Source organism: Amphiprion ocellaris, chromosome 13 (assembly GCF_022539595.1).
Source record: "Amphiprion ocellaris isolate individual 3 ecotype Okinawa chromosome 13, ASM2253959v1, whole genome shotgun sequence".
NCBI lineage: Eukaryota > Metazoa > Chordata > Actinopteri > Pomacentridae > Amphiprion > Amphiprion ocellaris.
Genome location: NC_072778.1, coordinates 5,434,634 through 5,543,558, shown reverse-complemented (window position 1 = coordinate 5,543,558; position 108,925 = coordinate 5,434,634). Strand labels below are relative to the sequence as shown.

Genomic DNA, 108,925 nt, shown 5'->3' with positions numbered 1-108,925 from the left:
AAAAAAAAAGTGTAAAAGTATTCACAAATGACTAAGGTTGGCTCAGGACATGATTTTGTGGAACAGAACTTTAGGACTCTGGGAATTGTTGGAGATTGTAGTGGAAAAATATTCTGCTCTTGCAGCTTTGAGAGATTGCTGATAGTTTGCCAGACAGCCTTTCAGTGTCTCAAAAGAAACCTGTAGTGTTTTTTTCCCATTGGCATTCTGTATAATTGCCTACGAGCATTGGTGTCATTATTCATCCATGGCTGAGTTTGGCTCTGGGTTTTAAAACTCTCAGAGGTGCAACAGAGTCCAAGATGTCTCCACAGATAGAATTAAACTACGTGATCAATTAGCCTGTACTTAATTTAAGGGGCGGTGGCTCAATACTGCTGAAAACTCTGTAGGCATCTGAGAAATTAGTTGCAGTGGAAGTGTTTGTAGAGTGGTGTTAATGAGATGGTAATTGTGGAGTTGGATCGATGTGAAACGGAAGAGAGAGCGATACACTGATACCCCATCCTTCACATCTATACCGGCTATTGTCAGGCCTTAATACTAAATCTAAAGTATGGCCAGAGTTGTGAACTGGGTTGACCATATACCTCATGAAGTTCAAGGTGTTGTAGAAAAATTTAATTTGTACTTGGATGAATTGTATTTGTAATGTGACGATCACAAATAAATCTGGGCATGGCTGTTAATTAGAGCACAAAATAGACCTGACTGTGAATATGTTTTCTACTATTTTGTTGTGGTACGTGATTGTTTCGTGACCAGCGTCAAGCACCAAGGTCTAATAACACGGAGACCGTGAGACGCCTCGGTTGAGGAGCTTCTTTTATCTTCATAAGAAACAGAAAGCTGTCCTATGTGAAGGACACATGCTATTATAAGTTTGCATTTGTTGTTTGTATCTTGGTCAGACCTCTGAACACGAGCCTGGTGTTGGAGCTTTGCCATTCAGCTGAAATATTCACTCTGCATTTCTCGTCTTTATTATTCACTTATTAGCTATTGTTCATTGTTAAAAAGACAAATATTGTTGCACCTTGACTGTTTTTGCTACAGCTCATCCAGATTTTCATAAGGAATTCATAGTTCCAAGAAATTCAGCTGCACCAGCACTGGATTGAATTGTTAAAGTGCCTGAGCTGGTAAACTTTGCCGAAGCTGGGAAAACGTGAAAACAACAGTATGGTAAAACTTTATTTTCCTCTTTACACATATTTTTCCAATATCGATATGTTAGAGTAGCATGTGTTTAGTTTGCTTGTACTAAGTGACCCTAAAGTCCATGATGACATTTACATTATGGCTTTTCAAATGGCATCCAGCTTGCTTGGTTTCTTGGGTTTAACACGTGATTTTTCTCTAACTGGACCTACAGGTGTGTCTGGAAAGACTGAAATATTCAAAATAGTTGGGTAGCGGTCCAGTGCACATGTTGTGATTGCCAGTAAAAAGCCTATTAGTGTACCTTACTGTACAAAACTTGTCAAGCGCAGCTGTAAATTAGGGTAAAAATAAGTCAGACCTTCAACACTGAAAACCCTGACCCCCTCACACATCCAGTTCCTGTCATCCCCCGGAGCTGTTCTTCTGCCTTCAGGCCTTGTGATGACGGTCGACAGGCACCGTGACCACCGATGTGCTGTAGCTGCTGCCTCACTCCACTTTCTAAGTGCCATGTGAAGGAGAGCAGGGCTTGACTAGCCTTCCAGAAAAACTTAGGCCCTCTGAAAGCCCACGAGTCCATGCTGTACTTTGGGAAAGTTTGTGGCAGGCTGATCAATCAGGCGCCAGCACTCTAAACTGGAACCCATGAGAGTTAATTCTGATTTATGTGTTTTCACACCTCATTACTTTCTTATGCTTCTGTGCCTGGAGGGAGAGGTGGTTATCTTTTTTCTTTCCTTTCTGCAGTATTTTGGTGGAAAGACAAGTAAAAACAAAAACAAAGAGCTGCAAAAAAAAGTCCAGTTTTTCCTGGAGGTCATGTCAATTAGAGACTCAAGAAACTGTCATGGCTAAAAGCAGAGTTTCTACGATGTCGTTGAGGGTGAGGACCACCTACCTCAGCAGTTTTCCGACTGAGAAGTCTCCTGGAGGCTGGTGCTCACATTATCCATTAAGCTTAGACTTCAAGTTGATAGTAACACATATCTTGCCAGGCACAATTACACAGGTAGTGGTGAATTTAAACTGAAATTTGAAAGTCTAATATTAGAATTGTTCCATAAAGTTGTGGCTGTCAGGCTGTCAAGAAGCAGTTATTGGATTTTTTGGACAAACACAACTCTAAAAAGATGACAAATTGGCTTAAAGTGCTTGACAGCCCGCAGTGTTTTTACATATGTGTGTCAAAGAGAAAATATTTGAGGTATTATGAGTGATAGTGGCTTCAGTTTGACTCAAAATATGGATCCAATCTCCCAACACCCAAGGACTACCAATGCATCTGTCACTAATCTTGCATATGAAACCTTCTGAAGCGTCGAACTGAATGCAAAAGTGGTACTTCCTAAATAATACCCTTTGCCATGAAAGATTAATGGAAACAAGATGATTTTTATGCTAAGCTGTGTTTTACTGTGAATATATTAACTGCAAATAAGGGATTTGTACACTTACCAAGGACCTCACCAATGCACCAATACAGATTTGTGCTGATGCTCAACAGCTCCACATACTTAACTGTTATTTTTTCATTTATCATTGAACGTTTCTTGAACTGGTTGATCAGCCACAAGACAGAAAAAAGCCTGAAAAGCATTCCTGTTTTAGTGCTTGTTCCTAGGGCATCATAATTATCAGTCTGACATGGTTTGCAAACCACAGACTCTGGCATGAAACATAAACTTACATACGCTGGCACATTAACTAAAAATACATTACTTCCACTTTTCAACTGTCTTCCTGCACAGCTGGCCACAAACTGTGAAATTCTGCTAATAGCTTACTAGTTTACACAGGACAAGAGCATGGTAGGTTCTTAACTTAACTTTTAAGGGATAAACATGCTCATAGTGTAACTTATTTCTGCTTTAACAGTCTCAGCTTTGTGCTAAATGTGAGCAAAACTAGGTAAATTTGACATACACTACAGTTCAAAAGTTTGGGGTCACCCAGACAATTTCATGTTTTCCATGAAAACTCACACTTTTATCCATGTGCTAACATAACTGTACAAGGGTTTTCTAATCATCAATGAGCCTTTCAACACCATTAGCTAACACAATGTAGCATTAGAACACAGGAGTGATGGTTGCTGGAAATGTTCCTCTGTACCTCTATGGAGATATTCCATTAAAAATCAGCCGTTTTCCAGCTAGAATAGTCATTTACCACATTAACAATGTCTAGACTGTATTTCTGATTCATTTAATGTTATCTTCACTAAAAAAAAAAAAAAACAGCTGCTTTTCTTTCAAAAATAAGAACATTTCTAAGTGACCCCAAACTTTTGAACGGTAGTATAGCTGCTGGTACAACCTCCTTTACTGCTGTGTTGTGGGGTTGTCTCCTCAGTTTACTGTGCGACCTTGTTCTATAACAGCATTGTTATTTATGTTGTGAAAGATATGCATTATCTATGATGAAGCAATCTGTGCGGGACCATTACCCTTAGACTTACAGTTCATTGTCATTGTCGTTTTTTGCTTTAGACACCGAAGCTACTTGGCTAGGTTTAAGAAAATAAATCATGTTTCACCTTTTCATTTTCTAGTCTTCATCACTGAGGATCCAAGTGGAGAAGACAAACAAACAGGAGGACAGAGGAGTTAAGGCGACAGGGTTTTTAACAAAATGAGACATCCTCTCCTCAAAGCTGTTGTTATGAAGCAGCGTTGATTAACTTTGATGTGTGGCACAGCTGCATCATCTGCCTGTTGTTGTCTTTCAGTGTATTTTGTGATCTCTGTCAGATGAGGAAAGCAGTATTCGTGACAGCTTACTGTATATATTTGCTCAAAACTCAATTCACAGCAGGGCATAATGTGACAGGAATGTACAACCCTCATAAAATGCTTTTAACACACCCACGCATGTGCAATCAAGCATAAGAGACGTGACATACAAAAGAATGGTGTGCTATACAAACAATAAGTGGCATATATGAGGAGAGAGTGATATTTATTCACTCACACAGACATATTTGTCAGTCCTGATCCTGATATGGTTTGTATATTTGAGCAGTGTGTCGACTTCTTTATACTTCAAAGGGGCCACAAAGACTTCAACAATAGATGTAGTGATGATACACTTCTGCACTCATAGCTCTTCTAGAAACCTCCTTGATCCTTTAGATGCAGGTTGCCATTATATACCCCATCTAATGTGTGAGTGGCTGGATGAAAAGAAGCAACAACAAAGCAATAAAATTCATGGAAGTGTATTGGTGATATGTCCCAAACAAATGTGCTTCCCTCATAACGCTTCATGGTGAGCTAGGATTTTATACCAGAAGGAATATTAAAAACAATTTGAATACATTTTGTTTTCTCTACGACTATGTCAAAGTCTGATATTGTCACCATCACAAATGCAGCAAAATGTGTAAATCATGAGAGTAAAGTAGATTGTTGGACTGCTGTTCTTCAGATGCACTCAGGAAAGCAGTAATTGAACGGATGTTGAATATTTTTCACAGAAAAAAATATAGGTAAGGGGAGAAAAAACTATCAAAAGAGAAGAAAAAGTACAAATCACAAGTGCACAACATATTGAAATACAGATGTCAGTCATTGGAGGTTGTCTATATTCCTAATGTTATTTATTCATATTACTTTGACCTTCCTGCATCACTTGTCCAGCAGGTGAATGTCTTCATTGATGGATAGATCTGCACAGATTCTGAAGTGCTTCAGGTTATTCTGTCACTGAACTATGGGGATCTGTCAAAAGTCCTGCTTTTGAAATACAATGTCTTCTCTGTCAGTGCATGTTCTTCTCTGACTACCTCATCCAAAAATGCAATTAACTGGGGTCACCAACCATGGCCAGCTGTGTCAGTCGATGGAGCAGATCCGCCACAAATAAATTAGTCCTGGAGAAACCTCTGTGCCCTCCACATCAAACGTCGCACAACTAATTGGGCACTTGAAAGACAATGTAAGTTGAATGTTTTCTCTGAGAAAGTGCATAATTAGAATGCAACACACAAACCTCAGGAGATCCATCTCCACCTGAATACCTTCCTGGTATATTTATTAACCTTTATCACATTAACAGATGATGAACATGAACTTCTTGGATGACCTTTCAGCGTTATCTGTTAACAATGCAGGAGGAAGTTGGGGGGCAATGGAGTTCACCAACAGCTTCGAGAAAGCAGGTCTGAAGGTCACCGGTTGAATGTCAGGAAGTTTGAGGTTTTGGACGTCAGGCGTGGATAATGGCACGTAAACAGCCTCCTGAAAATCTCAGCTTTCTTGGTAGCCGACTAAAATTGATGAGCCTCTGTGCAAATAAAAGGAGGATAAGATTGATGCGGCGCTGTCCTTCATGTATCACTGCCCCACTTGGCTGAATGATAATCCAGCCCATCAAAAGCAGAGCTGGACAACAGAGCAGCTGCACCTGGTTTTTAAATAAGCACGTTTCATTTCTTGCCGAGTCTTTGATGCCTCCATCAGTCTGATGCAACGAGTCAGACATAGTTCAGTGCATTCAGGTTCGGCTGTTGTACTAATACCTGGGTGTGACTGATTTTAGGGCACACATGTTTTTCAAAATGCTGCTCAGTTCGTGTTACAAGCGCAAAATACATACTCTTTATGTTTTCTACAGTGAAGCAGCACAGAGACATGACATCACAGAAGCACGTTTGTGCAGGATGTGGATGAAATTAAATGATGATTTTCACTCAACAACTGCTAGCGGCCCATAAACAAAACCTTTAGTTATTAATTAAAAGCTATTAATGGTGACGTAAAAGATTGATCACAAATTATTACAAATATCTAACTGCTGATGCAAAGGATCAACCAGTTATTAGGTTACGGGGGGCAGATACTTTTTCACAGCTTTTGTGGGTTATCTCTAATAATCTAATAATCAGTAGATATACATTAGTAGAAATCTTGTATTTGTGCATATTTGCCACACTTAAATGTTCTAGATCATCACTTTCTCCCTGCACTGTATATGGTAGGTTTAGTAGAGATGAAGCGTGTGAACTGTGAAGAACAAAGAAAAGTACTGTACTGCTGGTTTGAATTGGCGTAATATAGTATAATGCTGTTGTGTTAGTGTTCTCATAAATATTCACAGGTCGTTTCAAGGCAGATCTGTCTTTATTTATGTCCCTTTCAGTTAGTTTTCTTGAAAATGAATTGATACACATGTCCTGCTTCTTCTGTCCTTGTTCCCGAGACAGGCTGGTTTTGTAAAGAGTAAAAATTAACGTTGGGTTGTTTTAAGAATTTAAGGAAACATCTACTGTTCCTCTGGTAAGGCTGACTTCCAAGCAGAAACTATTCTCTCACAAAGAACAACATCTTATTTTTTGATGTGTTTACTTTCAGATAAAAAAAGCCCTCTAGTGGTAGTACAAAGTCACTGCTGGGGTGGATGGATGGTTCAACAAACGCAAACGCAAGAGATTACAGTTTGTTTCTTGTTTCCAACATACTTTCTTTCCTTGTTTGTTTTCTTTGCATTAGCATGATCATTCCTTAACATTAACAACATATTTATTATTGTTAAAATTATGATCAAGGCCCGCAACCTTATGACGTAATGATTTTAACCTCGACTATGATCTTTATACATCTAGAGGGAGCCAAAGCTTAACCATAGATAATGATTTCTTATGATCTTTAATGATTTGGGAGGTTGTCCTTCCACTAGAAGCACTAGAAAATATTTGTAGGTGTCATTCCAGAGGTAATGGACAAATATCGTCAGATCAGATCAGTGCTACAGTAAAATTCTTTGTTAATTTATTCCATTTAATGTCTAGAAATTCTCTTTGTAGCTGTGAGATAACCACAACAGAAAAAGACACTACAATTACAAACATTTAACAACAAAGGGCACCACAACATCATCACTAATCATAAACACAAAAAAATGCAACTGGCACACAGCTCATATCACATCTGTTTATCAGAGATACACTGGAGTGTAAGAAGGATCTAACATCTCCTGGCAACAAAGCAGAAAGTCAAAATAATCTCCATGAATGATTGATACAAAAGAACCAGTCTATTCGCTGTAAACTGTATCATTGCTGTAATTCTCTCCTGTAAATGGCAGCTGTGTTTAAATCCCATGGTAGTTTTTCATCAGTCACTGTCCGTCAATATTTCTGTTCCACATCGGTGCAGTCACTGTGAAGAGCCACTTGTTGATGGACCTTCCTGCTCGCTCTGAAATCAAACATCATTTCCTCAGTTTTTTTTTTTGGTAGTTAAGCTCAGGAAAACCAGCGTGAGACCAATTAAGAAATTAATTGATGCATCTATGATGGTTTGTTTCATCTCCTGTGATGAAAACGACAGTCAGCAGCAAAAGTAACATTAAAAACATCAGGTAGACCTGCCTTCATTTGCATGAAAAGTAAATAAGATTGGAGAGGATGCTCCCTTGTGGGGCCCCAGTGTTGGGAATGAAAATGGAGGGCGCTGTTGTTGTGTTTTTAAAATGTATTTATTAGAACACCCAAAAGAATTAATTATTTTTTAGCACAAACAAGGATCTAAATAGACATCTACCTGTCTTGTCTTTCACAGTTATACTTTGAGGCATTTTGAACAAAACAATGATTTCTTCTTATTTCTGCCATTTAGGTGGCAGAGGGTCACTTTTCATAAAAGAAGACACCCTCAGGGACCGTTCCACAATGAGACGGCGTGTATTTTAAGAACCTTCCTACATTCATTTCGAATTTTCCTCTCAATCATATCTCCCTGCCTGTGTTTGGAGTGAGCGTGCTCCATAGGGAATCAATTAAATTATGCATGGGAACAAATTGATACTCTGAGCTAAAGGTGGTCCTTATCATTAATTTCCCTTCTCTTCATTATCCTGTTATGATTCAAATGAATAATTGAAAATTCAGCATCGTCACTGTAACCCAAAAAGTGTCTGAGCTCCGTGTCAGCCCTTCATTTTTAGGCATTAAGTGGTGTCTTGGGTGAAGCAGGCCGAGAAGAATCAGGGCTTAGAGAGCTGATCTGCACTTCTTCTATTATCTGTCTCATTATTAATTCTTTCAAATCTTATTTTTCTAATTGCCAGTGCCGTCGCCTGTGCAGATGCTGGTCAAATGATAGAATCTTGATGAAAAGAATCCCACTGCAGTTTTCAAGGCTCTCTTTTTAAAGTGAAGGTTTTCTGCCAGCATCAAAAAACTTTACATTCATCCACAGACTTGATGTCGCTGCTGTAATTAGAGCGTAAAAACATTTCATATTTTTCCACTTGTTGCAACTATGGAAACTGTGTTGGCAAATGCAACAGCGCATTTGTTTGCCAAAACTTGTTTTTCCCTTCTGCATAATGTGTGACATTCATTTACTTCCTAATTAAAAATTTTCAGTCTGACCTTGTCAGATTGGTGGAAAAATTAAATGTCAGATTTCTTCTTCTGAAACACGAGCAACCATACAAAACAACGAGCGCTACCATCATTCTCTGAAAGCATCACAAGCAGGTTCGCCAAGCATTGTTTATAGAATTCGCCTTTATGAGTGTGCATCAGTGCATGAATTCATCAGTTTAGAGACATAAGTCACTCAGGTGTCCACATGACATGCACTTGTATGGAACTTCATGAGGAAAATCAGCTCTATTTAAAATTTGGATCTGATTATTTTTCCTGATGAAATGTCATGACACAGATAAGCAGTTTGAGGACCACCATAACATTGAAAATCTAATGATCCTTTCCATAGCAGGATTTGGGGTTGAAAGGGTTAACATGCTCATTTTGTAGCAGTAAAGATGCACATGAAGATGTGGATGAATCTGATTTAAAGCATCGTCACTATTGTACAGGAACAAAGCTCTTCCCTGGATGGATTTATAATAAAATGCATCAAAGTCAAGACAACAAAGCACAAATTTCCAGACTTAAAACTAAACTTAAAGAGTAAATTCATCACTTTCCCGATGGCTCAGTAGTCCTGTTCAGTGGAAGTCAACTGAATCAAAGGTTATCCAGGTATTAGAATCTAATTAAATTGTTGAATTGGCTTTTGAATCTTTGAAATCAAACACAGTTTTGGTCATTGAATCACCAAAAGAAACTGTTCTGATGTTTCTTTAAGGCAATTTTTAGGGGTCTTTAAAGAATCTCTTGCTTAAAGGTTCCTTGTAGTCAAAAAGTAAAACTAGTTCCTTTATGGCATCACTGTGAAGAATTGGTTTTGGTTCCAGATAGCACCTAATTTTGCAGCCTTCTCTTTCTTTTTGTTTCATTTTATAATTGTAGAGAGACTAAGATTAATGCATTGGTTGTGGATCTACGATATCAATGTATGTATTGATCCCTCTGATAAAATGTTGTTGTGTACAAACAGTATACAATTTACACAGACTTATAGAATATTCTAAATAATAGAATTACACATTTTTATTTTGCAAACACAAATGAGTAGTTACCATAGATCATAAAGGCATTTCAAGCTCACAACAAGTAACCGCATTATCATTTCATGTTTCCATGTAAACTCACACTTTTATTCATGTGTTAACATAACTGCACAAGAGTTTTCTAATCATCAATTAGCCTTTCAACATCATTAGCTAACACAATGTAGCATTAGAACACAGGAGTGATGGTTGCTGGAAATGTTCCTCTGTACCTCTATGGAGATATTCCATTAAAAATCAGCTGTTTCCAGCTAGAATAGTCATTTACCACATTAACAATGTCTACACTGGATTTATGATTCATTTAATGTTATCTTCACTGAAAAATCTGCTTGTCTTTCAAAAATAAGAACATTTCTAAGTGACCCCAAACTGTTAAACGCTAGTATAACTATGAACTACACCTAATAGCAAACAAAACAGGTAACTGTTATGACATTCATTAAAGGAGAACCAAAATACAGAACAGCGGGGGAAGGATTCAAAACAAAAGTGAGCTTTTCTTTGAATTGGTTCAAATGCAAAATTCCAAGAAGAGCACAAGCAAGATAGGCAAATAATAATACACTTCTGCTAACATTGTTTACTGTTATTTGCTTTTTATATAAACAGAATTGTAACAGGTCTGAACTATTAAAAAGAAAGCGCCTTCTTCCCACTTTAACACAAAAAATACTGTCACACACTCGACCAAACCAACATGCGAGGATGTGCAGCAGATCTTGTGCTAAAAGGTTCCAGAGTGTAAACAAAGGCTGCAGAGGGGGACTGATGGATGAGACGGGAGCAGTGGGCGTTGGTCGGTGAGGCAGTCATGAGCTGCACTGCACCAATCCATCATTTGCAGTTTCCAAATCCCTCCCACACCCACTGCATATTGACATGCTGGATGATACATGGTTGCAGGGTACTCGGGATGTTTGATTTCAAAGCAAAATGAATGGATTTTTTTTCTCCACAGACAGCAACACACATGTCCTTTCAACCACTCCAGCGGTCTGCTAAATAATTTATTTACCTCCTCTCCTGCGGGAGCTCGAGTATATGTAGGCCAACATGTCTGACGGAGTGACGGAAGTCGTCCTTCTGCTCACCAGTAGTAATTCTGTGCATTAAGCTTCACAGCATTAGATATTAAACAGCTCTCTTTCTGCCATACAGTCACGACTTTGATGCCAGGTCCGCTCAGTGTTTTGATCTGAGACCACAGATGCCTGCAAGTAGCTGGTTTGGCTGTAGTCTTCAGTTCAGATGGTGGATCAGGGAGGGAAAAAAAACAATCCCTGATGTGAAGACCCAGAAAAACCAACACTGATCACCAGCTGTTCTACTGGGAAACCTCAGTCTGTCTGATTGTCTCATGTAATTAGAATTTCCTTGCTCTTGCAGCTTCATAAAAATGGATTATTCAAAATTGGTGATTCTAAATTGTCCATAGGTGTGAATGAGCCACGAAAGACTGGTTACCTGTCCAGGTTGTCCCCTCCAGCCTCGCATTAACCCTAATGAGGATTAAGTGGTGTGTAGATGATGGATGGACACATTTTTACTTTTAATTATCATTTAAGTGTTTTTTGGCCATAGTGATCTCCTAAAACTGTTCTTTTCCCCCCAAAACCTGCATTGAAAATCAGCTTTTCCTTCATTCTTGAAACATAATATAGCCTGCCTTTTTAGCAATATGTGGGTTTTATTCAATAGAAGTAATATGGGGATTATCCTAATGCTGTTAAAAGTGTTCAGCACCCACTAATGCCATTATGACAGCTCTGCCCTTATCGTATCTTTCAAGAAATATCTAGCTTGGTGTGTAACAAAGTTGCAGATTCACTAATCAACGTAATAATCTTTGCACTGTAGGCTTTAAAAGATTCAGGATTTTTCTACTATGCTATTAGTTTTTTAAAATTATGTTTTTGATTGGTTTCTGTGGAAATGTGCTGCATTTATGACCTGCAACAGAGTCGACAGGATGTTTTGAGATGCACGGTGGGAAAACTCGACTCGAGACCAGGAGTCCCATCTGTGGCAAGACAAAGAGTTTGATTGAATATAAATGAATGTGTTGTGTCTCAAGTCACTGTCGGCCTTCTCTGTATTAAAGCAGTTACAGCCCTTGCTGGCCCTGTGCCTTTCCTCCGTCCTTGTGGTGAACTAATTCTGACAGTAGGCTCATTCCAGATGAATTGCATCTCGTCCAAAAAATGGATAACAACAGTCAGCAGAAGGAGGAGGCGTTGTAAGAAGTCTGTAGTCGAGACAAACACTTTCTAGCAGCCCTCAGTTTGTACAAGAAGCTACAGAAATCGATCCATTATGGAAAGAAATGTACATTCTTAACAGTTTAATTGCTGTACTTTACTGATATTTTACCAATGACAGGCGTTTCCCATCATTCCTTGAGGTTATCCAGATGCTGGAGATGCTGGAGCCACCTTTACTGTTTAGTCTTTACTGTTGCCTGTGTGATCATAATTGAAATCTTAATCTTCATGCATTGTGCAGGGATCACTGGTTATCAGTTCTACACAGGTGTGGCTCATGTAATGTAATAGAAATTTTCCACTGTGCTAGTATTTATACACTGTACTCAATGTCTGACCTAAACTTGACGTTTGATCTAAGCTTGACTAAACTAGCCCTTGTGTGGAGGTAAAGACAAGTAAGTCTTGTAAACATGAGCAACGCACTGACCGCAATGTTTCGTGTGCTCTAGAAACTGTAACCATCTGACCTCAGACAGCCGTGTTGGTACTTCCCCTGCTCCCACCTTCTACCCTCAGCCTTAAACTCAGCACACCGTATGTTTAGTTCATCCTCTGCAGACTGTTCTGCATTCTGTATGATAATTAGCCTTCTCTGTGCAAAGAATTAAACACCAAAAAGAAAAAGAATCTCTTTTTTTCAGTATCACAGCACTCACTTGTTAAATTCTCAAAGAAAACAGTAGTTTTTCCATCACTGTGTGTAAACTGGATTCTTCAAGTTCCTCACCTTGCCTAATTGGTCTGGAGTTCTGGTTTCTCTTCCCGCCAGTTCTTGCCACTGATTAGACCGCTGTGCAGTCCAGTGCTCCAATCAAACAACAGAACCACTGCACCTGGTCAGTCATGTTGGCTGTGATTTAACGTGAGCATCTGGCTGCTGAGCCTCTCATTGTTTATTCTGTGTAAGTTTATAACACGTAGCTAGCAGCCTGGTGTTCTCCTCTATCTGCTAGCTGCTGGTTACTTGTTGTCTTTTAGTTCTGTAGCTACACACCAGTGGATGTTAGTAACTCAGAGCTTTGATTTGTGTAATGAGGTGCTTGTTTGACCTCCTGGAGGCTCAGCTGGGCTTAACTTCCCATCCACATGAGTTCTGTTAAGTGTGCAAGGATCAGGGGTGCTGCCGCCTTTACATTTAACAATAGGTAGGAGGTTTAGTTGTTTCACACTTTTACTGTTTATTCAGCAAGTTCAAACACCATTAGCTCTCTTTCTGATTTAATTGTTCACTGATATGTGATTGGACTCTATGGACTGTTTTTGCAATTTTGCCTCTTTTGTGTGTAAATTATGTTACTAAGCCATAAATAACTTTGCTAAACCAAAAGCAACTGGTCTTATTTTGCTTCCCTTAACTATAATGCAACCACAAAAAATTGGATATTCTACTGCAAGACAGAAAACTGTTTTTCTGGGGATTTTTTTTTTGTCAGAAAACATTTTACTGATATGTTAAGTTTTACTGTATTGATTTCTGGCCAGATAATTAGGGTTCAAACATCGAGTGGTGCGAGAACCCTCTCGAAATGCAAGGAATTATTAACAATTGTTTCCTGATTGCAAATCTAATCTGCTTGCAATTAAATTTCCTTCAAAACATAGTTTCTATGGCATAATAACTTCTACATGAGTGTTATTTCTCGTGCTGGTTACTGGAGAGATTGTCTTCATTGCACAGAATTTTCATAGGAAGTAAACTGGTGGAAAGTTTGATGACATTTCTGGAAATGTGTGTCACAGCACAGATAAAAAAATAAAAATAAAAAAAAAAACACAAGTGCCAGAATCAAGACAAATGAAAGTGGACTTTATGAACAGAAACTAATCTGGAATCTAATTTGCAGTGCAAATGAAAATTATTAGGAAGCAATTACTGGCAAAATTGTTTTGACAATAGGGCTTTTTGGCTGTGCATTTGATTTCACAGTTTCTCAGGGAAGCTGTTTTGAAAAAGCAGTCGAATCAGACATTTTATTTTATTCTCTTGGTGGAAAAAGCTTGAGATCTTAATATTCATCCCATTGAAACAAACTCAGTGAAATTCATACACATTCATTTTGTCTTTGAAAACAAGTCTATGACAGAAGTGCAAGCAAAGCTTTGGTCACCAAAAATGACCAAAGATAATGTTTTTTTATATTTGTATGTTTATAGAATATATCAGTACTACAGCAGGTCAAATCAAAATGAATCCTTGGCTGACATGTTGCTAAGTAAATTTGGAACCAAACAGTAGAGTCACTCGGATCACTGTGTTAATTTCTTCCCTCTTGCAAAGCTTTAATTCTTCAATCTGTGAGTGACAAGATTAAAAAAACATATACTTGGCAGCTGTCACGCACCATCAGGGAAGGGGAACGAGACATCTTAAGGGTCCATGATAGAAAATTAATGAGATCCTCCCTGTATGCCGTCACAGTTCTGTCACAGCTGGACTCGGAGTGGTTCAGTGCCCTCGCTGGGGATCCTTCACAATAAATCTTGTTATCTGTGCATTTATGGATAACTATGGCACCCCACGTGACTGCAGTTTCCCATATGCTTTGGTTGGTTGAGGGGGATTCAAGCAAAAATGCAGCACAATATTGTTCCGCCAAATGAGCTACTGCTCTAATTTTACCCCAGAAAAGCCACCTACTAATCCTATTATAACAGCATAGAGAGTAAACACAGAGCTATGATTTATTTAACATGACGACGTCTCACTATGGGACATTCTGCTGTACAAATGTTTGCTGGAGGTGACTGAGAATCTGTGCTGTGGCAGCTGGGGGATGAGTACATCAATGTTTCAGGATCTGTTCACTCCACTGGTCCCCAATGAGACCAGGACACTGCTCTTTGTGCTTCAGGTCATCAGCAAACACACAGATCTGAAGCTGGAGTCAAGCAGAGACCAGAGTTTCTTCTGCACTGACAGAGAAAACAGACTACAAGAACTCACAAGGTAATAACGAACCAAATAATCGGATATATCCATTCAAAAACATTTCTTTTGCGTTGAGAGTCAAAGCTAAAGTCTCATTTTTACACCAAATAAGAAACAACAGCTTGAATTATTTTACTACTTTGCAAAAACCAGAGGTTACACAAATAATGCAAACTGAATATAAGTAATTTTAGAAAATTAAAAATTAACAAGAAAAGCACTCAGAGAGGGCAATACTCCACTAAGGCTGCTCAGTTGCTGTATCATTTCCAATGGCTGAAATCTTGTGTATTAAAATATGTAGCGGGTAGCACCCAGAAACACCCCCACAGTTTAATCAGTTGTTCCTTGTATCATTTCCGATGGATAAGTCCCGGTAAGTCCGGACTGGTCCATTTGTAGTAGGATCACAATCGTGATCGTCAGCAGGCAGCTGACGTAGTGTTCACTTGTTGTCATAGTTACAGTGACACTGTGCTGCATCACTGCCAAAATCTAATCAGGTGGTCCTTGTGTCATTTCTGATCTTCCCTGAAAATTTCATCCAAATCCATTTGTCCGTTTTTGAGCAATGTTGCTAACAGACAGACAGACGAACAAACAGACAGACATACAAACGTACACCGATCGTCACATAACTCTGCCGTTCCTTGAAGTAAAAATACAGCTAAGAGAGAACCTACCATTCCAACATCAAGAGTGAAATCTCACCTCAACATTTTCTCCAACGTGGATGAGCAGTCATTAAAATTGTCTTTAAAATGGAAATTGTCGTACTGCTGAGGCACATCCTGTGATCTAACTGATGCCCTGAAGCAGCTACGGCATAAAGTTGGCTATTGAAATATATATTTCATATTTTTTCCATGTCTGACTTGATTGACTTTCTCTTCTCTAATATTTAAGAAATCTGATACTGTAAGTACAATATTAAAGAGGGCGGATTCCATGACCCCTGCAGCATTTAATTACACATGATTGTTAAACGCTTGGTTATAATCAAGATAATTATGAAAGAACTGAATATTTATAAGGCCTAAGAATAGGTCATGGAAAGATGCTGGTGTTAACTAAATGAAATTTAAATGAGCAGACTAATTAAATATCTAAGAGGACTTCCTTCATGAGGGCACAGAGTGCTTTAAACACTACCACATTCGTCTTATTTTTTATCTAATTAAAGTGAATATGTATGCATCTTGTGCTGCAAGGTCTACTGCACAAATCTTAAGCAAAACCAAACAAAATGATCTCCGATAATTCCTTACAAAGACTGTCTGCATAGTGTAATTCAAAAATTTGGAACAAAGTGTTCCTACATTTGAGTCTCTGTCATGAAAAGAGTTAGGATATATTTTGTAAATCTGTTCCGAACACAACTACAGCTCCTGTCATGCGCTTTACAAAGCTGTTTTTGGATCATGAAGTTGTAATTCTGCATGAATTTTAGAGAAAATCTCCTGTGCACAAGGAAATGCATGTGCCTCCAGATCATACGGCCGATCCCCTGCGACCCTGCAACACCTCTCGTTTGCGAAACAAGAATCAATCGAGAACAAGTCCGCACATGATGAATAGCAGCTCTGAGAAACACAAAGCGATTTAATCAGCCTCACAGACAGGCAGGTTGAGACTCGGTGTCAGGCCACAACCAGAGGCAGAGGCCCCTTGAGGTTAATCTGAACTTTCAAAGAAATCCAATTAAAACGGCGGCACTAAAGAGACAAACATTCGTGGGGGCATCTTTTGTGTAACGCTGCTGCTGTACCAGAACAAAATAAGGTATTTTCTCACCGTGACACCTGGGGAAATAAGGACCAGTTGCTGCAGCTATTATAAAAGTCAGCAATTCCTTTTGTGTAGCGGAGATGTGAAGTCTGCACTGACACGAGGCCTCTTTGTTTATCTCTCCAGTTTGTTTTCCTGCCAGCACATTGCCATCTTTCTAAAACGACAGAAGGGAAAAGGTAAGACTACAGCAGCATCCGCAATTAAAGTATAACACAACAGGAAAAGCTTTGAACGTTTTCATTTTCACAGTCTCGTGTTGTGAAAAGAGGATGTTGCAGACCTCCAAAATGCTCTTTTTATGACCTAAAATGCTTTTCATGCAGGCATTTTGTGCTAATTGAGTGGTTAAAGTAAAACACTTTGTTCCAAAATGGTTCATGATTATATGAGAACAATTTCACAGATAGATAGAAAAAACAAAGAGGATCATCTGATGGCGGCTCTTGAATGTATATCGCTGTAAATGTAGCTGTTGTTATCCATTTGCTAGTTAATTTAGCAATGCTGCATTTACACTGTGTTAAACATCTGTAGCAATTCATTACCAAGTGAACAAGATGCCGATAGCTCCTATAAACTGAGCCAAATAGATTAAATTAGGGAATTTTCCTGGTGAGCCAGTCTTGTCAGGGCAGTTTTTCCCTCTAAACTATACAATATAGACATATAAGTTTTATGATATTAGGCAGAAGCTTCCATCATGACAGAAAGTGAAAATTACAAATATTCGCATTTTGAGCTGGTGGATCATGATCAGGTTGTAAGCAGAGCTTCAAAATGCAAAAACAAGGAACAGGAGCAAGAGACAAAGAACAGAAGGTAGGTAATTTATTGAAAACTACACTGAAACTCTAACAGGCTGCTTGTCAGCTGATCATAAGTTTAAGACCATAACCTAAAAAAAAACAAAACTAAAAATGTCAAAAAATAACTCAGTATTGAGGAGCCCCACTGCTTTTGTTGATCGCATCAAAAATGGTAAAGATGCCATGCATTTGCAGCATTAATAACCTCAAAGGCTCTGCACACCCACATTGAAGGACCAAATTGGGATTTTTCTTCTGATTCATATTTTTTTACACCATATTTTTTGATATCTTGCAGTAAAGTTGGATTACCTGAGTCCATAGGAGGTTGCTCGAGTCTTTTTCAAAGTTATGCACTGAAAATTTCAGAAAACAGTCTGGAGATTCTCTATGAGGGAGGAGATTATGTAAAGCTTTACATTATGCATTTATCCATTCGTACTTTTAAAAGGCAGAGCTGCAGCAGTTTATAGCTGCTGGCTATGAGCACAGCTGCAGCTGCTCGGCCTGGCTGTGCTGGTTGGTGGATTTATGGTTAATGCTCAGGATGCAGCTGCACTTGTGGATGAAGCGCTGGATGTGACTATGGTAGCTGTACTGTGAATACTCTACTGCTTCTATTTTATTAGCTGTTATCCAAAATATTGCCCAGCCACATGAAATCTGAATCCTTGCTGCTTCTAGTAGATGCACAGATGTGTTACCATGAGCACATGAACTCAGGAATACAGTGGCTTCAATGCACTACAGACACAAACCTTACTAATACTACACCTACTATTACTCTACCGAGGAACGCGGTGGAGTTATGTGACGGTCAATGTATGTTTGTTCGTCTGTCTGTCTGTCTGTCTGTTGGCAGCATTATTCAAAAACAGACACGGATTTGGATTGAATTTTCAGGGAAGGTCAGAAATGATACAAGGACCAAGTAATTAGATTCTGGCAGTGATGCAGCTTATAGACTGGATCCACGGATTTGTTAAAGATTTCTCTAACATTGTGAGATAGCGGCACGGTGTCACTGTAACTATGACAACAAGTGAACGCTACATTAGCTGCCTGCTGACGATCACATGATTGTGATCCTACTACAAATCAACTGCTGCAGACTTATTGGGACTTATCCATCAGAAATGATACAGGGAACAATTGATTGAATTGTGGGGGTGTTTCTGAGTCCCATCAATTCCCACCGCCCACTACTACGTATTTAGGTCACGCGATTTGGTATCCGTACATAACGTACACATGCATAACACGCGCTTGTGTCATTTTGTTTGTAGCTACATCTATATTAAATGGCCACATTCGATGTTGCCGTGATTTCTGCCACAATTTTTTTCAAGATTTCAGCCTTTGGAAATGATATGACTCTGCAGCCTTGGCAGAGTACTGCGCTCTTTTTCATTTTCTGAGGTTACTTACAGAGATATTCAGGTTGCATTTTTTGTGTAACCTTTGTTTTTTGAAAACTGACAAAATATTTCAAGCTGTCGTTTCTTATTTGATTTAAAAATGAGAATCGCAATAAATCACTCACTTTAGCTTTGACTCTCAAGGCAAAAGAAATGTTTTTGAATGGATATATCTGATTATTTGGTTCATTATTACCGTGTGAGTTCTGAGAGTCTGTTTTCTCTGTCAGTGCAGAAGAAAATCTGGTCTCTGCTTGACTCCAGCTTCAGATTTGTGTGTTTGCTGATGACCTAAAGCACAAACAGCAGTGTCCTGTACATCTATATTAAATGGCCGTATTCTATGTTCCCGTGATTTGTCATCATTAATAACTCAGAAAAAAACACTGCATTTCTGACAATGCCATATGGGGGAATGAACAGCCTTGGTGGAGTACTGTGCTCTCTGAGTGCTTTTCTTGCTAACTACTGTACCGTGTCCATAATAATAACAACCAAAGTAGAACCACAGTGACAGTGACAGTTATGCCATCACTTAGCCACAGCCATAATCACAGCTCCCTCCTGTCTCACTCAGCCTCAGTAGCTGTGGATAAGTGAGCTCAGTGAATTAGCTCCTCTAGTTGTCTATGTGGTGGACACAGAATATCATGTCATGATGCAGCTCAGCCTTTTTCCTATGAACCAGAAGGTACTGATGCAAAGAAATGCAAGCTATTGTAAAAAAAAAAAACTTATAGTGAGGTAACCCAAAAGTAAAGTGAGGGGATGCAAAAGTAGTTAAAACTCCCACTGTTTGTAAATTTGACAGTATTTTGCAGGGATTTGGAATAATTTTAAGCCGGTGACACTGAGGGGCCTGTTTGAAGCTGTCTTAGCCATTTCCTGGAATCCGAGTGTGACACGAGTCATGACTTCTGCTCGCTCTTTGAAACTCCCAAAGGTCTTCTGGGGACTGTAAGTGTGAACTTGCATTGCGCTCCCACTTCTTTTTCCCAATTATAACCCCTCACACCACTCCTTCCTAGGACTTTGTTGACAGTTTCGCAAATGAAGCATATCCGCTCTTACCAAGCGCTTCCTCATGATGCTCGGCTCACATGTTGCTCGGCAGTTCACTTAATAATTTGGTGCAGTGCTCTCACGGTCTACCTCAGCCTCTCTGTTTCTATTTTTAGGTCTAATTTAAACTGTGAGAATCTCCCATTGTTGCTCCATCTGCTGAGAAAATTGCATGTGTTTTAGGTGCATTCGAGCAATCTCACGCTGTGTGTGACTCGCTTGCTTAATGAGCAGCCTTATCTGCACCTTGTAATAATACTGCATATATATTTGAAAGCGTTTCATGAAAAGACATGTCCCCACAATGCCACCAGTCTGAATTTGGTTTTAATTAATAGAAATGTGTACTTTTTCCAGCTTGGGCTCTGATAAGGTATAAACATGTTTTAAAATGTACATTTTGCCACTGCTAGCTGTTCTAGACTTGTATTAACACCCACCATAGTATCCCCGTTTCACCCACTCTAATAGAAAATCCGCCCTTTGTCTCAGAAAATACTTCTGAATAGCACAGTCCTCTTTTCCACCTTTGTCAGTTGATATTTGCCATAGCTAATTATGCATTTGGTGTCACAGACAGAGAAAAAAAACCTCCTACTGTCCTAATTTCATCTCCAACTGGAAAAAGTTGAGTGTTCGCTAATTGTAAGTCGACTGTCCTAGTTTATAATGAGATATCTGTTTTTACATACTTCAAAAAGTAGCACAGGTAACTTTAGTTTTAGGTTATAACAAAACCTATGTGTGCTTGAACTTTCTTTTTTTCCAGTGGACTGCTGCAGCAGAGCATGGAAATGAAATACTGTGTTTGAATGTTAAAATGCGTTGGGGTTCCCTATTTAAGGCAGAGCTGCAGCACGTTATGCTACTTCAAATAATGGGCAATGTGCACTTAAAGCACATGGGTCTCTTAGAATACTGCACATTGACAAGGATCTTGAATTAAAAGACCTTCTCTTTAAACCACTGACTTCAGACTGAGAATCATGAGTTGCCCGGTGGTTCTGCTCATACAAAAGCCAGCATTTCAATTTTAAAGCTGCCCATTTGCTTGAAGTAGCACAGGGCTCCTCTGCATAAATCTTGGCCCATCTCTTGACGGTGGAACAAATGAATGCCTTAAATTAAATTTGAGACAATTAGGCCGCCTGCTATATGTAATTGGTTCTCTGGATGGATCAAAGAGCCACAGCTCAGGCCTGGATGAGAGCAAATGTGGGCGGACTCAGAGATGCGACTGAGGAACTTGGGCTGGAGACTCCCAGATGCTTCATCAAACAGGTTAGTAATAAGATATCACAGAGTCTCCACTGGGAGCCCATGCAATCTTTATCTCACACTCGCATTTAGTCCTTTTCTCTTTTCCCCTCTTCACTACATGGCCGACCCCTTGATAGCCACATAGAGGGTGATTTACTTTGCACCACTCTGTGCCTCAGCTGCTTCAGTCATAATTCAGATGTCAGGCGCAGAGCATTACCCTCCGTTATCAAATTTCCATAGACGACTGGCAGTACAATTTCGCAGCTCAGCAGAGCTTAATCCAAAAGAGAACTTTCTTGGAAGTAGGGTTTCAGATTGAGCAAGTAAAATGTGCTGTAATATTTCATGCATCGCGTTTGAACATAAAAAAGACTAAACTGTGGAAGCCAAACTAGCATGTGATTCCACGGGAGTGTGCTATTAGCAGCCCTGTTTGTGAAAATATCGTGCAGTAACCTTGAGCTAAGAGAGAGATCAGTAATGGAGATCTGAGGATTACGTAGGAGGTGAACAGTCTCTGTTTCTTGTGGAGGGCTGCACCATAGTCACTGAGGAAACTGTGCACGTAACTGAAAAATTTCTGACCTTGTCGCTGCCTTGTGATGGTCTATAAAAAACACAAAGTTCCTGTACAACTAAAATGCATTCTCAGTCATGTTTTGAGGAAAATATTTTTTCATTGACTATGTTTGTGTATGAGGTATTACAAATATTTTTCTAACCCAACATATCTTTGCCACTTATTTTATCACCTTACTGTTGCACCCTTTCAGCCAACCAATCATATACAGTATTAGATTAGGCAGGACTTGTTCCCTTATGACCCAGATAATAGACTAACAGAACCCTAACAATAACTCTAACCCATCAAACAAGTTGTGGTTTGATAGTATTTCACCAAACCTAACCAGGTTTCTAACAAGTAGTTGTTGCTGGGAAAGTGTCAATGTGTTTCACTGAACCTAAACAAACTGTGATTTAACCTGGTCTCCTGGTGAGGGTTCCTTTGTTAACCTAAGTCTCCTCTTCCACCTACTGATGTGGACTATATACAGAGACAGGGTAGAAAGCACAAACTGTAAAGCAGCTAAAGTTAACCATGATTATATAAATACAATGAATGGCAATGATGCATGTTGCCAAATGTTGGCAACTGTCTCGACTGGTATTTAGCTATGTATTTAACATACTTTCAACTTTCATCCAAAGCAGTGATGGTGAGTCTACTGGAACTCCAAATATACCCAGTTTGAGTTGTGTCTACTTCATCCAGCGTTAGCTTTAAAAGTAAAGCTTGATAGACATACCATGATGCACATCAAAGCAAAGGACATATGAGTCTTAATCCGCGTTATCACAGGTGAATAGATGTGTCAGTTCACTGAGATGCTGTCTGAGATGAGTCTGGTCTCACACCCAAGGATTCGCTTTGTCAGGACCCCTTGGTGTTGCATTTGAACATGATGGATGCCCTTCAGAGCCATTTTTCAATGCACAGGTTAATCCGATAGACCCATATCAGAAATAGATGCCATGAGTCCAGAATAAAATTTTTTCAGCTGGTGTCGTCACTGTTGCCCTTTTTGAGGCAATGTGTGCAACATGCTGTTAATACTGTGAAACGCTGTATTTTAACCCCGTGCATGACGTTTTCCTGTATTTAGCTAAGTATGGTTGTTTTCTCGTTTCAAAAGTTGTCATAGATGGTGGGGTAGTAGCGGGAATAAGCTCCCACTATCTGTAAAATACCCCCAGAATGGATGCTTCAAATAGCCTCTGACAACTTATGGGTTTGGAAGCAGAGTGGTTTAACCCACTTTCTGTTTTCTGTTTTTGAGAAAAATGGGTTTAAAGTTATGTGTTTTCAAGAATGGTCTAACATTTAAAGCACCACTGTAACGCTATATTTGAGGTGTGGATTAGACCACTTTGCCACTAAACTCTAGACCATAAAATTTTACAGAAATTAAATAAAACTCAATTTCAGATTTTTTTTTTTTTGTCAGTTAGATCACTCTGCTTCAAACCACCTAGATGGGACCCATCAGTCTTGGCAGGCAACTCATCTAGAAGAAGGAAAACTCAGATTTTAAACATCCACAGCCTTGCGGCCATATCCACTTATGGAAAAGGCTTCAGGACTAAACTTCATGGAAAAGTCCGGAGTTGGAGTCCCTTAGGCACCTTGTTGTTGTGTACAACTTCCTTCTGGCAACTCCTGTGACAGCACTGGTGCCAAATCGTAATAGCCTTGTTGTTCCTTTGGATCCATCAGTGATGTAGAGAAGGGGGACCTGTCCTCCATAAACACTGCCCAGGCATGCATCTTACGCACACATATACTCTATGGTCAATCTTCCTATGGAGGCATACATCTGTTTTCCGAACTTAATCTAAATAAATGAAAGAAAACAGTCAGTGAAAACAAAAAAAGAAAAAAATTCCAGCATAAGGCACTAACCTCAGTCTGCTGGGTAAAAGCCTAATGACTTGTGCTGCCATCATCCCTAATTTCATTAAAGTAAAAAAAAAAAAAAACATCTATTAGTATCAGTGCCACTAGAAATTATGCAACTTGTCTGTATGTCCAGCAGCTTTGATGGAATGGCAGAATACATATATACACCTTGGGAAGAGAACAGGTAGTTGGTTTCTTAGCGCTGGCACATACCAATTCCCTGGAAAAACAATTTTATCACATTTTCCAGATGTCGACTGTACTTCACATCCTCTCAAAAAACTAAACATGTGGAGATGTTTAAATGATATGGGCCACTGTGTCAAAATTTCATGCCGTTGCAAGATTTTAGTCCAGTTAATTGCAGCAGAAATGTCTTTAGGAAGCATATTCTCAACAAGAAGAAGAAGGAGAAGAAGAAGACACAGAAACACAAGGAGGCAATGAAGAGATTTAGCAGATGATGCTGCTGGATAACCACAATGAACTAAAACCATGAGCCACATTAGCTGAATCTACACCACAGCTGTAAGTTGATGTCATTTATTAGGGAGAAGCAACACACAACAGTGTGGAACTGACTGAGCTGACGGAAAAATTATTGAAGCGCAGTAGTATTTATAGACGGAGCAAAACATCCTGTTTACCTCCCTCAAATCCTGATGGAGGAACATGCAGTATTCATACTTGCAGTTTCCATCTTCTATTTATGGATGGAGGATGTTTTATATATAATGCAATTCTCTGCACCAGATTACAAGGTGTTCAGGATGCGTGACAAAGACTGAGCATCATCATATGCCAGCTGGTGCTTCAGACTCAGAGGAGAAACGCTCACTAATTGAGGTCAGGAGTGCTCTTTACCGAACTTTTTAAATCCTTTTAGCCTATTTGCCTGCTCTTTTTAACACAATGAAATGGAGGATTGTCCCCTTGGAGTCCTGTGTTTAAATGAAATGCCTTATAATATGTCAGACCTCTTGTCACCAAGGTGGATGGAAAAACAGCTCCCATGTCTATTGCTGATACGAGTGGAGAAGGTCTCTGGGCTACTTTATTCATTAAATGGACCTATTATAGCTTCATCTGAGCCGCTGCGGCTGCTACGATCTCGTGTCAATGGAGTTGTCAATCAGCGATGCTTATCCACATCCCCTGGATGTAGAGCTGAATGGTGGAGATGTGACAACAGTCCAAGAGTGGTCTGATGGATGTGAAATGAATCACATTTACCTCTAAAATGTACAATGCATAAAATCAGAATATGCAAATCCAGCAGTATCTGTTATGGTATGACATGGCATATGGTGTGTCCATTCAAAAAAAATCAACAGAGCTTCATCAGCTGGTTGCATGTCTCAGTGTACTGGTCCTGCACCTGAAACTGCATTAAAAATACTGCATGTATATATTATGTAAGAGTTCCATGTAATGGAATGTAAGTTCAAGTACACTATTCTTTTAGTTTTTAAGAGATGCTGCAACCCTGAAAGCAGAAATGTGTGAGTGATACATGCATATGTGTAGAGCAGCTTTAGCAAAATGGTTAAACACAAAATATAGAATTCAACAAATCTATAAAGGCGAGCATCATCATTAGTCTGCCGAAAAAGGCAAGGCAAGTTTATTCATATAGCGCAATTCATGTCCAAGGCAATTCAAAGTGTTTTACAATGGTAAAGACAATAAATAAAAAAGATGATTTAAAAGGTAGACATTAAAAGCATGCATTAAAATGATAGAAATAAAGCATAATTTAAGCAATAAAGAAAAGAAATTACAACTCATAAAAAGAGAGATAAAATAATATAATCACTCTAAAAGTTACAGTGCAGTATGAGTGAGAGTGCAGTCAGTTAAAAGGGATAATAATAAGATATAATATTCTATAATATGTATATTATTATAACATTATAGTTATGATATAACTATAATGTTATTGATAGGCATAAGTAAACTGATAGAGTGTTCAGGTTTATGGGAGCAAATCAGACTCATCAGATTTTGAAAGTTAAAAGCTGTTGAATCTCTAACTTTGAATTTTGTTGCATCAAAATTATGTATGTGATTTTTTTGTGTCTGAATTTAGCTCATCAATTTTTTTGTTTCACTTTCATGCAATTTCAGATGCAAGTTTGGATGCATGGAGCGAGCTACTAGTGGCACGCAAACAGTCATTTAAGAGGTTGTTGTTCAGTCGCACTATGGCGACAACCAACCTGAGCTTGAGCTGTTAACTCTCTGCTGCCTTGCTTCAACCTCCAGCATTTAGTCGAGTAGCACTTGTTGTGTATTAGCCTCACTGCTCATTTCAATGTTTTATTTTTATGTACACTACCAGTCAAAAGCTTGAACACACCTTCTCTTTCAATGCTTTTATTACGTTCTACAGTGTAGATTAATAATGAAGATTAATGCTTTTTTTGTTTACAGCATAATTCCATATGTATTCTTTTATAGTTTTGATGTCTTCATTATTAATCTACAATGTAGAAAATAAAGAAAAAACACTGGTAGTGACTGGTAGTGTATTTGTGTATATTTATTGACTTAAAAGACATTAAAAGTATTAGGCTGTGTGCCCTTTAATAAGTCTTCAAGATTCTAAATAAATTGGTTAAATGCAATTATTGATCGCTATCAATGATTATTGACATTGCCTGGAATAAAACATTTAACCCAGACATAATTTTCAGCCTTCAGCCCCAACCTGTGTACCTTTATGTAGTGAGCTAAAGTGGTTAAATCCAAAGTATGATGGTTAAATTCAAAATAAACCATTTTCTCTGTTATTTAAAAGGATCAGTAGTTACTGATTCATTTAAAAGACTTATGTAAAATGTGACAACAGCATCGTTGCACTCTGAAACCCATTCATTTCAATAGCTTGCACCATGCAACAATATTTGGATGCTATAGGTGAAGCGCCTGGTCGACACACTCGCATGTTCTATGCTCTGTGATGTATTGCTGTGCAGCCAACAGAAACAAAGCCTCTTGTTATTGATGAGATGTTTGCAACAAAGTGGTAGCTTCCTAGTTGAAAAGAACACATAAAAACTCCGCTTAATTTGTTCTGTGCTCTGAGATTGTGCACTGATCCCATCGACCAGAGCAGCACAAACCATATATTGTCTGAAAAGGCCTGAAATCAGACACACTGTATGATGTATATTCTAAATTGTAACCTTGGTGATTTGCAAATTGCATAATTTGAAATAATGATTTTGATTAAAATCTTGGCTTACATAATTCTCTGGTATCAATATTATATTACTGTAAGGCAACTTTTGTCTCTTTTAAATGAAATAGATGGTATAATATATACTAAATACTTACATTATTTCAACAATCTGCACTTGAAAAGCCCAAGCCCAAATCTGCTGCTTGTTCCAGTTCATCTTAATGGTTGAACCAATACTGTTTCTACAAATGCAGAACAGCTGGTGAGCCGTCATTTCCTTCACAGTATGTGCCTTTGTCACATGTGAATACTGTTATCCGGGCTCATTTCAACCACTTCAATTGAAACTACTGCCTATGCAATCCTAAAAACCTCTGATTAGCACCACAGTCAGTATGTCGTCAGCAGTCTTTTCTGTGCCGTTATTATAATCACCTTTATAGTGATTATGTAGGCTCAGATTACCATCGATAACTGTGCTCTCACAGAGGTTATCCACCTTAAAAATAAATAAAAAGAATTAGATTCCAGTACCAGTCTGTGGAAACCGACTGTACAGGGCCAGGAGCCAGTGCCCAGAGGAGAGCAGCTAATTGACATTGACTGTTGCATGTCTACAGGATACCAATAGAGCCGTGGCTCTCCTGCAGCCTGAGTGCTGCTCAGAGAGCACAAAAGCAGCTCGGTTTGAAAAGGCTACCTCAGAGCATGAATACTAATGGAATTGATTTATACCTCCATTTCCTGCAGGGAGACTCGTGGACTATTATTGCGAAGGAGGAGCCAAGACACTTGTGTGAGCTCAATGGCCTGAAGTGGTGGAAAAACAGCAGCAGCAGCAGCAGCAGCACAGTGAAGCCGTCAGAGGCTTTGCAGTTCTGTCACAAACACAGCTACAAGGTCTGGAGCTGTCATGTAAGCTCACTGGAGAGACGGCGGTGTGGATATCATGAACACAAAGACAGCTGAAAGAATTATACCTCATGAAGATGTCGGTGTGTTTCAGTTGAGATAAGTGAAGGTGAATGGGCAGAAAAGGTGGATTCATGCTAAAATTGAGGTTTTTCTTTTGCCAAAAACACCCCATCTCGCCTTTACTCTTAGACTTTCACAGCACTAAAGAGTGAAGATGGAAAACAGTGAGCTCAGTGGACCAAAGGGTGAATTAGGTGGAGTAGCCAGATGGTTGATTATCAGTCATTTAGTGGCCACTAACCAGGCTGTTATCTACTAGACATACTGTAATGAGCTGGTGTGCAAATAAAACTGGCAGCAAGAAAGAGCTGATTAAATATCAGGCTCTGTTACATGCAGGAAATCTGTAGTGTAATGGTGATTACAGTAAATTAAAAGGTTCATATTATATATTGCATGTACAGCACAGAGCATTGTATTTTTAAGATTAGTCTACTTATTACGATCCAACCTCTAGGGTCAGCTGGATGCAACAAAAATAACCAGAATGTTATTGGTTCAGGTGAAGGGATTTATTGCTTAGTGGCAAATGGAACGTAAAAGTGATAATAAACAACACAAGACTGGTGAGTGTTGCTAAAACAAAGAACAAAATATAACAAAGAAAGGCTTTTAAACTATGTAAACACAAAACAAAACAAATAAACACCCTAGCCAAACACAAGTACATCAGCAACACCCACCACCAATAACAAAAACTAATACAAAGAGTGCAAAAAGACTAACTAAACAAAACTGGTGCCTCTGAATACACACTCTGACCACACAGTTCACGAATACTCAAAAATACCGAATAGCTTCTCCCTAAGTTGGCTGCTAACACCAAAGTAGCAGCCGCCAACAGAAGTGTCTGTAGAACCCACCACAATATCTACAGACCGAAACACATCGCATAAATACCAACAATATAACAGTCAGAGAGGCACCAGGGTGGACTGGTCACAGACACCAGCCACCCCAACTAAGAGCATGCTTGCAGGTATATAGTCTGCAGGTGTGGTGATGGCTGAGTCCGGTTGGTTAGAGGTGGAGGGGAGCTGGAGGGTGGCCCAATCAGGAAGGTCGGGAGGCGGGGAGAACAGGGCTGCAGTGCAGATCGTCTACTCAGGAGTCATCAGTTGGAATGTCTGGCAGCTGGGGATACAGAGAGACTCTGAAACCAGCCACAGCTGAACCCACACAAGTAATCTCCCCCCACAGAGGCCTAACAGGAATCCACCCAGAAACCAGACGGCACACAGATATCTGTGGCCGTAACGCTACTCTTTTTTAAAATTCAATCTAAATGAGTCCTCAGGGCACTCCAGGAGACACTCCACTTGCCTTCCTAATGAATCCAGTTTGCCCAGTAAAGTTGGTACATCTCTGCTTACATGAAAACAGCTCTTTAGTGCTATCATTGACTATCTATTATGTAGGAAAATACACCCTGATTATGTCACAGTGATGCCATCAGGGTTTCCTGCTTCTAGCGTAGCATTTTAAAAGGCACATAAAAGACATTTAAAGGCCACCAATTGCATTGCATTATGGGCAGTGTTGGATTCAGGGTTTACAGAGATTGTTACTCTGCCAAGGAACACGGTGGAGTTATGTGATAATCTGTGTACGTTTGTCTGTCTGTCTGTCTGTCTGTCTGTCTCTGTTTGTCTGCCTGTGTGTAACATTATTCAAAAATGGACTAATGGATTTGGATGAAATTTTCAAGGAAGCTCAGAAATGACACAAGGACCAAGTGATTCAGTTTTGGCAGTGATGCAGCTGATAGTCTGGATCCACAGATTTGTTGAAGATTTCTGTATCATTATGAGATAGTGGCACAACGTCACTGTAACTATGACAACAAGTGAACGCTACGTCAGCTGTCTGCTGACGATCACATGATTGTGAACCTACTACAAATTGACTGCTGCAGACTTATCGGGACTTACCTGTCCGACATCATACAATGACTGAGCAGCCTTGGCTGAGTACTGCTCTCTGAGTGTTTTTCTTGCTATAAGTGTGTTGGAATGAAAAGTCAGGCTAGCCTGGTCTTTACTGCATTTATTTTTATCATTGTAACTGGAGTTTAGGGTGGTGGATGACAAGATGTTTGACCTGAACGCTGGAGAATGTCACATCCTCTATCAGACAAAAAATGGATATTGTTTGAGGGGGTTAGAAGCAGAGTGGTCTAACCCACACAAAAAATGAGATTTTTCTAATTTCTGTGATATTTTATGGACTAGATTTTAACGGTAAAGTGGTCTAACCCACAACCTAAATATCGCGTTACAGTGGCACTTCGAATGCTGGACTATTCTTGAAAACACGAAACTTTGAACCCATTTTTTTTTTTAACCTACAGAAACGGGTTAGACCACTCTGCTTCCAAACCCTTCATTTACTGTCAGACATTTATGGAACTGATGGATAATTTTTTTTCACCCAAGTATTGAAAAAGCAAAACCTCAACCAGTTTTTATAATATCGCTTATAGAGGGAAGTGCTGTTGTGAGTGTTCAAGAACTAACAAATGGGAGTCAGAGTGGATGGATAACATGAAACAGCGTAGATGAATAAAATCTCCACCAGCCTGAGTAAATGTATGTTTTTCTTCTTTGAGCTGTGCCTGAGGAAACGGTCTTGAGATCTTGATTTTAGCTTCATTTAACTTGAAGTCGGAGCACGAGATTTATGGCTTTTTTACTTGCACAAATATGGAAATTGTATTTACTTGTTAATCTTAATACTGCTGCTAATGCCTCTGTAAGTGCTAATAATACCAACCTGTCTGAGCGATGGGGGTATTTGTGCGTGAGGAGCCGGCAGAGCGTAAATCACTCAGCATCTGCTGCAACAGACAGAGAGGAAGATTTTGTCCCCCTTGTGCTCTGCAAACCACATGTGCTTTTTGAAGCACAACAGAGCGCAACTGAGGTGTCGGATGTATCAGGCAAGTGAAAATGCTTATTTATGAACATATGAGCGGCTGAATAAATTAATTAGTTCGGTTTTTTTGTTCATCTTTCAAGCAAGGAATGTGCTTCTGTAAAGGATGCAGAAAAGAAGCTTACCTTTAAAGACAGAAATGTCCTTATGTGAGAGTATAAGGTAGATAAATGACACGCTGGAAGAGCCTCATTTGAATTCTAAACCAAACCTGTGATGCAACAGCATCGAAAATGTCAAAGCATCAAATCGATTATTTTTATTTTAATGTCAGCCTCCTTTTTTGTGCTGTAATTAAACCCAACTCAGAAGTGGCTGCCATCCCTTAATCCGTGCTTGGCGCTCCTCCATTATCTTTTCAGAGGATTTGTTTGATGTAAAAGGTTTGCCAATACCCATATCACAGAGCCACTTGTGACAAACACACTGCTACGAGAGAGACGCCGTTTGGGTCACTTTGATCACAAGTCAGGCCTCCCTCCAATCACCATTTCAACCACACACTGCATTCTGTTTACAGCCCTTTTCGCTTTTATTGAATAGACGTTGAAATTCCTTCTGAGAAAAAAAAGAACAAAAAAAAAAAAAAACTTAAAAAATGCACAACAGTCATGTTGAGATGAAAAACAGGATCGACTGACAGAAACAGTAACATGTGATATACATTGAAGGTCTTTGCACGTACACTACCGTTCAAAAGTTTGGAGTCACCCAGGCAAAACTCACACTTTTATCCATGTGCTAACATAATTGCACAAGGGTTTTCTAATCATCAATGAGCCTTTCAACACCATTAGCTAACACAATGTAGCATTAGAACACAGGAGTGATGGTTGCTGGAAATGTTCCTCTGTACCTCTATGGAGATATTCCATTAAAAATCAGCTGTTTCCAGCTAGAATAGTCATTTACCACATTAACAATGTCTACACTGTATTTCTGATTCATTTCATGTCATCCTCATTGAAAAAAAAACTGATCTTCTTTCAAAAATAAGGACATTTCTAAGTGACCCCAAACTTTTGAACGGTAGTGTACTTCCTTAATGAATGCCATGCCATGGATGTGATCCACGACTGCAGGCCACGTCTCAGTCTCACAAATCAAGGATGATCCTGCCTCTCAGACCAGAAATACACTACATGTCTCTACCACTGCTTCCATATTTCATTTTTTTCTTAAAATATTACACAGAGGTAGCAGCAGCCAAAGGCCGGCTGCAGAATCGTTTGAATGCAGAAACACAAGACGATGAAAAATTATATGAAATCACTTTATTCTCAGTGTGCGGTGATTCCATTTTTGCAGGAAAGTTACAGACTGAAGTATTCGTCTAAAATGGCATGCAGTGAGGCTAACAGGTGGAGCTTTGAAACACAGAGAGGACACAAAACGATTATATCAACAACCTTGCCTACATCGCACACCATAAGCATGCATACATTTTTTTGTCAACAAATAGGGAGATAGAGAAAGAGAGAGAAGGGGGGAGAAGATTTTTGCAGTACAAAAGAATGCACCCAAATGAACATGTTTTTTTTTTGTTGTTGTTGTTTTTTTCTAAAAATACCAACCACCAGAGGACAGAAACAGGACCAGCTACAGACGAGAAGGGAAAAAAAATCAAAAATACTGCACCAGAGTAAGCATCTTCTCAACACGTACAGAACAGATAAAGACAGATGCAAGAGGAGAGAAACGTCAGACAGTTACATTAAGTCACATCAAAGGAGTATTTTTCAAGTGCCACGTTTTTGTTTTTTGTTTTTTCAGGCAGTTTTTAATCCTATTAATGGCAGTACGTAGGAGCGGCACAAATGAGTGACTTTAAACTGTGGCGGGTTTCTGACACATTGTCTACTGAACAACAAAATGTTGATTACGCATGACTTGGGCAGTTTGTTTGGGCAGTGGTCTAAAAGCCATTTGCAATCAATTTGTGGTAAATGAGTTTATGAGGGTGTTCATGGATGAGATGTGACGGCGTGATCTGATTTCAGAACACACCAGTTTGGAAAAGACTCGCTGGTCGTCTGAACAATGTTGCTGAGAGTCCTTCACAGGGGCAGTAATTGTAGCTTTCTAGGATATTCTCGGGCCAAACAAGAGATACATCATTCATAAATGAAAGTCGCTGTAGACTCGCTAGGCCGCTAGAAATAAAAGTGTTGTTACGGAGAAGCTAAGAGAAGACTAGTTATGGTTAACCTAACAACTGAAAGCTAGAGTACCTGAGAATTTCAAAATTAACAAGATATGCAGGAACTAAATAGGAATGAAACCTCTTGTCTACGACCACCAGCGCTATTCTTTGGTTTGATTGAATGACTGCTCTCATGGTGGGTTTACCTACATGAAACACAGTTCTGTGACGGCAAACCGCTCGGCTGCTATCTGCTAACACACTGAGGCTGGCGAAGGCAGTTTACGAGTTACATTAAAATCACAGGAATTTCAATAAATGTGCTCTACATGTGACCTTACCACACTGTGCCTTTTGATGTTTTGTTTTTAATACACATTCAGCATGATTACAGAGCTCAAAAAGCACAGAGAACGGCTAAGTTGCCCTTGTCTACGCCACAGGAATACATTAGTCTTGATTACTGAGCTGAATAAAAACAGACAATGTGGCAAAAGAACTGGATTTACACCTACAGCTACTGTACGCAAGTGGATCACAAAACATTTCCCAGCAAAATATATCACAAGATTTAACCGATCACTTCTAATAGCACATTTATGATTTCCCCTAGACTTCATGTGGGATTTTTTTTTCTGTACATGGCAGCTAAAGTATTTAAGTTGTGTCATTAATCTTGCTGTTGATTAGAGCATCAAATCGAAGGTATTCATAGTGACGTGAAGGCTAACAAGGCATTTACTGAGGCCTACTGTAAATCTAAGTCTGTGTATAACCAGCACAAGTCTGGTGGAATGTCTGAAATATCTGGAATGTTCAACAAGACACTGTGGAATGAAGGAGAAATAAAGAAAACAAGGCAAATGGAGAAATTCAGATTTTATCCTCGTTTGAAAATTTGTGCCATTTATAGTCATCTACCTGCACGATAGATGTACAGAGCAGGTAAAAGTCTCTCGTGGAGCTCTCATGCAGGGCCCAGTTGCTCGTTATTTCATTTCACCGCATGATTTCTTAGTCTGTAAAAACCTGTCTTTTGGTTTTGAACACAAAATCCTGGTTGTGCTCATCGTTCCGTATCGTGTAACTGAACATTTTTCTCCGACATTAAACAAATCGTCCCGCCTTCCCTCCTTTCTCGGTTTTAATTAAATATGTCTGACCTACAAAGGCTTCACTGATACAACAGCATGTAGACACGTTCCTGTCTTTAACACCGACTAACACATTAAGGAGTAACTTTAAACACACAACAATGAAGATTGTCTGTTATTGCTGATTTGGGACTTCACTCCCATCAGTAAAACCAACGGACACAGGACAACTTCATTTCGAACAATATATTGCACTATTGTCACTGTCTGTTCACATATAGTGTGTTCACAACATGGTTGTGTTTTGTGAAGTGTCTTTTTTTTCTTTTTAAACCAAAAAAATCATGAAAATGTCAACACAATACAAAAACTACTAGCCTGGTCAAACTTTTAACGTCCTATTACAAGAGCGGATAACCTGCAGCAGGACATAAAACTGAACTTTTAAACCACAAACATGTATAGCCAGCGACTTTAGAGAATTTTTAGAATTTTATCTGCTTCAAGACAAACTTCACGTATGGAGAGCATTTACAGTTTTCTCCATGGAAGAACATTTTGGACACAAAGTCAATTATCGCTTACTGTACATGAGATGTCAATTAAAATCAAAATGGAAAACCAGTTATTGCCTCAAATATCAATGTATTTTGCTCGATCATATCAAATGAAATGGCCATATATGTACTTCACTTCACAACAGTTTACTGCTTGCTTAAAAAAAGAGTAAATGAAACATAATTTTAAAAAAAAGTCTCATTTCAAAAGAATTCCTTCACTTTCTGGCTTACAGATGTTGCTTTGACCTCACCAGTGCTCACATTACACATTCACAGTAAACCAGTGAGAACATGAGGGACAGTTTACGGGGTGAATCCTCACAACGGAGAACCAATAAAAATGCAAGTATTTATATACACTGTATGTATCAAATATTAGCAAGAACACAACAGGAAAATTTAATCAAATTTTGATATGATTTGGATAATTTCTTAAAGGTTAAAAATATGGCTTATACTCTTAGTCATCTTGTTATATGTCATATTTCACTCATATATACTACTCTTTTTTATATAACCGAGGCTATTTACAAACAAAAAGGTGGATGATGGGTGATATCTGGTCTGATTCTAAGTCCTGGACATTTTGAAAACATGGCATCAGTTTGCCTTGAAGTAAAGACATTAGATCTGTGGAGGTGTTGCATACTCTTTATCTCTGTTCGAGATGTTAAAAAGTATGAATCACTGTCCGAGATCAGATAGCTTAACTCAAGGACAAAGTCATGGCACGTTTGGGCAACTCCAGGACACTTAGAAGTTGGGTTGAAGGGGTGGGAGGGAGGTGAAGAGAGGTGTGACTGCAGGTTGGGGTGGGGCAGCATTGATAAGATGAAGGAGTTAATCACCCAAAACACTGTTACTTTTTATTGAACATATCCATGAGTGGCGCCGGGATGAACTTCATGACCGTATCCACGATGCTCTCCTCCTCCTCCTCGTCGCCGCAGCCGGTGGGAACGGCTTTTTTGGGGCGGGTGAGGCTGCCCTCGGAGGCCTGCTCCATAGCAGCCGCTGCCTCGGCCTCCTTCTCCTCCTTCTTCTTGATGCCATACTGCACAGGAGACAGAGGAGACCAGTTAGACTCCATGTGAAGTCGTGGTAATGTAATGTGCAATATGCAAAAGTGCAATTCTGTTACAGTACTGTTTTCAGTGCCCACCCCTACAGTCATCTTCTCGCTATTAAATATTCCAGATCGTCAAAGTAATACTTATATTTATTGAACATCAGACAGAGATAAACACAAAATGCAGTTTTTAAAAAATGACTGATTAAACATTTATTGAAAAAAGTATTTGCCTCTCTACAGAAATCTTGTATTTCTGCATGTTTCTCGCACTTAAATGTTCCAGATCCTCAAACTAACATTTATATTTATTGATTATTAGACAGAAATAATCCACAAAACACAGTTTTTAAATGATGATTTGTTAAAGATTTACTGAAAAACTATATCAGCCCTGTGAAAAAGTAATTGCCCCTAAACCTATTCACTGGTTGGTCCCTTGGCTGCAACAGTTAAATGTTTTTTACAGCTTGTGATCAGTCTTTTAGATCACCGTGGAAGAATTCTGGTCCACTGTTCTCTGCAGAATAGTTTTAATTTCACCACATTAGGTGATTTTTAAGAATTAACTGCCCTTTTAAAGTTATTGCCACAGCATTTCAATTGGTTTCAAGTCTGGACTTTGACTCTAATTGTGACTGAAGTCAGGGATTTTTGCATCAAAATCTGTGTTGGGAGGTGCTCAAGGCAGATGGATGGGTTGACACAACATTGGACTTTAAGATGGGAGACTACCAGCACTATTCCTTAATATTTATTCCATGTTTCAAATACATAGTCAGTAAGACGTTTCCATGTCGTCAAGAAACGGTGGCTTTCCATTGCAGGAAATCAGGACAGAAGTAAGGTGACGTGATTGTTCACACTAACGGTCCTGTAATCAGCCCTTTCAGCCTTTTTGTTCCAGTTAGGATCTGACAGCTTTGATGAGTGTGACATTAACTCCAAGAGTGCCAAAACAGAGACAAATAGTTACCTGACTTTAATGTTATCTGTGTGTGTAGAGCAGAGAATAATAGACAGTGTTATGTTAGACTATGTTGGGAATTTTAGAGAGTTGATGACGATGTCAGGGAGAGGACTGCTACTGGATGTGGATGTTGACAGGCCAGAAAAAAAGGTTGTTGTCCTCTTGTCCTCTCGTTTAATCAGTGTGGAGCCCCACTTGACAGTTTTTCAGGACCACTCAGATAAACCTGGAGTAGGTACTTTTCATCTCTCTTGGGAAAAAAAACCCTAACAGACTTTCCGCAGAAGTGTTTTTGGATGTTCAGAACAGATACAAAGGCTCAGGTCACAAGTTCCTAAAGTAAAAAATGTGCTAAAGTATTACTTTCGATCCAAACCATGAGCTTTCCCTGAACCTCACTAAAATGCTCTTGGTCCTAAAGTCAGCTAAAGTTTTTCCATAACATTGCCACATCATGCCAAAGTTACTTACATAGATGTCTTTTAGGTTGAAGGTTTTTCAAAGTTGTACTTAAACTGTCTAAGTATTTTTCCAGATACAATTGGATAGAAAGTATCCTGCTTTCTACCTTTGCACCAGTAGTAAGTGCTGCATTCGAAACAAATAAGTTATGTAATATATTTATATCCCGAAATGCAGATCAGTTTCCGCTAAAAAAGACTTTTTGGAGTTTAGGGTTAGAAATAATATGAATGTTCACATAACACCCAAGTACTTTTATTCATTCCTGTTCTACCTTACATCATTCACTGATTTTTCCCTTTTTCACCTCAGCTCCATGGAAAGTCTGATTATACCTCTGACTATGTTAAAAAGCAAAATATTCAAAGCATTTACAGTGAAGGAGAGACTTCCTGCTTGTAGACATGAGTCCTAAGATTTTACTAGCTTTAATTTTTTGGATACAGCATGAATTCTAGCCTGGTTGGAATTTAACTTTCAAGAGAGTAATGCGTAAAGCAAGGACATTTCATGCATTCGAGGTAAATTGGTTTGAAAATGACCATTACTCTTGTAAAGTGACACAGATTTCCTAATTTGCATGGATAAGCTTCGGGCTGCATCCACATGAAGTTAGTTTATGCTGCAGCCATTTGGGTCCTGCAATAAAAAGCAGTTACAACTGATCTCTGCAATTAGATGTAGAGCTCGAGCTGAGGAGGACTGTGTTCGTACGGTCATGGGTGTTATATGGAAGCTTTAACTGCTGCTGGCTCTAATGTGACCTTCCTGGATATTTTATATACCAATTAGTGAAGCACAGGTACTCTGCAGGTGTTCTGAACAACAATTAGCTTATAAAACCCAGCCAACAGGCTTCTATTAAATCAAGACTGTGCTTAGAGGGGAAAGAGCACAAAATTGCATTTTAAAACATTAGAGAGAACACCATCAGCTGGCAAATCGGTTTCACCGGCACCTTTAGTGAAATAACCTTCTGTGTACTAAAGAAATTATACAAGGAATTTAAGAAGACATGATAGATTGCTCTCCATTAATTGATAATGCTACTCAGCTGTAACTATAGCTGTAAGTTAATGAAAGTTACAATGGAAATAATGCGCAAAAAAAAAATGACAATGCACTGCAAAAACACTTGTGGATTGTATTAGCTCTTTCTCTGAAACATTAAGCCTGTGGATTTGTGTTCACTATTACCTAAAGTGCATCATGTGTATCTGTGATCCTATTTGAGAAAAGTCAATACCACTAGGCCCCAAGGAAAAGGTTTGCAAAACTCAGGAAGGTCAACATGCTGAGTGATGGTTGATCTTGAGGCAGAGATGTGGAAAATGAGCTGGACTCCTCCGTGACCTCTCTGCTGCTTTCATAAGGAGATGCTAATGTGACCCTGGAGTGATAAATATCTCAAAGGAGGACTTCTGGTGGCCATTCCCACAGCAAACACATGCATAAGTGCAGCAGGAGCATCTGTGTTTTATTTATTTATTTGCTACAATGTATTCATTAAAGTCTGCATCAGGCTCAGGAATATTTTCTGTCATCCTTTTGTCAAGATTTGATATTTTTCTCAGAAACATCTTCTTGGGGTTTGTGTCTTTAAAGCCTGAGTGACAGTCTAAAGACTTGATAGTGATACAGAAATAGAAAGAGCTTCTAGAAAATGAGCTGGATGTTTTTAATGGGACACTAAGATTAGCGGCTCGTCGTTGAATTAAAACTCTGCTTTACTGTGATTCTTGTTGAATATTTTTGCTGAACACTGACATTATAGGATTCAGTCCGTAGACACTGAGAGTCTTCAGGTGTGAGGAAGAGATGGAGACCTGCCAGTTAATAAGATGCTATTTTCTGATTCTTTGTCTTGTAGCACAAATCTTAATCCTCAAACATGATCAGATATTGAACAAAAAGCAACACTCCATTTTGCACCAGAAAAACATCAATACTGGTGGACAGTTTAAAGAGGTTAAACCAGCCAGTGCAAATGTAGCTGACCTTTTGCAGTCATGTAAAATCTCTAAATGTTTCTGTTATGTCCTCTGGTGGCAATGTGGCCGGTAATGGACTTCGTGCAGCCTCTGTGTGGGGAGATGGCTTGTAGACTCTGTATTGATCACAGCTGGCTGAAGATCGAGCTCCAGATCCCACCTGGCAGACATCAGGAGTGATTGACCTGGAGCTCCAGACCGGCTCTCAGCCCTGGTTCTCCCCACCTCCCAACCTGTTCGACTGGTCCACAACCACAACTCCTCCTCCCACAAAACCCCAACAATCACCACACCAGATATCAAACCTCAACTAAACTGTCAGTCAGGATGGCTGGTATTTAATGTGAACCGTTTGCCCTGGTGCCGCTTGTCATTGTGTTTTGTGTGGGTGTTTTCAGTAGCCACCAAGGGGGTGCTACTTAGAAATATAGCTTCTGTTAGCAGCTGGCTAATTCAGTGAGAAGCTACTTGCATCCAGTGTCTTATTCTGTAATGTATGTTTTGAGGCGGGCTGCACGGTGGCTCAGGGGTTAGCACCGTCGCCTTGCAGCTAGAGGATTCCTGATTTGCATCCCGGCCTGGGATCTTCTGCATGGAGTTTATGGTGTTTGCATGTTCTCCCTGTGCATGTGTGGGTTTTCTTCAGGTATTCCACTTCCTTCCACATTCCAAAACACGCTCAGGTTAATTGATAATTCTAAAATGTCCGCCACAATACCACCTCAGCCTCCTACAAATGTGGAATTTCTTGGTTTCTATACAGCCCCGTGCACAAACACTGATATTATATCGACATATTCTGTCATATAGGTCTGAGGAAGCATTCCTCGAGCTGCAAATAAAACCATTACCGCGAGACAAAGAGGAGATTATATCTCAATTGGACTGATCTTTATCTGCAGCCTGTTTGTGTCTAAAATAACTGCAGATCAGTTAAACTAATTCCATGATGGGATGTTTCCTTTAACTGTATTTATTTTTGTTGTGTGAAGAAGTTTTATACTGTAAGTATACGTGCCTTTAGAGGGTTGAAAGAGATCAAGTTCTGCACCTCTGAGTATCTAAATATCTGGGTTTTTTTGCATTATAATCATTTTATTTTCCGTTATATTACCTGTAAAGTGAATTTATGTGTTGTTGTCAATGATTTAACTGCAGAGCAAAAAGTGTTCTTATCTAAATGAATCCTATTTTAATACAGTGACTAACAGACCTAAAGGTGCTTCATTTGTATAGAACTGTAGGATTCTGTGTGCTCCTCAGTTAGAAACAATAAATCTGACGTCACTGACGTCCTGAATGGTTGCATGCCAGTTCTTTGTGAGTTCATGGACAACAGCTTTAATAACAAAGTTGCACGTTCTGATGTTTCCATATGTCTGATATTATCACTTAACTTTCCAGAAATCACATTCCTCTGCAAACTACTTTGCACTAGCAGGTTTTTTAAAAATTAGTTTGATACGTTTATATCACATTAATTGTACATGAAGCACACTTCAGCTGCCACATTTGGAAAATTTGAAGATACCCATATCTGACAATACAAATTTTGCAGTTATTACTTCAGAAATCTAGACAATGATGAATGACAAATGAAACAAAGCCCTTTGATTGGCTGAACTGTTGGAAGCAAAAGATTTGAGAAGTGAAATCAGAAGTTTAATACCTGAGAAATGATTCTGATTTTCATGATAGTAAAAAAAACAACTTTGCTCTGAAGGGTAGATGGGATCTCCTCTGTATCTCGCTTTGTTCCCTTGCTGGTTCTTTGTGTTCCCTTCATGCAGTTCTGTCTAAGCCTCTTGGAATCTGTGTTTCTCCGTCTCTCTCTCTCGCTCAGACTTGCTCCACAGTAACAAAGGCTTGCATCAGTTGAAGGCAGTCATGCTTCGTCAGCCTCTCTCCACTCGCTACGATCAAACACTTTCCAAAGATACGCTGTTATATTCATTCAATCACTCAACCTTGATTTTAACTCGGAAATACACGTATTCCACTCTGTCCTTCCTCTTTCTTCTCCCAGTACAGTTTCAAAAAAATTTCATGCGACTTCAGAGCTGATCCTCAATCAGTAAAGATGGTTTAACAAGGCTAGAAACACGGAAAAGTTTTTACTCAAAGAGCATCCAAGTCAAATGTTCAGTGCATTAATAGCAATGTCACTAGTGATATTTCACCACAAGCTGCAGACACTTTGATACGATCATTTAACATTTCATTACAGGATAATTAAATATTGAGCATGAATTTATCAAAGACAAGATAGTCTTGGTGATACAAAAGGGAGGGGTCAGTAAGACAGTGGAAATAAAAAGTCTGTTTGAAGCTTTAAATACTGAGCTATAGTTCTGGGTTTATTTTTAGATCATCTGTATCAAGTGTCATGTTGGAATCGTGTTACAAATCTGGTTTACAGCAAACTGAAGAGATTACATAGAGCTAATGTGAAGTAGTTCTGAATGGAGGCAACCCCATCTCCTGCACTATCTTCGCCTTCTATTGGCTAATTAGTTTTGGGTGGAACATAATACTGCTTGCATTATAACATTTTCAATATGCTCTGAAAAATAACTGAAGGAACCCAGGACTTAATTAAGTTAATGGATGCAAGATTAAAATCTAATTTGCCGGTTTACATAAACCTTTATTTAACGTTATTTTGAAGAGTTGGGTTGACATAATGTTGCATCAACTTAAGATTACGTGTAACTGAAATGTCAATTTCTGCATTGGTTGTGTTAAAACTAAATACAGGTTGATGTGACGTAAGGAAATTGGGGTTATATCTTTTTTTTTTTTTGCCCTGAGTTTAGGATTTCAAGTCCCCTCCTCTATCTTAACATGCCTGGCCTGCTGATTGTAGAGGAAAGGCTTCTTCTCACTTGATTTGATGCCTCAGTAAACATTTTTCCATTGAGTTTTTGGCTTCAATCAATAGTTTCAAGACTCTGTGAAAGCAACATGATGTTAATTTTGTGAGTAATAGTCTCATTTAGAGTAAAATAGACAATAAAGCAGTGTATGTGTGTGCATTGTGTCCTCAGATTCATCATTCACTGGTTATTATCAATTTCAAAAAACAAGATGATGACAGCCAAAATGCCAAAGTTGGTGCTTCAGAACATTAATCCACAAACCACAAGGGCTACGTTCATCTTTAAATTACAGTCTCTGGTTGCATAGGCTGCTTTCAAATTGCTCTCATTGGCTTAGTTTCCCACAGGTAGTTGCTCTTCTGCAAGAAAACTCTAGTGAACTAGTAGAACATTATCCATGCCCAACACCAAATGGCAGACAGATTAAGTTAAAGACTAGTTAAACATGACGGTGCAGCATTTAGCAGCTGAGAAACCAACTGTTTTTCTCAGATGAGAGACCAAAGCAAGATCTTTAATTCAGTTCAAATAGGTGGTAAAGGGGTAATATTACAGAAAATGCACAATTTTTCATGAAAAAAATAGAACCCAGGCAGCATCAGATTTGATTCAAAATATACAATCCTGTACAAGGTTGTGGTATAAGACTATTATTTGTAGTACACAATGCTGATTAGTGGACAACTACATGTGACTGTGTGGAAAACTGTTTGTTGTTAATTTGACCCAGTGAGGCTCCACAGAAGCTCGCATGATAGAAATGATTGTCTCTCTGCTCTCTGGAAATGTAGTTAGCATTTTGAGGTAAGAAACAAAATTCTCCACAATATTAATCTGAGTAAGTTGTGCGACTGCAAGTACTGAAATGTCTTTACCTTGTCCCTGATGCCCTGTCGGATGTTTTCTCTTTCTGCCTCCATTTTTGCATATTTGGCCTTCCTCTCCTCTTCCTGTTGCCTCAGCGCTTCTTGCCGTTCTTCCTCCTTTTTCTGAGCATCGGGGTCCTTCTCCTCCTCACCACCGAGCATCTTCCCCATGTCTTTGGTGGCCCCTGTTGTCGGAGAGAGAGCGACAGAGCCAGGTGTTAAATGCAACAAATGTCACATCTTTTCACAAGTGACACCGGCAAGTCGCGGTAATTTCAGCAAATGGATCTCAGCATTTGATGTTCATAGTAGTACGTCAAAGATTTGGACAATTCAGCGGATATTGCTTCATATTTCGGTCCTCTTTCAAACCAGCGAAAGAGTAGCACAATCTGCCCTCGACTGAGCCAAACACAAAAGCTTGTGACAACAGAGGGAACAAGAGGTGAACGCCACGAACAAGAGCCTGAGATAAAAGACACTGTGATGAATTATTAGCAATTCTCTTGATTGCCTTTGTGCTGCTCACTTTGGCCTTTGCTATCTCCAACAGGACTTTACATCCTCGCGAACGGCGCCCATTTGGACCAAGAGTTAAGACCCGAGAACAAAAAGCCCAGAGTGCTGTTGAAAGAACCAAAACAAATGGACACTGAGGCCCATTCTGCTGCTGATCTCATCTCATGTCTGCACTTATTAGATATGCTAAACAAGACATCAAGTACAGGGTCAAAGGATTATATCTTTTGTCTTTTCAGATGGTTGGTGAAGGTTTGATTGCCGTGTTATTTATCTGTTTACTTTCAATGCTGATGATCGTAAATATCCTACATTAATTGCATTGATTCATATCTTTAAAGTAAATGTAAAAGTAAATAATACAGATTTTGCCTATTTTGCTAAATTAGAAATAATAACTAATAAAACCAAAGAAAATGTACATTTTAACCCTTTTTAAAAAAAACGGCTAGAATTGTAAATAATATCCAAATAAAAATCTCTATTTTTACAAATGGCAATTACTCCTTTTACAATTTATGACCATGAAATTACAATATTTTACTGCATTTAAATCAGCTTTAAATCTTGAAAAATTTACTTTTAATTTTTTAAATGAGGATATTTTACTGTATTTAAATCAAGTAAAAAGTAAAAAACAATAAGTAAAAATAAACATTGTTAAATCTTAAAAAATGTAAGTTTTTTTTTTACAGATTTTGCCTAAATTAGGAATAATAACTAATAAAATCGCAGAAAATTGTATTAATTTACATGTTAACCCCTTAAAAACAGGCTGAAACTGTAAGTAATGTCCAAATCAAAAATCTGTATTGTTACAAATGGTAATTACTCCTTTTACAACATTTTAAAGTTCCGCTATTTTACTGTATTTAAATTTTAATCAGCTATAAAGTATTATTTAACAGATATTTGCAGTTTTTGATTATTACAGTATTCCAGTGTTTTTTTTTTCCTTGTTTGTTTAGGTTTTTTTTTATATATTATTTTTTGCGTGCTAGCTGCCAGATAGTTGAAGTATTGTGGAGGATTTTTTATCTATTTTTTTTTCTACACTGGCACTGCCAAAGCTGTGGCAGGCACTGACATCCTGCTCTGTCTTGACTACTACTCCTGTCTGTATGGAGCATCTGGTTTTTGCTACAAGCATCAATTGACAGGCTTCATATGTCACTACATGACCAACTCTATCCTATCTCTGCACCCCTGGGAACTACTCTGTCACATATATCCATTTCTAGTCCAGGAACAAGTAGGTTGCAGGGTGTACGTGCCCTCAAATTAAAGACACTGCAGCTACCATGTGCAGATGTTGTACAAGGAAAGAAAATAATTAAAAAATGTCTTCTTGTGTGTGCTCACCACTTACACTGCCACAGCTTTCAAAACTGAAATGACAAAGCCATATGCTGCATTGCACATTCACTCCTGAGTAACAACAGAGTCAGAGTCCTTCGGTCCTATTTTCTGTCCCCGAGCAAACTGTTTTCACAAGTGTCATTCTGCCATAACATGCGTCTCTCTTGGAAAACACATCTTCAAAACTATCTGCTACGACCTTCGTTCAGGCATTGATGCTTTATTTTAATAGTCTAATAGCATTCATTCAAACATAAACACTTCAACACCCAGGTATGCTCATTTAGACTAACCGGTACATGGCCTTAGACTTAACAGAACATTTCATTATACTCTGAACTAAACTCTTAACGATAAAACCTGCTATTACCCTGTAAGTGGTAACTACTTGAAAGGCTAAGGTTCGACTCGGGAAGTTGCATAGACTGATCCCGGTCATCATGCTGCATGTCGAGCTGCTCCTGCAGTGCTTTTGCACATTTCCTGTACATGCCGCTCTGCCTGTGTGTTCTCACTCCAGAGGCATCAACTCCTCTTTCCAGCTCAGTGGCTGGAAACAAGGCAGCGCTCCAATGGTGGTCCGATGAAAATCCTGAATCCGTGACTCTGTGCTCACTTCCAACTCTCAGGAAAGAAACTGATTTTAATGAGAACTGGACCTCTTGGACCACACCGGGTAAATTTGAAATATGTCTAACTCGCTCCCCTTTTGCCCTCAGCTCAACCCACTCCCTTTCTCTATTAGGGTGCTTGTCTTTACCCCAGTCAATGCTGAGCCTCGCGGGCTCTCTCGAGGAAAAACTCAAAGACACAGCCATCTGCTTTAGCAGCAAAATTGATGAGACAGTGGTGACCTTGAGGTTCTTGGCAGTAGTTTGAACTTGCCGTGCTGATGTACCAGGAGAAGCCCCCAGTCCTTCTTCATATGGAGCCGGACGACTGCTAATTAATGTCTAACACATGATGCTGTCATGTTAAAGATATTTTACATACATACATCTTGAGACTTTGTCATGCTAATGCTACATGTACAGTAAAATGATCTGCACTATCTGGAGCTAGCAGTCTATCACACTATCTTTGTCTGACCCATCTTTACAGACCTTTCACTATCTGTGTGTTACCATTTTTAAAAATCTATTTCACTGTGGGAAACAGCAACAACAACCTCTGACAGCAACCTAACACACTAAAAATTTTAAGTTTATTATTCTGAAACAGTGGGCTGCACAGTGGTGTAGTGGTTAGTACTTTCACCTTACAGCTAGAAGATCTCTGGTTCGCATCCCGGCCTTCCCGGGATCTTTCTGCATGGAGTTTGCATGTTCTCCCTGTGCATATGTGGGTTTTCTCTGGGTTCTCTGGCTTCCTCCCACAGTCCAAAAACATGCTGAGGTTAACTGGTGATTCTAAATTGTCCGTAAGTGTGACTGTTTGTCTCTATGTGTAGACTGCTGATCTGTCCAGGTGTCCCCTGCCTTTGCCCTAAGTCAGCTGGAATCGACTCCAGCCCCCCCGCGACCCTAATGAGGATTAAGCAGTGTATAGATAATGGGTGGATGGATGGATATTGTGGAACACCAAAGCTGTAATCTTAGCTTAGCTTCACCAACAATGACTGTGATTGGTTTAAAAAAAAAAAAGGTGTCTTTTGCTCAATAGCGGAATGGCACTGAGGTGCAGCGAGACTAATCCAGTCCAAATTAAATGCAGTCAGTGATAATCAATTCCCCGTTTCAAACATCTCATCATCTCTTTGTGCTTGTTCTTTGCTATTATGTTTGTTATATAACATCCATTTATACAGCACATCATCAGTCCATCAAAGTTTATTCTTGTTCATATAAGTTGCAGTTATTGAAGGATTTTTTTGTGCAAATTAGACATGTTACTTTAAAATCGTTCACCATAATGTGAAAATTATTACTATTTTTTGTCTCTTCAGACTGTGGTAGATATGAAGAAATGATAAAGCCCTGTCGTCCTAAATCTACCCCCACAGAAACTGTCTGGAAGTAGCTGTCAACAAAGAGTTGCTATAGATGCTATGAATAAATAATCTATGAGCTTTACCATACCTGCTGTAGCTTTGAGCACAAGGCAAACAAATCAAATTTAAATAAATATTTTGATGTTTAGCTATAAAATTAAAGTGGCGGCTTCAGATTAGTCTCATCTCCATACTTTTTCAAAGTATAATGTGATTGATAAAACGCTGCTTTGGCTTTTCCTCTGAAGTCTTTGTTCTCTGGGCTATCAAATGCTTTTCTTACAGGCACCAAGGAACGCTGTTGGTTTCATTATTAATAACATCTTTCTATGCAATTATAAAAAGTTCTGAATCTTGCAGAATTACTTCATCACACTCATAAGAATATGTCTTAAAGATGGTTTCTCTTTTCCCGTGTTTTGCCCTGGGATGAAGCAGAACTGCTGAATCGGGCCGTAAACTTTCTCTCCGACTTTCTTGCTGGCAGCTTGAGGGGAGATTTTCCAAATCTTGTATAAGTAGCAATCTTTACAGAAGCTGAGTAGACTCTGAGGAAGGATATCCTTCATCACTCGAGGGGAAATATATTCCTTTTTGAAGAGAAATGAAATGAAAACTTGCTAAAGTTTAGAGTCTGCAGCAACAAATTAAAATACAGTGTGCACACATGCTTACTTTGTTTCACATTATACCTTATTAGATGTATCTTCCCATGTTCTTCTTGTCATCAGAGCTGCTCTCACCTTCTCATTTACAATGCATCTGATACTGAAATCCTCTTAAATCCAAACTCTAAAATTTGATCACACTGCAGATATAATGTTATATATCTACTCCTACATAAAGTTATGATCAGCGAAGGAAGTAGAATTGTGTTAAATTTGTGTAATTAAACTGTAACCACCACCATGCTCTCATTAAAAAGTTCTTCACTGAAAGATAAATTAGTCCAGTGGCTGGTATAGTTCACAAATGTTCACAAAAAGTGTGTAGTTTTTAGTATAAGCCAACTTGTATTTGAGACAGTCTCCTATCTATCTGCTGCTTTTTACGCCTTGGTTACTGAACCTCTCCATTTTTCCATATGCTGCTGTTTTTATCTGTTTTTTTTTTAAACATTTGCCTCTCCCAAACCTCCACATGACTAATCTAGATGCTCAAGGCTAATTAGCTCGTCTGATTGTGACAAAGTTGCTGTGTAGAAGTCTGAGACAGTTGTTGTTCCCAAAAGCCTCAGTGTCATCAAACGCTGCCAGCTGTGGAGTCTAAGAGCGCTACACGAGAAAGCTCCAGAGTAAGAGCTCGGCTACGCTTAGAAAAACACTGAAACATGGTCTAAAGTACCTAATTAGGAGACAAAATGAATATTTCACTCCATACCACAGTGTTTTAGAGATACATAAGGTAACCCCTTGTTTGCTTTCAGAGTCAGGACAGGACAACTGCCATGAGACATGATTAATGCTCACTGTGATATGATCAAAACAATGTTTCCTGCACATCTAATTTGCAAAGTACAAGAACCTAACACATCTACCTGAAACTATTAAACACTTTAATGTCTTTGCTGCCCCCTTGTTCCCCTTTTTCTCCAACGATAAGATTCCCAGAGACAAAGACAGCAGCACTTTATGCCATCATTTTTAATAGCTGTGGGGAACAATGTTGGAACAGATTGGATAAGACTGAGTGAACATAAGGTAAATGTGAATCATAGACCAAAACTGGTCCTGGTATAAACTGGATGGGAGTCAGCAATCAATGAGGACACAATGGATAGCCAGGGGAAGATCAAGGAGACCAATTATATTGAATGGATCAGCTTTAAATAGAGTTTGGGGTTATTCTCATCCTCCATCAATATCCAGTTGGTATAAGTTGTATAGGAGTTAATAAGGTTCATGACTGTTTACCATAACAACAAAAAGTTGGAACTTTCTGCTCAGATTATCTTCATGGATCATGTCTATAAAGACTGTCCATCTCTACTGGGCACATCTAACAGGAAAAATGTCAAAAAGGCTCAATCAAATATTGTAATCTGCCCATAATTCATTCAAGTGAGAGGAATTCAAGGAGTTTATCTCAAATAGTACAGATTAACAATGTACAGTAATACCATTAAACTAAATATTTCATGCCTTTCGTATTGAACATGAACTATGTTGGTGTCCTCCTAGCAGCTACAATGAAACAAACTCAACTTTTAATTGGATAAACCAAAGTTTTGGACAAGTGGGACATTTGACCTGTTGATAGTTTTCACAAAAAACAAGTAATTCATCCACCAACGGAGATATTTTACTCTGAAACACAAATATCAACTCTCTGGATTCAGGGAGTCACAGTGGTCATCAGTATTGGTCCTTTGGGCATCATGAATAACTTTATCAAATTTCATGGCAATCCATTCACTAGCTGTTGAGAAGTATCACTGAAAACAAAAGTGTTAACTTCATGGTTGTGCGAGATAAAAAGACCATGAATGTCTTCACCAATCCCTTCAACAGATGAGATCAGTCTGGCACGCTGACCAACCTGAGTTATGAGCCTGGGGTGTCTAAAGCCATTTCAGTTTTAAGCCACTGCGTTTCTTCCCATCGTCACTCATAGGAATCCAAAAGCAGCTTTGGATTGTTGGGTTTTCTGTTCACTGTTTATAATTTGGAAGGGCTGTAACTCACTATAATAAGCACTGTGATGACATATGTTCTGAAATTGTGCTGCATAAATAAAACTGGATTGAACTGAATTGAAATAAACGACACTACAGTATCAAACCTGCTTCGTGACATCAGTGCTATGGATGTGGAGAGCTATTTATGTGTGTTAACTCATTACAGCCTTTGAAGGACTTTATAGGTCAACTGAGGCCTGGGGAGTCATTTTGAACCTTGGCAGGGAGAATAAAATGAAAAGGGACCATGGAGAAGTTGAGAAGTTATAGATGTTTTGGTAAGAGGTGGATTAGACTGTGTACGGTTACTGAAGGCCTGCATTAGACTGGAGAGAAAACATGAGTGTGGACTTTTGAGTGGCAGGCTTTGTGTGTGTGTGTGTGTGTGTGTGTGTGTGTGTGTGTGTGTGTGTGTGTGTGTGTGTGTGTGTGTGTGTGTGTGTGTGTGTGTGTGTGTGTGTGTGTGTGTGCGTGCGTGTGTGTGCATGAAGGTCTGCAGAGTGGGAACAAAATGTACAGCTCTTAATTCCCTCGGTGTGTTTGTGCATATGGTGTCTGTGCACTTTTAAAGAAAGATCGAGTGCATTTCCTCCAGGTGCATTTGGGCTCCAAGAGCATTTCCATTGTGTGTCTGTGTGAGTCTGTGTGTGTTCGTTGTGTGCTCCGTGCTGACGGACTGGGTCGGACCACATGAGGAGTGTTCCCTGTGGAGCCTCAAGGCTCCCGAAGAAGGACAGACAGGGGAAGAAAAGGAACAGAGAGCTCGAAATGAAAAGAGAAAAAAAAATAACAAGGTAAGGTGTGACTAAGATTATTTCCACTCCAGCAAATTACAGATTGATGTAGAAAATGGGAGCAAAGAAATTTCAGAATAATAGACAAAAATCTGCGACAAGGACAGATAAAAGAGCCAAGAGTGGTACACAAAATGATCAGCGATGAAAAAGAGCTCGAGAGAAGAAATATGGTACATTTAAGAAAGAAAAAAGAGGAATATTAGATGGAAAAGAAAGAAAGGACAGCGAAGGGGAACAAAGAAAAGTTGATAAATTGAGAAATCCATACTGGAGAATAGTGAAGCAGAAGAGACCCAAGGTAAAACTGAGAGATGAAGAAAGATGAGCCTAGAGGAGGAGAAAGGGAGAGACAGATTAAGAGAGAAAAATGAAAGGAAAAGGCAAGGCTGCTGTGAGAAAGAGAGAGCTAACGGGAGATACAGCAGGAAAAAAAAAGTGATAGCATAAGAGAGAGGAAACAGCGGGACCAGCTCAAGGACTCTGTGTTCCTGCTCTCCCATCTGTCACCAGTCCTCAGCGGTCCCACAGCGACCGACCGCCGGGTCCCTGCCTCAACCCCCACGGTCCTCACCAGCAGTGCAGACCACCTTCATCAGCCTCCTGCCCCTGGCTGGGGGGAGAGGTGGTCCCAAATCCCAGTGCAAAGACCACCAGGACAACCTTACTGGCAGTATTCCTATGCATGGAGAGCACATGTTGAGAACACTGTGTCCTCCACTAGTTGAATCTCTTAGCAGATACAGCAGGTGGCCACGAATCACAACACAACCGTGTACGCAAAACAGATCCACAAGGTTTCCTCTAGGTTTTGTTTGGTTTTTTTTGCTGGTGAATTTTGAATGGTGAAATATTTAGCATGTAGCAGGAAATGGTATTGTTCTCCGGAGTGGGTGGAGACCAAAATCGAGCTAAAAGTTGAGTCAGTGTCGCATTCACATTCAGACAGAAAGTCACACTTGAATTTGTTTTATGGCTCTTATCCAGGTTGTTGTCTCCTGACTAGATCCTTGCTTGTGTTGTATCTGCTCTCAGATGTACATCGCTTTGGATAAAAGCATCTGCTGAAAGAAATTGTAGAATGGTAGAAGTCTAATGGATGCTAATGTCAGTCTGTGGCAGCTGAAAGCATAAAATGATAACAATTTGCTAAAATGTTTGCACTGACAACATGTTCAGATGACTATGCATAGCTATTTGTCTTTTAACTTGTTTGGTAGCTTCCCAGTCATCTGCCACACATGAATTTCAGGAAGTTTCTCAATACAGCTGTTGTTCATTTAAAATTTTAGCAGATGCAGTCGCTGAGATTCTTCCTGTCTCAGTATTTGGGAAAATCACCTTGGGAGCATTTCAGTAATGTTTAATAACGCCCAGCTCGGGCTGTGAACACAATAGGTCATGTGAGAGCTCTATAGAAAGAGTCATTTTATTGTGTTTGTGATGCTAATTCTTTTAAACCCATCGTCTTTACAATGGCTGAACATAAGAAAACACATTCAGGGACCAGTTTGCATCTGATATTCCCAAAAATGGCCATTTTGGGTCAATGAATGTTCATGGTGAACATCAGAGGAGGCATTATGCGACACGACACAAGTTATTCAAGGCTGAAGCTGGAACTTGGCGTTTTTGGATTCAATAATCACCTCATATGCAGTTTATGGAGAGTTTTAAATTGGCCTTGACTGGATGAAAACAGCATTTCGGAGGTATAGGAACCAATTGGGTGTACGTGTAGGTGTTCAGAAAGTGACAAAACATCTCGCCAACTTCTTAAAGGTCATGCAGAAGTCACGGTTGCATCGTGATGCTTTAAAAGATTTGTGTTCTGTGTTTCAACACCTACACAAAGTTTTATCAGTGTCAGACCTTGAGAAGAGCTTTTGTTGAAGCAGTGCTGAGTCACTTTTCACACTGAACTGTCTGTGCTTGTCCTAACTATTGACTTCATCAGGGAGACTGGTCTGGTCTTTGGAGCGCAGCTGTCCTTGGAGAGCTTTAACAACACTCTGGGTAAGAGATGAGGAGAAAGCCTTGTTCAGTATAGAAGATTGCTTCTCTATTGCAAAGCTGACCAGGGAAAGATTATTTTAGTGGAATAGTGCCAGGTTAAGTGTAGTTTGTGTCCTTGGGGAAGCCACAGAGCACCTTTCTTTTTATTCCTTGCACATTAATGTCGATGAGACAGTTCCCTTTAAGTGGTCTTGTATATGACAATGTACTTTTACCAAGATAATGCAAATTATTAACTGACTAAAATGAAAAGGAAGGTTGTAAAGTAGGGATCATGTCGCAGTATTTCACCTACTGGCTATTAGAATTAATACAGCTATAAGACACATCTGCTTAAGGTTTACTTTTCAGACATAGAGCTACATCCATCTTTTATATACAGTTTATGATCGGGATGCACTAAATCCCCACTTACAGAGTTACATGAGACTGATTTTTATGTAGCTTTGGAAAGCCAAAACTGATGTAATCAGATATGCTGTGAATTTGCATATTGGGAAGATTTTAAATAAAAGTCACACTTGAACTTGTTTTATGGCTCTTATCCAAGTTGTTTTCTCTTGACTAGATCCTTGCTTGTGTTGTATCTACCGTCAGATGTACGTCGCTTTGGATAAAAGCATCTTCTAAATGAAATTGTAGAAAAGTTCTGTCTGTCACACCTGGATAATATCTAGATACAAGACATATTAAGTAAAAAGTGAAAGTAAGACTAAAGTGTGTAATACCAGATCATATGTACACTCACAGAAAACATGTTTTTGTTACAGAAAGATTCCGATTTGATCATCATTCAGTGAAAATTTCGTGAGTCTTTTGTGCGACTTTATTGCAAAAATGAACTTTGGATTCAGCCCACAAATCAAACAAAAATCACTGTCAAGATTTACAATTGTGCTAAAGTAAAGACAGCAGTAGTCTACTGTTTTGGTGCACCAACAGATAGGAACCCTCAGTGACAGAGCAAGTGAAAATATATGACAAAGTCAGTGACTGAAGGATTTGGGAAACCGGGTAAAAACTCAAGATGATTTTTCATGCACTAGAAGCAAAATGGAGAGAGCCCACTCATGAGATATAAAGTACGTCTCCCCTGTCCGCGGAGTACCTCAGTAAATCTCTGGGGCTCATGGGGAAAGGAGGCTTGAGGTGCATGGCTCCTGTGCTTTATCACCCGTTTGCAACCATTATCATTGGAAGACAGCCTCACAGAGACTGGCCTTGGTGATGAGCGAGCAGGGACAGATCACATTTATCACCTCTGAGGTTGGCACCAAGGACGAGGTGAACCATCCATCCACACACACACACACACACACACACACACACACACACACACACACACACACACACACACACACACACACACACACACACACACACACACACACACACACACACACACGAGCACCTATACACACACACCTACATACACACACACAGGATTCAGGTCAACACCACCAGCTTTGCTTCAGGACTTTTTAGTTTGTCTTTTTATCTTAATAAAATGTGCAGACGATGCACATTCAGCTTGATAAATAACACCATAAGGCAGGAAAATAAGATACTAAATCAAAATGTACAGTAGATATGAAAATCCAGAACGAGTGTATGATCACACAGCACTATGTAAGATGACTAATATATCGTCGAAGAACAATGTCTGATAGAGAAGGAGACAAATCCCGGTAAGCCATCCAAGTCATAAATCATAGTCAGAGGATTACATGAAGACAGAAATAATCCAAAATGGAATAATTCCTACCCTGGTGAATAAAATCTCACATGGGTAATATCTTCTGCACTCACTTTTATCGTGGTTTTCAGGGCTTATTATGATAACTGGCTTTATAGTTAGGATTTAGGTCTGATAACTTCTTCTGCCTCTTTAAATGAGCACTGTCCCTGTTGGAGCATGCTCATACGGCTCCGGGTGGCACGTTTGGTCGTGTGCCAGAGATCAGAGTGCAATCGCAGAACTTCATAAGCAATTACCCCGGAGTCACTGCAGTAATGAGTCATGGAGGTGACGCGGCGGCAAACTCCACCAGCGAGACCAAAGAGTCCACAGAGTCAAGGAGGCAGCCAAACAGAGAGAAAATAAAGAGTGAATATCTACATTTAAATGGGGAAAAATAATATTGTGGCAATGCTGCCAGGTAGGTTTGCGATACTGGTCTGCACCACTGGTCACTAGAGCTTAATTTTAAATTGAAATTTTGATTTGAAACTATGAAATATTGTCAACAGTGGACCTTTAAAGATAAAGCACAACATATTAAATGCTTCTATTGAAACCAATAAACAACTGAGTGAAAATAATCCATACAAAATAGTCATTTAATACTTTTTTTTAATGTACCGTTGATAGTACCTCTTTTATTAAGCACTTGTTTTTATTCAAATGACAATTTTTTTGGAATCATGTATTACTTTCTTTTCCACTGTTCAAATAATGGTCTAAATAAACTTTGATGCATTTTAAGTAAACCGTTTAACCCATTATATAATGAAAACAAAGGGCATGTTTTCATATGCTAGCTTCAAGTCATGTTTGAGATGCGAGAATGAGGACAAGAGAAGGCAAGAATAAATAAGTATGGAGTTATAAAGTGCAATATTAATGCAGCTGGACCTGTTTATAATCCCTGAACCAACATAAAGATTTCATTTCAGTATTGAAAGTGCTTCAGCTGAGGCGTCTCACTGACCAAAGTTAATAGTAGCTTTAGGGAGTGAGATAAATATTTCAACATATCACATCAATGCGTAATATATATATGGAAGTATCTGCTTCATTGAACTAATCATTTGCAATGTAAATGTGAAATTTGTACAGTTGAGTCAGATGACTATGGCTGAATCTGGCATTTAAGGTGTTAACATTTCTTTATCATCAGTTTTTCAATAAGTCCAGGGAATTGAAATAGTGATTTCATTAATGCTTTATTGTCCATTTATACTGTTTTGTTGTTTAATGAAAATCAAATGATTGAGCCTTGGGGATAATTAGGCTTGTGTTGGACGTTTAACAAACCGTCCATGAAACTGTATGACTGCGCTCAGAATACATCATCAAGTTGAGGTTTTAGCCTCATAGATCTGGCATGGCAGATCTTGACCTCCACGTCGACGAGGGATGGGAGAATCTCTTTCTTTCTATGGGGATCAGTAAGGTATCAGACGGTACTTTGAAGACATAATCTTACTCCAGGGCTTCTTTTTTTTTTATAGCTATATTTGATTTTCTGATTGTGGCATGTGTTTACGGTAAAGGAAATATTGGAATAGAAGGAGCCAGACAGCTCATTAATTGCATCTGTGAGAGACAAAGGTATTAGAGCAAGGAGTTATGCAAAGTCTTCATGCACGGATGTGTCATTGTTTGGGTTTAATTCTCACTAATGAAAGATCTGTGTTGTTTTATTGGTTATTATTTAGTTAATAAGCTTAAAACACAGCATTTTAAAAACATTTTAGTTGGGAAAAACATTAAATTATGCCATGATGATGAGAACTACTTTCTTTCACCTGCCATTTCCTCCTAGAGTTCAGATCCTGTGCTTCTTTTTTAGACAGTTCAATGGGCTAAATCAAGCATCCCTGATGAACAGCCTCGGAAGTAATTCACCCGGCATCCGTCTGATGAAACGGCATGAAAGATGTCTTCCAAGTGTCTATCCGTGGTCTTTTACAAACAAGTCAGCTTGTCTTTAATTAGCTTCTTTCTGCTGTTAAAAGTAATGTGTTAATTTGCTTTAGCAAACATTTCACATTTTTGTGTGATGGTTTTCGTGTTTGTTGCCTGCCTCTTACCCTTAATGCTACTTCGTGCTGTTCCTTCTAGACTTTGATTTTTCACTGCACATCTTCAGTCAATAATTGGCAGTGAAGTAAACCCCAAAAATAGCACCTGCTTCATATGCAAAACAAATACCAGCTGTCAACAACCACAGCAGACCAGCACCTGGGACAGAGCAAATATAGCAACACTTGCCATCAGTTTTAAAGCCCTACTGAGAAACTCTGTGCAGCAATCACATAAGTGATGGTTGACATTCTCTCGTTGCTAAATAAAGCCAGAGATTTTACGTCACATCTTAGTTAGCTGCTGTTCCACGAGCATCTGTGCCTCAACTTCCCATTGAGGGTTTCTTTGTGAAATAGTCCTTTCTCAGTTTTACTCTCCACATTGTAAGAAATTAACATTTTGTCAGCAAACAAAACAGCACAGCTGCAGTCAGTCATCTGTGCAACTTTTCATGTGTAGTATGTGACGCCTTTGAGTTACTATCTTACTCCAGCTCTTCATTACAGTTGGTTTTATGTAGATGAAATCATGTAGCAGCGAAAAAGTAAGCAGGTAAATAACCTGTCCACTGATTAAAGCTACTATTACTGAGCAATGAATGAGCAATGGGGCTGAACACAATCTGTAGTTCTACATTATCTGACAAAAAAGCCTTCGTACTGGAATGGTAGAGAATATTATGAAGGTTATTTCTTTAAAGCTTTGTTGTAATGCTGTGCAGGTCAATCAATCCAATTACACCTAGTCCTGTTGTGTACAGCTGCTGTCGGCCAGGTAAGAGACCTGAAAGCAATTAAATCCACGTCAGATGTGGTCATAAATTGCAAAAACTCTTTGTGGAGCTGAACAATCGCTTCTGAGAGAGTAAGATCAAAGTACAAGTGACAAATAATAATAATAAATGAATGGACTAGTAAACCGATTAGACAAATGCCTAGAATATTATTGATTGTTAGCTTAAATCCTGCATTTCTCCTTTCACTTTTCAGATGCTAAAAAAATCTCAGTTGCATCAAAAATCAGTTTTGATGCTTGATATTAATATACATTTGAATCGGAATCATTCTGATAGGAGCAAACATGATATTAATAGTTGTCATATTTTAAAATTGCATTATCTTGTCACAAGTCAGGAGGATAAGATGAAGTATAGACATAATGAGTCTGTTTTATGACAGAGCCATTAAAAATTGTGCCTCAAAGATAATAGTTTCTATTCCGTGGTAATTTATTTTATCACACATTCTCTTGAAAATATTCACTTTATTTTCATGTCCTATTTATACACTTTTTGTGTACCTGGGATGTGACTTCCGACACGTCTTAATTCACAGCAGAGCTAATTAACAGGTTAACTCATTCACTGATTAGTGTTGCTGCTCTGTATGCAAATGAACATGAAGCTCTTCCTGCTTTTCTTTACTTCATCCTGCTCAAGAGATCTATATTACATCCTTGCAGCTCATGTGGAAGACTTTCCAATATATATTGCGTCTTGCAATGAGAAACATGTTTTTGTTTAATCTGGTTGTGTTCAGGAGAATCCATCAATCCTGCATTTGCATTTTCAGTAATAGTTTTTTGCACATGGTTAAAGATGCCAATGCTACTCCCTGCTCAGCTCTGCAGTAAAATTCAGCTGATTATGGACATCATTTCCAGACCTATTATCTAAAAATCAATGATCCGATCGTCACGACGACATCCATATCTGCTTGAAAGAGTCGCTGCATTTAAATGCTGGATCTGAAGTAAAAGACGTTTTGATGTTCATTTGAAATACACCTAAAAGCACCACTGGAAGTCGTAAACCAAGCAGAGAGAGTTACGAAATTTAAGCCTCCAGCATTTGAAACTCACCAAGCTTTTGGAAAAGGAAAAGAAGCTATGGAGTTTCACAGACTTAACTTTTTCAGTGTTGGAAGTTCTTCAAATGGGTCAACAACTTTTTCCGTTTTTAACCAACTTGTTTACCTGATTAGCGAGGAATTGGGGCACCGCAAGAAGGCAATTCTCTGCCGCATGGATTTTAATAAACCACTGACTTTAGATGAGCTATAGATGGATCATATAAAATTCAATCTGAGATGCATATGCCAAGGTAAACAGAGTCTAAATTGAATCCCAAATTGTGGCCTGACCTTTCATGAGTCATCTTCTCAAAGCCTCAAGCTGCTTTGAAGAGCGCGGTGATGCTGCTGTCACCTCCCGAAACAAGCATTACCACTAAAACCCCCCTGGAAGTAAGCTGGCTGGGATCGTCCTCAGGTATGTATTTTCAGCATTATGCTCACACATTGATCCCTAAGACCCAAGGCTCTGGATCCCCCTCACCCCTCAGTTACGCTTTTAGCTCCAATTTCACCTCCTGCCTCAATGTTAATATCAAAAAGTATGATTCAATCCTCTGCGCCTCCCGACGGCTTTGGTGAGCCTCCGTCTGTGAATTAGCGCAACGGATTCATGGCTTCCCGCTACACATAATCACCCTCGCCTCGTCCTCCCCTGCCACTCTGGGAGTATACTCATCGATCACGTGGCATAAATCTGATTTCAATGATAACTAGCACCATTATTCAAACATGGGATCGTGAAACCTCCACGCCGTCACCCATGGCTTACATTTGTGTGGCTTAGGGGCCCTTTGAGCGGGTGAAATATGAAAATGTAATTCATACCAATCCTTCTCACGGCATGAGCAGTCATGCAGGAGCTAAGACAACGCGAACATGCAGAATAAGACGGTGGAGCTTTGCGGGTCTCAGATTTCGATGAAATATTCAAGTTTACATATAGAAGTGTGAAAAAACTGCCACCTCATTGAAATTAATCCATATCTGTTAATGTCTGTTAATATGCATTTACATTCTGAACTCTTGTAGCTTTGAGACACTTCTACTTCTGTTCAGAAATACTTACTGCATCTACCATGGTACAGTTTTGATGAAATATTACACTTACCTAGACACTGAAGAACCAAAACATGATGACGAGTCCTGGTTAATATGCTATTGGTCCTGCATGTGCAGTCAAAAAATTGCATTCTTACTGATATTTTGAGGTAAACATATTTTTTGCTTTTACACAAATTCAATCAACATATTGCTGCCATTTATTTTATTGCTTTACTGTTGCACCTTTTCAGCCAAAAGGGTTGGGACTCATTATCTTGGTAACCCACAGAATAATGGAGAACCTTCAGATGTGTTATGAACGGGTTGTATTTGAACACAAACAATGATACAAAGTGTCAGCCAAAGCATAGTGTTTTTATAAACCTAAAGATGCCTCAATCTGAACAAACAATGACTAAAAATGTAATGAAAAGTTAAAGAATGACGGTCCCTCATCGAATCTGACCTGAATAAAGGTTTTGTTGGCAACTAATGCTGCCATTTTATCCTTCTACCTTATTATGTGGACTATACGGATCCTACAAACTAAGTCTTTCCAACAATGTCACATTTTTTGTCTTTCAAAGAAGAAATCAGTTTCTTTCAAACCTTTAGAATGCAGTTTAGTTGTACAAAAATGTCATTTTTGAGAGCCAGCGTTTATGTGTGCTGCCCAATAGCATCAAACCTCTAAAGTATGGACTGTACAAGATCTCTGAAGGTGTCCTGTGGTATCAGGCACCCAAATGTTAGCAGCAGATCATTCAATTCTTCTAAGATGCAAGCTAAAGCTACCTGAAACTTGAAACAAATAGTGGTTCCAGTTTGTCAGAGTTGCAGGTATATACTCCTGTCCATTTGTGCTGCGTTCAGCATGTCGACTATGAGACTCTTTCATCTACTTTGACAGATATCCACTATTGTTATGACATATCTGCACCATTTGTCTCATCTGTGAGTGGTCTTAATGTAGTATAGTTACTAATCCCTTGACGATAAAGTTAGAGCTTAATTCAATTCAATATAGCGCCAGAGTCACAAGATGTCATCTCATAGCACTTCACATGGGAAGGTAAAGACCTTACGCATTTTAAACAAGGAACAGAGAACTCAGCAATCCAATGTTTCCTTATGAGCAACGGTGGAAAGGAGCCAAAAAAACTTTAATGGGAAGGAAAAAAAACTTAGCTTAACTTCCCAAAAGTATGTAAAATAGGCAACATACGGATTACCTCAACCAGCTACAGTGTTAAAATGTTGCTTATAGGATCCAGTAGTAGTCCAATATATAATCCTGACATGGGAGATTCTGCAGCCTAATTTAATATTTCATTTCCTTTGATAGTTTAAATCCCCTTTTAGGCAACCCCTTTTTTGGGCTCATGCCCAGAAATGACATAAAAATTAATACAGAGCTCCTTTCATTACAGGAATTCCCTTCACCATCAAACACTCTGATGTAGTCAAAGTTAATCTGCAAAGGTGCAAACAAAATAAAATATATTTTCTTTTTGATTAAAAACTACAGAGGTAAAGTGCAGGTACCTCAGAATATTCCTGTGAATGATACTGCCAACATCCCGAACCATCTGTGCCCTCATAAACCAGTTACCACCTTCTGTTTCAAGGCTTAAGAGTCCTTAGTGGAGGTTTACAAAATCACAATGGCTTCATATCTTTCCCTTGAATTCACTTGTGATATCATTGCATTTCCAGTGAGAGACCAGGTGTTGCTCATGTTTTATACATTCAGTGAGACTTGGTGAACACAAAGGAAAGTTAAAACTGCTCCACTTCAAAGCCAGCCTGGCTTTAATGCACAGCTCTGACTGGCAGAAAAGATGAATAAAGATGTGAGCAGCAAAATATCTTTTAACTTTGCTAACTCTCATATGGAGTTCCACTTCCTGATTTATTTGCCATTATCCCATCTGGAAGTGAAATGGCAGTTGGTAATAAAACACAGCTGAGCTGATTCATACAGTGAATCAGAGTCGGCTAAATAATTGCAGCGTCTCTTTTTCTTCAGCTCCATAAAACCTTCCATTGATATGATGTGGTACTAGGTAATAAAACATTTCCCATCCTTTCATAAAAGGGGGCCACATTAATTCTCACTCTCATGAATTTGCAGAATGCTGTTCGTGATACAGTGCTCTATTACTTTTAGTTTAATGAAAAGCGTGAATAACTGCATTATCAGCCTCCGCTCTTAAAGTCCTCTGTGACCTCTCAGTATTTTGACGTGTTTCTAGCTCACCTATAAACAAAAAAGGCTTTGTTTCGTGTTTGTCATTCTATTTAATTTCACTGTTAATGGATTTCCCGTGTTTTTAAGGTGAGATCTTACTTGTACAGTTCTCTATACTGTTGCACAAAGCAGGTTGTGAGCCTTTGACATGTCAGTATTGGAAAAGTAGAAACTTGCAGGTGGGTTTGACTGACGTGTTATTTTAAAAAAATGTAATAATTAATTATCAAAGCCAAAAAAACTGTCAAAACAGAGAGAACCACCAGATGCCATTTCAAAAGAGGTGCAGGACTTTATATTGCAGGGAAAAATGACTCAGCAGTGTAAAAAAAAAAAAAATGTGGCAACAGTAAACAACATCCAGATATTGTTTTGGAGTTCAGAGGGTCAGGGATACTGCAGGATCTCAATATGTATAGATGAAAAAGTAGTACTGTTGATATCAGTGTGTTGCTTCAGGTACATATTAAACAAATCTGATTAAAATACCTTATTTACTCGGCTTTACAGGTGCTGGCAGACAGACTATGTTACTACTGGACAGGCCCAGCCTGGTCATCTTTAGTAATTACACAAAGGTCTCCTAAGCAGCTGTTCTACTGTATTCAGTGTGTATTATGAAGCCAAATAAATAAACCTAGAAGTTTTATCATTTGCTCTGCCATTGACCACAGTTATGGAACTAAAAATCCTGAATTTCAATACATATTCTTGTGAGTTTCAGGCCAAAACAACCTTTTTGGCTCACACCTTCCTCCAAAAAGACACCTCCTACTTGTCACCCCGTGTGAGTGGCAAGTGGGCGTAAGTTGAGAGGAATCCAACTGCAACCGAGCAGAAAGGTGAACTTTCCACACCACACAGTTTTTGATTTCACTTCTCAGGCTGTTGCTGCAGTATTATTCCTGAGAAAGCTGCAAATTTTGTTTCAGAAACTGAAGGGATGTGGGCATATTAGATATTTGTGACCTTGTTTTCCCCTAAAGCCCCTCTTGACCTCCAGTTTGACAGCCGCTGCCGTGACACATCCAGCCAGTTAGGTGTGAAAAGTGGGACTGACTGTAGCAGGAAAATCCCATCGTGCTTTTCCCTTGACTGATTCCCAGTCATACCGCATGCTCTGGCACACTTTCAGGCTGAGTTGATGTTGGGAGTATTTCTAGATGTCCTCTGATGTTTGCCAGGCGACCGGTCCCCTGCCTTTCCTGCAGCTCTTTGAAGTTCTTTACAGGCAAAAAGAGCAAAAGAAAGTGTAAGAAGCAAGCTGAGAATTGAGGTCAGCGTTGGATTCTCTGCAAGTTTCACCGTGCCCGTCAGGCACTCCCTGATCTGCCCCTGCCGTTTTTTTATTTCCTTGAATTTCAAAAAAATATAACACCCATGTGATAGAAAAGGCAGTAGTACAGAAGAGAGAGTGAAAGTGGAAGAAGGTGAGAACCAAAGACAGAGGAAGAAATTGGAGCAGGGAGACCAAAAGAAAAAAAATAAGGAAGGGGGAGGAAGGAGAGGGAAACAGTGGGTTAGAAAAAGGGGCTGAGAGCTGATTGTCGACGAGGAGGGAAGGGAAGTAGAGTGTGACGGCTGGGTTTGTGATGCTGACTCATCCATGCCAGTGACCTTGGCTGGCAGAGGAAGGGAAGCAGTCCAGAATATCAGTGTTTTCTCCTCTCATTTAGAGCACAGAGAGATGGGCTACGCTTTACATGTTCTTAGACATGTTTGACAAACTTTGACAAGTCTGGTTTACAACAAGCTGCATGAGAAGTTTCTGTAACAAAGTTTGGTGGTTTCACAACTACAGCAGGCTGTTTTGCAGAGGCCCATTAGTTTATTAGGAAATTATAGCAACTGTACTGTATTCTAAATGTCTATACTGTTTAAAAATGACTTTTTCATTGTTTTAATTATATTTCTTTAACCATTTATTGTCATTTTATAGCTTTTCAATGCAAAAATCACAGAAAAACTTTAAATACTGTTAAAAATCAATGGTTCTTTTACATTGTCTTATAATGACTGTAAAACTGCACAATTAATTCACCTATACATATCATTATTTTACAAGTATTTTACAGAAATTTGCAAATTAAAGGTTAAAAATTATATTTTTTAAATTAGCATTTTATGCGTTTCCCTTATTCTGGTAAATTATAGATCAAATTTAGCAAAATCACAAAAAAAGGATTAATTTACATGTTGACTGTAAAAAACAGACCAAAAACTGTGCATGATTGCCATAATAATAATGAAAAAATATATTTTTACCAGTGGTAATGTGTTTTTAGAATTACACTTTCTTACATCCTTTGAAGTAATGCACAATCCAAGTAATTAAGATGTGGAATGTTACAATATTCCACCATTTTTTTAAACATATTTTTTCTAGAACCCTTGCTGCCAGATTATTACAGTCGTGTTCACTGTCGATGGTTTAGTTGGATATTTCTTCAAGTTAACCTATAATTAAGGTAAAGGTTGATAAGGGTAAACACTGGGGGGGGAAATTGAGCAAGGTCTCAGTAGTTTGATTAGCCATTTGCACTGAAAGATACCAACAATACATGACAAAGACAAACAGGAACTGAGAATTTTGCCCTCCAAAAATTTACATTTCTAGCAAGTTCATATGAATATACTTTACAAAGGTCAAGCAGAGCTAATCAGTCTCACCATAGTAATACATTAATAGTGGCTTTCATAGTCTTCCGCTTCTATTGATTGCAGGTTGTGATTAAATGAGCTAATCAGCTCATATAAAAGTCAAAATAAATCAAATCCATCACTTTGAATTTGTTCAATAGTGGTTGTCATTTTTAGCATTCTACTGAATTTATCAATTTTGGTTGCATATGTGGACTTTATAGTGGACTTTGAATACAAAACAATTCTATTCTCTAAAGCTGCAGATCCATTAGCCGAGGTTATTTCATATTTTGAAAGCAGCAAAGCTTAGAAACACAATCGCCTGTTCACAGCTGTTGTTTCTGAGAGCTGAGGACCTCCAACTTGGCCTCTATTTAGAGAAGTTCATTATAAAAGCTCTGTTTGCTGCAGTAAAGCCTGATGGTGATGATGTTCGTGTCTCACAGGCCTGGTTATGATTCGGACGGACAAATATATTTGGTTCAGCTATCTGAGCAGTAGGTGGATGTAGGCTTTTTAAAGACTACACTTCAGCTACATTAAATGTATGAAGGTAACTGTGTTGGCGAGTGTCCATCCTGCTGAAAGTGCCCTTCAGCGAGCAAATGAGCTGCTGCTTTTCTGATGTCTGGACTCAGAATGGAACCAAAATCTATCAAGAGCTACATTATATTCTTGCTTCTATTGCCTTGGCTTCTTCATGTCAAATTCAATCAAATCTGATGCAGCCCGTGAGGTTGTATGTAATTTTCTGACCTCAGAAGATGCGGCCGTATCAAAATACATTTCAGAGCTCCTCGACTATAAACGGATCGCTGATGCATCACGAGAGGCTGTCAAGGTGAGGTCAGGGAGGACGCCGAGAGGAATTATTAGAACAGAGATGGATGCTCTTCTCTGAAACACTCTTCCTCTGAGGGAGAATCATTAGTGCCAGTTTATTATGTCTTCATTATGAACCTTGATGAAATTAGGATGTAAATGGGGAGATTTTCTACAGAAAGCGGTAATTATGTGTCAGTGTTTTTCAGTAAACCTACATCTTCCCAGTGGGACGGTGCATATGGAGGGCATGCACAGTCTCTTTGCAGATTTATATCTTACTTTATTTACATTCTCTGTTGTATTCTGAGCAACAGAGCAAATATTAACATGAAACAGATGTACTACACCTATAATAAAAGCATAAACACACATTATATCCACTTCTAGGGGGACTGTTGTGCTGTTTAATCCTTTAAATGCAACGCTTGACAAACTGTTGGGAGTTTATGAAGTGAATTTCGTGAGGATTATTACTGAGTGTCATTTGAGATTTTTTTATTTTTATATATATATATATATATATATATTTTTTTTTTTTTTTTTTTTTTTTTTTTAAAACAGAGTATTCTTGATTATATCTGTTACCCAATCTTTGTTGCCTCATTAAATGTCTTGTTAAAAAGCGCTACGACAATCGTCACGCAGGAGCAAATTATTTGACAAAAGCAGGCAGAAAAACAAAGGAAATATGTCCTCGTTAGGATCCCTAATTCATTTACCAACGGTTACTGTGCTTTCATTGAATATGCGTGTTCCTAAACCTCCAACTTAAATGTGCATTCTCTCTCACCATTTTTTTTTAGCTTTTATGAATCTCAAGAAAAATCTAAACATGTTCACTTGCATGACTGTAAAAGACAAGCATAAGAAAACTACAGTATGTTGTCTTTGCAAATATGAGTGTACTTGTAGATGTGCGGATGTCTGCTTGACGTCACTAAATGTTTCCAGCCTGATCAGCTGTATAATCTAATGGATTGGTTCAAATAAAATAATTATACTGGTGCTTTAAACCAGTAAGGAATTCAATGACAAATATACTCACATAATGTGGACTAGGATTTTATTTTCCACCTTTTAAGTTGCTAAAAATGAAAATGATAATGGAGTTTCCTCTAAAAGCCCTAAAACAGAAGCCGATCCTCGCTGAAATTGCCTCATTTTTACAAAATGGGTTTCGACTGAAAGGTGAACTCTCGAGCTTTTTTCCCAAAAGTAGTTATCAGGAAGCTTTACCAGAAATAACCCGGTATAAATCTCTTAGCGCCGATCTGTGTTCAGGATATGATGAGTGCAAAGCTATCCGGAAAATGGACAAAACTCGCCATGTAGGACTATTTCTAGGTCTCGCAAGAGCAGAAAAAACAACTCAGCTGTCTAGTAGTAGTCGCCTCCTGGTTGTGGAGTCGATTTCTGCCTGCCTGCCGGGTCGGAGCTGCAGCAGCCAAGCCGGAGCTCATCGAGGCCTCCTGACAGGCTCCATGTCTGAGAGTCACCGTGAGTCACAGACGACCGTGAGTCATGGCAAGATAACGCTCATCCCCCCGGAGTTGTGTACAAACCAACAGCCGCTGCGCTGTTTATGAATCAGTAGGTTAATGCATGTGACAGGAGCAGCTCACTCGGAAAATCAGCCTTTATCCCCGAGGGTTGAACGGCGAAGGCTGGTCGGCGGCCGACTGCGTTAACCCTGGCAGAAAGGCTTGTGGGTACCAGGTTGCAGGAGGCTAACTGAACCTGGAAGGTGTCAGAGGGGAGTGAACTGATGTCAGAGCAGCTTAGATCGCTCAGCTGGCTGACTATAACTAACTCTACTCTGGGAACTGTCAAAATAAGACTGAGGGCTCATATCATACAGTCAAGAGGCTAAAAAGACCTTATTATAATACAGACAAACCCAGTTAATCCAAGCATTCCTTTTGAGCAAGTTGGACGACGGTTATGATAGACGATCAAATAAAGAAAAAAAAAAAAGCACTCAGAGCGCAGTACTCCACCAAGGCTGTTCATTCCCCCATATGACATTGTCAGAAATGCAGCATTTTATTTTCTAGAAATGCAGCATTTGTTTATTAATTATTGATGATCAGAAATCAGGGCAACATAGAATGTGGCCATTTAATAAAGACGTACCCACAAACAAAATGACATTGCACTGAGCACAGACTCACTGCCAAAATCTAATCACTTGGTCCTTGAATCATTTCTGACCTTTCCCTGAAAATTTCACCCAAATCCGTTATTCCATTTTTGAGTAATGTTGCTAACAGACAAACAGACAGACAAACATATGTCGATCACCACATAACTCTGTCGAAGTTCTGCCTCTTTGGCGGAGTAAGCATCATTAGATCTCTCAAAAGAGGGTTACATGTTTAGTTATTTGCTTTATGAAAAGCTTCATTTTACTCCTCCTGGTGCAAAAACCAGTAACATTCTCTCTTGTTTCAGCAGATCTGTGTTAAAAACGACTTGCTGCTAATAGATTTTGTGTTTTGTTTTAGTAAAATAATGTTTTAGGGTGAAATTTAAGATAAAAATGGTGTCAAACTATCTCACTTTCATGTTTTACTTTTAGTGAACACAAGCGAAAAGCCAACTTTTCTGATAGTTTGAAATGAAATGGTGCACAGCAGCTGAACGGATCAAAAACATCCCTGAACCTGTTGAACTTGAAGTTAAATTTCTACGATGTGAATCTACATTAAAGCTTCAGTCGTTGCTCGAGCATTCCCTCCTGAGAGTGAAAATAAAAGAAAGTAATTAATCAAGACTTCTTCTTTCACATGACTCAACATCCAGTTAGAATCCTCGGTAATTAGCAGCCTCGCTATTAGCATACCATCAGTGCTGCATTGTAAATGAGTCTCTCTCGTTTGCGAGCTCCTCATCACGTCGTCTTCCTCTCATTAGGTTTGAACTCAGCTTGACAAGCACAAGAGAACACAGCAGCCTTCAACTTCTGCAAATGTTGCTTTTGTATCTTTTTGGGGAAATGTTTCGGAGAAATCAGATGTTAAATATATTCTTATTACGGATGTATTAGGTAAAAAGTTCTGAGACGACAAAGACTAATGCGATTTCTGCAGACATTTAGTAGGTATGAACATTTTTATAGCCTAAAGCGTGAGGTTGTTGTCATTCTGGTAAATCAATAACTCTTAAGGAATCACATGGATCTTGCCAGTGGAACTTGAATCTTTAGGTGAGCACTTCTAAGCCAAATTTATAATTTGATATGAAACATACATTTTTATTGGTCTGAAATTGAGTCAGTAAAACATTGTGAAGTCCTTTTCTTCATCTGCAACTTACTATTACATTGTAAACTTATCTGCACCTTATATCATTTGTACATCCAAGCACACAGTCTATTCATTTGCACATTCCTGTATCACTCTTGTATAGTCTGTTGATTTTTCCCTCTTATTTCACTTTAATTTTCCTTCATTTTATACCCTAATATTCTGTGTTGTCTTATTGTTTACCCCTTTATTGAATATCCATGCAGCTGTAAGAACTTAATTTCCCTCTGGGGATTAATAAAGTCATCTAAGTACTAAAGTTCATAGTTTCATTATTCTTTATTTTGGACATCACTGTAGATGCAATGATTATTTTCAGTGATACTTTTTACGTTTCACCCCCTCTTGTCTCAGACAAACTAAATGAAAAAAGGTTGTTTGCGGGTGAAACCAACAAAAACTGCACAAACAAACAGAAAACGGGGTTCTGTGGTCTGAAAGAGGATAGTGTATGGTTAAATACCACCATCCCTCACTAAATCTACCAAAGGTGGTAGAACAAAGAAAAACATTCCCCAAAACAAAGGCAAGGAAGTGCTGGGTTCTATGCACTGACACAACACAAAGACACTTAGGTTTCCAGAAGAAGGCCGACTGATGGTGTCGAACCTTCCAGGTCGCCTACCCAAAACCAACCGAGCAGTTGGGTGATGCCTCCTTATATCCCCGCCCAGCTGATTGGCAACAGCACACAGCTGAGCTCAGTCTCACAGGTGCTGCAGATTGATCCTGATCTGAGAGCCAGGCTGTAAACTTTCCAAGTCCATAACATACTGAATATACAAAAGCATGGGCTCTTGCACAACAGACACTAAATGTTGGAATTGGTGAAATTATTTAAGATTTACTCTAATAAAGTTTTATTAACACAAAACAGCACACAATACTTAGACTAACTGTAAATAATCAGCCGCTTATTTGCATCATGCTCGCTTTTCTTCTCACTTTCCAATAGGGAAGGCACTTGTCTAAAGATCTCACTTCCTGTAAATGGCAAAGATCAGAATCTTCTCATGATGTAAAAATAACACAGTGTATTTAGGGTGCAGGGAGGAATAACAATAGAGTGAAAATATACATCAGCATGATTGCTTACTGTATAGAGATTTGGACACTCTACAAATAAGAGACTTCTTGTTACTTAATATTGTTATCGTCGAGGATGCCTGTTCTTGCATTCATTCTCCTTTTTCCGAACACAGCTGTTGTCCTCTCCATTGATATCTGCTTGGTTGACTGCGGGGCTTTTCATGCTGCTCTTTTGGCCTGCGGGGCGAGTCTCTTTGTAGCGCTGCAGATATGGATTGAGAAGATATCTCCACGATTGTCTTGGAGGACAGAACTGGCATTGATGTATGATCTGTGCACCACTCTGATAACAAAGCTGCCAATTCACTCTTCTAATCACTCTGGCAATAGAAGGAGTGAATCTCCTCTATGGCGTGACCCTCAGGCTGCTATTGATTCCATCATTTCTTTCTCTTTTTTTTTTACCTTCAGGGAGTCAGAGAGGTGATATGATTTGAGGAATGTCACACTAACAGTCAGTGGTTTTGTATGTGGAGTGTGAAGGGAAGGACTGACCTTTACAGCAAAGGCGTGTCTCCATTTCTATTCTCTAATCTATTCCTGTGAGTGTGTGTGTGTTCTTGGGCAGCCTGGAGGATTTCAGGAAGGTGTGTTGGAATAAATGTCTGACAGGAAATCATTTTCTTGCCCTGTATTGCGACCCTTTCATCATAAGTGAATAAATTCTGACTGTTGTCCTGAAAAATAACATTCCTATACACCTGAACTTTAAAGTTTTTTCTAAACTTTACCAAGATGTGAGTGAAAACCAAAAGTCTTAGAATAATGGTCCAACAATGAACTTAAACCCTGTCCTCCTGGATAAAAGTCTAGTAGACTTACACTTCTGTCCAACCTCCTTACACAGATTTTGTGGCTCTTTCAGCCTGGAAGTCTTTCCTACCACATCATAGTCTTAACTTTTGTTTTACAGGAATGTATTTTTAGGAGGCAGGGTTGGTGCTTGTCTTCTCAGGCAGCCTGGCGGATTTCAGGAAGCTGTGGTTCAATAAACAGGATGTAACCTTGCATTTTTTAAACCATTTTAAATATATATTTCTTTCACTATTCATTGTAAGTTTTACAGATCTTCATTGTAAAATCACAGAAAAAAAACTTTAAATAATATCAAAAATCATTTGTTCTTTTACAGTGTTTTACAGACTGCAAAGTTGCACAATTAAGTCACCTATAATCTTATTATTTTACAGATATTATACAAAAATATGCAAATTAAGAGTGAAAAATGATAAATGATATAGATAATATTTAGCAAAAACAGAGAAAAAACAGATTCATTTATATAATATATATATACAATTTTAAAACTGCACTTTCTTCTTACAGCATTCCACCATTTTTTTTAAAACAGAATGTTTTTCTAGCACCCTTGCAGCCAGATTATTACAGTGAAAGTGCTTACTGTCGATGGTTTAGTTGGATCATTTCATCAAGTTAACTTATTTAAAGTAAAGTAAAGGTTGATAAGGTTAAACATTGGATGCAAAATTGAGCAAGATCTTGGTAGGTCGATTGACTAGTTGCACTAAAAGATACCTACATGTATGGAAACAAAGCATTTTGCCCCCAGAAAAGTACATTTCTACTAAGTTCATAAGAATATACTTTATAGGGGACAAGCAGAGCCCATAATTCTGACTCTCTTACTATAAGTGAATAAATGACCCAACTTAAATCTTTGAGAGGCTGCACCGCCCTACACCATTTGCATCAAAGACTGAAAACATCCGACTTCTGTTCTTCATCCCTTTTGGTTTCTCACATTTTTTTTCCATTAGAGAAGGGCAATCTCACATGTCAGCATGATCCTGAGTCATTTAATCTTTCTGTCATGGTGGTTTGATGTTCTATTCTCATTGGACGTGTCGAGGTTATGTTCAATCTGCACCTTTATGTTATTTCGCGGATAGTCCTCTGTGATTCATTAAATCAGCTATGCGGGATACAAGATAAGCAGACTAATTTCATGCCCCTCTCCTTTCCTGCCAGTGACACATTTAACCGTCCCAAAAACGGAGGCACTTGCCGACCCATTCACATCTGCAGACTAATTAGAGCGCCATTGTGGCAGTTGGCTTCATTTTCGTGTGCTCTCTTTTCAGCGGCCTGGCATCTTACAGAGGACGTATTTGCTCAGCTCCGTAAACTGGCCTTCAGTGATTGAAAGTCCGCTTTTGTTTGTAGCTTTTTGAACAGTCTCTGCACGATGTTTAACTGAGAAAATGCTATTAGCACAGAGCAAATACTTGTGGATTCTTACAAGCTAGCCCTCATATGTGTGGGGCATCGCTGTATATGTTGAATTCCTTTCATGTAGATAAGAATAGCACAGGAGAACTCACTCGGAAGAGATGTGGAGCCAGTGAAGGAGAGTTTCTAACCTGTGACCTCATGGAAGCATTAATGGTTTTCTCGGATGCTGGCTGCTGCTCTTTAGGTGGAACGCTCATAAAGCTTTTTAGCAGTCAGCAGAAGTTCACACTCCCACTCACGGCAGCCTTCTCAACACCCACACCTCCTGCACCTCTACAAAGGTTCACACTGAGCACAGCAACCGATGCAACTCCGAGACCTTCAGCTTCAACGCAGCGCTCCTCTACTCATGTCTGACAGGGGAAGAAAAGCAATCTGTATTTCAAATGCCTATACAAGGAGGCCACATAGGCATGATGTATTACAAAGTTCCTTTTTAAATTGCCTGTTGTGCAAAAAAAAAACCTCTGCTGTCACACAGTTCACCCTTTAAAGTATTGATCTGCTGCATCTTACTGATAAATTAGAATGCTTTCATAGGACAGCGACTTTACCTGCAAAATGTTCTTATTCCTCTATTTTTTGCTACAATTTCCTGTAAGAACGCACATGATCTTAGATAATAATTGAATAATTTTGCACCAAACTTTAGCACATTTAATCAATATTGTGTTTTTGCTGGATTCCTAAGAATAATATGGAATAAGAGTCTCTTTTTAATCAATAGTGTCAGCTTATCTGTGTTTTTTAAGGAATATTCCTCCAACAAATTGTAAAAACAACTGCTCTCTTTTAAAGAAGCATATGTAAAACAAGGAATCTGTTTTTCTCAATTTTGACACCAAGATTTTCATTTTTACTGCAATTGTATGTCAGTTTTAAACATCAGCAATTGGTCTCCCTGACGACAAATAATCGATGTTTGCCCTGAAAATACCATATCGGTCAATCACTATCATAAAAGCATACAGTGTGAAGTTTTGCATAATATAGTGGTAGTATTAGAAGGTCTGTCGTGCTATTACAGGACTAAAATAACAGTACAAGTATCTTTTTGCAGATTTACATCGTGCGAAAGGTAAAAGCGCCACACAAACATTAGGTGTTTGGTTGTGTGGGTGTCCACAAACGTTAGTGTACCACCCCACCTACACACACACACACACACACACACACACACACACACACACACACACACACACACACACACACAACAGATGCATGAAAGCCTCAGACTGTGGAAAGCACATTCAGCTTAGAATCAGCATCGGGTTTGGTGAGTCGTTTCCCCACAGTCATCACCTGAGCTCAGAAGTTTGCTGGGAGACACATGATTCATGCAATGACTCAGCACAGATGGGATAAGCACTAGAAGTCTCCGGCTACAATCATTCTAAAACAAAGAAAAAAACTATGAAAATGTCCTTTGGGAATCCACCCTCTAAAAGCATAAAGATCAGCAAAACACCAAAACTGAGAAGATTAGCTTGTTCTGGTGCCAAGAAGAAGATATCAAACATACTAGTGGTGCTATCCCATTTATACACTGTGGCATTTCTTTATTATAATTTTTTATTAAAAAAGACAGGCTATTTTTATATATATATTTATATATGACTGTTCAAAACTTAGGGGTCACCCAGTTTCCATGAAAACTCACACTTTTATTTATGTGCTAGTGTAGTGTCTGATGTGTTACTTATCATATGGAATCTGGACTGTGTTCTCCTTTTAGAAGTTATCCTTATAAGGATTCCTATGTCAAAGATATTGATTGATATTGCTCTTAGGGGCCTCTGTGTCTAGGAGAAAGAGTGACGGGGCCCTCTGTTTGCTATTTTGGACTTTTAGCTGAAACCATTTGTTTCACTTGTGAAAAAGTTGACAGAAACAAACTGGAAAATGGTCTTTTTTATATTTCTGAGGCAATGGGGCCTCACTTCGTCCTTCATTTTTGAATATCAGGACATTTGATTGGTTGACTTGAACATTAGTGGATGGGGCCAGGAAAATACAGAAGGTGAACTAGATTATTTGTAAAGTGGATTCCAATATTTTTTTTTCGTTAAACAGTGCCCTAAAGATAACCCTCAACATAGAAACACTGTAGCCTGTCAGTAAATTTGGCTCACTGACTTAGACCTTTGTTATGCTCCAAAAAGGAAATTTCTGTGTTGCTTCTATATTGAACTAAAGACACACTTGGATGAACTGATCAATGTTTTCTCATTTCCTGGTTGTACATTTTGATTTTGATAACCTGATGAACATCCATTGTATGACTCATTGAGTCAATAGTGCTGTTTTCTGACTGTGTGAGAGAGTTTGCAATGCTTTTTTCCTGTCCACATCTGCCATGTGTACATTGGAAAATACTCTACTGAGTATTTAATGGTCCCATATTATACTCGTTTCTAACAAGTTAATGAGAGTCTTGCAAGTTCCCAGAATGTGCATTTTAAGTTTCATCTCAAAAGTCTGCACAGATCAATGCCTATAAATCTCCTGGTTTTAGCTCTTTTTTAGTGTCTGTAGCTTTAAATCCACCTGACCTTCCCTTAACTCCCCTCCTAGTTGGTCCCACCAGTGATTTAAGCGGAGGAGGTGAGGAAGAGACATGAGGAGTCGAGGCATTTAACAAAATGAGACAACCTCGCCTCAGAGACATCGTCTTGAAGCGATATCAGTTAAACATGATGTGTAGCGCAGCTGCATCATCTGCTTGTTCATTGTTTTGTACAGCCTGCTGCTGTATTTTATGATCTCTGTCAGATGAGCAAAACAGTGCTTGTGACAGCTTACAGTACATATGTTTACTTATAACTCAGTTCACAGTGTGGCATAATGTGAGAAGAAACTTGCATTGTTTGTTGTTTATTTAACACACACATACATGCTGTGAAGTATAACAGTATAAATGTATACGAATAAAGAGTGACATGATTGAGTGACAAACATTTGTCAGTCCTGCTCTTGACACGGTTTCTGTATTCCAACTATGTGTCTTTTATATATCACAGATGCCTAAAAGACGTATATAAAAAGCGACAAGTCTACACCTGTGCATCCTCCAGCAAACTTCCTCTCTCCTCAAGATGCATTTTAGGAATTGAGACATTCTTCAAGATGGCAGGCAAAGATCGATTTCTGAGTCACTGGCAGGACGATGGAGGACAGAGGAGACAGGAGGCTCAGAATAAAGAAATGAGCTTTGAGTGGCAGAAAGGAGACCAGAGGACTAGGAGGAGCCAACAACGAGGCATCACAACAAAGCAAAGCTGAACGACTCATTTCAAGACCTTTTCTGATCTATGGTGAAAGGAAGGAAACGAGGGGATGGACTTTCCTCGTATTTTGTTGGTCTCTAGCTAAGGGGTGTCAAACTCATTTTAGTTCAGGGGAAACATACAGCCCAATGTGATCCTTTAAAATCTTAGCATAATAACTTATAAATAACCACAACTCCATCTTTTCCCTTTGTTTTAGTGCAACAAAGCACATTCTGAAAATATTCACATTTTAGGAACTATCTTTTGACAAAACATTATGAACAACCTGAATCTTCTAAAGAAAAATAAATGCAATTTCAACAATATTATGCCTCTGTTTGTCATTTACACATTACAACTTACAGATCACAGTGTGTCTACAAAGGCACAAAACATTTAGTCACAGGTATCTGTAATTCAACAATATTTATTTTACTTTTTGATCAAAACAACTTGTGAAATTATTTTAAATTTACAGTTTTACAAATTTACAATTAGCAGTTAATGTCTTCTCTGTAATTTCTGCACTTTGCAAAGACCGGATTGCTCCATTTTGCACAATATGGGCCCTTTGAATTATTTCAAGTGCCCCAGAGTTCGGATGGCAAGTGCAGGTATATATAGAAGAGTAGCAAAGTGTTAAAATCAAACATAAATGTACAGATGGTACATTTATCATCATATCATCATAGGACAGATGATAATCTCAGAACCACATTCACTGCATTGCCATTTACTCTCAGAAACACCACAGAAAACTTAAAAATCAGTAATATGCCACTTTAAGAAATTGCAACATGGTCTCCTGCCTGTGTTTACCTGTGAGTGTTCACCACATCCTCCACCTGCCTGTGTGAAGTTTTATCATTGTATGTCCTGCTTTCGTTGCTTTGTACAGAGCAGCTCAGCGAAGGAGGAATTTCCCCGAGACAGATGGTGGGTGACGCGGTCCTGATCTCCTCAGCAGAGTCACAACAGTGTTGTGTTCTCAGTACCCCCGACCTTAACCATCCTGTCCTCGTCCACATGTCCCTCTCTACTGGAAGTTCACCGCTTCCAACACAAATACCACAAGCTATTAATCCATAGAACCACACAGGATCGTGAGTGCATGCTTTTTCAGCATGGCTGAGCCCGGTCGGAATCAAACCACAGAACTGTTGGCAGCGTTTGGGACTAAGGATTGTTCAGAACACTCGGCATATGACAACCAGCGGGATGTAAAGCCGGTCCTGAACAGAGTGCAAAAAGGTAATGTTTATAGGGAACCATGCTGGGGAGGCATATAGAAACTAGCTGAAACACAGTATTAGGATTTGGAACAGAAACGTACACAAATAAGGCAATGAATTAGTTTACTAATTAACATCTGACTGGCTGTTTTAGGTAAACTATAATTGCAGCAATGTGGACTCAAAACACACCACAGAAGTTTTTCATCTCAGTCCTTAGGATCCAAAGTCCTGCTGGCATTTATTCCTGCCAGCTAATCAGCTAATCTACACCTGGGAAGCCATGCGGATGCTGTTAACACCTATTAACTAAGACGCAGCGCCAGCAGCAGCCATAACTGTGGAATGCATAGTAAAAGACTATCCATGTTAAAAAAAAAAACACCAGGCAGAATGTTTATGGTTTTTGTTTGTAACCAGAGAAAACTGTGAGATTACATGTTTTAAACCAGAGAAAAGATGTGAGCCTCAACAAATTGAGCAGCCATGTTAGTTGTTTTTTCCTTACAACTGAAGGCAGTATGACTGATGGTCTGTTTTCTCTGCTCAGCTTCAGTATAATTTCAGGCTAGCTGCAGCACACTTAGGAAATGACTGACACGTGCCTTTTTATCAAATAAAGGCAGCGGTATATTGCATTTGCAAATAAGTTCATTGTAGTAGAAGTGTACTTCCAAACATGAACAAGAAAAGTACTCAGAGAGTGCAGTACTCCGCCAAGGCTGCTCAGTTGTTGCATCATGAAATCTTGTAAAAATTCGTGGCAATCACGGCAACATAGAATGTGGCCATTTAATATAGATGTACCCACAAAAAAATGACTGCTGAGCACAGGTGTGTGTTATGCATGTGTACGTTACGTATGGATATCGAATTGCGTGACCTAAATATGTAGCGGGTGGTGGGAATTGATGGGACTGGGAAAAACCCGCACAATTTAATCAATTGTCCCATGCACCATTTCCGATAAGTCCCGATAAGTCCACAATAGTTGCAATCATGTAATCGTCAGCAGGCAGCTGACGTAGTGTTCATTTGTAGTCATAGTTACAGTGAGGCCCTGCCCCTATCTCGCGATGATACAGAAATATTTAACAAATCCGTGAATCCACACTATATGCTGCATCACTGCCAAAACCTAAGTACTTCATCCTTGTGTCATTTCTGACCTTCCCTGAAAATTTCATACAAATCCATGCGTCCGTTTGAGAGTAACGTTGCTAACAGACGGACAGACAGACAGACAGACAGACAGACAGACAAACAGATGGACAGACAAACATCTGCATCTTTCTGGTACTTGGAATATACAAGTATTATCTCGTGCTACATAAATAATGTTTACACCTGTGCAGTACCTTTAGCAACAATAATAGTGATAATAAACATCTACTTTAGTAATGAAAACAGTCATAACGTGATATATTAAAAAGGAGTGGTGTTCACTGATTAAATAGTCTTTCTGCCCTCTGAAGAGGGAAAACAGACATTCACAGAGTTTGTGAAGCATGACAGGTTGTTTCTTCATGTAAAATAGATTTTCGATTGAAAATTCAATTAAGCTGCTTTATTTTAGAGGCTCAGTGGATAATTTTTGACCCTTAGGACAGAAGTAATATATAGGATATTAAAATCACACAAAGGCAAATTGTAATCTTATGATTCTATGTTTACTGCTAATCATGTCTTTGTATTTGCCAAATGTAAGTCAAAAAGTTCTTCTTTCTTTCTTTTTCAGAAATAACATTTCAAAATTCTTCTCTTTTCTCATAAGGCAAAACATTTCTCATTACTCATCCTCAGGGGCATAGACATATATTTAGATTTGATTGGAGTGAGCTAACCACATCCATCATATCAAACCACAAGATCATTTGGTTGTTGGTCTTAGCAGAGAAATATCACAGAAGGATTTTCTGTTGTCATTTCAGAAATATTTAAATTCACATGACCATTAAAACTAATAGCACAATAAATATGATTTTAAGAAAGGTAACTTTGACAATGTACATCTTTAAAATTGATGTTTGGTTTAATATGTAATGTTTATTTGACGGAGAATGAAACAAGTCACCTCACCACAGTCTAGTCAAGGGTCACACCTGTGGAATTGTGGGTAATGCAATTCGGCTATAGAGGGACATGCCAATGTTGCTAGAGAGGAAACAATATGGCCTAAAAACATAATTATCCTGCACAGTCTGAGAAGCACGCACAGTTATTGTGATTTTTAAGTTTTATTTCTTTCATATTTGTTGGCATTATTTGTTGATATGTTAAGGCATTTTTTGTGAAGCTTTCTATATATTTGAAATGTTTGTATGTCGGCCGACTGAGGAGAAAAATAAATGTTAATAGACATCTATATTAGTATTATATTAGTAGATACAAGATGCATGTCTGAACCTCAGGGTCATTGTGTTCCAGTCACGAGTGATGGAGGTGATGGTAGAGGCCAACAGTGCACCGGAGCTCTGTCTGGCTTTTTTAACTGATCTAAAGGACCAGGCCCTCAGGCTATCTTGCTGAAACAGGTCAAATTATTGAAGTCAAAGGCGCCGTGAGCGCCGATCAATGTCTTTAAAGCACAGTGGACATTTTGCAGATAATGGTTTTGGCTTGACATTAACCATTTATTCCACCAATAGAGGGGAGATAAGCAGAATCGTAACTGGACTGCTTTCAGGTTTAAACCTCCCCAGAGCTTTCAGTGACAGGGAGGATAAAAGCACTGGCCTTGGTGTAACCTTGACTGAAGCCTCAGTTGGCGCTCTGCTGCTTGTCTTTGATCCACTCGCTTTCAGCTCGACCTTGTGCTGCACTTCAGACAAAGTCGCTACTCTGAAGCCTCCAGACCGACTAAACACCCCTGGATGAACACCTGTGTGCAGAGTGAAGACACACACACACCTGCAGACAGAGTTGCAGCAGACAGCCGAAGTGTTCTGATTAATGATCCCGCAGAACAAATGGAGCAATACAGTTTAATGGACCTGCAGCAGGTAGACATAATGGATGGGCCCTTTTGTTTTTCAAGAAAAGTGTGTGTTTATGAGCGCATCTCCCTGCCAATGTTTGCGGATGCTCCATGCAACTTTAAGGGAATCGCCCCTAATCCTCTAAGTGTTCGGTGATGATCAAGCCGACGAGCGGACGGCGTGCCAAGGCAGCATATTGAAGAGGGCGGCCATTTTGGATGCCGGTCAAGAAGGTGCAGCGAAGGTCAGCTGTTGCTTTCTGCCGTCGCCAGAGAATTACACATTGTTCTCATTGGGCAGAGCTGCATGGCATGTTGCAGCACAGAGCCAAGTGGAAAATTAGTGATTATCTAAGAAGGGCGTCACAGGGGCTATTTTAGGCAACAGTGGTTCCTTTACGTAACCAGCCACAACTTTTGCATTCAATAGATATCAAGGGAAGTGAATTACTCCTAATTTAAACGCACTGTAGTGTGGTAAAATAAAATTAAAAATCCACTATTTGGAATGCAAACAATATAGTTTAGCTATTAATAGGCTGGTGAATAATATTCCAGAGGAAAATGACTTTCTTGCTTTTGATTTTTTTTATTTATATTTAATATGCCAGTCTTTCAACCAGGCTGATGTTTCAAGCTAAAATCAGCCTAATTAGCCAGTAGCAGTTCATCCTTAAAAGATCATGACCGTAAATCAAAATGTTACTTTATATATATATATATATATATATATATATATATATATATATATATATATATATATATATATATATATACTACCGTTCAAAGGTTTGGGGTTCTAATGGTATATTGTGTTAGCTAATGCTATTGCTGATGATTAGAAAACCCTTGTGCAATTATGTTATAACACAAATAAAAGTGTAAATTTTCATAGAAAACATGAAATTGTCTGGGTGACCCCAAGCTTTTGAACAGTAGTGCATGCACTGGTGTTCAAAGAAAGTGTCTCACATATAAATTTCACATTTCTCCTTTCTTTTTTTGGATTGTATATGACATTAATAACTAAAATCACAAATAGAAAGATAAACACGTGATATTTATTACCAGTTAAAGCAAGGATAATTAATATAATATGAGTATTTGCAACCTTTATGCAAACGTTTTGGTAAACATGACATTTATGGCTCAAGTGTTATCAGAAGCCCTTAAGTTGTGTCATGTTTATTGTTTTAAAATGGAAAATGACAATTCAGCAGGCACAAGCAGAGAATAACTGCACCTATTTCAGAGTTTGTTTGCATTGATCAGCCACAACATTGAAACCACAGACAGGTCCGTAACATTGATCATGTCGCTACAATGCAATGTTTTGCTGTAATCCACCTAGACATTGCTCCAGACCAAGGACACCCCAATAGAAACGCAAAAACACCAGAGCAAACCTGATCCATGGTGCCCCAACCCTACAAACCACAGGAACATCCCAGTGCCAGACACTACAGGACGCCTCCAGAGGTCCTGTGAGTGTGAACTGGACCTACAAGATATTAGGCAGGTGGTTTTACTGTTGCGCCTGATCAGCGTATGTAGCGGAACGTAACAGCTAAACCAATATTACATCAGCATCTCTGCATGTCAGTGTCATCTGATGCAGTTTAAGAGAAATGTTGCCATACTCTTATGTTGCCAGAAGAACAATTACAATTTTACAGGGCGATGCACTTTCCTTGAACACCAGTGCACATTTTCTGTTCAATTAGCTCTCCCATTTAGTCTTAGAGTAGGAGTTTCAGGCATCTATGGTTCCCTAAGTAAAAATCCTCATTATGTGTGGCATAGATAATATTAGGTAACTGGCAGTTGGAGCACTTCCAAGCCTTGAGTGGGCACAAAACTCTCTTGTTTGAATCATGAGAACAAAAGACACGGCCAGCTGTGTTGGAAAATATACACCCCCAAACTTAAACCTGTAAGCTTGTTTACATAGAAAATTAAGAAGTGAAATCAACTATATTTGCGACGGATCAACAAGTTTCCACTTGGGTTGCACCACTAACAAGAAGCTAAACTATTAAACTTTGTGTGCATGTGGTAAAATATCTGAACCAGTTTATGTTGGACCAATATAAAGTTAAACTATTATGATGCCACAAATTGCAACAATAAATCCTTGTTGATTCACACATTAACTGTTCATTTAAAATTATCTGTCTATCTATCTATCTATCTATCTATCTATCTATCTATCTATCTATCTATCTATCTATCTATCTATCTATCTATCTATCTATCTATCTATCTATCTATCTATCTATCTATCTATCTATCTATCTATCTATCTATCTATCTATGCTCTGGTGCAGATTGATAATAATCTAGTCTCACCTTCTTCAGTTTCCCACTCCTGGTCAAGTCAGCCAATCAGATTATTTTTGCCACCAGAGCCATCAAATCTGTTGAAAACTAAATCTTCAACTATGTTTTTGTCTTAGCTCTATGAAGACAATCCTGCAAAGAAGAGGAGCTAAACTGATTAACTACTAACTACTATAGTAGTTTCTCATTTGGCCCCGAAGTTACTAAAGTGCTTGCATGTTTTCATCTCTTCAGTTCTCCTGACCCAAACTAAACAGTGTTGTTTGATGTTAAATTGCCAATAAACGGACAGTGGAGGTCGACACAGCGATCACGCATAATCTGGGTGCAAATATTCAGGCCAAACTGATGACTCATTTCCCCACAGCACAGCCACTGCAGAGGTAGAGACAGAACCCATCTGTGATGTGCATGTGTGCGACTAATGCGTGTCTTTGTACACAGGTGTGTATTTGAATTAAGGTGTGTGTTCATTGTCGTATGATCTGTGTTTATCTGTGCCATCATGCTCGAACGAATCTGTCTTTTATTGACCTGTTTGTCTTACATGTTGCTTGTATTGTGTGCGTGTGGAAATAATGTTTCTCATTCTCGTGCGTGAGCTAACTTGTGCATGGACATCTTTATTTTTTGTTTATATGCCATTCTTGGTGGACAAGCATATGTTCGTGAGTGCATGTTTCATCATCACGAGCTGATTTTTGCTGCCTGGTGGAACAAACTGCCCCCACTGCATCTGCAGGGGTTGTTGAGGTTATTGAGCAACAACAGTGACTCAGTAATTTCTTGGCCATGCGCTCGAGAGCTCACTTCACGACCCAACTTGTGCAAGAGAAAACAAACTCTGCAGTTTCTAGCGCTCCTGCGGCGGCCATTGATAACTTCTCACCCCCTCTGGTGTGTGCGTGTGTCACAGTGGCAGGCGGCGTCTCTTTGCATCAGGATCCTCCAGGTGGCTCAGCGGGCCACAACACATCACTGATTCCTTGTGCCCTTGGTTCAGACAGCTCTGCCGTCGCCAGTGTGCGTGTGTGTTTGCCAAGTGTACAGCTGCTGACCCCTGCATAAAGTTTTGGATGCTGCCGACAGCGTGTCCGGGCCAATTCTTCTGTTCGCCTCCCATCTGTGTACTTGTGCAAAGTCAAGCCTTTGCCTAAAATGCAAATTTAAAGAATCACAGTGGGAGAATGAATATCTGTAAAATTGCCGATATACTGTACATACTGAAATTGCTCAGTTTGGAGCATGAAGTGCCTCATATTGAATTTGAAAATACTGGCGTACTAATGTGCAATGCAAATTTGATTATCGTGTTTCTAAACTGAACTGAGAGATCTCAGAATCGGCACAGATAAGGCTGCAGGATATACCTGAAAATTGGATCATGATAAAATGTTTAATTTTAGTTGGTATTGGTAATTACAGATCAGCAGATAACAAGATTATTTTGAATGCAATCACCTTCTTTAGAATTTAGACATGTTAACCTATTTAGCAACATTTTGGCCTATTTAGCAAAGTACAAAGGCAATAAATTTACACACTGTTAGGATAAGGAGCAATCTCACCTCTATACACATTTCTATACAAAGAAAATAAGTAAAACCAGGAGGTGCATGAAGAATTCACTGCACCACACTGTAGAGAGTGGTAGAGAGTGACGAGTCTGGGCAGAGACCTTGGATCGCCCTCCATGTGTACATCTACGTCAAGCCTGTTAGCCCTCGCAGCGTGCTGCTGGCAGTGAGTTGTTTAGGTGGAGGTGTGGGGCTCAGAGGGTCATGGGTGCTTTTATTTCACGTCACTGTCTTGCAAAAGGCAGATCCGGTCCCCGCCGGTTGCTGCCTCCACCAGAGGAGGTCTGCAGGGCGTGACTAGACAAAGCTGAGGACTAGCATGCTTTGGGAGATCTGCACTGAAGCCAGGAGCAGAGCGACAGAGAGTGAAGCAGCTCCATTATCAAGAGATATGACAAGCTGTTTACGAGCCGAGGAGGGAGCACGAGTGGAGGCTGTTCATGCAGCCAGACTTTGTGTTTTCATTATGTGCTTTAATGGAGATATGGATGTAATGCATTTATGGGAAAGAATTTAACGTTATGAAACATTTTCCTGTTGCTAATAATTTAGCACCTATTATCAGTCCATATTTAAGTTCAGTACGGCACTATCCCAGATATACCAGCAAAGCCAGCAATTTACTGACGTATGGCCTGTCAGTGGAACACACTAGACCAGGGAGGTCAAACATATGGCTCGTGGGCCAAAACCGGCCCACCAGAAGGTCCAATCTGTCCCACAGGATGACTTTGCAAAGGGTAAAAATTACAGAAAGGACATTAAATAATTTCTAGATCTTGACAAGTCGTTTTGATCATAAAGTAAAATGCTTTATTGTTCAGTTCCAGATACCTGTGACTGAATGTAGACACACTGTGTAAGTTGTAATGTGTAAATGATAAACTGAGGCATAACATTGTTGAAATTAGGTTGTTCATAATGTTTTGTAAAAAAGATAGTTCATTAAATGTAAACATTTTCAGAATGTACACTATGACAATAACATAGTGTTAGAGCACCACTGGTGATTTGCATTTTTAAGTACATGGCTGCATCTCAGTTTTTTCCAATCACCAAGTTGACTGGAGGAGTCTGGAAAGATGCCAGCTGGTGTTGTTATAGATTCTAGACATTGATCTCACAGATGTATGTGCTGTCAGTGCATCGTCAACAAACCAGCAAGATACAACATTTACTCTATAAGTTATTTCAGCCTCAAAGGACTCCTACCTGACAGTAACAATGATATATTTTCTAAAAAAGATCAGTGATCATATGAAATACAAAACTGAGAGCTTTACTTCTAGGTGTATGTAAAGAAGGTGTCAGAAACACAACAGTGACATTTCTACATGTAACAATTTATGGTATATTACATCTGAAATAGTCTAAACTTGACTATAAAATAATACCAGCAGGGAGAGCAGTGAGTCAACAGCAAATTTGAGTGAAAAAAAAGCCAAAGGAGAACGGCGACATTCCTGCCGAATAATGATGATACACCGAACACTGTATGCGTGTACGCACACACATGCACACAAGCGCAATCAAGAGGGTGCTCCATAACACTAATGTGGGCTATCCAGTCATCCCTCTTACCGCAGCGTATAGTAAAGTGTCATGCAGCCTCGGTGTACGCTATTAACCGCTTTCTAGGTCAAAGCGTGAATCAGTAATAAGCATCAGCAGCTCTCATGCAGAACAGTGTCTCTCAGTTCCCCACTGATGCAGGTAGAGTGTTTTGATTCTCTGAACTCCCCACCAAGATCAGACAAAAAAAAAAGAAGAGAGATCCATTTGGAGATGTAATTAGCACCGAGAAGCAAAAGAACTGAGGTGGTTGTATGTTTAGGTTCAGAGAGGTCCATCTGTCTGCATGAGCGGGACTGTAGCTGTGCATGTGTTTGTTTATTTATCATGCCAGCAGCAGTCTTAGCAGAGCCAATTGAATTATTTAGCAAATATGGATTTACTCACTTTGCCGGTTAATGAGCAAGTGACACGAAATTGGTCACCCGTTCACACAAGGTGAAGGGCAACATCATTAAAACTCAGCAAAAACTGGAATTAAACAAAGATCAACATTGATGGGGGAATTAGCACTAATCGTGATGGATGCAAAGAGCTATGCTATTCACAGGTTGTTGCAAAATTTAAATGATAATAGATGCGCATAGCAATTATTCTAAAAAAAAAAAGTGAAACACAAAATATGATTCACCACAGAGTAACAGTTGTCTATTCTGACATTTTGTTTTGTGGCTAACCGGAGGTCTTAGGTCTCTTTTCATCTCAAAACATCTTTTCAGACTGATGACTGCACATCACTATGTATGTACTATGCATGTAATTTATGCATTGCTACAAAGCACATACAAAGCAAAAGTAAAATCCTCCACAATGCTTTAAGGTTAATTTCAGGCAGAACACTTCGTCAGATTTAACCATTTATGTTGGAATTGACATGCATTTGTGTTAAGCGGTGACTCAACAAGCCTAACATAGACGGTCCCTGAGATCACAAACCACCAAACCTGCACTCATTGAAATGAAATGGAATTTAATGAAATGCAGTTAGAATGACCTTTTCATCTGAATGCATAGAACCAGCATTGCGAACAATGAATGAGTGAACAGTGAATGTCAAGCAAGACACTTTTACAGTGACTTGAAACTATGTGTGAGGTCAAGTATGATACATTTCCTTTGAATTTGTGCTAGCAAATTATAAAAGTACTATGTTTCAGTAGCATAGGTAACACAGTAGCTGCCACACCAGTTAGTGTGACACCAAAACAGCTTCATGATTTACCTGCACAAATGCGACCCATTGAAATTTTAACTTGCATGCTCTAAAACATTTGGTCCCAGTCTGGAACTCTGGGTGGAACTGTTGGTTCATTCAGCCACTAGTCAAGAGGAGCTGATAAGCCGATGATCAACTTTACTGTGCCAGACTAATATTAGTTTCATGCATAAGCTTCAAAAGCTACCTTAAACGGCCACTGTAATGTCCTCTGACGGCCTTGAATCATGATCTTGAGAATAACAGATGTTTCAGATGAACTTAACAGCATTCAACTAGACTGATGCCAGTATGAGGCTACAGAGGTGGATGGAGGAAAAGGACCTCACCGGAAGAGGGCGCTGGAGCTGCATGAGTCGTTATGTCGTCACTTTGGTGGGCGCAGACAGCGGACTTGAACCCGGAAGTTGAGCAGCAGGTTAGCGACGCTGAGAAGACTTGGATTTCGGGGCTTTAGTTAGACTTTATGATGTTTAGTGGAGAGAATGGAGGAGACATGACGAGAGGAGCCTGCTCCGGAGCTGGAGCAGGATTAAGGGGGTTACGTCGCAGATATTCCGGAAGAGCTGGAGCCGGTGTACCGACGGGATGGGCGGAACTGGAAGTTTTCTGACGTAGATTTGAAATTATGAGCTGAAGTAGACGACAAAAAATTAAAAGTTTGTGATGACTTACGCCGCATGGAGGATGTGTTTGACTGCTAGAAGCTTTTAATTTATTTCGAAACTATCTGAGGAGATTTAAAAGGATTTTCCCAAGTAACGGCCGACGCTCGAGATTTAAGACACATCATGACAACTTCCAGTCCGCTTTGGTTCGAACTACGATCTACTTTAAAGACGAACAAATCTCCAAACACTGACTTTGATATTCTGTACAAAGGATCTCTGACGAGGAGATGAACAGCAGATATGGTTCTTGGATCTGTAGAAGTAGAATGAATGAAGCTGCTAAATGGGAGGGCTGGATTTTAAAGGATTGGACAAAAAATGACCTTCTGAAATAACTCAGAGCTCCAGTTACATTGTGGTGCATTGAATGTGCAACCTCAAAGTCTTTGCATGTAGTAACAAATCCATATAGAATTATTACCAACACTGCAATACCCCCCTCAGAAACAGGCTTTTAACACTTTTCAGCTCGTTGTTTTTGCTTTATGGTCTGCAAACCATATGTACACCCTCTTTGGGCAATATCTGCCAAAAACCAGAGGACAAACAGAGCAAGCAGTTTACTCTCTAGTGACAGAGTGGTGCATTTATCTGCTGAACAATCAGATTTCCCCTCAAGGCACCGTTGGAGACCAAAACAGAGCTAAAAAAAAAAGAAAAGAAAAAAAGAGGCGATATTAGCCCTACTTTCATCAAAGAGACCAGAAAATTAATCCTAATTGTTGCTCCAGGATATGTATGTAGGGGACTGATGGTTAACAACTATGCATAGCAAATTCTACCTCTTTTTAACAAGTTCATTTAAGTGTCAGTAGATTGTGTAATTTAAGTTTCAGCCCAAACTACTGTAAAATTCTTTAATTCTATGATACCTGGTTTTAGTCTCGTTCCAGAAAGGCTGATTGAGTGTCTACAGCTTTAAATCTAACTAAGATACAGTGAAGATAGAAATTTATGTTAAAAAACAATGAATGATTTTGCATAGTACATAGTACACTTCAAGGTGATATGTCAGTGGTAACAGCAGCTGTTTTTTTTTAACCCCCAATGCGTCAAAAAACGTCTGCACCGACTACAGGAAATCAGCTCCATATTGCTTCGGACAACATGGATGATTCCCAGATGTCTGCCTCTGACCTCTCCTGTCCACTTTGCACATCATGTAAGTTGATAAAAGACAGCTTTCTTTCACTGATCAGCCTAATCAACGTATATCTCTCTGAACCGAGTCACAGTGATCACCTACATCGACTAAATGTTATGTCTTGCTCCAGTTTCCTCTAGGGAATTGCCAAGAATGAGAGGTTTGGATTGGATAGTATAAAACTCTACAGTCACCAGAAGGAACCTAAAGAACTCAGCAAGCAGACTGTCAGTCAAAGAGCTGGTATCTTGGCTGTTTTTGTGTCCTGCACAGGTGGGCACTCGGGTCAGATTCTCCTCATTTCTTTCATGTCAGTTGCAAATGTTTCCACACAGCGGAGGCCTCAGGGACTTCTCATGTTGAAAATGGAAAGATTTGATTGACAGCCATGTTGACCACATGGGGATTCCCTCTGCAGTTGATGGACTGGCCGCCCCCGGCAGGCTGTTGCAGGGCTGAAAACCCCCACAGACTGGAAAATGTCAATCTATTGTCATTACTACATAAGGGAGGAAGATAGTTCGAGAGAGAACAAAGAGCTTCTGGACGGCTGTAGAAGTCTGTAGCACCCACAACCTGACAAACGCAAGAAATTTCGACCTAAAAATGGTTGAGATCCGCTTGTGAGATTTCTAAATTACAGGGGTGTTTTAATTCATGCTGCCAGTCTGACTGTCTTGCCTCATCACTGGGCTCTTTTCTCTTCTTCATGCCAGCTGATACAAGTCCATCTTATATCAGATTTCTTACTCACTTTTAACTTTATGTTTTGGTTTTAACATTATTTTACACTGATTTGTGCAGCTGTGTCTATCTTTATTTTCTGCTTCAACGCAACACAAACAATTTAAGGATAGCGCCTTTGTGCAATGTTGTGTGGAACTGTTTATGCAGTGGTTAGCTTGGCTGTTAAAGTCTAACATGTAGATCTGCAACACAGTATAGCCACAGTCCTTTATAAATGTTTTATATGTGCACACTTTACTTGCATCTTTTGAAAGAGGACTTGATTAGCTTTGGTTTTGCTCTACATCCTCATAGGATATTGTCCTGGGAAGATCTGGTCTCAACTCAAATGGTCTGGACTGCCGATGTTAAAACACTCCTCAAATAAATGTCCTCCTGTTAAGATAATTAAATAATACATTTATTCTGAAGTTATTAGAGGAAACAGCAAAAATAATGACCAAGACTAGAAGACTGTGCTTGAACACTGTACAAAAAGCAAGTATATATTTCACAGTTTAGAACTGAACAGTTTGCTTTATTTTTGGCAGATTTTCCCTGTTTTGTTAAATTGGAGATAATAACTAGTAAAATCACAGAAGAAAAATCTGAATTTCCATGTTAAGCATAAAAAACAGGCTCAAACTAGCCACATCAAAAATCTGTATTTTTATAAATTGTAATTTTTGCTTTTGCAGCATTTAATGGTGAAATGACACTTTTTATTACGGTAAAAAGTATTTTCATTTCATAAATGTTTGCCATTATTTAATAGAAAAGTTATGTACATTAAGGATTTAAAAATGGTAAATAAATTTAAAATAGTTGTTTTACAGATTTTTAATTTTATTAAATTACAGATAAAAAAACTGTTAAATAATTATTTACATTTTGACTATACATTTTTAAAAAAAAAGTGATTAATTCTATTTGATATTTGCTGTTATTTTCACAGTTTTTAGAGTTTTTTTTAAAAAAAATAGTATTCTACCTTTGTCTTTGCATGTTTTGGAAGATAATCTGTGTTTCAATTTTTTTTTTTTAAATCTTGTTGCATTTTTTTTCTTTAATTGATGACAATAGTTGTGACTGCTAAGGCTTCAGATGCTTCATAAGTTAAGGTAACAGATTAAATGTTGTGAACGTGGCTGTTTCTTAAGACAATGCTGTGTAAGTTTAGTTTCAGAAAATCCCCCCAGGTTGGATTCTGTCACTTGCTTCATGATTATAAATCCGTCGACTCACTCCGTGTACACAAAGACCTTCAGGGTGGGTTGCTGGACCATGATGACAAGTCAAGTATCAATACATCAATCATCTTCAGACTGGCTTTTTTTTTTTTTTTTTAAATTGGCCCCTTCAGTAGGGTGAGGCGGAGGGAAAAAAAAACAGTATGGGCACTTTTCCTTTCTGATCGTAGTTTTGAAAGTGCTGTAAACGCATAATTGTAGGGCGCAAGTACATAAACATGCAGTTAGTGTTGAGAAGGAGTGCAGGCAAGCCAAGCATTCAGAGGAAATACATACAATTTTCTTGTTTTCAGTGAGAAAGTACACAAAGCTAAAATATATTTATTCCACTCACTAGAGGAGGCACAAGGAGATGTGTTGCAAGTTGTTTTGGTTTTTTTTTTTGTAAATGACATCACTACTTGTTATGATCAACAGTCATAGTTACTAGTGCTGAACAGGATTTTTTTTTATTACCTAATCTTGTTTTATCACAGATAAATTGGTATTTGGACAAATATTAGTAGACAAATGTGCATTTGTATGCCTATTTTTGGATATAAACTACCAGTCAAAATTTTGGATACACCTTCTCATTCAATGCTTTTAATTTATTTGTATTCTTTTCTGCATTGTAGATTAGTACTGAAGATTGACACTTTTTTCTTTACAGCATAATTCCATATGTATTCTTTTGTAGTTTAGATGTCTTTGTTATTAATCTGCAATGTACAAAATAATTAAATAAAAACCATTTAATGAGAAGGTGTGTCCAACCGTTTGACAGGTAGTGTATGCTTTTCAGACTTTGCTGTCATCTTGTAAATATGTCAACAATGAATATTATTTGGGCTTTAAATGTTAGTTTTGGCTCTAATATTAAGAGTTGCATTCATGGCTATAGTTTTAAATATCAGTAGCAATACAGCTGTTGCCTTGGTTCATATAGAGCAGCTTTACATTGTGTTATGTTCGGATAAACTTACAGCTATATTATTTGTTTTCAGTTAAACCAACTGAAGCCCAAGCAATTTTGAGGCATTTTTTAAAAAATGTCTTGCTACTGTCACATTTTTACTCACTGTGGGCTGATTTTTCACTGAAATATAAAGTCCTTTACCTCAATCAAAAGAGGACAACCATGGATAATGAGGTTTACACTCAAGAATATGTTTTAAATTCTTTCTATAATTGTGTCCTCTCTGGACTGGATATACAGCCTGCAGTTTAGCCCAGTTCTGCCAAAAAGTCCCTATTTTTTTCACTAATTCCTTGGTTATGCTGCAGAGTGCAGATTTTTCTGTTTTTTTTACAGAATATAGTCAGCAACACTTTGGTTTTGTAATTATTTGTTTAAAATGAGACATGTAGAATAAAATTTCAAAATAAAAAAAATTCATTGAATATCACAATGTTAAGCATAGAATTGGTTAACTTTAATGACAGAATGGCACACATATTTAGCTCAAGAAGCGCCAGAAAGATGAAAAACCAACAATTCTTTCTGCTTTAACAGTTTCGGGCTCTGATAAAAGGTGTAATTTTAGACTTTTCCTATAATGTGTCTCAAACCAAGTTTTTTGGGTGCAGAATAGGGCTGCAGCTATTGATTATTTTAACATCAAGTCTTCTATTGATTATTCTATCGACTAATCGAGTAACCAGATTAAAAAAAAAAACATTCTGCCTGTCTCCGTCTCCACTTTCCATTCCATGCTTGGCATCTGCATTACAGTATTCAATCATATAGTGTTTAAAACAAAATTTCGAGGCATTTTAGTAATCAAAATACTCAAATTCTTCAAGGAATTGTTTCAGCCCTACTTCAGAGGGTTAAGTAACTGTCTGGTTGAAAAAAGGGGGAACAGAGAAAGCACCAGAAATTTGTCTATATAGAGATCAGACTGTAACTATTATCAGATAAGTGTAGAGAACACAGTAGTGTCTTATCTTCTTTTCTCTTCCTCTCTTCAGCACATGAATTCACTCACGGGGACCAAAGAGCTGCGATCAGAGGTAAAAAATGTTGAATCAGTTCCAGAGCAAGAGATGTCAACCCAACTGGGTCCGGTCAGCAGCTTAATACTCACACAGATTTATCCTCTTTCCAGTCCAGTGCAGAGATAATGGAAGTCTAAATCACAAGACAAGAACCTTGAACTAAATGCTTATTTGAGTACCCATCTGGATTAGCTCCATAATTCTACAGTTTTATCTGTTCTGCACAAGAAACAAGTGATTCACCAACCTTCTGAACTGATCAAAACACTCTGCTGGAGATAGCAGTGCTCCCCAAGGAGGAAGGAAAATATGTGGAATACGATTAAAACATAACTAATTGGTGGAAAGTTTTCCAACCTGGCTCATGGAGTTGTATTTACTTCATTACGACACATTAATGAACTTAAAGTTTAATTAAAAGAAAGATCTTCTTTTCAACTGAGGCTTGATGAAAGATTAAAAGACTCTTGAGCTCTATTTTTTTTATAGCTTATAAATTCAAATCTCCTGAAAACTTGCTCAGAGATGTAATGCAGATGATAATAAACCTTGACTCCAGGTCATATGTTTATACCCAAATCTCATCAAGTATTAAGAACTTTATAATCCTGTAAATATTGACTGACTTGTTAGGTAACATTTAGATAGTTGGCTGGTGTGATGTAAGCTGAATAAAAATTGTAGCAGTTACTCAGTTTGAAAAGCTGCATGGTAAAGGAACTGCTTAATTTGGGACTAAATATAGAACAAGAGAAGCACTCCACCAAGGCTGCTTAGTTGTATCATTTCCAATGGCTGAAATCTTGAAAAATATTGTGGCAGAAATCACAGCACTATAGAATGTGACTATTTAATATAGATGTACCCTCAAACAAAATGACCTTGCGCTGAGCACAGGCGAGTGTTATGCTTGTGTACTTTGTTTTATACTGAATCGCGTGATCTAAACATGTAGCAGGCAACAGGAATTGATGGGACTCGGAAACATCCCCACAATTTAATCAATTGTTTCTTGTATCATTTCGGACAGATGAGTCCCGATAAGTCCGCAATGGTTGACTTGTAGTAGGATCACAATCGTGATCGTTAGCAGGCAGCTGATGTAGTGTTCAAGTGTAGTCATGGTTACAGTGACACCGTGCTGCTATCTCGCAATCATACAGAAATCTTTAACAAATCTGTGGATCCAAACTAGAAGCTGCATCTCTGTCAAAATCTAATCACTTGGTCCTTGTGTCATTTTTGACCTTCCCTGAAAATTTCATCTAAATCTGTTATTCCGTTTTTCAGTAATGTTGCTAACAGACAGACAGACGGACAGACAGACAAGCCAACAACGATCGTCACATAACTCTGCCGAGGCTCCACCTCCTTGGCGGAGTGATTTAACCTTTCAATCCTGAAAACTCGACACCGGTCAGTGTGTGAAGTAGTTGTGGTTCAAAGGGGTTTAATGAGGTTTTGCAGGAGTTTCTCGCTGAAAATATGGCTCTGCACCATGAACATTAACCTGCTCTGCCGTGGAGGTGTGCAGGTGGGCAGATATCATTACTGCACATCAATTTGTCAGGATTACATTGCCTCTCTTCCTGGCTCATTTCTTGGAATTGGGTTAAAATGGGTTGATATCCACCATAAAACATTATTCCTACATGCCAAGTCAGCTGAAGGGCAGTTAAGTGTGAAGGAACTGAGACTGCCCAACCATGCGCAAAGGTTTAATATGAAATCCAGCAGGAATCATGTGTAGTGTTGAAATTACATGTCGTGTTATCTAAGCTTGTGGTTCAACGGTCAACTCTTACCTGATGTTAGTGTACTGAGCCTACCGAACAGCATTTTGCAAGAATCCGGAAAGAAAATAGGCAGTTTTTAAACACACAAAAGATGATTCCATTTTCCATGCAAATGGCTGAAGGGCTTTAATAACATGTTGTAATATCGCAATCCTGCCGACAGGACTGCAGCTTCATTACAATCCTGTTTCAGTGTCCTGTGGCCATAGTTCCATTGTTTAAATCAAAGTTTAATGTACAAAAGAAAAATGTTCTTACAGCTTTGCAATCAACTCTCGACTAACTCGGCAAAGGCTGTGAGAATGGATCAGTCCCGCTGCTCTATTTAAAGACGGCGGGGAGGAGGGAGGCCATGCCTGTAGCTCAAAAAAGACTCTGTCCATATCAGACTCATTAGCAGAAACTGGACAGAGGAAGATGAATAGCAGGACGAGCAGGGTGGAAGATGAAAAGGAAAAAAGATAAGGAGACGAGCAAAGAAGAACGTCGTGCAAAAGAGGCCATGTAAAAGCCGTTCATTTACAGATGTGGGTTTGCTTGCACTGCGAGGGAGGGGATGGCCATTACGTGAAAAAAAAAATACTTGTATTAAGACAAGTTAGATTTCAAAACACATAAGAAGCAGATGGAACACAAAAACTCAAATGGTCTGTCATTCTCTGTTAGAACAAGTAAACAGTCCGTGTACCAGGGGGGTTGTAAGGTCACACAACAGGTGTATCGTCACACAGCCACACATCCTCCAGGGTTTCTCAGCTAATCCTAATTAATCCTTCAGGAGAATGATGTTTTATCTCTTATGTGACCACACAATCAGAGCACGGGGAATTGCCTCATACAGCCTCCTATAGTGAATTCTCAGTATTAGTCATGACGCTTTACAATCGTGTTCAGATCGTATTTGTGCGCAAACACAACCTATTACTCAGTGCAGTTCAACATATGCACCACATTTGTGTTTCTGTTGTGACTATATGTACACACGGCTGCTGTGATAACGTATTTCCAGCAGGGTTCGCAGGTTAGGTCTGACACACTCCACAGCCCTGTCAGATGAGCTTATTCTATGCACTCCTTCACCGAACCCATCCATCACGCTCATATGTTTAGCGGTTATTAAACCCTCTGAACCAGTGCGGGTTTGAAAGGCAGGGTGTCTTTTAAAGAAATTCTCAAAATTCCACCATTTATCAGAGGCAGAAAGAGCGAAAACAGAAGAAATCATCTGATGTTCTGCTGTCTGACGTTGCTTGAACTGCTCATCTGTTCTGTAGAAATATTTGACCAAATTTAAGCTTAAAACTGGGATCAAACCGCGTTATTATTATGCCAAGGAGTTATGTGACGATTGGTGTATGTTTGTCTGTGTGCAACATTACTCGAAAATGGAATAACGAATTTGGATGAAATTTTCAGGCAAGGTCAGAAGTGACACAAGGACCACCTGATTAGATTTTGGTAGTGATGTGGCTTATAGTCTGGATCCACGGCATCATTGTAACTATGACAACAGGTGAACGCACTGTCAGCAGGCGCCAATACAAACAAAATCAAAAGAAGCCATTAGTGACTTAGCTGAGACCAACATTCACATGACATGCGGAGACGTTTTGGCCAAACTGGGTTGAACTGCAGGCTGTGTTTATACAGACAGTGTGTGAAGTCATCTTTTATTCCATTAGTGGGTACTTGTTAAAGTGTTGAGCATGCTGATTCCATTTTTTTTTTAAAGTAAATAAGCAGAAAATCTACTTTTATCCTTTTTATGATTTGCGGCATTATACCTCTGTCATATTGCACTTTTGAGTTGTGTTCACTTGTATCTGTGGTTGGATTGAAGAGCTGCACTTTTGCCAAGAGTTTTGCAAACTGAAGCCTAGATGAGCTCAAAAATCGAATTGTTTCAATTTAGTTTAGCTACTGTCTTTAAATCAAGGGCATAATCCATTGTGGTCCAATACACATAAAAGTCCAATTGCATCAAGTCTAGAAATAATCTAATACTGGGGGAGGAACATAGAGGGCTGCAAAAGAGCATAAACCTCCAGCTATGTGCTAAAATTGATTTTATGAACACTGTTTCTATTTGCTGCAAAGTTTGAGCCAACATTAATTCCAAATCAATGTCAAAACTCAACTAGATTCTTTGGTCAAAGGTCTGTTTGTCTTCCACTTTTTTATGGAAATCCAGTCAAAAGCCAGTAAATGGCCTTAAGGGTTAAGAATTTTTCTGATGTGTAACTGGTATCGTCGGCCTGCAGCTCAGCTCTCTGACCTTCATTATCACAGCTGAGGTCTTCTTGAGCAAAACACTCAACCTCCTATCTGTTCCAGTGGGCAGCGGCTGCATTTATAAACCTAGCGTGAGGAAATACGCGTCAAAACTACACTTTCTTGCGTGAGCTGTTTGACAGCAATTTTGCCGAAAAACATGCACCTGCAAATCTAACACTTCTTATTCTCTCGTAAATTACACACTGCTGGTTTGCACAGAAAACTGCAATCACAAAGATGAATTCAAATCCAAACTTAATTTTGTGTGTTATCTTGTGTTATTATTTGTGGACGTTTATCAAGAGATTGTTTACCTGTTTGCTGAGTGGATGTGTGTAAATGTTGTCACCTGCAGGCTGCTGTATCTGTTCATTGTGCTGTTCTGCCTCCTGTGGTTTTTACCTGGGTGGGAGGTTTGTCGCATCCCACTGATTACGACTCCCAGTGTGTTTGTGTGTGTGTGTGTGTGTGTGTGTGTGTGTGTGTGTGTGTGTGTGTGTGTGTGTGTGTGTGTGTGTGTGTGTGTGTGTGTGTGTGTCTGTGTGTGTGTGTGCATTCTCTGGTTTATTTGTCAGTCTGTCAGTATGTTTGAATTTGATGCCTTTCCTGATTGTGTGTCCGTGTTGGCGCATTTGTGTGTTGCTTGCCTGCTTTGTGTGAGCATCATCTCTCTCCCAGTCATTCTTGAGAACCCACAAATACACACACATACACACACTCTTACACTTTATCGTCTAATGCCAGCTGAAGCCAACTACTAAGGTCCACCCAAGTCTCTCTGTTTGTCGCACACTTTGCTGCACTCTCCCCCTCTCTCGCCACACACAAGCAAGCACTGAATCACACACAGAAACACACACACATTCGCACAAACACATCCCAGTTTCCCCCTGTGGTCGCCTGATTGAGGTCCCCTTGCCTTGCCCTTAAGATTTACTGTAATCGCCGAAGGAGGGAGAGCAGAGAAGAAAGGGGAGGAAAGTTAAATTGAAGGATGGAAGAGCAAAGAGAGGATTGGTGGAGTGAAAGGAGGGAGGGTTGAGGAGGTTCATGGCGAGGAAACGAGAGGTAAGGAGGAACGTGACAGAGAAGATGAGTAGATGAGGAAGAGGGAGGAAGGGGTTAAGAAATGAAATGAATTGAAGCAGGGGGGTTGGAAGGAAAAAGAGAGGAGAGGAACTCGGAGGCCACCGAAGACAGAAAACATCTCCCATTAAACAGAGATTACAGCTTCTGCTGGTCCAGAGTGCGGCGCGACTTTACAACCTCTGCCGTCAACCGCTGATGATATAACACCCAGTTTTACAGATCAATTTGTCACTTTTCATCTCCTCCTACACCCCATTCTCCTCCTCTTCCTCCGAGGGCCGAGGGCACCAGAAGGCCGGAGGAGGAGGAGGAGGAGGAGCTTTAATGAAGGAAAAGGCGGGAGAGTAAGAAAGCTGACTTCTATTTACGAGCACTTTGATGATGTCATCCGCAATAAGTCCTCCCCTCTCCCCTCGCCATGGCTTCCTGTTCTTGTGATAAAAGCCTTTCACACACACACACACGCATACACACACACACGCATACACACACACACACACACACACACACACACACACACACACACACACACACACACACCTACACACACACACACACACACACACACACACACACACACACACACACACACACACACACACACACACACACACACACACAAAAACACACACACACAGCTTTAACTGCCAGCCAGATTGCATCCATTCCTCATTTGTCCTGCTTTTCTCCCTACGTGTCATCGATGAGCTATGGCCAGTAGTTCTAAAATGGCCAAGGGACTCCAGGAGGTCTTGGACTAATCAGAATTTGGAAACACTCTACTTCAGCTTGGTTTTATTCATTGGACCTTAAAGGATAAAAAAAGGTGTTTGCTTTAAAATAGGGATGTCCTGGTCCCATCTTTTGTTCACCTGTGTTTACATCTATTGCACACAGATGCCTTTAATTTGAATCATTTCCTTTAATGATGCAAGCTGCACACTTTGGGTATTTATCTGGTGCTAATATTGTTGTTTTAGGCCTTGGACACATGATATAGGCTGCAAAAGTGCCTGTTACATATGATATATGAAATGCTATCCTAGTTGTGGTTTGATGCAGCACATAGAACTGTGTCATGGTGCCCCTTTACCAGCTAAATCTTCACAATTCATTCAGTATTTTGTTTATTTTCTGTCATATTTCCAGCTGTTTCATTCAGAACATATTTTCAAAACAGTCCTTATAAAAAATGAATATTCAGGTTTTCTGTCCAAACCTGATTGAACCACATCCAGAAGGCAAAAACGAATATCATTAAAATGATTGTGTGTATTTCCTTGGAGGTGCTACTGTGAAATCATTGACCATGTGTTTTGGAGCCTACTTGAACATGCCAGCAGGTGAAATTCCTCAACAACTCTGCTTCACTTGTCTTTTGTAACTGTGGTAAAGGTAAAAGTCCTGCATTACCACACTGATTTTGGAGCAGTTTGTCCGATTGAGCAGGCTCACATTGACATTTGGCTCAGAAAAGCTAGGAACTACTGGAGTCCACCAAAATTCATATGTTATTATTAATGAAGGCACAATTTGTGTGATCCTAACAGGTGCAAGAAAACTCATGGGACAGTGAAGCAGATGTCAGTCAAGCTAAGACTATAAACACACACACAGCCCTGACAAAAAGTCTAATCATGTCTAGTAACAGAGGTTTGTATGGCCTTCAAGTGTTAATTAACTGGGTTGCTTTGTTGACTTCAAATAAAATGAATGGAAACAGCAGTAGCAATGAAAGTAGTTGATTTGTTCGGACTTGTTAGGAAACTACGACAACTAACATGCTAGCCATCTAGAGATATGTCAGTACAAGTCAGTCACATTTTCCAAGGAAACATGAAAAGCACACTCACTAAATTTCAGGTAGCTACGTTAGCTTTGTTGCTAATCCAACTCAAGTTGCTTTGTTGTTTATGGTCAAGACCTGGATGTACCTTTGATGCATGACTTGTGGTACATAAATACTGACTGATTCATTGATTGATTCCTAGTTAGGATGGCACTTGTTGCCACAAACCATTTGCCTGAGGATGGTTTAGCACCAAGCTGGAACATGATGGGTTGTAGAAAGGTATATGTACTAGTAGTTACCACTAGTTGGCAGCACTAATGACATCATTTGCCTAGGTGTAGGTTGTTTTAAATACCTATGAATTGTGATTACTTGACCACCAGCTTGGTCTTTTCTCACATCCCAGCATAAACTACCAATTGTCTCTTCAGGAGAGTTCTTCTGTATAACTGTTCTAAAGTCCGTCATGCAGGGATCCTTGACTGAAAAGACTTTGAGAACTTCTGATCTATGACTTGCATTTCAAAAGATGAAAGGGTCATGGGTGACAGATGAATGCCTCCTTGGTGCCTAGCGAGACGACCTTGCTCTTCACTGTATAAAGCCGACAGAATACAAATCAGGGCCTAGATGGGAGCAGATGGAGTGCGAGTTTCTCCTCAGAGCACACAGAGAGAAAGAGAAGTGAGATAATAGCCCACAGCTAATCCACTGCACACTGAAAACTCATTACTCTTTAAGAAGGAAACAAAAAACTTGCTCCCCAAGATGGAAAGAAATACTCTGCTGAAGGTGAAGACCTCGGCACAAACTGCCTGGTTTTCCTCATGTGTGAAATTTCTTTTATGCACAGTTCAGGGTATTTGACTCCTCTTTATTGACGGGAAGCTCTGTAGCAGCCAGGCAGTGGGCACCCGCTGCTCCCAAAGACACCCACATACAAACCCTCCACACGTTTCCACACGGGATGAACACACAGCTACAGTAGCTGACATACAGGAAGTCAAAATGGCAAACAAGACCAGAAACCTGAAGACAACGCACCAACGTGTATGTTTTGTGACTGTTTCTGAATGTGAACGTTGCAGTTTTGGATTTAATCTGTTTGCCCCTGACTGACATTGATTTCCACTTCTTTTCTGCATGATGTGAAGATCACTTTTATTGTGTAATTGTTCCAAATTTCTTACATAACATCATGGCTCCTGTCTTTGTTTTGGTGCAGATAGGCTGGAAAATCATGTAATACATTATCCCACAACAGTGAAGTCAGTTTGACATCGCAGACGTGATGACTTACAAACCTGGAACAAACGTTTCAAGAGTCTACTCACTGATTCGTCATACGTGAATGCGTGCCAGTAACTGCCTGAAACAGCAGATAAAACTGTTTCAGTATCAGCAAATATGTACGTGTATAATGCAAAGCAAATTATATTTTTTAAAAAAACAACCAACTTGTGGTAAATAGGTTATTACAAGATAAACCAGTGCTATTGTCTTCAAAAAGGCAAAAACGAATTTCAGTCCCATTTTGCTGCATATTTAATTGTATATATTATACAAACAATCCATTTGATTTCTTGCATCTTGATAATCCGGGGAGATAATTAAATTTCCCTTATCAAGAAATGTAGGTCTACATCTGTCAGAGATGTGTGCATTTGCTAGATTTCCCGATTTTAAAAAAAAAACATTATTCTGTAAATTATTCATTTGTAGTTTCAATCTAAATGCATTTTTAATATTTTTTAATCCGTGCACTTCAGGAAGCTCTCACTGGACAAACGGCGAGGAAGCAGACGGGCTTCTCTCATCCAACCAAAATGTAAACAATGGAAAAAAGGCAGCAGGCGACACCGCTGCTGCAGCGTCGTCGTATCACTGAGCCATTGAGAAACACCTGCCCAGCTGACAACGTGACAAGCTGTTCGCAAATGAATATAAACAGAATGCCAAGAACGGCATCAGAGTGGAAATCAGTTGGAATAAGGCGGATTTGCAGAAATCACACCAAGTATGTGTTGCTAAAAAATTCAGCAGCTGTTTGATGAAGTGGATCCTGACTGGACATAGGAAACCGTGACAGCTGCACACACAGGCCACATAATGTCATGTAATGGAAAACACGTGGTCAAACAATGTGCCAGTACTTCACTCAACCACCACTGCTCCCTCCTGGAGAACTTCAATCAACACACTCAAGAGCCTCTCCACACGCGTTCATTAAGGCAGTACCACACTGAAATTTATCACAATTTTCTGCTCTTCCATGTTCAAACTTGACATGTTGATTTGTTAAGACTGCAGTTGTAGCTGGAGTCCCTTGAACAATGATAGTTGACTGCACCTGAATCTGAAAGAATTTTAAAATAATGGATAATTATTTAGTATTAACTAAACTAAGCGAAAAAGAAAACTGAGTGGTGAGAAAGCAGCAGTTTGGCTCTGAAATAGCTCTGTGGTTAAATTTTGTATTTAGCTCTGACTTTGGGTGTTGCCTGATGCTCCAGTCAAAGTGGAGGACATTAACTTTGGGCTCCCAAATCAGTTTATTCATTCAGCACATGCATGACGCAACAGTTTGTCTACAATATACACTGGAATGAATCCTTGTAAAAATACAGCTAAAATCTAACAATAGTGTATTCTTTTCAAAATAAAAGCTGTGAAGTTCGTTTGTTTTATTTATTTAGATTGTTTATTTTTTATTTACAGTACGACCATTAACCGTAGTTTAATGAAACGATTGATGATGTGAACTGAACAAAACTTTCTGAACTTTCAGTATAAAGTAGCAACTTGATTTAGCCAGCTAGAAATAGTATAACTTACTTTATAATGATGCCCTCAGTAAGGCCATTTATTTATTTATTTGTTTATTCATTTATTCATTCATTCATTTATTTATGTACACTGTCGTTCAAAAGTTTGGGCTCCCTCAGAAATGTCCTTATTTTTGAAAGAAAATCATTTTTTTTCAATGAAAATAACATTAAATTAATCAGAAATTCTGTCTAGACATCCTTAATGTGATAAATGACTATTCTAGCTGATTTGTAATGGAATATCTCCATAGAGGTACAGAGGAACATTTCCAGCAACCATCACTCCTGTGTTCTAATGCTACATTGTGTTAGATAATGGTGTTGAAAGGCTCATTGATGATTAGAAAACCCTTGTGCAGTTATGTTAACACATGAATAAAACTGAATTTTCATGGAAAACATGAAATTGTCTGGGTTTTGTTGCACTGCTGTTTTCTTCTAACTTAAAGTTGAACAAGAAGTTCAGGTGTTTGTGATTCTAAAACAGATCAGTGTAGGAGAAGTGGATTAGACTGCAGGACCAGTTTGGTGGCGGATGATGGCTGTGCTGAAGCTTGCACAGAAAGTTCTCAAAGGAGGACAGACAGAAACATCTTTGAAGCTTCAAGCAGTGAAGATTTACAATTCCAAAGGTCAGTGATGTACTCCTTCAAGTTGAAGGGAAGATCCATGAGACGCACAACACTCTCTCCTGTGTAAAGGTTACATCATCCAGTGGCTCCAATGGTGCAAGAGATGCTCCGGCTTATTAGACTTTAATGAAATCTATTTTTTAATAGGGGGGAGTGTGAAACAGCTTGAAACACATTTCATCAGCCTCTCACTATGGGTTATGGCATTTTACATAAACACAGCCTTTTGCCAAAAGAAGAACAGATTGGATTATTTCACCTGAGAGATTTCTGAGCTCTGCTGGTTGGTCCAAGTGTCTCAACTGGAGAATGGTGACATCATATGCTGCCATGCACCAATCAGAGTGTGAGGACAGTGATGGATTTGTGTTCACGTGATGAGCCAGAGTCAGAAAATGTAACATTTAACTTCCTGTGGCTTATTTATTCATGTAAATCAGAGCATGAAGACACAACAGCAGATCAGTGTTTGGTCTGAACAAACATTGGCTCTGAGGGCCCACTGTGGACAAATCACCCAGCAGTCAGTGCTCTGTGGAAACCACTTAGGTACCTCCACCTTCCGCTGCACCATCTGCATATTCATACATGATAACAACTCCATATTCCTTCAGAATTCATTACTCTGGTATGATAATCTCATGTCGGGGGAATCCTTGCAGCACAAGCAATTAGAAAATCATTCACATGCCTGCATGTTGGAATGAAATTATTGAAAGAAGATTGTGGCTTGATTATCTTTTCCCCCCTTCAGGTTGAAATTGCGTCCTCAGCATGTCGACATAAGAGTGGCCACAGCCTGATTTATGGTAACACCCAGTCACCTCTGTGTTAGCAGGCTGCACGCACTGCGCAACAACAGAAGCCCTTTTGGCCACAATCGTTCAGTCAACGTTACAAATCACTAGCCTATTACAGTAAGTTGCTCTCAGTGCGCCTCAGGGGCCAACTGCGCAAAATGCGCAACGAGCCAGCAGCAGATGTGGAAGCAAAGGCAAAAACGCACAAAGGAAAGGGACCCAAAGAAAAGGAGATATGTGACTTTTGATTTAAAACACTGAGCAGTATAATGTTGTGTGATTTGCACACAAAGACGCGAAAAAGCAGCAGGTGCTAAAAAAATAAATAAATAATTAAATCAGAACTTCAAAGAAAAATAAAATCTCCAGCAGAAACAAGAGCGGACTCACACACTCTCAATTAAAAGGTTGAACTTACCTCCCAACGCTTGTTTCATAACGAAATTCATGATGATGGCTTTTAATTCCCTGCCTTCCTTATCTGATCGATGTTACATTCAATAGTTGCGGAAAAGTAGAAGTCCTTCGTTGCCAGATCTGAAAGGGAAAAAAACGACAAAAACTGTGAGATTATATGTGGACTTCACTTCAGATTATAATTAATTTCTTAAATTGAAACATTAATCAGTGGTTTCTTAATTGACTCTACACTTAGTTGCTGTTAAAGCTTGCGCCAAACATTCACAAATGGGCATATATGCACTATCTGTGCGTTAGGCGCGTTTTCTTTCTTCAATGCGCCAACTGAAGGACACCGAGGTCAATGGTTCAAACACATCTACACAACATCTCCAAAGTCCCGACCAAAACAACAGCTACTGCTCACTCTTTCCTCGCAAATGTGTCGCTTTTTTCAATAATTCCGGACAGCTGAGGGTTCGGTGTCGGGGGGTACAATCACTGATAACCTCCGAGCTGTGCCTGCAGTCACACGAGTTTAGAGAAAAGTGCTCAGTGCCAGTCCTCAGCCTGGCAGGACACTCTTTTGTCATGCATGTGGACGCCGGACTAAACCACTCCTGTGTATTTTTCCTGATCATGTGGTAAAACTTTCCATCCTCCATTGGAGGGGCATTGGACACAGCCATCCCACTCCGGCACCGAGAGAGGAAAAAAAAGCTGCTCTCACAACACGATAATTACGCACAAATATGGATTGGTGCACGCGTGTTTACAGCTGCATATGCGTGTGCACGGTGAATGTGCGGTAAATGTGTTCAAAGTCGACCGTATTGTGCATATTCGTGCAGAGAGACGGGGGTAGTGGAGCAGCAGAGGCACACATGCACTTCCTCGTCTGATCAGGCTGCTTTCAGCACCACCGACAGCGGATAGCTCCCCAACGCCGCTCACATGCACCGAAGCGTCGAGCGTCGATTTACCTCCGTCCGGCTACCGGCTGGATCCTCCTCACACACTCACAGAGCAGAGCTTCAGCCGCAGCAGCCTCCGGATCCAAGTTCTCCTACAGCAGGCAACAGCAGCACAGGCTAATCTAACTGCTCGTCCCTTGCATCTCCGGCTCCCGGGGCTGAGGAGGGGGGGAAAGGACGTCCTTGGTGCTTCCTCCTGCTTGGCGCTTCGTCTTTCTGCACACACACACACACACTCACACACTCTCTCTCTCACACACACACGTAGAGAGAAGGAGGAGGAGTAGAGGGGGTGGTGGTTTGCGGAGGGTGAAGCTGCTGCCGTTAACACCGTGATGGGAAGGAGCGACTGAATCACATGGAGGGATGGAGAGAGAAGCGTCCCACTAACGTCCTCCTGACCGATAGAGAGAGATCAATTATTCAGCCCCGACGCTGGCTGGCTGCTCCGTCCTACAGCCCGCCCCCCGTTCCCTGCAACGGGAAGAGGGACTCGGCTGGCAGCCTACGGTAGAGAAGAACACAGGCGGTGGGGGATATGATGGGAGAACATGCTGTAGCTTGACGTCTCTTGGTTTGTCTGTGTTGTTTTTTGGTTTGATGTGACACACATTTGGTCTGCATCCAAACCAAAAAAAACAAACAAAAAAAATCCCCAAATGTTTCAGTGGGGGCTGCTTCCATGCTGCTATGGGAGATTCCAGTGTGTGGATCTTCGGGCTGTATTCCACTGTTACATGATCACACTCCTGTACAGACACCAGGACAGCAGCACAGCAGTGGTGTGCACAGACTCTGGAAGAGACGTGTGCAGTAGGAAGGAGAGGCACCTACTCACTGCTTTGACATATCACATCAAACAAAAAAAAAAAAAGAAAAAGAAAGAAGAAGAAGCATGTTTCAGCCCTGGAGTTAATGCTAATTACAGTAAGACAAATCAAAGTGCAGCCCACTGAGTAATAGCTATACTGGTCCACAGCCCAAAACGTATTATTTTCACTAAAAGCAGCAGCAAAACTATGAGATGTTTGCATGTTTTTAGGACTTTTCTAGTTACTTTAGTACTTTTTATTTATATAGCATCATTGCATATCATCTTTAGGCAACCCAATAAATCCAAAGTTTTTGGGTTTTTTTTTGAATCCCCTTTGAGCAGCACTTGGCAGCAATGGGAAGATAAAACTCTTCTTTTTCAGAAAGAAACCTCTGGCAGAAACAGGCTTGGGGAGGACAGCTGTCTACCTGGACCAGTCGGGCGAGGGTGAAGGGGAGAGACAACAGGATAGCAAACAGAAATGCATTCGAGAACAATAACACTTTGGAGATCTGTGTCTGCATGTAGAAACGTGTAGTCACAGATTTCTGCAGTGAGAACAAAACACAAACTACAGGGAAGAGAAGACAAACTGGACGACATGCAATTATGACATGTAATTGTATGAAGACAAAGAAAGAAGAGTAGAAGTCCATCATTCTATAAGTCTAGGCCTATAGCAGGTATAACTAATTACTTACCTGTGCAGCCCAAACTAGAAGCTTTATAGAAAAGAAAATTTTAAGTCTAAACTCAATTTTTTTTTACTGACAAATTACTAAGGATGGTTTTTACCTTGCTGACATGTTTCGACTGCTGTCCAGTCTCCCTCAGAAGCGTCATTTGATGTATTAAAGATGTCTTTTATCAGGTGACTGGCCTGACACATCTGTCAGAATCTGTCCTTGATCCAACGTTCATGTTGATAAAGGACACATCATCAACACGTCAGATGACCCTTCTGAGGAAGGAAAAACCATCCATCCATCCATCCATCCATCCATCATCTACACACCGCTTAATCCTCATTAGGGTCGTGGAGGGGCTGGAGTCTATCCCAGCTGATTTAGGGTGAAGGCAGGGAACAGCGTGGACAGGTCACCATTCTATCACAGAGCTTCACAGAGACAAACAATCACACATGCATTCACATGTACAGACAATTTAGAGTTACCAATTAACCTCAGCATATTTTTGGACTGTGGGAGGAAGCCGGAGTACCCAGGAAAACCCACGCATGCACAGGGAGAACATGCAAACTCCATGCAGAAAGATCCCGGGAAGGCCGGGACACAAACTGGGGATCTTTTAGCTGCAAGGCATCAGTGCGAACCACCGAGCCAATATGCAGCCCCCATCTTTACTAATTTGTAGGTTAAAAAAAGAAACGCTAATCTAATGTAAAAAGATGGCAAAATGAACATAATCAATCTAATCTCTAACGTAGAGAAGATGTCTGCTGATCCCGCAGCAGAGGAGCCTGATAGCTGAAGGCTCTTCCTCCCATTCTGTGTCTGGAAACTAGAAACCACAAGTAAGCATGTGCTCTGAAAGCAAAGTGGACTCAGGGGATAATACAGTACAAGATAAGACAAGATGGAGCTTCGTCATGTAGAGCTTTGTGTGCAGCCTAGAAAACAATGAGAACAGGTGTGTTGCAGGCCATGTCCACATGTACAGGGTTTTTTTTTTTTAAACAAGGCTTTTTCTATGCATTTTTGCCTTTTGAAGTCACGCCAAACTGCCCTTTTGGAAGACTCCTTTTAGAATGAAGATCTTCAGAAAGAGACAACGTATGTATAGAAAAGGCCTTCAACCATGATGGAATTTTGATGCCTAAACAAAACCAAGTAGATTTGCAGCACAAACGCAAACAGTGACTGAATATGCAACAAATAAGATACATATTTGTTAATGCCATAAGCAAAACAGATCTCACACCTCCAAGGTCCAGTCTTCTGGATGAAAGTTCTGAGTTTGGTTATTTTCATCATAATAATGCACCCTCTTTTGCTCTTTTTGTGCGAGTCACATGGCGTTAAATGTGCCAGAAATGTGATTTGGACGCAGGCCAACAGAAGACAGTAAGCCAAATAAATAAATAAAATGCAGGAATCTCACAAGTTACAGACTTCATTGCAAAACTAATACATTTTTCCCTGTAGCTGTTACACATTTTGATGAGAGATTGCGTTGCAAAGTGGCTGGGCTTTGCAAATCAACGGTACAAGCATTTATTATTCTTTTTAAAGATGGCACTTTGACCCAGTTTGCAGTGCACTTCCAACCAGTCTGCACATAGGCTTAATCTAGTCTTTGTACTTTAATTACATCCATAGGAGGGACTCTATGCTGGTTTCATGATAAATTTACTTTTCATGTTGTCTTCTGTAGGTCTGGAAAGGAAAACCTTGGGGTAGAGTTTACAGTGTTTCAACAGAGAGACATGGCCATTTATCAGGCAAGGAGGCTCAAAAAAACACTCCATTATGAGTTGTACCCATATCAAACTCAAAGACAGGATCTCTCAGCCTCAGTGGCCTCTTTTTTTTTTGAATATCTGTCTGTTCCTGTCTCCCAACGCTTTGGTACTAAATTACTGTAATACGCCCAAAATCCCAAGGAAGTGACCCAAAAGCAATTAGCTCAGTGACAAGCTGCTGTACAAAAACTGTGCTTCCTGTAGGATCCAATAGAAAAGAACCAATTTAATAAATAAAACTCTCTCATCTCCACTCTAACCCCAACCGGTCGAAGCAGATGGCTGTCTTCCCTGAGCCTGGTTCTGTCTGAGGTCATAGGGACTCCAAAGGCATCTTTGGATTGCTGGGTTTTTGTTCTCTGTAATTTGTAAGGTCTGTACTTTACTATGCTAAGCGCTTTGAGTTGTTGTTTTGAAGTTGCGCTATATACACTACCGTTCAAAGGTTTGGGGTCACCCAGGCAATTTCTTGTTTTCCATGAAAATTCACTTTTATTCATGTGCTAACATAACTGCAAAAGGGTTTTCTAGTCATCAATGAGCCTTTCAACACCATTAGCTAACACAATGTAGCATTAGAACACAGAAGTGATGGTTGCTGGAAATGTTCCTCTGTACCCCTATGGAGATATTCCATTAAAAATCAGCTGTTTCCAGCTACAATAGTTATTCATCACATTAACAATGTCTAGACTGGATTTCTGATTAATTTAATGTTATCTTCATTGAAAAAAACTGCTTTCCTTTCAAAAATAAGGACATTTTTAAGTGAACCCAAACTTTTGAACTGAGAATGTAAATACAAAAATATTTCTTTTCGATTGTGCCAGACCACACTTTCCTGGACAAGAAATCAAACCAGCAACCACACAGTCAATGAAGGTGCTTGTCTGAAAATAAACAGAGCCTTACTTTCTCCACCGCTCAACACATTTAAGAAGGTCCACTATTAGAGAGACTATATTTTATTACAAAACATCTCAGATGGATGCCGCCTGGTCTTCACAGGGTTTTATAATAACCAGTGGAGCTGACAGGATTGACACAAAAACTGACCATTTCTCGATACTCTGCTGTGTCTGAGCGGATTATTTAGTTAAAATTTTGTTGTTGTCATGGTTGTTTTGAATGTGTAACCTCTACCCAGCTACGAGTGGGGGCCTTTCGTCCAACTTATGCACAGTTCTATTGAGTCATAATCAGTTTTTCTTGTCACCCAGCTTGATCGAAAACTAATGAGCCTCCACTGACTTGTGGAGCATTTGTTCACAGTCTGAACGCCAGAATCAGTGATGACACCAAGGTCACATACATATTTTATTTTATTCTCTCCTACATCCATTTAAAATGCAATTTTTTTCCCTTTTTTTACTCCTTCTTGTCTTGTTCAATTGAATGCAATCGATGAAATTAGTTCAAGAGCTACTCAGCGGCAGAGAAATTTACCTTCATTATTTCTGATGATTTAAAAGACTTAAAGTAGCTCCTCTGACCTCGACCGGCTCCGTAATGAAATCAGGCCTTGGTGCTCTCAAATGTTTCTCTACACTCTCAAATCCAGCTCTAGATTGGAGACCTTACAAGGACAGATTCATGCATACACTACATGTACAATTATTAGACAAGTTGTATTCCTTAGGATTCATTTTATTTTTGAAGAAATACAATGCTCTCTGTCAATCCAGAATGTTGATAAATCGCATACTTGAGCATTAAACAAAGAAAACATGAGTTTTGCTTTCTCAGGAGAATATCTATGTGTGCACAGTTATTAGGCAACTATTAGTGCACAGAATTATTATGCAGCTAAATTTAAAAAGAACTAAACATTTCCCATCTGACTAGTTTGTTTTCATTTATTAGAGTAAGAATAACTAACATCAAAAACACCCAGAGAGCGCAGTACTCAGACTTTGTATTGTTTCCGACGTATGAAATCTATAATAGATTTTTAAA

The 108,925-nt window shown here is 39.4% G+C and overlaps 1 protein-coding gene across 2 annotated transcripts; it reads right to left on the bottom strand.

Moving 5' to 3' along the window:
• Positions 1-31,934: 31,934 nt before the first annotated feature.
• On the bottom strand, positions 31,935-104,258 carry LOC111564844 (complexin-2-like). Of its 2 annotated transcripts, none has more exons than XM_023264676.3 (4): positions 103,683-104,258; positions 102,719-102,837; positions 42,719-42,894; positions 31,935-35,526 (listed from the first exon to the last, which is right to left on the bottom strand). In XM_023264676.3, the coding sequence occupies exons 2-4, from the start codon at positions 102,747-102,749 to the stop codon at positions 35,332-35,334; spliced, it is 402 nt and encodes a 133-aa protein (XP_023120444.1). In that variant the 5' UTR covers positions 102,750-102,837; positions 103,683-104,258; the 3' UTR covers positions 31,935-35,331. The 2 variants fall into 2 exon arrangements, with proteins under 2 accessions (XP_023120444.1, XP_023120445.1); XM_023264677.3 differs by lacking the exon at positions 103,683-104,258 and adding an exon at positions 103,127-103,274.
• Positions 104,259-108,925: the final 4,667 nt, after the last annotated feature.

Excerpts from the sequence above, each read along its gene's own strand:
- LOC111564844 (XM_023264676.3), bottom strand. The coding sequence starts at position 102,749 with ATGAATTTCGTTATGAAACAAGCGTTGGGAG. Across the intron at positions 42,895-102,718 it reads TATGAAACAAGCGTTGGGAG|GGGCCACCAAAGACATGGGG; the intron begins GTAAGTTCAACC and ends CTCCGACAACAG. Across the intron at positions 35,527-42,718 it reads GACAGGGCATCAGGGACAAG|TATGGCATCAAGAAGAAGGA; the intron begins GTAAAGACATTT and ends TCTCCTGTGCAG.